A 144,179-nucleotide genomic window follows, 5' to 3' on the forward strand; every position below is an offset into this window, starting at 1 on the left:
GCCAGGTGGTAGTGTTTCACCATGGTGAACCTGCTTTCCTATTCTGGAGAGCTTTCAGCAGTTTTTCATTTTTCTTTTGTTTATGTTACTAGGGATTAAACCCAGGTGCACTTAACCACTGAGCCACATCCCTAGCCCTTTTTATTTTTTATTTTGAGACAGAGTCTCCCTAAGTTGCTGAGGCTGACTTTGAACTTGTGATCCCCCAGAGTCACTGGGATTGCAGGCATGTGCCACCCCTCTGGGCCTACAGGACTATATTATATCAGAGGACTGGAGAGATAAGGTAGGCAGGGGTGTGTGTTGGGAGTCACAGAATATGATCATAAATGTATACTTTTTCCTAAAAAAAAAAAAAAAAAGTGAATGCAATTTTTTCCCCCTTATTCTCCCTCATAGAGATGGAAAAGAAAGCATTCACTAGATCAATGGTCACAAACCATGGACCTGAGTCTGTATTAATCAGCTTTAGCAAAGATACCACATCTGGCACAGCAGTTTCAAGCAGAAGCTACTGCTTATTAAGTTTGTAGTAGTCCATTTTAATCCTTTAGAATCTGTCTGATGTTTACATGAACCAGATGGATAAAATTTAATAAAAATATAAAGGAGACCTCTATTCCCGCCATGTTCAGTTAATCACCTCCGTAGTTGGGAATTGCATCCTGCTCATAACCCCCCTGAATGGTTATCCATTGTGATGATTGAATCCATCTTGCTTCTGATGTTTAAAGGGTACCATCTGGCCTCTATTTTATAAGGATCCTGGCATCCTCATTGCTTTTAGGGAGTCTAGATCTGCAACACCAACCCAGGCCTACAGAGGACAACCATATTGAACCTCTCGAAGATGATGTTATCCTTCTCACCAGAGAATTTTTATCCCTTTCAAAAAAGGGTTTGTCCTCCAGGCCCTCCTATGAGACATAGTTATATAGTAGATGTTTCATTTTTTCATAGTATCTTAGTCTGTTTTCTGTTGCCATAACAGAATACCTGAGACTGGGTAATTTTTAAAGAAGAGAGGTTTATTGGCTATGGTTCTGGAGGCTGGGAGGTCCAAGAACACGCACTGGCAGAGCTTCATGCTGCTTCCACTCATGGCAGAGAGTGGAAGGGCAGGCAGGTGCATGGGGAAGTCACAAGCAGGAGGGACTCACAGTTGCTCATCCAGGCCTATAAAAGTGAGAACTCAATCCTACGAGAAAGGTGACCTCATCACATCCTAAAGGCTCACCACCTCTCAACTCTGATATATTGGGGACCAAATTTGAACATGAGTTTTGGAGCAGGCAAACCACATCCATATGATGAGCACAGGATACTCACCCCAGCAGGCTCACTTCTCTTATTTATTTCATCGTCTTCCACAGCAGCTTCGACTTTTCTATCTGACTTAGTGTGGGCCATGGCTTTCTCCCAGCTTCCAAAAATCATCCTACCAGCATACTAGAACCATCTTCTGAGATCTTCACTAGGGTCCATTAGTAGAACTACCTCCTGTCCGTGTGCTTTCACTTATCCAAACTTCCACAACACTTTCCTCCTTCCTGCCCTAACCCTGGCCCAATCCCATTCGAAAACAGTGTCCCGGCTTGTGCCAGGCTATGTTGACTAGTTCCTGTAACTCCTTCAGGACATAGCACCTGATTCAGGCAGAGTCTAATCAGGGGACAAACGACAACAAAATACTGCAAAGGGGAAGTTTGATACATAAACTAAGTATGATGAGAAATTAAAGCGATGAAGGATTGGTTAGTGAAAAATAAAGGGAACTCATTCCTGTAATCCCAGTGGCTTGAGAGGCTGGGGCAGGAGGATCATGAGTTCAAAGCCAGTCTTAGCAACTTAGCAAGGTCCTAAGCAACTCAGTGAGACCCTGTATCTAAATAAAATATAAAAAAGGCCTGGAGATGTGGCTCAATGGTTAAGCACTCCTGAGTTCAATCCCTGGTATCGAAAATAAAATAAAAAATAAAGGGAACTCTAAACAATTTAGGAATAGTAAAATCTAGGAACAGCCACTACCCATAAGCACTCAGGGAAGAAGCCATCCCGGGGATGAGAACAGATCTTGTGTGGATATGGTCAAGGCTTCATGTATGGCAAAAAGTCACTGTGGTGCTGAACCAATCTCCCCAGCAGAACTCACCAGAAATCCACCCTCTAGGGTGCCTGGGAAGGCCCTGTGCCTACAGGCCACTGGCTATTGGGAGTTGCTGCCTGTCATGCACTAGAGCTGGACCATGGAGAAGCTCCCCACCCTGCAGGAGCTTGGAGGAAGAGAAGCCACAGGAACCTGCCAAGAGGCTAGGAAGGAAAACACCTTCCTTCTGCCAAGTTTCTCCAGTTGCCTCTAATGACAAAGCTTGGGCCAACGGGTGAAGGAGAAATATTTAGAAGGTTTAGATCCATTTTCACAGAGCAGGCAATGAAGGACGTCTTTGGAGCTAAGAGGCAAAAAATAAAATTAATTAATTAATTAATAAAGACAACTGACTCAGTCCTTTACTTCTTCTGGAAGGAAAAAGAAAACCCTGGCTGGGTTATGTTGTAACTTGGCCCTCGTTATTGATCTGATGACAAGGAACAGAGATGGGGGTGGATCTAGGGAGACCTGCATTTGTGCAAGTCACAGGCTCCTCCGGCATCTCCAAGCAAGAGCCTCCTAGAGGGAGGAGTGGCCCGTGTTCAGTGTGCCGGAGGGTTGAGGGAGAGCTGGGATTTTGTGGACTCAGATGTTCCCATCCCAAATCTCAGGGTCCCACCTCTCCCAGCCAGGTCCCTGCTTTGGTTATAGCAGGTTTGCAGCAGATGAGAATTCAGCTCTGTCTAGAGTCTTGCCACTCCTACTTATGTCCTGGACCTGGGCTCAACTCTTCTGCCTTCTGGCTACAGGACGTGAATTCCTCCTTGTACCCTTCAAAGCAACAGTGCTAGTTCCAATGCTGTGTAACAGATCACCATGGACGAAAACTAAACACCACCTCTATTTGTTGTCTTTATCACGTAGTTCTGGGGGCCCAGAGCCTGAGCAGGCTTGACTGGGTTCTGCTTAAGGTATCTGGTCAACTATGCCACTGAACACAGTCAAGGGAGCAAGATCTCATCACATTAACAGATTCTAGGAATTTAGGGTGTAGGATCCTGGGGAACCATTTTTAGAATTCTGCTTACCACAGTCTACTCTCTGACCCCCAAAGGTTCACATCTCCTCCCCGTCAAAAGCAAAATACCTTCTCCTCCTCTCAAGTGCCCAAGGACCTCACCCAATTACAAAATCAGGTCAAAGTCCCAAATCCCATCTGTATATCATAAGCTTAAAAGTCCAACACTTTATCTAAATCAAGCACTGATGATTCTTCTGAGTATGACCCATTAAGTGCATCTCCCAAGCACATTTCTTCTCCGCCTATGAAGCCTTGAAGTTAAAGGAAAAAAACAGTATGACCTCTGAGAGTTCCAATAGACAATAGTGGGATAGTATTGGGCACAGTGGTTGACTAGGGAGGCTGGGGCAGGATTGCAAGTTCAAGGCCAGTCTCAGCAACTTAGGGAGGGAGACATTGCTCAAAAAAAAAAAAATTTAAAATTAAAATTAAAAAGACTGGGGATGTGGCTCAGTGGCTCAGTGCCCCTGGGTTCGATCTCCAATACAAAAAAAGAAAGAAAGAAAGAAAAGACAGTCATAGAATACAATTATATTTAATTTAACAGGGCAGAAATGTCACCCATCCAAAACAGTTTTTAAATGCAGTTGAACAAATTCCATTAGGCTTGAGGGAAAAAAAAAATCAACTCCATTAGGCTTTAAGACCAAAGGAATGATCTTTTATGGCTCTTGACTCTGCCCTCTGGTCTCTTGGGGCCACCCTGAGTCATCTTTCCTTTTTCATAAAAGATATCACATGTTTACACTGAGTTTTATCAACCTGCTTCTTGCCAGTAAAATTTTGAGGACCCAAAAGTCTTTCATTTTGTACTCTGTCCATCTCAGTACAAGTTCACAGTGTTCCTGCTGATATAAATTTTTCAAGAACCTTATGGGCTTTGTAAAGATTTTGCAGGGATTCACTCCATTAGACAAAAAGGTTCTTTCCCATATCATTCTAGAATAATTCCTTCTTTATATTTGGTTTCTATGGATGACACTAAAGACCTTTTTTTTTTTTTTTAAATGATGCTGGGGATCAAACCCAGGACCTTACACATGACACACAAGCACTCTACATCTGAGCCACACCACCAGCCCCAAGGACATCTTGTAAGCTTCCTAGAACCTTGTGCTTTAATGGAGAAGATCTAGGCAGAAATACCCTTAGTACAGGTTGAATCATGTCCTCCCAAATTCAAATGTTGAAGTCCCAACACCCAGTCCCTCCATCTTACCTTATTTGGAAATATGTAATTTGTTAAGATGAAGTCAACTTGGAGCAAGGTGAGCCCTTAATTCAATGAACTGGGGTCTTATAAAAAGAGGCAATTTGAATACCACAAGGGGAGTCCCACATGAAGTGAAGGTCAGAAGGATGCTTCTACAAGTCAAAGAGCATCAAAGATTGCCAGTGAACCACCAGAGGTGAGGGAGAGTGGCATGGAGCAGGTTCTCATGGACTGCAGAAAGGACCAATCCTTCCACCATCTTGATCTTGTGCTTGAAGTCTCCAGAACTACGAGAGATGATATATATTTGTTATTTAAACCACCCAGTTTGTGGTACTTTGTGATGGTGACCTTAAGAAACTAATAACTTTTACTCTTTTCTGATATTTTGAGCTGAGATTTCAGAAAAATTTTGCATAGCCCCCCCACCCCCCACTTGGACTTGTCTCAAGGCCAGTTTGGGGAAGCTCATTCTGAATTTTAGCATCTTTTCCAATCTGGCTGAGAATTTTCCAGATCAAGTTCTGACTACTTTTGGTCTAATCAATTTTTCCTCAATTTATTTCTCTCCTCTTATAATATACTACAAGAAGCAGAAAGAAACCAGACTTTGCCTAGAAAATCTCCTTGGCTAAATATTCAAGTTCATTGCTTATAAATTCCATTCTCATTTTTTTGTTTCTTTTTTTGTTTTTCAGTACTGGGGATTGAACCCAGGGGTGCTGTACCACTGAGTTATAGCCTCAGCCCTTTTTATTTCTTTATTTAAATTTTGAGACAGGGTCTTGCTAAATTGCTGAGGCTGGCCTTGAACTTGCCATCCTCCTCCTGCCTCAAACATCTGGGGTGGCTAGGATCACAGGTGGGTGCGCCATGCCTACCTTAAGTCCTGCTTTCCATAGAAGAGTCAGACATGATCTTTTCTGATAAGGTCGTTGCTGCCACTTCCCAAGAGTCCCCCTACCTTGGCTTCCGACAGCCACGTGCTCCTCACTTCTCCTGGGGTCTCACAGGTTGTCAAGGCCGGAGATTGAGGCTTTCTCTACAGCAATTTACGATTTCTACAAATTCCATAGAACTTATGATCCTCATGTCTTCTGACCAGCCATGTTTTTAGTGTCCATATTTTCAATAAAGTTCTGTTCAAGGAATCTAAGTGTCTTCTAATCAAACTTCTCAAATTCATTCAGGCTCTATCCACCTGTCCAATTCCAAAGACATTCCCACCATTTTTTTGTTCTTTACCAGGAATTGAATCCAAGGATGCTTTACCACTGAACTATATTCCCAGTCCTTTTTTATTTTTAAATTTTAAGACAGGGTCTCGCTAAGTTGCTTAAAGCCTTCCTAAGTTGCTGAGGAGGTTGGCCTTCAACCTGTAGATCCTCCTGCCTCAGCCTCCCAAGTCACTGGGATGATAGGTGTACGCCATTCCCAAGTTTTTAGATGTGTGTTTTGTCACCTTGTTCCAAGGTCCCACATCTGTTTTAGTTTTCTATTGCTGTATAACAGGGACCACAAGGCAGCTTTAAACAACCAGAGGCTGTTTCATACTTGCCTTCAATTGGAGACTAACCCTTCACAGCCCTTCATTGCCTTCCTCCAAAGCACTCAAAAAGAGCCCTGGGGGGCTGGGGAGATAGCTCAGTTGGTAAAGTGCTTGCCTTACAAGCACAGGGCCCTGGGTTCAATCCCCAGCACTGGAAAAAAAAAAAAAAAAAAAAAAAAAAAAAAAAAAAGAGCCCCAGACTGATTTAGAATTAGTACTTCCCTCATCTCGAGGGTCTGTGCTACGGTAGCTTCAGTTCATACCCTAAAGGCCCATCACTCAGGGCGGTCGGTTCCACCCACCAGAGGTGACCAAGTCCTCCTTAGCAATGGGCCAGCAAGTGATCGGATCTAAAATCCCACTTAGGAATCTGCTCCCATGAACCACTCCTGGCACCAGCCAAGGTGTCCCAGCAGGTTTCCAAGGCACAGGCTCCAACATGGAGAGCCCAAACCTGGGGAGTGAAGGCAGCAGGACTGGCAAAGGTCCTGGCGGATGGGGTTGAGCCGCGCTGCAGTCACACCGAGGACCACGGATTAGATCACAGGAGCTCAGGAAAGGCTCTTCCAAGGCCATGGGTCTGGTCCTCAAAGCTCTCCATCAACCCGTCAAGGATGTGGGGCCCCTGGGGAGGGGAGGAGACCGTCTCCCACGGAGGGCAATCGCTGGGGCGGTTGAGGCCGAGAGCTGCCGGTGGTGGCTGGTTTGGGGATTTTCTGTTTTGGATCCGGGAATTGAACCCAGGGGTGCTCAACCACTGAGCCACATCTCCAGGCCTGTTTATATTTTATTATGAGATAGGGTCTTGCTAAGTGGCTTAGGGCATCGCTAAATTGCTGAGGCTGGTTTTGAACTTGCGATCCTCCTGCCTCTGCCCCTAGAGCCGCTGGGCTTGCAGGTGTGGGCCTGTAAGCCCACATGGTTGTTTTTTGCATCTTCTGATAGTTATTATTTTCACTTTGTATTAGTTGGCTATTGACGCACAACAAATTGCCTGCAAAATGGAGTGGCTGTGAAGATGGCCCTTGCTGCTTGCTTGGCCACTGTGACTTATTTTTAAAAGGACGTATTTCTTTTTCCTTCCCCCTCCTCCTTCCTAATCTCACCCCTCCCTAATCTCAGGGGAAACAGGCTTACCTTTCTTCCCCATGCTAGGCAGAGTCTTCTGCCCTTAAGCACACACCTGCCACAGGAACGAAGCAATTCAGGCTTGGGGGATGGCACCAGAAGATCCAGATGTCTCCCAAATTAACAAGTGAATCACAACTCCGGACAGAACACGTCTTTGAACTTTCTAAAGGCAAACCCCTGTTCCCCTGGAGGGGCACAATCACAGCCTCTGGGACAGGAGTCCCCTGTGCTTCTCCTTTGCTAGGGAAACAAAACTTCTTTTTCCTTTTTCACAAAACTGTGACCTCGTTATAGGATTGGCACCTGGGACAAGGACCAAGTTTTCAGTAACAGTTGAAAACAAACACTTGTTTTCTCAGTTTCTGTTGGCCATGAATTTGAACTTGGCTTAGCTGTGTGTCTGCCATCAAGCTCCTGCCCCAAGCACCTCAAGGCTCTGCTGTAGCTGGAAGCCCACTTTCAAGTTTTTATCTTGTGTGACTATTGGCAGGCCTCAGAAGATCCCCTTGCAAGTTCACCCACAGGGTCCCCGGCAGGCTTTAGTTCCACAGCGTGTCCTCCACAGGCTGCCTGTGTTCTATGACATGGCAGCTGGGGATTGGAGAGTAAGAGACCACATCCAAGAATGTCTTTCTTAATTAATTGTGTAAATGACATGCCATCATTTTGTGTGTGTGTGTGTGTGTGTGTGTGTGTGTGTGTATTGAATCCAAGGGTACTTTACCAATGAGCTACACCCCCATCCCTTTTTAAAAAATTATTTTGAGTCAAGGTCTCACTAAGTTGCCCAGGCTGGCCTCAAATTTGCAATCCTCCTGTCTCAGCCTCCAGAGTCACTGGGATAACAGTGTGTGCCACCACAGTGGGGCCACATCCCATCACCTCTGCCATATTGTACTTGTCAGAAGCAAGTCACTAAAGTCCAGCCCCAAACAAGCGTGGTGGTGGCGGGGGATATGAATACCAGGAGGTGGAGATCACTGGGGATATCTTTGAGGAAGCTGTTTGTCCTGACCCTATCTGTCAAACACTAAGCTGAGCCTTTTACCTGCATTGCTTTCTTTAATCCTCACGATGACCTGAAGGTAGTTAATAATATCCCCTTTGCAGATGTGGCAACAGGCTCGCAGTGGTTCAAACACTTGCTCCTAGTCACACCAATCACTATTTAGGAGAGAAAAGCTTTAGCCCAGGTCTGAGAACAAGCCTGAGTATTTCTAATTCCTTTGCTGAAGTATCTCTTTTAATAACATTTGGGGAAGGATCAAAGTTGCTGCACAACAGTGAAGTCAAATCAGGGCTACTACATGTTAGGTGCAGGGATTAAGGGTGAGACGCACCAGGCAGCAGGTCCTAAACTAGGCATCTCATAATCCACAAGTTCAAGAATACAGTCAGGAACATTGGAAGAGCAGGGCGAAAAGATGGTAGAAAGGAATCCTGAGATGGTTGTGCTGTTGGGCCACTGTGGACAGGTGAAAACCCTCCTTGACCATCTATGGATTGAAACAGGTAAAATAAACTGAATAGAAATAATCAAGTTAAAACTGATAGTTGAGGCCAAAAATGTTAAGCTTTTTGCACAAGGTGAAGGAGGACCTAGTCACTGACCTTCTCGGTTCTGACTCCATCTTGCCTTTCTGACTTTTTTGTCCTTCTGAGTTCTTCTGAGCCTTTCTCTCCTGTAGTCACCTTGGATTCCAGGAACAAGAGGTCTGCTGGATAAACATCTTGTGACACGAGTCAAAACTATGCCCCAGGCAAGAGCAACTTTCTTATCGAGAAAAGACCTGACAAATCCTGAGATTATGATGGACAGACCGCACCTGATCAAGATCACCTGTGTTGGCGGCTGAGCAATCCCTCCAGCTATGCAAACCCTCAGTCCTTGCCCTCACTTCCCTTTCTAGAAAACCTCAAAGTCAATGTCAACCCTTCAAAGACAGGATAACACTTGTCCTCCTGCTACAGCTACGCTGATTAAAACTCCTTTCCTGCTTTTCACCGTTAATTTTCCATTTGGTTTTTGGACGGTGTGGGGTGAGCCTGGTTTGTTGGATCCCTAGTCAGGCCTTTGACCCAGGGCTCCAGTAATGAGGGGTCTGCATCAAAGATCTCTGTAACTGTTAGAACTAAGGCTGCACGCTGTTTCAATTTTTTTTTTTTTTTTTTTTTGTATTGGGGATTGAACCTACAGGCACACTACCACTGAACTACATCCCCAGCCCTTTTTCATTTTGAGACAGGGTCTCACTAAGTTGTACAGGCTGGCTTCAAACTTGTGATCCTCCTGCGTTGGGCTCCCACATCTCTGGAATTATTGGTGTGCATCTCCACATTCGGCCAAGTTATCTGTTACTGCATGAGCAATTATTCCAAATCGTAGTGGCTTTGCAATAGCAATTGATGTCTCATGATTCTGAGGGTTGACTGGACAGCTACTCTGGTGGTCTCACTTGGGCTCCTAAGCATGCAATTAGTTGTCGGATCTGCTGAACTGGAAGGTCTGATATAGCCCTGCCCATATCTATGACTGGCAGGAACGCTGAGAACTCTCATGACTCGACGGCCATGTTCCGGGGGAATGAAGTCAGAAGCTGTAAAGCGTCAACGGCCCACAGGCTCCAAAACTCGCACATCAGTTTTGCAGTATTCTATTAATAAATGAAGTCACCAGCTGGGCTTGAGGGCACACACCTGCAATCCTAGTGGCTCGGGTGGCTGAGGCAAGAGGATCGCCAGCCTCAGCAATTAAGCCAGGCCCTAAGCAACTTAGCAAGACCCTGTTTCAAAATACAAAATGAAAAAGGCTGGGGAATGTGACTCAGTAGTTAAGCACCCTGGGTTCAATCCCTGGTACCAAAAAAAAAAAAAAGAAAAGAAAAAAAAGTCACCAGACTAGCCCAGTCCCCAATCAAGGGTGTGGAGAATGGCCATGACTTTTACCAGGAACTTGGCTGAGGGGCAAGGACACAAGACAAAAGGGTGTGGACACAAGGAGGTGTAGCTCATCACAAATCACTTTTATGGTGATATACTTTGGAGGCCCTGAAAAGAGAGTGTATGTGTACATTTCAAAGAAGTAGTTATAGTTACCTATAGTTACACCAAGCAGTGGGTTACAGGCCCCCAGGGGAAAGGACTACAATGTGTCTGGGATTTGAAGGCACTAGTGTAAACAACAGCTAATCTGTGCAGAGACTCAGAGTTTGGATGCAGTCAGAAATAGAAGCCAGTAAGCCTTACGATAGTTCAGACTCAAGTTAGGACTCATTAGGAAGCCTTAAAATTTAGTGGCTCATGATCACATTTTAAAAAGCAGAAATATCAAACTGTGCATGTACAGCTATTTTTTCTTGAAAATTTTATTAATTTACATAAACTGGGCATGGTGGTGAAAACCGGTAATCCCAACAACTATGGAGGCTAAGGAGGATCGCAACTTTTGAAACCAGCCTCATCAATTTAGTGAGACCCTGTCTCAAAATAAAAAATAAAAGGGATAGGGATGTGGCTCAGTGGTAAAGCACTGTTGTGTTAATCCCAAGTACCTCCCTGCCCCCCAGCAAGAAATAAATAAATAAATAAATAAATAAATAAATAAATAAATAAATAAATAAATAAATAAATCAGAAAAGGGTTGGGAGCCAGTGGTACAGCACTTGCCTACCTAGCTAGCACGCATGAGGCACTGGGTTCAATCCCCAGTACTGCTAAAAAATAAAAATCATACATAAATGTACTAGATAGCAAAATATTTGTAAAATGTATTTCTTACTAAAGTCATAGCCAAAGTTTGAAAGCACTGATTTAGTTCACACTGAAGAGTATCTATTTTGCACAGATGAGGAAACAATGTGCTAACGCGTCTCTGGTCAGAGATGCAATGGTAATTCTCTGATTTGGCCAATTTTGTTCCATTCTAAAGGTTTCATACAAAGGGAAACTGGAACAATAAGATTTCCTTCCTAAACCCTGAACTCCCTCATTGAGATCCTTAGAAGGAACAAAGCAGGGTGGGTCAGGAGTGGAAGGGCTTGGGACACAAACCAGTTTCTCTCTCATTCAGTGTGTTCAGGCCTTTGAGGTCGAGCCTCACATTACAAGGGACCACATCGTCGCACTATATTTGATAATTATTTGTTTATTGTGGGGTTTCCTTTACTGGAAAGCAAGAAAAGGAGGGTAGGGACTCTGTCCTGTTCATTGCTGAATCCCCAGTTGCTAAATCAGTAAATGATCAGGATAACTAAAAGAATGAATGGGCCAGGGGTGGGGAGAGAAGCCTCATCCCAACTGTCATATTTTACAATCATTGCTCCTCACTGATTAAACTCTGTAAGCTGTTTGCATCTGTGTTATTTTTCTTCAAACTGGTTCAGAACCCAAATCCTGCTCCTTTCCCCAAATACTCTCCTCAAGGACATTTTCAGATTATGGCTCAATTGGACAAAGCAGTATTATGGAGACCAGTTAAGCACTGGGCCAGGCCTTGCTGCCATCAGTCTAGCTTTGGTCGGCAGCCTTGGAAACATGTCATTCAAAAAGGATGAGGCAGGGTTCTGGGTTTGGGCTGTCTATAATCATCACTAGAGACAACAGTCCATTACACAAGTAAGGTTTGTAGGATTGTTCATTTATAAAAAGGAAATTCGTTAAGCAAGGGACCTAAAAAATGTTCACTGAGAATAAGCAAGAAATGAAGTAAAGAAAGACACAAAGGATATGGCTCCTTTTTTTTTTTTTTTTTTTTTTTACTTTGAACATTAGCATTAAGTTGGTTACCGTACACATCCAAAGGCCCAGCATCTCAGAAAAAAAATCATTAAGCGGCACACCTTGTACCAGAGTCTCACAAGAATAAAATATACAATGCTACATTGAGTGGTTAAAAATACACAAAAAGTAGTTTTAACAATCTATAAATTTTTTATACTTAAAATCATGATTGAGTTGAAATAAAAAAGTGCATTTCAATTGCTAAAAAAATAATATTGGTATAGTTAACACATGGGGGAAAATCAGTACATAGAGGGATCTGACAGGATGCCGGAAAATAGATGACTCAGGGAAGCCAGGCAGTGCAGGCCAATTCAGGAGCCTACCTCGGCTCAGTTCCACCTCACTGCAGCTCCCCGGGGCCAAGCAGCCCTCCTCTCCCTGGTCTTTCCCATTTTAAGAGATCCTGTCCTACCTACCTGTCACCTCCCCGACTGAGACTCCTCTAAACTTCTTTGCAGCATGACAGATACTTTCCCTACACTGAGTCCAACTTGATCTTCAACTGCATCTCCGCAGAGAGGTAGGAGAGGGACACTGCCCCATTCTGGACTTGACATAAGTACCCCAGCCACATGGCCTTAATCCTTATGAACTATCAGGCAGAACAGGGACCAAGCAGCTTCTATTTTGTCAAACTCCTTTGGACAATATTCAACATTCAACAACAAGCTTTGTAAACCTAACGCTAAACAATTCCTGGCAAGCAAACTGGATTTTCTTTTCTTTAAGAAATGAGGAAAAGTGCAAGTGATTTCAGTACTGTTGGGGAAAACAAAATTAAAAACAAACAAGTTGCACCTGGCCACCTGCTACCTAAACCCGGTCACAGCTTCAGTTTTGTTTTTTAATCAAGCATCGAAGTTATAAGTGGACACCACTCTGTGTGTCTGGTATTGCTCAAGTTCAGACTTGGCAGGGAAAAGGGGCCAGGCAGAAATAGGTTAAGAAGGCCCTTCCTGGGTGTAAATGCTTCCTGGCTCTTCTGGGTAAATATTCACAGCCTGGTGTTTTCCCTTACTTGATGACTGACATGTTCACTGTGAAGATACTGCTGCAATGAGCACCAACAAAAAACTCCAAGTCTGAGAGTTGTCCAGGGGGAGAAGTCCTAACCGACAGGGAGAGCTGGAATTCCAAGCTGGAGCAGTGCCTGTGGCAGGAGGCCTCCCCCTCCCCACCTGGAGGACTTGCTCCTCGGTGCAGACAAGGAGGTCCCAGGCTGCTGCCGCTGCTGCAGGTGGGATGTGGAAGAAGGAAATAAGGAGGGCCTTCCTGCTGTGCATTTAGCACTTATGGATGCCTCATGGCAAGGCTTGCAATCTTGGGTCACCACTATTAAGAGACTAGTTCTCTGAACTGCCTGACCCACAAGGACTCCAGATCGGCACATCAATCTTCGCTTGCATCATGAAGGCTAAGCAACTACTGGACTTATTAAAGAGAGGAAATGCCTTAAATAATCAAGATACATAAATAAGTACTGAGCCAAGAGACAGTACTCCAGAAGACTTAAAAACAGATCTTTACAAGCTAAGAATAAACGTAAAGTACTTTATTGCCCCCTTGTAGACAGAGCCAGTACTGCATGTGGAAAAAAATTAGCCTGTGGGCAGAAATGAATAAAATGCATATTCAAATTTATGGAAGATTGAGAACTCATCTGATTTTCTGAGGATATATATATATATATATATATATATATATAGACACACACACACACACACACACACACACACACCCTTGGAAATACAACTGGAGAGGTGAACATCAAAACTACAACACATTGTTTTTCTTTTCAACCTAATGAAGTGAATAATCGAGCATGAAAGATGTTTCTAGGAGGGTTAGGAGTTCGAGGATAAAATACTTCCCACCAACTTTCAACTGCAGGGAAACAGTCTCAAGTCCTATGCAGGATGTGTCCTTCTGATCACATGGCCCCTTTTCACCTGTAAAAGGCAGGGAGGAAGTTGTGTTCATACACAGCAGCCGGACATTCAGAAACAACTCGACTCTTTGGCACATCCAGTATGGAGACAGGCTCTGTCGATCAAAACTATCCAATCAATGCAAATATCAAATTGCCTTCTGAAATAGGCAAAATCCAGCCTCTGCTCCTTTTTGCCCTGTTTCCATTTCCTACATGTCCTATGAAAAATCATTTTCAAGTAATTTCTAACATCCCCAATCTCACCAAAGAAGCTAAAATAGTATGAAAGCAACCTGGAGTCAGAGCTGTAGGGACACTTCTTTGATACTTGTACCAAATGTTTCCTACTGAAGACAAAAAACAAGCCAGCAGTCTTGTCTCAAAGGACGTGGCTCCTCCAAATGACAGGCAAGTATGGCTCTCCATTGTTTTATTGCCTGGGACTCTGAAAAGCAACGCATTTTAAAGCAGATGCTTTAGACAGCCAGTTGTACTCAAGTGGCAAAATTCTAGGCTAATACTGGGCAACAGCAAGGCAAACTGAAGTGAAAAGAATTTAAAACAACACGAAGAAACTCATTACTGATTTCTGTAACATAGAAATCTACCACTTGTATTTTGAAAACTTGTCTTTCCATTCCAAATAGCCAGTGAAAGCTTTTGATAGCTTGAATTTACTCATTATCATACATAATCAATTTTCCCAACCAATTTTTACCAATACATACTGTTTATCACCAGACAACAGGGACTAAGAAATCTATTAACAGCTACTTTTGTAGACTCCCAATTTATGTGGTTATTAGTTTTGAAAACCTGAGTACAAATAACTTTAAGGGAAGAGGCATGAGATTTTAAGTCAGAAAGCAAAGATTTTGACCAAGGCCAAAATATTCAATAGCTTTCATCTGCCAACAAAAATGGAATCCAATTTCTTTCTTTCTTCTTTCTTTTTGTGATACTGTGGATTGAACCCAGGGGCACTCTACCACCACATACTTAAAATTTTGTTTTGAGACAGGATCTTACTAAGTTACTGAGATTGGCCTTGAACTTGCCACCCTCCTGCCTCAGCCTCTATTGTCCCTGGCATTACAGGCACAGGCCAACATGCCCGGCCATTTTTCTCATTTAAAAGAGTTCATTTGTTTCCACTTTTGGAGGAGAACTTAGGAACAGCCAATCTGTACACAGCACAGACTAGTTTTGGCTGTGAACAATTAGCCAATTGCTAAAATAAGTTTTATCAATAAAATGCCCATATCACAGGCAGAACACATTTCGACCCCCCTTTTTATTATACCCTTCATGTATTATGTATCAATCATACTTTTAAAGTGAATTAGATGAGAATAACTAGAAAAGAAAGTAAACAGAGGTTTTTGAGAGATGGGAGATAGATGAAAGAGGCAGATTAAAAACAAAAAACAAAAACAATGAAGGTCTTCTGTTAAACCCAGACAGCAATTTTAAATTCATTTTGACTAAAAGAAAATTATGGGTACAACCCTGCAAAATGCAAAAGAGAAGAGGGCACAGAGCAACAGCAGCATTCAGGATCCCTTCATCAGAAAGGGCAGGCATTCAGGAAGACTTCAGATGAGAAAAAGATGCTCAAAAGAGACTCAATGACCCTTAAAGAAACATCTAGCTTCTGGTGAAAGAAAAGAAGGTGAAGAGCAAGAAAAGGATAAACTCTTCCAACACTAGCGGCACAATATATGAATAAGATATAAATAAGCGTTTAAAAGGTAACCTGAAAACGACATGCAGGAACAACAACAAAAATGCGTTCAGAATTCTTGTCCAAGGTTTTAGCTAGTTTGTAGAGTTAAACCCATTGGAACAAGGGTGGATCCTAATACTCATGCAGAATGAAATAATCAGAGGTAGGATTAAGACCAGGGAAATTATGCTCCAGGATGCTGGCTTTTTGAAGGCACTCAAGAACAGAGTGAGAGAGACTGAAGCTGCAGTGAGATCCCAGCCCTAACAGAGGCATATTCTCACTATATCTGTCATAAAGAAACAAAAATACCAGGAACACTGTGACAAGACGTGCATCATGAGTGATCCATAGAGTTAACAAGATAGAAAGAAATCCACTTTGTGAGTTATTTCTCACAACAACATAGCTTCTACTTAGGGAACAAGAAAGAGAAGTTTGTTTTCTGGATATGCAATTCTGCAAATTAGTTTGAATTAAGTACCAAATTTGATAAATGGTACATTATCTGATTCTTTAAACAAATTTACTGAGGCTGAAGCTTCAAAGTTGGGAGAACTTAGGAGTTTGATTTTCCTTTAAGTCTTGCAAAGCCTATCCTCTAAGATCTGGTCATAAAGTCTATAAAAATGTCTACAGAGTATAAAAGTATAGAACTATGAAAGTGAACATTTTGATGGCAACTTTTATGGCTTCCACAGAAAGTGTAGAGAGGATCTCTGGTTTGCTTTATCGAGGTAGTGTCCAGGGTTGGAAGGTTGTCGTTATCTCATATGAATGCTACAGATGACAAAAATAGGTCAGCTAGGGTGTTGTTATTGCATGATACGCCACTATCTCTAATGGCTTATAACCTTTCATTCCTGAAAAAATGGTCTTTTGGGAAACTCCTATCTTAATGTAGGCAAAGGAAAATTAAAATGCAATATTTACTTGCTCAGTTTTACAGTTTGAAAAATTCCAAGTGATTTAATTTTTTAAAAAAATTATAGTTAGCCAATAAAATTATAAAGTGAAACTTATCCCCTTTTTAATTAAATACTCTCCAGTCTGGAACAACATCATGTGGATCAGCAATGCAACAAAAGTTGTCTTTTCCATACAGTAGTTCAACCAGAAGTGTTTATCTAACTTGAGTTTTTAGTTGTTTTTTTTTTTTTTAACATAAAAACCCACCTTCCATAGTGTGTTTTACTAAAATTTGCAAGATAAATTTACCTGTATATCTGCAATGAATTTCTTCATCCCAAATTCTCAAAATTTAAAATTTTCAGTGAAATAAAAATGAAACTAAACACACATATCCATTCAACAAAAATAAAAACTAAAAAAAAAAATTTCAAGAAGTAAAAAATGAAAAGTTTTTAAGTTCCTCTTCAAAGCATTTTGCCTTCAGTTAGTGTGCTACGGACAATCAAATTACAGGGACAGAATTCCAACCATAATTAAAAGGTACTTCCAATAAGTGTAGTTTCTAAAGAAAAAAAAAAGATGGCACAAAAGTTTGGAAATGTCCATGTCATTAATTTAGAATAGTTAAGTGTAAAAGGTAGATTACAAAAGCTTGTGGGGGTGATCTGCACAGGTTTCTTTGAACTATAGTAAAGTTTTATTCAGAGACCTTCCCATTTGCTAAAAGTAAGAATCAGTTTGTACAGATATGTAGAAAGGAGGCCACATGCCTTTAAACTATTCGTTCCTTTTTTTCTTCATTCAAATTTCAAAACCTACCTCAGTATAAGCCTACCTGACTCAATTTGAGAAAACGGGAACCTTTTATTAGGGCTAAAGAAGAGTTTAAACTTGAATGATAAATCTATGAGAAAAGAATAGAAAAATGCAAAAACCAACTCACCAACCACCAAAAATGCAATGCCAACTCAAGGAAATCCTTGGGAAATTTTCCTCAAATAAGTCACCCTTGCAATGATACAAGCCTTTGAGGACAGTATAAGATTAAGTAATGAGAGACAGCCTCAATTTTTATCTATATAATGCTGAAATGTGACCTTTATTGTCTTTGAGATATAAGTACAGATAAGGGTTGAGGACTCAAACTCCTCCAGAGTTCTTTTTTTTTTTTTTTTTTTTTTCAAAAACAGATAATGCAGAGGTCATAGGCTTTGAAGAATTCATGGGGTGCTGCTATAGAATATGTGGGAAAGAACATACCACATAATACAACTTTTGTTTTGGTAGAGGACCCCAACCAAATTTTCAACCCTGAGTTTGAGTCTTCAGCATGTTAAACCTGATGCACATACATGTTTAAGGCTTAATCCTATAGTTCTTATATTCAGAAGCATTAATGTTATGACTATTCGTAATGCATTTCATTATTCATGTATAACATGACACTGATGAGGAGTCATATTCTGAGCAGATTTCCTGAAGACCACAAATCCCAAATCAGAGAAGGTATACCTATCCAGGGGAAAATAAATTGCAAGTTTCTAAATTGTTCCACAATACATTTCACTAAAAATTATACTGTGTGACAATGCTTATTCTTTTTTTTTTTTTTAATATTTTTTTTCTTCTGTTAAGGATAGTGGTGGCTATTTGCTTACTATTGTTTTTCTGTGTAGTAGATATTTTCTTATGGCTATAGTTACTTGAATGAAAAACCAAAGATGACTACCTGAATTTTCCAGTGTATAATAGTGTATAATTACAGAACACCTCATGAAATAGTTGATTCGATGGTCTCGAGTCTAGAGTTCAGAATTGCTGCCTGATACTATACATTTATTTAGAACAAAATAAGTTCTAACCAATTACCTAAGCTACAATTTACATCTTTTTAAAAAGTATTTTAATATTACAGGCTCAACCATGAAATAATGATAAGTCTACATTAAAGTGTGAATTTACAAACCTGTCATGGAATGCAGAGGAGACTGTGGAGGTCAGGGGAGATAGTCACTAAAGTCATAACAGTCAAAAGCAAGGAACAAAAATTCCTTATCAGCTTGGGTACTTGGGGGCTTGAAGAATGTATACAAATATTAAAAATACCCTTCTTGAAAACTTACATCCAAAAACAGGAAGAAAAATATGTCTTATGATACTTTTCTGTCTCACTGCAAAATTTTCCTATGCATTATAGAAGACAAAGGCAAAATCAGAAGGAAAAAAATTGGAAACATTAAACCAAAAAGCTAATAGAGAGTGGTCTATTTGAGACCTAAGCTCAGTTAGGTCTCAGCTGAGAGTTCCATTCATCCCTGCTACTGAGCTAATCAGTCAGAAAAGTGCTTGACACATATCTGCACATTTCATATAAAATAAAAAATAAATATAAGGGTTCTGATTCAGGCAATGATTTAAGAGCCCGAGGAAAGAGAAATGAAGGAATTTCGAGATTTAAAAATGGAGGGGGAGGGGCTGGGAATATAGCTCAGTTGGTAGAGTGCCTGCCTCACATGCACAAGGCCCTGGGTTCTAATCCCCAGCATCATGGAAAAAAAAAAAGGAGAGGGTGCGTGGGGGACTCAGTTGTCTGAGATGAAGAAATAAATTTGTAGCTATAGTGAGTCTAGATAACTGTGGTTAGTTCAATGGAATCATTGTGTCAGCCCTTCTGTTCAACCTTCCCCTCCTGGGAATCAGCTCTGGTTGAAGGTGCCCATTGGAAGACCCCCAAACTTGAAAAAGGAAGCCACCTAGAGGCATGAGAGAGAGGTGCTGCTCTCTTCCTCACCTAAGGGTGCTGGTGTTAAATAATTACCTGCAGAGGACAGGGCAGCAAAACCTAGGAATATTCCCTCACTACAATTTAAACTACGTTAAAATAGCTCAAAGTTGTGGGCGTATTCACATTTTGTGTATAATAGACATTTAAAAACTCAACCAATTTGTCTTCTCATCCAAATTTCTCAGCCACTATCAGCAACAAGTTTGTGATTTTGGTTTACTATTTTAGATTCTCCTAACAATTCTAGAAAAATAAAGCAACCTCAAAAACACAGACTCTAATTTGTCTTCCCAGAAGAGTTAAACGTGAACACAGTTCCTAAGGAAAGTAAGAAACAAACATGACGAAAAGGAAATAATCTCTACTTCCTTCAAATAACAGTGAACAACTTCACTCAGACTCTTCAAGCCGGGCAAGCCTGGAAAAAGCCCTGTAAATCATCCATTCAATGCACAAGTGGAGCCCAAAGGAAAACCGAGGAGAGGAGCATGTCAGTGAGGCTGATGGACATCTGAGAGCGAAGCAGAGATTTTAAAACTGCCAAGTACTTACACCACATTCTGAAAGCAAAACCTCGTTTTTGCAGGAACCTGGTCTGGCAACCCTCGCAGACACATCTAGTCTCGGAAGCACCTTTGAGTTGTACGGATGTAAGAATAACTTTGAATTATAGAAGTTATATGTATCTTTAAGAATCACATTTTGATGATTATAAAAATTTTTTTCTATTTTACAACATAGGTTCAGCTACACAGAAAAAATTACACCGCTTATTGAAATACATTTCATTTTAGAAACAGACTACTAAAGAAGTCTATACAAAACCTCTAAAATAATTTCTGTAGTAAAATAAAGAGTGCGTTAGGAGAGCTACACGAAGAAAATTTCCATCTTTCTCTATAATGCTTGATATACTGTGAAACATGGCCAGCTTAACTCTGTAGCCAGCACCAAAAGCTGAAAAGAATTCATTACAATACACAGTGATACAATTAATGCTCTGGATTAATCTCACAGCCTTCCCGATTAGTACAAAGGAGACCAGGCCTATCCCCTCTTTGAGGAGAAGTCCAGGATATAAAAGCAAGCATACCTCATCAGCTGATATGAAATTATAAAATCCCACAAGTCTGAGTATTTGAAATTTATAAAATCCATCAGAAAATGCAAGCAAATTGGGCTTTAGTTCAGTGGTTCCCTGGTTTAGATGAGTTTCCTTGTGAGCTCAAGGTCTTCTTCTGGTTCACTCCCTTGGGTCTACTGATTCACCCCGACAATGGCAAAGCCCCTGAGGGAGCTGAGGAGAGCCTGAGAACTGCAGAAATGCTCCACCGACTCACCGTGGGAACACAACTGGGGAACACACTTGAGATGGATGTTAATGATGCGGTGCTGAACTGTTCTTCTCTGCCAGGTGCCGCAGAAACGTGTCCTCACTCTGGCCTCTGTGATTTAAAGGCTCACTCTTGAAGAGAGCTGGTGGCGGGGGCAGGTGAGGGACCGGAGGGATAGGAAGGTGGTGCGGATGATGAGGGTGCGGGTGGATGTGCAGGTGCGAGAAGGGGTGAGGGATGGGCCGAGGCGGGAGAGTGCTTACAGGGTTCATACTGACAGGAGGAGCCGGGGTGGTGGCTGTGTTCACTACAGAAGGAACTGGGGTGGCTGGGGTAGTCGTGAGTGGGATCTGGACGGCAGGCGGCACATTCACCGGACTGGTCACCCGAAAGCACTTCTCCTTGTGGGCCTTGAGCATGTTGGAGAAGCGGAACCGCTGCCCACACACGTCACATGGGTAGGGCTTTTCGCCTGTGTGAGTTCTGCGGTGCCTCTTCATGTTGGGGCGGCTGGTGAAGCTTTTGCCACAGATTTCACAGATAAAGGGCTTCTCTCCTGAGATGAACACGGACACAGAAACAGATTAACACAGTGAGCAGTAATTATGTGCTGATTATTCCTCATATTTAAAAAGGAGATTATCACTTCTCTTCATGGCATTTTATATTCTAGTCATAAAAGAGTCCCCCCAAATTGCAACTTAATAGATCAGAGTAGAACCAAGTACAACTCACTCCTCATATTTATTTATTTATTTTTTACTACTACCACTTTTTTTATTAGTGTATTATAAATATAGAATAGTGAATTGTTATATATTTGTACATACATGCAATTTAACTATATGATATGGTCATTTTTTCCCCTCCCATATCTTCCCTTTCTCTTCTCTGTTCCCTCATCCTAGTACCCACTTTCAGTTCTTTTGAAAATTACCAGGAAAAAAAGTGGGGGGGAGATAAAATAGGGTGTACCAAAAATAAAATAAAAACTTGATGTCCTTACTTTCACCACCCAGGCCCATTTTCTTCTAGGCCTGAATTCTTCAGAGAGTCAGTAAATCTTACAGTAATGTAAATATATTTTTTAAAATATAAAATTACAAGAAAGCTTTCAGAAATACAATTATTCTGAACATAAATTTTTATCAAAATTTAGTATTATGGGATCATGTCCTGTCATCTTCACAAATCTGAGGAAATCTTCAGGGCTCAATCCCATGGTTGCAGCATTGGTCATTGGATGAAAGTATACCTTTTCATGTCCACCCTCCAGAAAAGCAGAATCCAGAACAAATTTTACATCTCCGTCATCACAGAAGAGTGCCAGAGGTGTGGCACAGCCTTGACCAACTTTCAGTTTTTCTAGCATGACTGTTTCATCAGCAAGTCGCAGACCTCCACTCCCAACACCTAACTTTTTGGCAAGATCATTTAAATTAATTTGTCTATCATGAAGAACTGTCACCAGCCAATAGTTTTTTTTTTCTTTTTGTCTTTAAGAAACAGGTTTTTACTATGTGCTCCTTTCAAATGCTGGATATGAGGCATCATTTCTTCAACTGTAAACACCTCGGGGTGCTCGACGACCTCCGTGCGGATGGCAAGGGCGCCGAGCCGTTGCTCCAGCGCCGCACGCAACTCAGAGCCCGCCATTTCGCCGCCATGCCGACATCCTGAGGCTTATTTATTTATTTTTAAAGAATCATTTATTTATGTGAACAGAAAACAATCTTTAAGCAGTCACTGCTTATATGCAATGCTGAAGTTGGACATGACTATTTTCTTTTCCTGTGTTCTGCTTTATATTTGAAGTTGAATCATTTTCAGTCTTAAACATTTTCTACTTTTAGAGTATAAACTGAGATACTCTGTAACTAGGTATTCAAAAGAGAAGCAATCAGGTTTTATGCTGGGCACTTACCACTTGATTCACTGACCACTACTGAGTACACTGCTTTATTCACAAACAGGTGGCATTGACTGAACTTTTATTGAATAAGTAGACATTTAACTTTCTGCTGTGGGTGGATCTCTCTAATCATCTCTCATGTATAGTCTCCTAGGCCATAAATGATTTCCCAGAGAAAGACCAAAATCAATTAGAACTAGCCTACTACCCATGATTCAAATTAAAATTGATCCTTTTTACCAACCTGTGATCCTCCTGCCTCAGCCTCCCAAGTCAGGAGGATAAAATGTAATAACTGGCTAAAATGTAACATTTAAAATCAATCACCTAGCTAGGCATGGTGGCACAAGCTTAAAATCCCAGTGGTTTGGGAGGCTGAGGCATGAAGATTTCAAGTTCAAAGCCAGTTTCAGCAACTTAATGAGACCCTGTCTCTAAATAAAATATAAAAAGGGCTGGGGATGTGGCTCAGTGGTAATGCACCCCTGGGTTCAATTCCCAGTACCAAAAAAAAAAAAAAAAGAAAAGAAAATCAACCACTTGTATAACATTCCTTGGCAACATTTGGTTACTAGAATGTATAGGAGCAGCTAACTTCATTAAAAGTAACTAGAAGAGCATGTATATTATTAATATGCAGAGCTATACCTAATAAAGCTGACCTAACTGTAAGACTTACAAGGAAAAGAAAGACAAGCTACAGGAAAGATCAAAAGAGCAAGAATCTGGCTAGCTGTCTTTTGCACTGTTCAAAGGAAAGAATGAACTGGCCAAAAAAATGAGCATTAGGAACATGCATCCACATATCTAACCTAAATCTTTTTCTTGAGCTTTAAGCTCACTTTTCAAACGGCTTACCGGTATCTCCACTTGAGTATTTTAGAGGTGTCTCAAAACTAACAAATGCAAAATTAAGTTCATTATCCTACCTAAAAACCTGCTCCTCCCTCCACTATTCCCTACCTTAAAAATAGTATCAAGCCACAAATCTAGGACTAACCCTTGATTCTTTGCTCCCACACTATCAATATCCAATCAATCACCTAGTACCTTTGACTCTGCCTTGTCCATGGCCATAATTTCATCCACTGCATTACCATAGTTCATATCATCACATTTGTTACCTGGATTACACAACAGCCACTTGACCGGTTTCATCATCTCTGTTCCTGCTCTCCGCCTCTAGTCCTCTCTCCACACTGTTGCCAGACAGAACTCTCAGAGAGTTGTGTCACATACTGTTTAAAATCATTCTCTTTTCACTGTCCTTAAAATAAAGTTCAAAATATTTCACAAGGCCTAAGGAGTTCCTTGTGATCTGATCCCTGCTCGATGCTCTTTAGTATTATGCTGATCAGATTCCCTGCCCCTCACTCCTCCCTGTGCTTTTAAGGCCAAACTGCATGCCTTGTTCACCTGCCCCTGAGCCTGACCAACAGCTCCATGGGCTCAGGAACTATCTCATATCTCAGGCTTGCTTACCACAGTAGCCCCATTTAATAAACTCTTAATAAATATTTAATTTAAGATATACCTCTCCCCCCATGTTTTAAGATCTTTGAAATTGGCATATACTTTATAATCAATGGCATGTCATTGTTTAATTTATAGCATTTCCTTAACAGTAAATAAATTTTGTCTTTCAACTGATGGCTTCTGGGATTCAATTATGTATAGCAGTCACCATTAAGATCATTCAGTTGCCTTCCTTGTTTCTCTGTTCCTGACAATATTCTGATTATAACTTAGCTTCTAATATAGATTTTTCCTTAGGCAAAGACTATTCTGACTAAAGAGCACTAAGAATTCTGAACTAGTCAGTGTGATGGTGCACACCTGTCATCCCAGTGACTCAGGAGGCTGAGGCAGGAGGATTGCAAGTTCATGGCCAGTCTCAGCAACTCAGCAAGACCCTCTCACACTCTTTCAAAATTAAAAAATTAAAAGGACTGGGATGTAGGTCAGTGGTAGAGAGCCACTGGATTCAATCCCTAGTACTAGGCAAAACTATCTGCCATTCATAAATTAACAGACTGGCAATTTTATTTGCATATTATTAGAACTCTTTAGCACATATCATTTCCTCTGATCCCGAGCTCCTTGGGTACTCTGACGAATCCTGGAAGCTGATAATCAGATCCTGGAGTGGTGCTTTCTACACTCATGATGTCCTGTTATCTTGCTTCATTAAATTTATATCACAATCATTAAGTGGGTGACTTGGAGTCATATTGCCTTGGACAAGTTTTTCAATCCCTGAACCTAAGCTTCCTCATCTGAAAAATAAAGATAATAACCTACCTAATAGGTTATTATAATACATAAGTGTAAATGTTTAGAGTAGTATGTGGTAATAGTAGACATCCAATTCATTTTAGATACTCTTATTATTATCGCCATCATCACCATTATCATTCATCAGACTGTAGGCTCCTGAGGGCAGGAACCAGGTTTTTATCCTTGTGTCCCTAGGCATAAGGCACTGTGCCCAATACAAGGAGAATCAGCAAGTGTTCTACTCTGAACTCAACCCATGTCCACACCATACTAGGAAGCCCTGCCTTGTGGCTGGTTAGCTTCCCTAGATTAGTTGTGTTTCACTTCTCTTTAACTACAAAGAAATAGCCCACTGAATGTCAGTCTTCACAATGGCCTTAATGTCCATCAAAATATGTTGTTGTCTCTAAATATAGTTTCATCCAGCCTTAAATGACTTCTTTCTTTTTTTTTCTGTTTGGTACTGTGATTGAACCTGGGGGTGCTTTACCACTGAAGTGCTTTACCAGCATTTTTTATTTTTTATTTTGAGAAAGGGTCTTGCTAAGTTGCTGAGGGTCGTGTTAAACTGTTGAGGTCATCCTTGAACTTGTGATCTTCCTGCCTCAGCCTTCTCTGAGTCAACAGGAATACAGGTGTGTACCACCATGCCAGCTCCTTTTTCTTCTCTACAGCTAACCCTTCCCTGCTACCCTCTGATTCCCCTGTCATTCTTACTCGATGCCAAGGAACCAGAGGCCTATATATGCTATGTAATTCTTCTAGTGAGCAGCAGGGGCCAGGCTTGTCCAACTCCACCATCCAGCTGCTTTTCCCAATTTAAGTATTACAAACAATACTGTAAGGAAGATGACAGACCAGTGGAAGTGTTTCAGTATAAGTCTTAAACAAGGTCTAACATATTTACTATATAAAGAGCTATTATAAACAATAAAAGTCAAACACTGCAACGGAAAGATGAGAACAGAAAAGGCACAAAACAATTCAGAAAAGAAAACACACTGATAATATGCATACAAAAATGTCTAATCTTATTTAATGTTACTTAATATTTAATTATTTAATATTAATTAAATACAAATTAATACAAGAAACCACTTCACATGAGAAATACAGTTAGAAGTGGTGGTGGTGGTGGGGAACCAGGCACAGTGGTGCATGCCTATAATCCCAGAGGCTCAGGAGGCTGAGCAGGAGAATCACAAGTTCAAAGCCAGCCTCAGCAACTTAGCAAGGCCCTGTCCCAAAATAAAAGAGGGCTGGGATGTGGCTCAGTGGATAAATACTGTTGGGTTTAAACCCTAGTAACAAACCAAACCAAACCAAAAAAAAAGAAGGGTGGGGGAAATGGAGATTTTCATGCACAGTTAGTGGGAGCAAGCTATTCTGCAATATAGGCCAAGTCAAAAATGTTGTACACTCTTTGCCCTAAAAATCGGAACTCGATTTAATTTCCAGGATCGATCCTAGGTAAATAATCATGGATATGTAGCTACAAGGTTGTTTATCATTCTATTATTTATAACAGTTTTATAACAGGAACTAGCTAACCAAATGGAAAAACATCCTTTATTTTATAGGACTGTTGTAAAGATTTTATTGATTAAATGAGATCATGTATGTAATGCCTGGCATTTATGTACAATAATAAATAATAGCTACTCTTACAGCAAATTTATAAAGAGAAATATTGTATAGAGATTTAAATTACATTGCTATAATGACATGACATAGTGTGAAAAAAACAGGTTATAATAGAGTATAAAGACTTTTATTTTATTTTATTTTATTTTATTTTACTTTACTTTACTTTACTTTATTTCTAGGGATTGAACGTGGGGCCTCCTACACGCTAAGCACATACTCTACCACTGAGCCATACCCAGTCCCTTGTTTTATTACTGTGCATAACAACACAAAAACACATATGCATACTACTTATGTTTGTGTGCATTAAGAATCAGAAGAGGGCTGGGGAGATAGCTCAGTTGGTAGAGTGCCTGCCTCGCAAGCACAAGGCTCTAGGTTCAATCCCCAGCACCACAAAAAAAAAAAAAAAAGAATCAGAAGAACATTTTAAAAAAAATGGATGCATGCTATAACATTAACAGTGGTCATTTCTTGGTGGTAAGATTTTATTTTATTTTATTTTATTTTATTGGTACTGGAGATTGAATCTAGAGGAGCTTTACCACCAAGCTCCATCCCCAGCTTTTTTTTTTTTCTTTTTTTGGAGACAGGGTCCCATTAAGTTGCCCAGGCTGGCCTCAAACCTGTGAATCTCCTGCCTCAACTTCCTGAGTCACTGGGATTACAGTTGTGTACTACCATACTCACCAAAAATTATATTTTTATTTTGTGATTTTCATAGTTTCTGATAATTTAATAAGTGTATATTACTTTTTTTTTCAAGGGGTGGAATAGGGGATTGAACCCAGGGACACTTTACCATTGAGCCACACCCAACCCTTTTTTAAATATTTTATTTTGAGACAGAGTCTTGCTAAATTGCTGAGGGGCTTGTTAAATTGCTAAGGCTGGCCTCGGCTTGTTATCCTCCTGTCTCAGCCCCCTGAGTTGCTGGGGTTATAGGCAAACTCCACTGTGCCCCATATATATTACTCATTTAAGGAGAAAGATAAAAATTTAAGTGAATTGCATTCCTTTAGGAAAAAAATAGGAAATGTTCAGCTTGCTATTTGGTCAAAGAAGAATATTTAACAAAAATTTTTATTTAATAACTAAAATACTTACAAAATACACACTTTGGTTTCATATTATAGACATTTAAAGGTCTGAAGAATAAGTAGAAAGATAAAGGGGAGGAAAGAAAGAAAAATGGAAAAGGAGAGAGGACCAAGAAGTACATGCAGGGAGACATGCGGGGAAAAGGTGGATGCAGAGGCAGAAACTTAAGTGCAGGGGTGGGGGGTGCTCTTTTCAATAGTGCAACATTTACCAAGCACCTTTGTGCTGACCACCGTGTGTGAATGCAACACAATTTCTGCTGTCAAAACACTTATGTTTTGTTATAGTTCCATAGTTTCCTGCCAAGTAACAAAAAAAACTGAATCCTAAAAGAGACTCAATTAGAACTAAGAGCCTATCTAGGAGCCACTAAATTATAAGAGGAGACTCTGTTAAATACTCTGATAGATCCTGATCTTTATGATTATGAGTTATGTCTTCAGTTGTTATCATTTTTGAGGTCTAATGTAACTAAATAAACTCATTTCATGATTTTATCTAACCTAATACTTACCATCTGAGGGTGCTCTGTTCTGAATGAGAAAGAAAGCTACCAGGCAGGCATTTTTCTTTGAACTTCAACAGAGAAATGGGAACTAAAGAGATCCAGTCATGGGCAGAATTTCCTCACCACTAGTTAAGCAAAAAGAACAGCAGGCTAAACAAGATCATCTCCTATGGTTCTTTCTAGTTCTGTTACTCTGTTGATTAGATTTCATTTAGAAACCTAAAAATGTTTCATGCTCTTCAATTTGTGCAAAGATGGGTAATCCCAGAACATCAAGTTCACACTGCAAATAATGATAGCATTTTTAAAAATTTTGATTAATGATAGTATTTTTAAGGGAGTTATTAATTTAGTCAGTTCCCTGGAATCTGGATAATCAAGTGGTGACAGGGTTCAAAGGTATGCTATGAAGCATACGTCCCTAAAAACAAAAAGTGATTAAAATCTATTTAGCTTCATTTAATGGATGTGTTCCTGAAAGGCAGCAAATTTTGATAAGTTAATCAACCTTTGGGAATACTGGAGGGTCATTACTTGAAGCAGTAAGTGTCCTCCAATTTTTAAGACCCAGAACCCTTTCTTAGAAAAATAACATGTATATATACAAAAAAAGATTTCAGAAGTTCCTAAACCACAAGAACCTGCTTCCTTAAATAAACCTACAGTTGAAAGGCAGTCACAAATAAACCTTTTTAAAATAGTTATGAAAGCCAAATTTTTCCATACCACAAATCTATATTTTTACATAATTGAGTTTATTTAAAATGAGGTTTTTTTCACAGGATGAAAATTTGTGGTTCAGAATTAAAATAAAGCAGACCCACAGGTGCTTATCAACAAATGTTTGAGACAAATCTGTACCTTTCCCAAGAAATCCTTACCAGTGTGTGTTTTCATGTGTTCGTCGAAGTACTGCTTCATATTGAAATCCTTGCCACACCACTGGCACATGAACTGTTTGTGCCCAATGTGGATGCTCATGTGGGAACGTAGCTGGTACTTGTACTGAAACCTTTCGTCACAGTTCTGCATTGGACACAGTGGAGATTTTTGAATGCCAAGCACAGCTTTACCTGAGCCCACCTTAACACAATCTCTGACATTAGGTCTATTTCTCATACTCAAAATAGAACCTGCTTGTGTCAGCTACTTGGCTTTGCTATGTTTCTGCAGCTGAGTTGTGAATAAAAGGGGATTTTTCCCATATAATTATTATTGGAGCATACTCAACTTCTCTGAATCACTGAGAAAGGAAAAATAAGTCATTACATGCTATTCCCAAGTTAACCTAAGAGAGTTAACCATGTGTTAAATAGATGTTTCTCTTCCTGGCTGTGAGAGCGCACGCAAAGCTCAATGTGCCTCTGCACTTCTGTGGCATGTGGCCATGTGCCTTGTGCCTCAGCACCTCACTCTCACTGCTACACCATCTGTACAACCTTAGCCCCAGGCCTGGCCTATGGGTGGCATAGTCCTTACCTCACATCTGAAGGGCTTCTCTCCAGAATGTTGCAAGGAGTGCACCTTGAGTGACATACTGCGTTTAAAAGACTTTCCACAGGTTTCACATGTAAATGGCATGTCTTTCGTGTGTGCTGCAACATAGAACATACTTACACTCAAAATAATTCCACTGAAAAGCTCAAAGTTGAAAGACATGTAGGCAATTATGCCATCTTAAATTTTACACTCTTTTTTGTGACACTTTAATAGTAATGTTCTGAAGAGAAAAATAAATAACAAAGTTAAAAAAGAAATCTGGGTGTGGAGAACTACACCGTCCAATTTGGTGATGCTTACTGAAAACATGCTGTATTTAGTCTCAACATGTCAAAACTGATTAAAGTACAGCAGTTATACATATCTTGCCCAATCCAGAGCATAAAGCACACCAAAGAACAAGGGGGAAATTATAGGTGTGAGAGAAGCAGAAAAAACTTACCAACCATGTGTTTCCGCACGTGAGCCATAGTATAAAATTTCTTCTCACAAATTTCACAGGAAAATTTCTTTTCTGCATATCCATGGACAATCTTGATATGTTCATGAAGGGACCAGAGTTTCTTGAATGATTTGTTACAGGAAACACACTGAGCAGGATAAATAGAAATAATTTTTATTTACTAGTGTTTGCAGAAAGTCATACTGGTCTCCTGGCAGATGAAATGGATGTGCTTTAGATTCACAGTACAAGGCCAGAATCTAGACAAATGCTATTCCACCGTGGAGTCCAGATTCCAACACCAACATCTGTATGTTCTACTTTCCAAGATGCATCGTTCAGAGACCCTTTAGGAGTATGATAATAATGGCAAAAAGTAAAACAAGAAATGGAAAATTTCACTAATATCAAGTAAGTATTGTACCTACAAAAAGAATCTTCAGGTTTATTTAGTCCATGGATTACCAAGGGTGGCTGCCTCCAACACATGAGGCACCATGCAGTTAATAGGCATTTATCAGAGAACACAAATTAATTTTAAATTAGCACAAATAAAAATAAGATAAAAACAACATGTAGCAATGGTTATTAGATCTGCAGAAGTATAAAAATATTTTTGTACCTTAGACAATTCATTTGAAATCCTCATTAACAAATGAGATTTTATTATATTTTCCCAAATCTAATTTACTCTATTAAACATTTCCCTCTGGCTGAAGTTAATATAACCTCTAAACTGTTAGCATCATTCCCCCTTTTCCGCTATAACCTTGTCCAGATCTCTCTTACATGTATCTATAGGAAAGACACCACACTGTCTAGTCTCTTATGTCATGAAACTTAGAATAGAGCATCAAAATAAAATATTTCTGGTTAAAGAAAAACAGTACCAAAAAGTTCTTGGTAATCACTGGACTTTGTAATACTTAGAAAACAAGTTATATTTTCTGCAAATAAAGATCTCTGAACACTACTGTCACTGCAGGAAACAAGAACTCTGAGAAGAGTTGAAAGATAAGTCCCTGGCTAGATAATGCTCTAAAAAAGGACAAACCACTCCCATAAGACATCTTGTAGGGCAGGGTTTTGATTTTTCACTTGTTACCAGGTCACTGGGATTACGATCTATATGTAAGAACAAAGCAGTGTTCTTCAGGAATGTGAAGAAAGTTCATTTAGCAGACTCTGCGAACTTTAAACACAAGTTTAAACATACCGTGATGAGGAATAGCAAGGCAAGTTACACACACACACACACACACACACACACACACAGGATTTTTAAAATGCTTTCTATCCTGTAATTAAAAGCAAAGTTAAGCAAAACATCCTATAAGGAAAGATCAGGAACACCTTTTTAGTCATGAATCATGCAATCCAATTCTGACCCCTAGGGTGCAGCATCACCTTTCCGCTGGCCTGAAACTCCTCCACCAATTCACACCCTCGAGAGGGCACTGGCAGTTGCTGTAGGATAGAGGAGCCACAGCTGCTGCTTCTTTTATTTACCGTGTGACAAGATCAAATTACAATTGATAAACAAAAGAACAGTAGATCTTTAGCAAATATAACTTATAGTTTTAAAAATTCTCTTTAAAGTAAGGCGATGACTTCAGCTGATTAAAAGCAATAGAAGAAAAGCGAAAATTAAAAGTGACTACCACATGAACAGCACTCCCCCCCAAAAAAGCAGAACAATTTATCTTTTAAAAGGTTAGCTTAAATACAGCATAAAATATTCTATTGTATACATCTTACAGAGACTTTCAGAGACTTACCTTTTATTAACTTCCATTAATATGCAAACAATATAGCTGCAATCCACACAACATAATATAATTAGCACATCTCTTAACCTACCATGTACAGTCCTTTCAAGACTCCAGCCTGGTTTGAATACCATGTTTTGTCACCTTAACAATACTGTACAGTAGCATTACGTAACCCTATCGCCAGGTGGGCGACATTTCCAACCAACTCAAGCTCTGTGTAAAGTTTGCATATTCCCATGGGCTCAGCCTCTTGACAAATTTAGTGTTGTCATTTCTCCACTGGTAAAAAGCAAACTCACTCCTGGAGGTCTTCCATTTCCACCGGTCTGCGTCATTATGGTTTTTGTCCCCATCAGCTGCACTAGATTCTGGCATCCTTTTAAATAGAAAGGGACCTTTCTCTACTTCTGACCTTTACTCAATGTTTCCCACCTTGACAGAAAAGATGCCAGAATGAATTATATCACACGTCCTACAACAGAGTGAATCTCAATGCAAAGTCGATGTTGACTTTACGTCCTGGTCAATCATCTATAACAGATCCCCCTTCCAGTGTACCTGGGTTCCCGCTAGTCCAGCATCAGTTAAATGTAATGCTTTTGAAATACAATGTTAAGCCTCGGTTTTGAAAACACCCAAGCAGGAGCTTCTAAAATGATAAATTGGTGAAATCTGTCCCTTCAGCCTCCTATTGTATTTATTCTCTTGGGCAGATACCAGATGAATCTGAATAGCCAGGTTCTATCCTGGAAAGTTTGCCCTCTCGGTGATAAGACCTACCTGAATGTTTTTTTCACAGTCTGTTTGCTGGTGAAGGGACAGCTCACTTTCCAGGACAAACTTCTTGCCACATTTATCACAGATCTGCATGCGCCTGTGAGTAACGTTCATGTGCTTCTCCAGGTACCAGCGAGTATTAAACACCCTGGGGCACTTCTCACAGGTCAGAGTCTCTTTCTCTTCACACTTAGCTTTCTGGACTGGTGCTTTGGGCTCCTTTGTGGCCCGCTTCTTACGCTTAGGTGGCTCTACACTCTTCCTACGCCCTCTCGTAGCTCTGGGAGTAGGGGAAGTGGTAGCTGCGGCAACAGAGGCAGCTCTCCGTGTTCGCCTTTGTGTAACATTGACTTTCTCCACTATCTTCTCCTTTTTCTTCTGCCTTTCGTTCTCTCCGTAGTCGTTGCTGTCATCTGTGGCCTCTTCCTCACTCTCTTCCTCTTCCTCCTCACTGCTCGTCTTAAGAACAGGAGTCTCTTTGGACTGAGAAGAGACACCCTTTTCCCCTTTAGATACATTTAATGTTTGATTATTAAGGTTTACCTCCACTATGATCTGCTCCCTTTTGTAAGAGACTTCCTCCTCTTCCTCCTCCTCTTCCGAGTCATCAGAATTCTCCCGGTCTTCTTTGACAGCGTGCACATCAGACACTGCTCTTGTCTCCCTGAAATATGGCTGTTCCTCCGTCTCATGGAGATGCGGTTTGCTCATCTTGGTGTCCACTAACACAGAATAAGGACTTCCTGATTCCCTTTTGTACACTTTGGTGGACAAGTCAAGTTCTTGGTTGGCACCATGATAAAAAGTAGATGGCACTTGACCTCGGCGGCTATCTTCTTGTGCCATCCCTGCTACATGCACAGCACTGTTTTCAACCAGTTCCTGACAAGAACTGGCTGTGTGGCTCATTGGTAAGTGGCCCAATTTATTAAGCAGTTCAGATTACAGAGAATTAACTTTAAAACAAGGTAATAATTAGGACTCAAATCTTTTTCCATCCACAGAGAATTACTTAAATGAAAAAAAGATATTCCTGGAAACTGTATGCAATTCTTCCAGTGTCACAGCACCAAAACATAAGAAAAAAGGTTTGGTATTATGGCAAGAGCAGAGCACAGGTGATTTTCTTCTGAAGAGAGCTGCAAGGAACTTGGAGCATCTTATCTGTAAAGAGAAACAAAGAGGAAAAAAATCAGATATCACCATTTCCTTTTTATGGCATTTATCACAATGATATAACTGAAAGTTAAAAATATAACAAACATATTTTAAAATTATTAAACCCCTTACATATACAATGCTTTGTACTGCTTGAATGGTTCAGCATAGGCCATTATTTCACTGGCTTACAAACATTTTCTGTTAGGATGTAAGTTCTATGACCGGCAAGAGCCACAACTACAGTTTACCGAGATATCCACAGAGCTTAGGGCAGTGCCTATCATACAGTATGAATCTGATGAATATACAGCTACTAATGCATGGCATTTGTTACCCCACATACTGTGGGCACACTGACATGGCAGAATCCAAGGCCTGTGTCTGCACAGAGTCTACAGTCATTACATAATGCTGAAACACTCGGGAGCTTCAAATGAGCAGGCTTTCTTTTAGCATCAGTGACCATATCAACCACAGTGGGAGTCCAAGAAAAAGGGTGGTGAGACAGGCCTTGGAAATCATGGAAATAAAGCAACTAATTGACATAACCATAAAAGGAAAAGAAAATACCCCTGGTTTTAAATAAATTTATAAACTAGATATAGATATAATTGTTTTCAGAATTAACAGAGGGACTTCAGCCAGGCACAGTGGCGCTCGCCCGTATTCAGTGGCTTGAGAGGCTGAGGCAGGAGGATCCTGAGTTCAAAGCCAGCCTCAACAATGATGAGGTGCTAAGCACTCAGTGAGACCCTATCTCTAAATAAAATACAAAAAAGGCTGGGGATGTGGCTCAGTGGTTGAGTTCCCCTGAGTTCAATCCTGGGTACCGGAAAAAAAAAAAATAGAGCGACTTCAAAGTTGTTAAGTATTTTAAAATTTGTTGTCTGCAAGACTCACTAGATCTATTCAATAACTGTGATTTTTTTTCATGTGTCAGTTGCACAGAAGTCTAAATTCTAAGAAACAGTAACCATCAGGTTGATATGGTTCCAAGAAAAATAAAACCATCCATTAAAAAAAAAAAGACTAGAAGGGCACACTATTTGCTTTGTGACATGCCTCACATTGCTGTTTAGCCAACCACCTAACCGCTGAGTCATATGAATACTACTCTGAGCACAGACCCTGCAGGCTGACAAAAGAGAAGAATGAGTGTTTACTGAAAGCTTGCTATGTGCATGGACATGGCAAAAGTTTTTATTATTTCTATTTTATACCTATTGCAGAACTTTGGGTTAATTTTAAAGCTAATTTTAATTTTTAAAAAGCACCCATAGTTTCACAAATCAAATATATTGGCCCTGCTTCAATTATCTGAGTCTCATTCCCCAGAGGCAATAATGCTCTTTTTGCTGTTTCCTCCTTGGTATTTACTTCTTACCTTTTTACATATGAATATATTTCTATTTCTTGACTCTTCCCCCACCCCCGATTTCAGGTACTACCTCCTGTCTCTCAGTATAATCTTTTTACTTTATTATTCTCAACTCTCCCCTCATCCTCCCAATACAGATGTATCAGAACTTTTAAAATATACTGCTTATGATCATGTAGTTTGCAACTATTTCTCATTCCTTTGTTAGTGTCTTCTCTTCCAATTTTTCTCCCATTTCTTTGATCTCACAGATTTCTTTTTTCTAAAGAAATTATTTTACTTTCACTTAATGGAATTTCAGAAAAAAATGATGATAAATGCCACCATGTTTTACTTGACATCTAAGTAGATATATTGATACTTTTTTCTATTTACAAATGAGCAAATTATGACTCAGTTGTGCAGATTTTGGGGAAGACACATATGGCATTGGAGCAAAAGAACCTGTGCTCAAAATTAAGTGAAGGAAGAAATATGGAACAGCTAAAGCAGAGCTATGCAGCAAATACCAGAAGTATGGCTAGAAAAAAGAGGTGGATGTGGCTAAGAAGCAGCCTACAAAGATGATACTGCCAAAAGAACCACCAGCCTGAGCTAAAAGACTGTGACTGCTCAAGAACAAAATGACTGATGGATTCCCAAGCATTTATGGCAGGAAATGGGCTAAAGACAATACCCACTGTCCATTTCAGATATAGCAAAGGTCACAGGAAAAAAAAAAAGGAAGAAAAGGAGGAAAGAGGAAGAAAGAATAGGGAATAGGAGAGAAGAGAAGGAGGGGCAGAGAGGGAAAGAGAAAGAAGGGAGGAGGAGGGGAAAGAAGAAAAAAAAAGGGAAGGAGAAGGAAGAAGAAAAAGAAGATCCAAAGGATGAAACTAGGGATCAAAGAAAAAACAGATAAAGGAACTCTCCTAAAGAGCAAAATCAGGATATATGCAAGGACATCCCCCACCTTTGCTTGGAGGGGTTTCAGAATTTTTTAGAGACCCCTGTTTCCTATTTCCACCCCTTTCAAATAAGAATGTTTATTTTTATCATTTTGTTGCTATTCACTATTTTATTATTTAATGTACTGGGGACAGATTGTCAATTTCTTTTCAAAGTTTCTGGATCAAGAAGAGCAACATCTGCACTCAATGAAGAATCTACTATGCATCATCTCCTCATGAGCAGACCACTAAGTACCATACTCTTGCATAATTCTGTGATTCTGGACTTTGAGCTTGATGCCATGATTGCATAGGAAGCTGAGGTACCTAACCTTGGAGAAGAAGTATGTTTTGCTTTAAGAGAAAGTAGACCAAATATCTGACAACCAAAAAGATGGACTATGATAGATGTGCTATTCAGCAAGTACTTTCAGCTGTCTGTCTCCCTGGCACAGGAGGTACTGTGCTTCCTGGCCTTGCTCAAGTTACATGGGGCTACATGACTAGTTGTGGGTGTTATTTTTTTAACTCAGTTGATGTTAGTCACTTCTGAGCTACCGTATTTAATTGCTAATACATAAAAAGATTACAACTGGTTCATCGCCTACATCACTGCGCAATGATAAAAAAGCAGAGCTCCCCTGATCTAGTGATATAGTGTGAGAAAGAAATCCTTCATTGTTTCAAGCCACTCAGATTGGACCTCATTAGCGAGGTCACGATTGTGACCACAGCACGACCTAGCTTACATATTCCTTGTGCACATATACACGTGATAACATACATTAATTGTCCTTGTCTTAAGCCAGACAGCAGAGACAATGGAATTAATATGCACGAGGTTAAAAATTAGAAATATAAAGGGCTGAACTCACAGAGAAATCCTTTCTTAATAAGTGAGATGATAATAGCTGGATGTGGGTACACACATCTATAATCCCAGTTACTCAGAAAGCTGAGGCAGGGGGATGGCAAGTTTGAGGCCAGCCTCAGCAACTTAGTGAGACACTCTTTCAAAATAAAAAATAAAAAAGGACTAGGGATGTAGTTCAGTGGTAGAACTGGGTTCAATCCCCAGTGCCACCAACAAAAAAACAAAATAAATGAGATGATAATAAGACTCATTTCTACTAAAAATTCTAATTAAAGTGCTTTATTCTATTTTAAGTGATGAGTGCATATATGTATTCCCACATGTACCTGAAACACCTCACCACTATTCACATCAGAAAAACTCACAGAATCATGAATAAATCAGTGACAATAAAAGATGCAGTCTAAGGGTTCACATTAAAACACACATGTACATTCTATTTACGTTTCACTTTCTTCATTTGATTTTGGTGCCTTTTCCCTATCTATAAGTTTTGGTGGTAATATTCCTTTATTCTCTTTCCAGAAAACTTAAAATATCTCCTAAGAACACAATAACTTTATAAGACCAAAACACATTAGGGAAATTTGCACCTTCCATTTTCCATGATCCTACTTTCTCAATGTATTCTCAGTCCCACTTACTACAGATCATCTTAATTTGTTTTTTTTATAAGACTCTAAGAGAATATATCGAGCTCTAAGACTTGCTAGTAGAGAAAGCAATTAAGAAATAACCCTCACTGATATTAGGAGTTGCTTAATGATGTTTAAACTCATCTTTATAATGGCATTAAACAAAGCATGTTCACCTGTTCTTACAGATCCTCTATAATATCATAACATTAATTCCAAAATAAAGTGGTTCATGTCTTAGTGTCTTGCTATAATTAATATAAACATCTTGGGGGATGTGAGGGAATGTGGTGTGTAAAATGGGGGTATAAAAATTGAGAAGCAATTAATCCTGGCACTTTAAAAGCTTGGCCAACTATTGGGAAGAAAATACAATTTTAAGAAAAAAAAACTCAACAGTATATTATAAAGAGTAAAATAATGTTTCTCAGAATGTGCTCTTTTCGATACCATTTTTTTTTTTTTTTTAGTAGTCTAAAAAATCAAGTGTATAGTCTTCAAGAAGGTTTACTTGATGCCAGGCAAAATGGCACATTCAACTTGGGAGGCTGATGCAGGAGGATCTCAAGTTTAAGGACAGTGTCACCAACTTTGCAAGGCCCTAAGCAACTTAGTGAGACCTTCTCTCAAAACAAAAAAAATTAAAGAAGGCTGGAGATGTAGCTCAGTGGTTCAATTCCCAGTACAAAAAAAAAAAAAAAAAAGAAAAAAAAATTTAACTTAAAAGGAAACAGAGACTACCACCATTACACATGCATGCTCCTGGGAAGGACCTGTGCCAGTTAGCTCTGTCCTATCAGCGTCCCCACCAAGCTAAAGTTGACATCTGATGATGTGAAGGGGCAGATTTACAAACTGACTAAGAAGAGTCCAATGCAGTCACAAACTGGTGTGATCCTGAGGGCTTACATTATGTTGCACAGCATTTACAACCAGCAATAAAATCTTGAGAATCCTTAAGTCCAAAGGACTTACTCCTGATCTTCCTAAAGATCTCTACCATTTAATTAAGAAAGCAATTGCTGTTCCAAGGCATCTTGAGAGGAACAGAAAGGATGCTAAATTCCATCTGATTCTGACAGAGAGCTGCATTCACCAACTGGCCCCATATTATAAGATCACTACGTCCTCTGCCTGAATTGGAAATATGAGTCATCCAAGCCTCTGCTCTGGTGGCATAAATTTGTTTATATTCAAGCAATAAAATAATTGTTCAACTAAAAAAATTTAAAGAGAAACAAAATTTTGTTTCCTAGAAAGCTTTAATAATTAATTTCTTCCAAATTCAAGTTTTTTCCCCCTTATTAAAATATGTACCTAAGCATCCTCCTTGTACTTTACAAAGATTATGTTTAGGACTAGTGTTTCCAAGTTGGAAGGGCAACCTGGTAAGTCATATCAATCTGCTACTTCTGTATACTCCATTTGCTTCCAAACCAATCAATCCTACTGATTCTTTTTTCTTTAGTTGTCAGTGGATCTTTAATTTATTTACTTATATGGGTTGCTGAGAATCGAACCCAGTGACTCACACATGCTAGGCAAGCACTCTACCACTGAACCACAACCCCCATTGATCCGTTTTTAAAGCTTGAACCACCCCTGCGCTGCCAGAACCTGGTCCTGCTGAATGAGTTTCTATACAACTATCCATCAGGAGCAGGCCAAAACTAAAGTTATAAAGAAACTGAAAGGAGCAAGGAGGGGAAAATAAATGCCTATCAGCAGAGTTCTTCCAAAAAGAATGATCCACTAGGAAGAAAGACAGGGTGACACTGTGTGTTGTAATAAAATGGTCTGATGCTTTTTAAACAATTTTTTTTCTTAGTTGTAGACAATAAAAATATATGATAAAATAAAGGGATTGTTTGCAATTCCCTTTATTTATTTTTATGTGATGCTGAGGATCAAACCCAGTGCCTCACACATGCTAGGCAAGAGCTCTACCACTGAGCCACAACTCCAGGCCAATGGTCTGATGCTTTATACTCAAAGTTTTGCTACTTTTGCAGAAGACTTCTCACTTTATTCTCCACATAAGGAAAGTTTGTTAGTAACACATTTGCCAAATGACAACTATTTTCAACATCTCTAGATGGTCAAATTATTATTTAACATCTACCACATGCAAAACAAATGGTATAAAGCAATCTGAAATTTTATAAAAGAGAAGTAACATGTATTTAGAGGAAATCTGAAAAAAAAATTTATGAAGAATAGTACATTTCAGAAACACTTTGAAGGATAGGTATGTTTTACATGGGCAGAAAAGAAAGCAAACAAGTTCATTTCTAGTAAAGAAAAATCAGAATGACATAATGGTGCAGGACATTCCTGAACAAAGGCAGTTTAAGTTGTTTAGTTTTCTACAATACAGGGCTTATAGAAAGGAGAGATGGCAAGTTATTGGGGCTGAGAATGCAGCTCACTGGTAAAACACTTTCCTAGTATGCATAAGGTCCTAGGTTCCATCCCCAGCACCTCAAAGAAAAAAAAGAAAAGGAGAGTTACTGCTTTAAGACCTTTAAGTCTAGGCTAAAGAGTCTTAAATTACTATGGATGACAAGATAAAAACACCAGCACCAGGCACAGTGGTGCACCCCTGTAATCCCAGAGACTCAGGGGGCTGAGGCAGTTAGGACAGCAAGTTCAAGGACAGCCTCAGCAACTTAGTGAGACCCTGTCTCAAAATAAAATTTTTCAAAAGGGGCTACCACTGTATCTCAATGGTAAAGCACCCCTGGGATCAATTCCTATTATCACACACACACCAAAAGAGAGAGAGAGAGAGAGAGAGAGAGAGAGAGAGAGAGAGAGAGAGAGAGAGAGAGAGAGAGAGAGAGAGAGAGGTTTTTAAAGAAACAACTAATTTGATTAGAGTTGTATTTTAGGAGTTGGATTATATAACAGCAAACAATTAAAGACATATTTAAGCACATCTTTTAAAATATTTTTTCTTTTTTTTTTTTTCTTTTTGGTTCCAGGGATTGAGGGATTGAACACAGGGGCGTTTAACCACTGGGTCACATCCCAGTCCTTTTTGAGATAGGGTCCTGCTAAGTTGCTTAGGGTCTCATTAAATGGCCAAAACTGAAACTGGCTTTGAACTCGTGATCCTCCTACCTCAGCCTCCCGAGCAGCTGGGTTTACAGACATGCACCACCACATCTGGCTTTTATTGTTTTTTGTTTCATGCTAGGGGATCAAACTCAGGGCTTCGTGCTAGGCAAGTTCCCAGTGAACTACATTCCCAGCATATTTTAGTACATTTTTGGGAAACACACACACACACACACACACACACACACACACACACACACACACATATACAAACAATAAGAAAAATATATAATTAGGCAAGATAGAATATATTTTTTAAAAAGTAAAGAAATTAAAGTAGAAGAAAATAGAAGTAGAAAAGTAAGACAATGTCAGAAATTAGGACAATACAATATAAGCACAAGCCAGGCCCAGTGGTATGCACCTGTAATCCCAGTGACTCTGGGAGTCTGAGAAAGAAGGTTCAAAGCTAGCCTGGGCAACTTAGTGAGATCCTGTCTCAAAATAAAAAATAAAAAGGGCAGTTGGCGCATGCCTGTAATCCCAGTGGCTCGGGGGGCTGAGGCAGGAGGATCACAAATTCAAAGTGGCCTCAGCAATGTAGTGAGGCCCTAAGCAACTCAACAAAACCCTGTCTCAAAATAAAATATAAAAAAAGGGCTAGGGATGTGGCTGAGTGGTCAAGTGACCCTGGGTTCAATCCATGGTACCAAAAAAAAAAAAAAAAAAAAGAGGGTATGGATGTGGCAAAGCAGTGGAATGCTCCTGTATTTAATCCCTAGTAACACACACACACAAAGTAAGCACGAACCATTTTCTACTAAATCCTATGATATATCAGTATTGACTAAAAGACAATTTAAAATATCTGAATTCTAATTTTTTTAACTTTTTAAAAATAAGAATGTGTTCTTATGAGAGAAATATGAGTTTAATGCTCAGGTCCACAGTAAAAGTTTGATTTTTTTTTCTTAATATAGTATATCCTATGTGTCTGAAATGAATGAAATCTCACCCTGATTGTTTTTTTCCTTAAACAAAATCTTTAATAATATGAAACTTTTCAGTATACCTTATGGTATGTATTGGAAGATTAACTACTTAAAATGCTAAACTGCTGTGTAATTTCGTTTTATTTTGTATGACACTGGGGATTGAAAGCAGGAGTGCTTTATTTAAACACTGAGATACCTCCCCAGTCCTTTCAATTTTTAATATTTATTTGTTTATTTATTTACTTATTTATTTATTTATTTTGAGACAGGGTCTCGCTAAGTCACCCTGCCTGGCCTCAAATTTGTAACTCTCCTATTTTAGCCTCAGGAGTCACTGGGATTACAGTTATGAGCCACCACTCCTGCACTAGAGTTCATTTCTAATTCAATTTTTGGTAGTCAATCATTGAATTTTATCAAGCTATACTTTAGTAGTACCGACCTGAAAAATGGGAGCCAAGGGAACAAACTGCAAAATTGAGAAACTTGGTAAACTCTACTCTCTGATTTATAAAATTCATACAGAGATTCTAACAATTTGTATTTATGTGATATGGTTTATAAATGTGATAAACCACATTTATCACATATTTGTTAACTATTTATTAACTGTCTACTACGTGTTAGGAATTATAGGAGTCAGAACCACCACCAAAGTGATCAAAGGTCTATGTGGGGACAGACAAGAAAACAGCAAAGCAGTTAAGAGCAAAAACTCTGAAGCAAGACTGCTTACATAAATCTGGCTCCTGGTAGCTCAGTGGCAGAGTACTTGTCTAACATGTGCAAGGCCTTGGATTTGATCCTCAGCACTGGAAAAGAAAATCTGGCTCCAGCACTTACTAGTAATGGGGTGAGTGTAGGCAAATTACTTAACCTATGTATGTCTTATTTTCTGCATCTACAAAAAGAAGATATTAACACTATCTACCTCATAACATTATTATTGGTATAAATGCTTATGAGTACTCAACAGCAAGCACTATTCTAAGTGTCTGTCAAATAAACACACCTCTCCATACAATTATGTTGGCAGTGCAGAAAATGAGGTGATTAAAGGTAGTGAACTTGCCAGGTGAAGTGGCCCATGCCTGTAATCCCAGCAGTTTAGGAGGCTGAGGAAGAAGGACTGCAAGTTCAAAGCCAGCCTCAGCAAATTAGCAAGACCCAGTCTCAAAGTATAAAAAAAGTGCTGGAGATGTGGCTCAGAGGCTAAGTGCCCCTGAGTTCAATCCCTGGTACCAAAAATAAATAAATAAATAAATGATAAAAATTTTAAAAAGTAGTGAACCTGTCAGTGGAAATCTCAGGAATGAGACAAAGATGGAGCTAGTCTTGAAGGACAAGCAGAAGTCAGACAGATGGAGAAGGGAGGTAGGCATGTTGCATACAAGAACCACAAGTAAATGACAGGAATGAAACCTCATAGAATTTTACTTCCTTAAGTATCACCGCCCTACAATGACTTGGACTGTTGTTTCTGTTCATAGCTGAGGCTCAGTTTAACAATTTTCCCACTGTTGTCGCTGGCAAGTGATGAAACAAGTGCTCGACTTGCAATTTTCTGACTCCTACTCTCAGTTTACCACACTCTCTGCTGAGTTAGTGTTAAGCAAGCATCTTAAAAGATCCACTTAGGTTTTAAACAAAACTAAATAACAAAGTTTGAAAATATCTAGACTAGTACACTAAATTTTATCCTCAGCTACTGGAATTCATCCCTCCCATCTGAATGCTCTGAGTGTCAAGATTGGTTCACATGGATACAAGTCAATTTTCAATTTGATCCACTTGCAGTTTGTTTTTCATAGTAATCACTTAATTTGCACGTGTGCATGTGTGTGGTACTAGGGACTGAACCCAGGGGCACTCTACCACTGAGCTACATCCCCAACTCTTTTATTTTATACAGGGTCTAGCTAAATTGCGAAGGCTGGCCTCAGCCTCCCAAGTAGCTGGGATTAGAAGCATGTACTACCATGCCTGGCTTACTTTTGACAATTGAGGACTTAAAATTTAAATTGTGTTTTAGTTCATTTTGCAACAAATGGGATAAGTTTTCAAATGTATAAAACCTAAATAAATTTGTGGGCTTTGAACATGTTCTGTAAAGTAGAAGTTATAGAAACAAAATTTACACTGCCTAAAGGTTCTATGTCACAGGAGCAGGGGCATTATTTAAAATGTTCTTTATTTCCAAAGGTGTTCACAATATCAACCTGGAAAATGCTAGGAAAGCTACCAACACTAACATGCACAAATCTACTTTACAACAAACAAAATCCTCAAATGACATATAATACTGGACCATATTTCAGATAAGCATTATATTCTTAGATGCCTACAGTAAATGGTTGAAAACAACTAATTTTAAGATAATTTCATCTAATAAAAATTTAATGTCAAACAATTATTTTTAAGCAGTCCATTTAATCATTCTCTATCAGAAATGGAATTGGGAAATGCCTGTCAGCATTTCAGACAACGCTTTCATATGCTTTCATACGCTTTCATAAAAATAAAATTTCAATGTAGCTTTTTACATGTGCATTTAAATGAGGCTGCTATTGTGTTTCCTTGACAATATGCAAGTGCAGGGACCAAAGAGGGTAAGCAAGGAGCTCCTCCTAGGTACTACCTAATTGCTATCAACCATCAACAATCTCCACATTTCCATGCAAAACAACAAAACTGTGTGTGTTACTAATGACATAGTCTAAGCAACCTAACTTTCACTAACCCCCTGCCCCGCCCAAAAATGAAAGCAACCATTAAGCTACACTGCAGGACCTACATGATCACAATGCATTTCAAAACATTTTCCATTATTCAATTCTATTCACAAACATCATCTTTGAGTAGAAATGTAACTTAAACAAAGGAGCTGTTTTTTAAAGGAAGGTAATGTTTTGTGTATATTACTGTGATCTTTTCCACTAAAATCTGTCTATGTCCTGGCTTAAATAAAACTCAGTACCCTTAAAAACAACAACAATAATAATAAAGGGAGATGAGTAGAATAGAGAAAGTGGATCTGGGGAAGGAGTTAGGAAAGGGAAGGGAATGTGAAATGAGACTCATTAAATTATGTGCATGTACAAATATGGCATAATGAACCCCACTATTATGTATAATTATAATTCACAATAAAATTTTTTTAAAAAACCACCAGTACATATCTACAAAACACATATATATATATATATTTTTTTTTTTGGTCTGGGGATTGAACTCAGGGGCACTTAGCCTCTGAGCCACATCCCCAGCCCTCTTATTATATTTTGAGACTGGGTCTTGCCAAGTTGCTGAGGCTGGCTTTGAACTCGTGATCCTCCTGCCTCAGCCTCCTGAGCAGCTGGGATTACAGGTGTGAGCCACCGTGCCAGGCAAAACACATAATCTTTTTTTTTTTTTTTTTTTTTTTTTTTATTTGCAGTGCTGGGGATCGAACCCAGGGCCTTGTGCTTCCAAGGCAAGCACTCTACCGACTGAGCTATCTCCCCAGCCCAAAACACATAATCTTGAGAGAGCTCATTCTAGCCGTGACCAAAGGTTGTTTTCTAGAATGAGATTATTTGCTTTTTTTTTTTTTTTTTTTTTTTTTTGCATTGGGGATTGAACCCAGAATCGCTTTACCATTTAGCTACATTTCTAGGCCTCCCCTTTTTAAATTTTGAGACAGGGTCTCACTAATTAGATAAAGGCTGGCCTCAAACTTGCAATCCTTCCTCTTCAGCTTCCTGAGTCACTGGGATTACAGGCATATGCCACTATACCTGGCAGGAATGAAATTATTTAATACAGTAGTTCATTTCAAAATGGTTAATGTGTGAGTTCCCTTTTGTGTGTGTGTGTGAGTTCCCTTTTTATTTAATATTTTTAAAAAATAATTTTAATTGTAGATGGACACAATACCTTTATTTTATTTATCTTTATGTGGTGCTGAGGAGCAAACCCAGTGCCTCACGTGTGTGAGGCAAGTGCTCCATGGCTGAGCCTCAGCCCCAGCCCAATGTGTGAGTTCCTTGATCATTATTAACCGATATTCTGCCTATTAGTTTTAATAAGAAAAAACAGAGACTTAAAAGGCCTGTGACGCTTTCTTTTCTTAAACTCTGAGAGGTGTCACCCTTGGGTAGAACTGAAATGTATTCATCAGGTACAGGTACAGATGTTCACACTCTGGCTGTCTATCACTTAACCTCTCAAGACAGGCGTCAATCTTGACTGGATCATCAGAAACCTGAATTGAAAGCTCATGTAGAAAATGAAAATAACTCTAAGAAATGTCCTCATTATATTCCTATATACTACAAAAATTTTAAAAGTCACAAATATTTTAAATGTATGAATCACATCAAGAAATGTTGGAATTTAATACATTTGATCTACCCAAAGACAAAGAACTGTTATTACTTTTCACTAACAAAGAAAGTTTTGATACTTCTTAAATAGTCTTAAGTCAACAGGTATACATAAATAGTCTAAAACAAGCGAGGCATGGTGGTGCAGGCCTATAAGCCCAGAGGCTTGGAAGACTAAGGCAGAAGGATCACAAGTTCAAACCCAGCTTCAGCAATGGCGAGGTGCTAAGCGACTTATTAAGACTCTGTCTCTAAATAAAATACAAAATAGGGCTGGGGATGTGGTTCAGTGGTTGAGTACCCCTGAGTTCAATCCCTGGTACCCACCCCTGCAAAAAGAAAAAAAAAAAAAAAAAATCTAAAACAAAAATACTTGAAACCAGATGGGAAGATTTAACTCAAACCCAAAACATGGCCAATGGAAAAAGACAAATTGCTAACACACCACCTGCATTTTCTTTCCAGCAAGGTTGTACGTTCCTTTCCTTAGCAGCAATTCTAAAAACTTTGAAGATTCTTCTGAAAATTACAAATTCTCAGCCAGGCACAGTGGCACATGCCTGTAATTCCAGTGACTCGGAAAACAGGAGGATGGCAAATTTGAGGACAGTCTGGGCAACTTGGTGAGACCCTGTCTCAAAATTTAAAAAAAAAAAAAAAAAATTACTTTAAAGAGGTAGAGTTGTGACTCAGTAGTAGAGAGTCCCTAGGTTCGATACCCAGTACAAATAAAAAAAAAAAAAAAAAGAAAAAAGGAAAAAATAATTACAAATCCCTTCGCACAAATGAACTCCCAAAATTTTAATGCTATTTCCAGGAGTTTGCCCACTTCCAGAAACCCACCCATGAATTCTCTAGGAGACCCAAAATCCAGGCCGCTCCTTACTTATAATATATATTTAGATGAAGTTTTGTAAACTGTAATTTTCCCTTCTCTCCCTACCCTATTCTCTGTATCTCTACAGTACATATATGGTAAGAAATGAATTAATAGAATAAAAGATTAAGCTTGCAGCCATAAACAGGAATGTCTATACAAGGCCTACAGATGCTGTCCGGCTCTAATTTTAGGGAGGAAGCATGGTAGAGCCTCAGAGATTAGCATGAATCCCAATATACTACTTAACCAGGTCTATGACCTTGGACAGACCAACTAAATCTTGGACAGACCAACTAATCTTTATTCCCCTGGAAAACTCGAATATGAGTGCCTACACCTCTAAGGGCTGTTGGGAAGGTTTAATGGATCCCACAGGCCCACTTCCTGTGTTACAGAGGAGGCTTTCAGTGCTGGCTCCCTTCTCCTCCCCTATTTGAGAAGATCTTTCCTAAAGAAGTTATATATTATGGATGGCAGATCAGAGGGTCATGTAATTTAAGTTTGTTGCAAACACTGTTGCACAATAAATATGAGGCAGTAGAAAGGAAAAGACTGGGAAGAAAGAGAAGTTTTAAAAATGAATAGCCACAAGCTACCAAAGAAAAATATAAGTAAATTGGACTTTATAAAATTAAAAATAATTGTGTACCAAAGAGCACTATCAACAAAGTAGAGACAATACACAAAATGGGGAAAATTCTTTGTAAATTATTTTTACAAACTTTGTGGCAATAGGTGACCAGATGAGTTAGGCAGATTAGTCACCAAAAAATCTGCATAAATTGTAGAGCATTAAATGTCAGTGGTGCAATGGAATATTACTCAGCCTTAAAGAAGAATGAAATTATAGCATTTGCATGTAAATGAATGGAACTGGAGAATATTATGCTAAGTGAAATAAGTCAATCCCAAAAAACCAAAGTCTGAATGTTTTCTCTGATAAGTGGATGCTGACCCATAGTGGCAAGTGGGTAGGGAAGAATGAAGGAACTTTGGATGGTACAGAAGGAAGTGAGGGGAGGGGTGGAGCAAGTGGAGATGGGAAGGACAGCAGATTGAGACAGACAATATTACCCTGTATACATGTATGAAAAAATTTTAAGATATTTATCACTGTCAAAAAAAAGATAGTGAAAAAAAAAAATCTGTTTTTCAGAGAAAAAAAATTTATTTATTTCCTTAAAAAAATGTCAATGGTGGAGGGAATCCCTTAAGGAATGAATCTCCCAAGGAATAAATCTCTCATGGCTGCAAAAACTGAAACATAACCTGCCCAGCAGCATTAGATGATCTGATAAGCATCTAGTATCTAGACATTAGTATCTAGATTAAAATGGGGAATGGATGTGAATAGACATTTCTCCCAAGATGATACACAAATAGCCAAAAGTATAGGAAAAGATCTTGATATCATGCAGCCACATCAATGTTCATAGCTGCTTAATTCACAATAGCCAGATTGTGGAACCAACCTAGATGTCCTTCAATTGATGAATGGATAAAGAAACTCTGGTATATATATACAATGGAATATTACTCAGCCATAAATAATAATAAAATTATGGCATCTGCAGGCAAATAGATGAAATTGGAGAATATCATGCTAAGTGAGATAAGCCAATCTCAAAAAACCAAAAGACGAATGATCTCGCTGATAAGCCGATGATGACACATAATGCAGGTGGGAGGGGAGAAGAATGGAGGAAGGAGGGACTGTATAGAGGGAAAAGAGGGGTGTGAGGGGTGGGGGGAGGAGAAAAAATAACAGAATGAATCAAACACTATTACCCTATGTAAATGTATGATTACACAAATGGTATGCCTTTACTTCATGGACAAACAGAAACAACATGTATCCCATTTGTTGACAATAAAAAACTAAATTTAAAAAAGAAAAGAAAAAGATCTCGATATCAGTAGTCATTAGAAAAATGTAAATCAAAATCACAATGAGATACCGCGTTTCCTACCTACTAGGATGGCTGTAATAAAACATTGTAAAATAGCAAATATTGGCAAGAATGTAGAAAAATTTGAAGCCTCATACATTACTTGTGGGAATATAAAATGATACACATTGAAAAAGTCGGCAGCTCCTCAAGAAGGTAAAGCTACCAGATGATCCAGCAATTCTAATTCTAGGCATATACCCAAGAGATCTGAAGATGTACTATATATTCATACAAAAACTTCAACATACAAGTTCACATAATAGGCAAAAAGTAAAAACAGTCCAAATACACATATGTATAACTATACAATTGAATACTATCAGCTATGAAAAGGAATTAAGTACTGATGCATGGTATGACATGGCCAAGCCCTAAAAACAATAAGTAAAAAAAGCCAGACACAGAAGACCACAAAATTGTATGATTCTACTAACATGAAAGGACCAGAATAAACAAATCCATAGAGACAGAAGTAAATCAGTGATATTAACAGAGGCTAGGGGCCAGGGAGGTATAGTGAGCAACTGTTAATGGGTTCTAGGTTTCTTTGGGAGGCAATTAAATGTTCTGGAATTAAATACTGGTGACAGTTGTACCATCTTGTGAATACACACAAAACCTGCAAACTTTTTAAATGGGTAAGTTTTATGGCATGTGAATTATCTCAATAGAAATATGTAAAACAGGGCTGGGGAGATAGCTCAGTTGGTAGAGTGCGTGCCTCACAAGCACAAGGCCCTGGGTTCAATCCCCAGCACCACACACAAAAAATATATATATATATATATATATTTTTTTTAATATATATATATATATATATAAAACAAAACAAACTGGACACTTAACAGTCCAAAGGTGATCTGAAGCAGTTAGATTATGCAGAAATAAACTGGTATTTTACATAAATATGACATCTTGATTCACTGGATATCTCATAAAGTACAAATTAGGCCCAAACAGCTGTGATTATATGAGGCAGAAGGAAAAATAACGTCAGTGTGGGGAGTTAGAGCATCTAGATGGGCTCTATTTGGGGCTCTTTCATAATGCTTGGCAGGTTCCCTTTCTAGCCTTCAGTTTTTTCAACCATAGCTTAAGGAACTCCCTTCCATCACTGATATTTAATGCTCTATTTTATTTTGAAATAGGGTGTCACTAAGATGCCCTGGCTACCCTGAAACTTGTGATCCTCATGCCTCAGCTTCCCAAGTTGTTGGGATTACAGACATGTGCCACCATACTTGGCACTCAAATGCCTTCCGATTAAGGCAGAAGATGAATGAAATCACCCAAGAAATGGGGTTAAGTGTGGTCAGTTCTCTCTTCTTGCTAAGAAAGTGTGGTAGACCCAATGTTGTTTTTAGAAAAACTTACCTATTCTGTGGCTAAGGTTGTAGGCTCAATTCCAGTAGGGTTCAAATTTCCCTTTACTCAGGTGTCCCCAAACTAAGATTATTCATAAGCTAATTTTTGTGTTCTCAAAGAAATGGAAATGTGGTAACACTTTACAGTCTAACCAAGAAAAGAAAGTATGGCAGGGTGGAATGAGGTAAGGAGGAAGTGTATGTCATAGCTCTTAACATTGACATATTGGGAATTACCTATGTGGCAATAGGGGACCAGATGAAATAGGCAGGAGATTAGTCACCAATAATCAGTACAAATTGTGGAGCCCTGGACTGGGGATATAGCTCAGTTGGTAGAGCACTTATCTAGCATGTGCAAGGCCATGGGTTCAATACCCAGTGCCAAAAAAAAAAAAAAAAAAAAAAAAGGTAGCATTAAAATCAGGTACCAAATAGGACATAGAAGAAATTCATGAAGCCTCAGATACCTGCCATATCCACTTACCACCTTTCTTTAATGGTTCCTTTTTTAAAAACCAAGTCATAATAGGATGTATGAAATAAAGTCTCATAACACTGTCATACTATATCAAAATTAAGAGCAAATGTGCCCAACTACTCTATAGGCAACACTGAGCAAAACTGTATCAAATAGAGGTGTTCAACCTGGGTGCTGGTAAACTGATCCAATTGATCCTACCACCCTTTCAGGAAGTATAGTTGAACATAGAGAAGAGGTTGATTACTGGGGTTTGGGTTGTTACCCTAGCTATACTGAGCTATAGTTAATGAATCTTCACGAGACATTTATAATATCACAGTCTTAGAACTGATGGGACTCTGTGTTATTAAAACTGATACTACTCAGATAGGGACTTGTATGTAAATGCCCATGTTTTTTCCCCCAAAAAAGAGAAATTGATTATTTATTCTTTTCTGATATAAAGGTGAGGTTTATAGATAAAACAGGTTTATACAGTAAATATTTTCTGTTCAATTCCTATACTCCATCCATTCATAAGCTTTGACTGTCATCTAAATGTAAAGTTCAAAGAATCTAATATAAGGAGATGTTTCTTATTTATTCCTTCCAATAATTATTGTATTCACCTTACATCACAATCTTAAAAGTTGGTGGGTAAACAAGACTTTATACACACACACACACACACACACACACACACAATCACAATTACCAAATAAAACAAATGCTGAATTTTTTCAAAAGGTGGCACATGATTATTTAAAGGGTCCTCACCTTACCTTTCTAACATCATTTCTCTTCCTCCCTCCACAGACCCCAAGTACCAGCCTTAAGAACATATGCAGTGTTTCCCAAACATGTCATACAATTTCTATACACAAGTCATTAGTATATTCTGCCCCTCTGACCCTTATGTTATTTCCTAATAACTGAATTTCACTAATCTTTTAATACTCAGTTCAAACACCACCTGTCCTGCAAGGTCTTTGTGAAATTCCCCAATTCCTGTCACCCTCTCCCTTATAGAACAGTGGAGTGTGCATTTCCACTCTACTGTTCTACCTCTATTATAATTATCATTCCATTTTGTATGAAAATTATTTGTATGTACACATTCCCCTTGCTAGTGACTGATTTAGAGGTGGCCCATTACCAAGTTCTGGATAATGGAATTTAAGTGGATCTGCTGGGAAGCTTCTGAGAAATCTTTCTTAACTCTTCAGAAGAAATGGAAGAGATAACTACGACCTTCTGCTGGATGTCATCTTGTACCCATGATGAGAGGTGACCAAGAACAAGGCAGACATGTTCAAGCTGGCAGAGCAGAAAGGTAGAAGGAATGAGTCCCAAATTATGTTGCTAAACCACAGACGTAAACCAATCCTAGACTAGTCATCTTGTGACTGGTAAGGATAAATTTTCCTGTTTTCAAATCAATTTTAGTTGTATTTTCTATTATTTGGTTCCAAAGCATCCTAATTTATATGATAATGCTTGAGATGCAAATTAGACACTTATGTAGAGTTGTCAAGTAGTCAACTGAAGAGTCTCCTAATCAGGAAAGATCCTAATCAGGACTATAGTTATATTCTGATGGTTAAAGATAATTTAAGATTTTTCAACTTTATAATGGTACAAAAGTAATACAAATTCATTAGAAATATATTTCACTGGAGATATAGTCCAGTGGTAAAGCATTTGCCTAGCATGCACAAGGTCCTGAGTTCATTTCATTTCACCAAAAAAAGAAAAAAAAATTTTGAAATTTCACCTTTCTCTGGGCTATGGGTATGCAGACAATACTCTCTTGCAATGCTGGGCAACGACAGCAAGCTGCAGCTCCCAGCTCCCACACAACCACAAAGGGTAACACCACCATCCTATGTTGCTAAACAGTGATGCTCAGTAAATGAGGTACATTAAATGCAGTTTAGCTTATGATATTTTCAATCTACAGTAGGTTCATCAGGACCTAACCCTCCACTATAAGCTGAACAGCATCTGTACAGGGGAGACATCAGCATACAGAAAAAAAAAAATTATATTTGGGAACTGGGAAGGCAGGTAAATTGAGAAAAGGGCAGAAGACCTTCTTGGAGTGTACTCCAAGAAGGAGGAGAAATAGCTACCAAAAAAGAAAGAAGAAATTAACAGTGAGGTCAAATAAAAGCACTAAATTGTAGAGCAAAGAAGACAAGCAATTGAAACAAAAAAAAGTTTTTAATTTTCATGAAAGAATTGGTCACCTGTTTCAAATACTGCTAAACAATGGGAAGAGAGGAAAAAAATAACCATCAAATTTACTACCAGAATAATTCCTTAATATGAAGGTCCCCTTGTCCTCCTAGCCTCTTCTCCCCGGGAGAATGGATGTCTTCCTTTAGTTAGCATAAGGGTCAGGGTTGCCCTCTGGGCTCACTTAACCTGCTGGGCTCCAGTGTGGTGAGGACATGACAGAAGCTGATGATCGGCAGAGGAAGAAGGATGCAAAATAGAGAAAAGGTATGAGTTTGGTTTTAAAGAGTTTAAACGTCAAAGGGAAGGATCATTTCTCGTTATACAACTCCATTGCAGAAAAACATTTTGGAATTCATTAAAATAGGAGATTACTTTTAAGGTTTCAAAACTTATATGTAGAAGAAAGATTGTGATAAAGGAACAGCTGTAAACTCCACCTCACTTCAAGACATGTCAACCAAAAAGAAAAAGATGAATATATTTTTTTAAGTAGTAAAAACTAATAAAGGAAAAGTGCCTTGTTTTCTCTTGGTAATATAAAGATGATTCCAAAATTAAAACACAAACTCAAAGGTACTAAGTCACAGATACTAAACTCAGATATTTTAAAAGCTAAGGAGATATATACTCTAGCTACATAAAATCATTTTTAATGCCCTCCTAAAACACTTGGTCTTTAATACTTTCTCAAATCTGAAGTTATTTTTTTTCTTTGTTCTTACTAAAGAAGTATGTTGTCTTGAGATAAGCTTTCTATAAACTTGTGTACAACAACCACATAAGAAAATAATAAAACATTTTAGGTTCACTTCAGGAAATTCTAAAATTTAAAACCACTCCCAATCAAAATATGACCACTTCAAAGAGTAGGGGATAATTTCAAAGTTAAGACCAAAACAGCTTTTGATACAAACCACTGCATGTTGCAGAAGCACTAACCTAGTTTCATTCTGAGTGTAGTGTTTGCTGCCCTCAAGAGATCTGCAACTTTCGAACAAGATTTCTTTCATTAAATGCCAGACAACAGGTGAAGGGTTGGGGTGGGGGTGGGGGGGGCGGTTGTCAATGGATCAGTACATTTTCGGGCTGCAACATATCTCTACCGAAAGGGAAGAAAAGCACGTTCCCTGTGAACACACACACACATCACACTGACAAGTCTCCATTAGTTATTGGTGACACAATCCTAAAATTTTAACACAAGGCTGAATTACAGAATGTGTGGCAATTTAATGACATGCTTGTGAGGAGAAAGAACCCTCATCACACAAAATTATTCTTGCCTATTTGCTCCATGGCACAATAATTGCTCAATAATTCCTGAGCTGAGAAACAGAAGAAAAACATCTGAATATACAAGTTTCTTCCACACAGAATCTTCTGTGTGTGTGTGTGTGTGTGTGTGTGTTGCTGGGGATTGAACCCAGTGCCTCATACATGCTACGCAAGGGCTACGTCCCCAGCCCTTTTTAATATTTTATTTTGTAACAAATTCTAAATTGCCCAGGTTGGCCTGGAATTTGGAATTCTCCTGTTTTAGACTCCTTAGTAGCTGGGATTACTGGAGTGCATCACCATGCCAGCTCTCTACATGGAATTCTTAATCACCTTTTCCAAAAATGCCATTCTATATACTGCATAATAACTGCATACTTCAGTGAGGCAAAAGCCCCAAACATTTGTATTTTTGAGTAAACAATATGTTCATTCCACTATCTCCCTGTAATCTTCAAAAAAGTTACTTTTAGGTTATAAAATAACTAGTAACATTATACACATTAGACATTTAGATTTTAACCACACTGGAATATCTAAAAAACGAGCCCATGAGTAGCAAAGGCACCCAGCCCAGGAGGAAGTGAACAGACTCCCAGCCTGCAGACAAATGAGTAGGTGGAGGAAACATTTATGTGCGGAGATGATTTTTATACATCTTTCTTAATCTAAGAAAACCACAACTCTTCATAATATATGTGCTATAAATAGATGCAATCAATTAAAAAACTTAGTAAATGTATTGTTTGCTTGCTTGCTTGTTTTTGTTTTAAAATAAATTTGTTATAACCCAAATTCAGTATGTGGTCAAGATAACCAAACCAATGATGTGCCCAAACCTATTGCCTAGAGACCTGGGGACTTAACTAAGTCTAATTCCCCTTCATCTATGAATGTTGAAGAAAATTTTCAATTAGTGATATGGATTTTTATTATAATATCTTTAAATACTTTTCCCTTTCCAAAATCAAAGCATTTTCACATGAGTTCACACCAATGCAAATTTTCTAATACCAGTTTTTGGTAATATTTTATTTTATTTTAGGTACTAGGCATTGAATGCAGGGGTGTTTTACCACTGAGTTACATCCTGGCCCAATTTATTTTTATTTTTTGAAACAGGGTCTCTCTAAATTGCTTAGGGACTAAGTTGCTGAGACTGGCCTTGAACTTGCAGTACTCCTGCCTCAACCTCCTTAGTTGCTGAGACTACAGGTATGTGACACCATGCCTGAGTTTGGTGACATTTTAAAGAAATGTGGTTGGAGCAATCAAAGACAGTTTTTTGGTTTTGTTTTTCTTTTTTTAGTACCAGGCATTGAAACTCAGAGGTGCTTAACCATTGAGCTGCATTCCCAGTCCTTTTTTATATTTTAATTTGAGACAGGGTCTTGTTGAGTTGCTTAGGACCTCCCTAAATTACTAAATAACTGCGACTGGCTTTGAACTCACGATCCTCCTGCTTCAGCCTCCCAAGCCACTGATATTACAGGTGTGCAACATGACAGCACCTGGCTCAAAGATAGTTTTGATCACATAAACATATCCAAGAAATCATTCCTTTCTTCCCAACCCTGTCCTCTAAAAAACACATTTATCTAAATCACAAAGTTCCTGTCAAATAAGTATTAGTTTCTTTGTTAATGGAGAAAACTAAGTCCCACTGTCTAAACTATGTCAATTTTTTGAATAGTTTCTTTTGTTTCAATTTCACTGATTTCAGCTCTGATTTTAATTATTTCCTGTCTTCTACTACTTTTGCTGTTATTCTGTTCTTCTTTTTCTAGGGCTTTGAGCTGTAATGTTAGGTCATTTAATTGTTGACTCTTCATTCTTTTCTGGAATGCGCTCCATGCAATGAATTTTCCTCTTAGTACCGCTTTCATAGTGTCCCAGAGATTTTGATATGTTGTATCGTCATTCTCATTGACCTCTAAGAATTTTTTAATCTCCTCCCTGATGTTTTTTGTTATCCATGTTTCATTCAATAGCATATTATTTAGTCTCCAAGTCTTGGGGTAATGTCTTTTTTTATTTTGTCATTGATTTCTACTTTCAGTCCATTATGATCTGATAGAACACAAGGCAGTATCTCTATTTTTTTGCATTTCCTAAGGGCTGCTTTGTGGCATAACACATGGTCTATTTTCGAGAAGGTTCCATGTGCTGCTGAGAAGAAAGTGTATCTGCTCGTTGATGAATGGAATATTCTATATATGTCTATTAAGTCTAGGTTATTGATTGTGTTATTGAGTTCTATGGTTTCTTTGGTTGGATTTTGTTTGGAGGATCTATCTAGTGGTGACAGCGGTGCGTTAAAGTCGCCCAGAATTATTGTGTTGTGGTCTATGTGATTCTTGAAATTGAGAAGGATTTGTTTGATGTACAGGGATGCACCATTGTTTGGGGCATAAATATTTACTATCGTTATGTCTTCCTGATTTATGCTTCCCTTAAGCAGTATGAAATGTCCTTCTTTATCCCTTCTGACTAAATCTGGCTTGAAGTCCACTTTATCTGATATAAGGATGGAAACCCCCGCTTTTTTACTGAGTCCATGTGCGTGGTAGGTTTTTTCCCATTCTTTCACCTTTAGTCTGTGGATGTCTTTTTCTATGAGATGAGTCTCTTGCAGGCAGCATATTGTTGGGTCTTTCTTTTTAATCCATTCTGACAATCTATGTCTTTTGATTGATGAGTTTAGGCCATTAACATTCATGGTTATTGTTGAGAAATAATTTGTATTCCCAGTCATTTGGCTTATTTTTGGTTTTTAAGTTGGCTTGGTTTCTCCTTTGAGTGGTTTTTCTCTAAGGTAGTTCCTCCCTTTGCTGACCTCCATTGTTGTTTTTCATTTCCGCCTCATGGAATATTTTGTTGAGAACATTCTGTAGTGCAGGCTTTGTATTTGTAAATTCTTTTAACTTTTGTTTATCATGGAAGGATTTTATTTCATCTTCAAATCTGAAGGTTAGTTTTGCTGGGTATAGGATTCTTGGTTGGCAACCATGTTCTTTCGGAGCTTGAAATATGTTAGTCCAGGCCCTTCTAGCTTTTAGAGTCTGGGTTGAGAAGTCGGCTGCTATCCGTATTGGTCTCCCCCTATATGTAATCTGATGCTTTTCTCTCGCGGCCTTCAAAATCCTATCTTTATTTTGAATGTTAGGCATTTTCATTATAATGTGCCTTGGTGTGGATCTGTTGCGATTCTGTGCATTTTGGTGTTCTGTAAGCCTCTTGTATTTGATTTTCCATTTCATTCTTCAGGTTTGGGAAATTTTCTGATATTATTTCGTTGAATAGGTTGTTCATTCCTTTGGTTTGTATCTCTGTGCCTTCCTCAATCCCAATAATTCTTTAATTTGGTCTTTTCATGATGTCCCATAGTTCTTGGAGATTCTGTTCATGATTTCTTACCATCTTCTCTGTTTGGGCGACTTTATATTCAAGATTAAATATTTTGTCTTCATTGTCTGAGGTTCTGTCTTCCAAGTGGTCTAGTCTGTCGGTGATGCTTTCCATTGAGTTTTTTATTTGGTTTATTGTCTCCTTCATTTCAAGGATTTCCGTTTTTTTTGTTTGTTTGTTTGTTTTTTTTGAGAATCTCTATCTCTTTTTTGAAATGATCTTTCGCTTCCTGCAGGTGCTCTTTCAGCTTATTGGTATTATCATTCATTGCCTGCATTTGCTCTCTTATCTCATTCTTTGCTTCGCGAATCATCTTAATCATGCATAATCTGAAGTCCTTTTCTGACATTTCTTCTAACATACTGTCATTGGATTCTATTAATATAGAATCTAGATTTGTTTGGATCATTTTCTTCCCTTGTTTTTTCATGTTGTTCATGTATCTTCCCCTCTAGCAGTGCAGATCTGGGGTATTGCAGATTTCCCCCTATAGGCTTATAGTGGCCCTATAGGTTTCCAAAACCCTTTCTTTAAGGGGAGATCAATATTAGCAGTGCCCAAATCAGACACTATGCAATCCTAGAACAAATAGCCCCTATGGGGACAATAACAAAATTGTCATAATAAACAAAATGAGTTCAAATGTTATCTTCGGTAAAACAAACAGGTTTGCAGTAAGGTCTGCAGTTTCTAATGGAGGACAAAGAGGATGCAGAGGGATGTAGAATATGGCTGTTAATGGGATAAGAAAAGAATATACAGAAGTTCTAGAAAATAGAAAGGGTGAGAGTGTAATAAAAAGAAATCGGATGTTAGCATGCAAAAAAGGGAGAAAGAGACTTTGAGGGAACAGGTAAACAAAAGGAAAAGAAAGCAAGAAAGTAAAGAAATAAAAACTTAATTTTTTTAAAAAAGGAGAAAAAAGAAAATCTACTGTATAACAGTCATATACTAATGAAACCTCCCAGTGTTCAGTAGCCTGATGTATGAGAGGTACCTGACAATGAGCTTCAAGCCTCCAGCAGGTGTCTCAGGATGGGATTTGCCCCACCGGAAGATCGGAGCTCTGGCTTCCAGGATTATCCAAGATGGCCGCTCTGGCTTCGAAATGTGTTGGCAAATGGGGAGCTGCAGCTCAGGGGTGGACTGGGTCAGCTGGAGGTCCTGGAGACGGGATGCAGTTGGTCCGGCAGGGGTCCTGGGGGTCCACTGTGTTTGGTGTAGTTGTGGGATCCTGGAGGCCGGGTGCAATCAGTCGGTCTGGGTTCCCAGTGATAGGGCTCAGTCAGTTGGTCTGGGGGTCCTGGCAGCAGGGAGCAGTCAGTTGATGTGAGGGCCCCAGAGGCAGGGAGTGGTCGGTTGGGCTAAGGGATCCTGGAGATGGGGTTCAGTCAGTCCGGCCAGGGGTCCTGCGGGGCCTGGCTGTTGTCTCAAAATGGCGGCAGCCACATGTAATCAAACCTGCAGGTACTGTGACAGTGAACTTCCAGGCGACAGCAGGCAGGTGGTGCTCCACTGGCGGTCTGCGATCAGTCTGCTGGCAGCTGTCGGACGATCGGGAGGTGAACCTCGAGCGTTGGGTGATGGATAGGGGTAAGGTAGGTGATGGACAGGCGAGAGGCAGGCAAATGGCGGATGATAGACGCCTGACAGTGAGCCCCACTGTCTAAACTAATGGAGACTTGTCAGAGGGACTCTTGAGAGAGCAAGAACTCATCACATACAAATAACTGTTATGTTCTGTTCCCCCTGAGGACAGGTTTTTGAAGTGGAGGTGAGGGGTGGTGGTAAGGAACTTATCTAAAGTTTCTCATTTCTTTACAATGAACATGTTTTATTTCTATAGTAAGCAAAACAACTAATCCTAAACTTTAAAAATAAATAAATTCTTCTAACTCATAACGTTCCAATGTATAAGATCACTTGGATGGAAGTGCTAATGAAAGGAAGTTGAAAAAATGCAAACATAGTTTAAGGTAGATATGGCACACCTGTATTGTTAGTCACTCAGGAAGCTGAGACAGGATCACAAGTTTGAGGCCAGGCTGGGCAACTTAGAGAGACTATCTCAAAAAAAAAAAAAAAAAAAAAAAAAAATTGGAGATTGAACCCAGGGATGCTTTACCACTGAGCTATGTCCCTAGTCCTTTTTATTTTCTTATTTTGAGATAGGGTCCCACTAAGTTGCTAAGGATCTCACTAAATTGCCAAGACTGGCAGACTGGCCTCAAACTTGCAATCCTCCTGCCTCAGCTTCCCAAGTTACCAGGATTACAGCATGTCCAGGTTCAAAACAGCATTTATAAAAAGAGCTGGGGAAGTAGCTCTGTGATAGAGCAAGGTCCCGATTAGATCCCCAGCACTTCAAATGACAAAAGTCCTCTTGCTGGGTGATGTCCTGGTTTATACCTGTCTCTCCCAGAGTAACTGTTAAAAATGCCCCTAAATGGATCATAAATTATATGATGACTATTGATACTATTGATTTAAAAAACAAACTACTGTTCCTATAGGACCACATGCTTATAAAATGTGTATGTGTGTGTGTGTGTGTGTGTGTGTGTGTGTGTGTGTGTGTGTGTGTTTGGGAGGGGGTACTTGGGTTTGAACTCAGGGATGCTCCACCACTGAACTACACCCTTTTAAAAAAAATTTCAGACAGGGTCTTGCTAATTTGCCAAGGCTAACCTTGAACTTATGATCCTCCTACCTCAGCCTCCCAGCATGTACTACCATGCCCAGTTGTAAAATGTATATCATTTTAAAGTTTTACCTTTAACTTCATTTTTATTATACATAAGATTTTCTTAAACTACAAAAAACTTGTTTTAGACATTTATCTCATTTTGATAAACAACTGTTATATGATAAAATCAAAGATGTTTTCATTAAGTAAAGAGTTTGATTATAAAATGTATACATTCAGGTACAGGGGCCCACACCTGTAATCCCAGAGACTTGGGAGGCTGAGACAGGAAGATCATAAGTTAAAAGCCAGCCTCAGCAACTTAGAAGGGCCTTAAGCAACTTAGTGAGACTCTGTCTCAAAATAGAAAATAAAAAAGGCTGGGTATCTGGTCAGTGGTTAAGTGCCCCTGGGTTCAATCCCCAGTACCAAAAAATTAAAAATTAAAGAAGTAAATAAAGTGAATTTTAAAAATCAAAACCTTTGAGACTATGTAAGTTCTTCGAGGGCAGGTATCTTTGTGTGTGTCAGGAAATTCTCACTATATTGCCCAGGCTGGCCTCAAATGATCCTCCTGCCTCAGCCTCCTGAGTAGCTGGGACTACAGGTACATGCCACTGTGCACAGCTTGAAAATTTCTTCCTATAGAAGTATTGCAGCTAGTAATTGATGAAATTACAGAATAAGATATTACTTTACAAATAATATTATTATTCTTTATAAAGGAATAAATCTAGGCAAAGTTCACCAAAGGCTTATAACAAAACAAAGAGGAAACAATGTCTCACAAAACAATCATGTGACACTACTTATTAAAAATAACAGTGCCCTAGGCCTCAAAAAAAAAAAAAAAAACTTAACCATTATCTGTTCAAACCTGTGGATTGAAATATCAACTTACAGGAAATAAAAGGAACTAAGGAACATGTCAAATGACACCATATGGATACAACTGGCAAAATTCAGATTGTAGGAAACTATCCAAAAATGACCTGTATTCTACAACAAAAAACTGTGGAGGCTAAGGGGTTGGGGAGCACATGAGACAGCTAGTATCTAAAGATACTTACAAATGCATTAACCAATCATTTTTCTTTGGACCCTAATTCAAACAGACTAAAGAAATAATTATGAGTGAAACTGAGAAACAGAAATACTGACTGAATATTTAATGATATTCAGAAAGTTTTCTAGTATAATAATAGTACTGAAGTTGCCTTCTTAAATTAAAAAACTTATATTTCTAAACAATATATGATGCCTGAAGTTGCTTCAAATTAGTTGGTGGGAGGGACAGGGTAAGGTAGGTAGTGTAGTGAATGTGGGTCCGTATGAACAAGACTGGCCCTATGTATTGATATGTTAAACTTGGGAAATGGGTACACTAAGTTCATACTTTTCATTTTACTTTTTTATATTTGAGAATTTCTATAATACAATAAGGGTTTTTTTTCCAAAAGCATTATTACTTCCTTTGAAAGATCAAAAATAATTTAGAAACCATAGGACACTATGACAATAGAGAAAAAAATAGCTACAATGAAACCTAAAGTAATTTTAAATGATTAAGGAATTACAGAGAAAGTTATAAGTGTAACAAACCTTCCATTAAATTTTCTCTTTATACAATTTATATTTCACATCTCATCACTTAAGATTAGATTCTAAATAGTAGCAACAATTATATCCCAGATGCTAATTATCTTTTAATTTTTCAGGGACAGACAATGAAATGGAACCAAACATTTGTCTTCATGTGGAATGTCCAGGTAAATCTGGCCATAGGCAGTTTTAGGTCTACACTGCTCCAGTGCACAGCCAGTTTGCCAGAGCTGGTGGTGAAGCTGCTTTTTCTCCAGCAGATACATTACACACCTTTGGCTCTCTAGGCCCAGTGAAGGGACAATTATCCAAAGTATCTATATGTTTAAGGGTGAGCAGAAGAACCACTCAGATGGTTCTCTAAATCTGCTGTACTATGAGTTAACAAGGATTCTCTTATTCAGTCAGTGTTGTATTGCTGTCACTTAACAGTATGATGATCTGGAAAACCAGACGGAAGCACAGCACATCAGCGTACCACTCCCATTGAATGGAAACCCACCTTCCTTCTCTGGTTTATTCCTTTCACTCTGAATCAACAAGTGCCGAGTATCTTCAGTTTTAAACTATACATTTGCATATTTTATTATTTCTAAAACAAGAATGCCACATACTTTTCTTCTGTTCTGAGAGATTATTGATTTTTAAGTTCTTATTTTATGATCAAATCTACAGAAGAACCAATGAAGCACAGTCTCTGAGGGAGGCTGCAGACCTCAGGTTCATTTCTGGCTACTCTCTTTCCTTTACCTCAATATTTAATGAGCCAATAAGCTAAGCTTCATTTCTTGAAATTATCCTGTTCTTCCTATTTCAATTACTAACATGAGCCCCAGTTCAGGCCCTCATCATCTCCTACCCACACTATTGTAATAGTCTTTCTGCCTCCCTCTTTCAAACCACCCTACACAGAGATCTTCAGAATTTGGATCATGTACTCCCTAGCTACAAAACCTTCAGTGGTTTCTAAAGCAATGAAATAAAGTACAATTTAGCAAGGCATTCAAAAGCCTCTACCACCTGAGCCCAACCTCTTCAATCTTGGTTCCCAAAGCTGTCCTATCCTTCTCACCTAATATCCTCATGCTATTTATGCAATTTCTCATGCATACCTTGACACTTTCCACTTCTAAAATTTTGTCATTCTTTCTTCTACCTAAAATACCTTCCAAAGCCCCTGCCACTATAATAAAATCCTAGTCATCCTTTAAGAACTAGTTCCAATGCACCTTTTTCTTGCAGCCTTGCATGACTGCCTGCACAGAAGGGATTTCCCCTCCTAAACTTCCTTTTTGTTGTTGTTGTTGGTACTGGGGCTTGAACCAAGGGGCACTAAATTGCTAAGGCTAGCCTTTGAAGTGATCCTCATGCCTCAGCCCCCAAGTTGCTGGGATTACAGGTGTGCGCCACAATACACAGCACCCCTCCTAAACTTCTGTGACACAGAACTATCATCTAACACACAACATCCTGAATTGTACTTGTTTTTCTACAAATAGTATTTCTCCCACTACAGGCTCTTTGAGAGAAAGAAAAGAAATTTATACTTTTTCATTACACCTAAAGCAACACTCTGCCCAGAGGCACTCACAAAACACACATGCAAAAGTCAGGACCAGGACCACTTTACTTATTAGCTCATTAGTTTAACTGACATACAGGTCATGCCATGGTCTGCCCTCCTCTTTGCCTCTGCAAAAGGAAGATATAATCCAGATCTAGTGTGTATTTTCTCACGAAACTGCCAAGTTACTGCTATGTATTTTTGCTTCCTGGAATACATAAAAGGATTTTTTTGGTTTAAAAAAAGTGGTATGCTAATAAAGAAATACTTAGGAGTTCCCTTTAAGCTAGAAGGAAAAGTGATTTTTAAAAATGCCAATTCCTGCTGGGTGTGGTAGCAAAAGCCTATAATCCAAGCAACGGCTCAGTGGTTAATTGACCCTATGTTCAATCCCTGGCACCAAAAAAAAAAAAAAAAGCCAATTCTCTCCTTCCCTGCCATAAACTAAACTAGGAATGACTTAAATTAATATAGTGAGCGTGGGTTATGATTTGCCTGGGAAAATTCCTCACATTAGGAAATGTGGAGTGAGCCATGCATGGTGGTACAAGCCTGTAATCCTAGTAACTCGACAGGGTGAGGGAGGAGGATCTCAAGTTCAAAGCTACCCTCCGCAACTTAGTAAGACCCTGTCTCAAAATAAAAAATAAAAAGGTTGTGGATGTGGCTCAATGGTTTAGTGACCAAGTTCAATCCTTGCTATCAAAAAAAAGTAAAAGTATGGAGTGCAAGGTACCAGTTACTACTACCCTATCTACAATGGCACACTGCCTCAAAGCCAGCAACTTTTTCTCCTTCAAGAACCACAAAGGTTGTTTTTGTGTAGTACTAGGGACGTTGTACTGCTTAACCTACATCCCCCTGCATTTTTTTTTTTTCCAGTGATGGGGAGTGGGTACAGGGGATTAAACTCAGGGGTCCTCAACTACTGAGCCACATCCCCAGCCCTGTTTTGTATTTTATTTAGAGAAAGGTCTCACTGAGTTGCTTAGCACCTCGCTTTTGCTGAGGCTGGTTTTGAACTCGAGATCCTCCCATCTCACCTGCCCCAGCCACTGGGATTACAGGTATGTGCCACCACCTGGTCCCCCCGCCATCTTTATTTTTTATTTTGAGGTAGGGTCTTACTAAATTGCCCAGGCTGGACTTTGCCAAGGTTAGCCTTGAACTTGTGGTCCTCCTGCTTTGACCCCCTGAATGGGTGAGACTACAAGCTGTGGGGAAATTAACAGTGAAACCATCCTGCATAAGACACTCTTCACTAGCACTCTCACAGTAGTGGGCTATTTTCCATGTGCTTCTGGAGATGGGGGCTTGTAACTACTTTAAAAAGAGTACAACTGTGCAAGAACCACACTCATAGATGTTATAAATCTCGCTTTTACAAAAAACACAAAAAGGGTAGGAAAAGCGCCTCAGCCCTACCTTAAAATGGCCTTGGGCAGAACTGTCTGTGAATGTCAAAAGATAATTTTCAAAGATATTAATGTCAAAGATAACTTACATTTGTTTAAACAAGTACAGAGATCCAGATATATTATATATAGTGCAAACATATGTATGGTATATATTATGACTAAAATTAATTTATGCCTTGTCATCTGGTCCCTGTGGTGGCAGGCTGAGCTGAAAGACTTTGCTGGGCCAGACACTCCGAGAAAAAATTATTGTCAAGGCTTCAGCTACCACCAAGATATCTATGATTCACTACCCCTGTCTCCATATACTGGACATCATTTTTGAACACTAAACTATATTTGTGAATGCCTTCTGGACATCTCTTCCAAATATCAGCAAACTCACTTTAACCGAAGTTGTAACAGTACCACCCCTTTACAACTCCCATCTTCAAAACAAACAAAAACCCTGCTCTTTCTGAATTCTTAATATAGTCTTTTAAAATTAGCATAGCCTTTCAAGAATGGAGGAAGGAGGGACTGTATAGAGGGAAAAGAGGGGTGAGAGGGGTGGGAGGGGTGGGTGGGAAGGAAAAAATAACAGAATGAATCAAACAACATTACCCTATGTAAATTTATGAGTACACAAATGGTATGCTGTTACTCCATGTACAAACAGAAACATGTACCCCATTTGTTTACAATAAAAATAAATTTTAAAAAAAACTGCTAAAAAAATTAGCATAGCCTTTATCCTATTGGTTATGAGATTTTTCTTCATTTTTAACATCCAACATCACCGAGCCTTATTAACTTCATCTTGTAAATATGACTACAATTTGTTCTCTTATTCCTGCTATTATGACTTTTATTCTGGTCTGCTTATTTTCTGGCCCAGATAGCTTACCTTTAGAACTGTCAGAAGACCACTGCTATCAGCCTCCTAGGGCCCTTGTTAGAACTAGACTGTTTGCCACAGACAGATCTGTGTGGAAAGGCCCAGAGTATGTAATTTAATGGGGTCTCCAGGTAATTTCTGAGGTTGAGAACCTATCCTGTCTTCTGTCTTCCTTTGGTACCTCCACCTAGGAAGTCTCTTTTCTTGTGGGGACCCCAGGAGGGTGGAAAGATTTGCCACAGAAAGGGCTAGCTGACAGCCTTGTAGAAAGCTATCAATTATGAGACTTTTAAATCCACAAGTTTTAAATAATAAATATTTCTTCCCCAAAACACATTATAATTTTACCATCTTAAATTGCATCTGGCATATAGTGCTGTCAGTAAAGAATCGAGTTTGTTCTTTAAACAAACCCAAAACCTGTTTAAAAATAAAATTTAATCTATAAAAAAAATTAATTTACGAACAGGAATTGAAGCTTAAGTATTGAGTTTAAAAGCTTAATTTGTTTCCAAATAGAATAAGGATATTTGTTGAAGACTAATGAAATCTGATAACTCTGAAGTCTAGTTAAGAGTAGTATGTCAATGTAGGTTTCTTAGTTCTGAGAAACACAATGGTTATGAAATACTTTATCAACAGGGAAACGGTATAAGGTTACCCTCTGAAACTTTTCTATAAATCTAAAATTATTGAAAAAACATTTTAAAAGAGAATTTACAGTAATACTATAACTGAGTCTTAATCACTTTTAAAAGATTTTCTCTGAATTAAAAAAAATTAGGTTGCTTTATCACTTTTTCCCAAAAGTGAGATTTGGTTTTTAATATGTTTTTTAAGCTTTGATATTTTTAAGCAATGTCAGGTTTACTTGGTAAAGACTATCAATTAGCAAGTGGGCTTGGTTTTTTACCAGAATCCATGTACAAACATGTGTAAATATGTCTTATGGCATAAATCCCAAATTGACAAAGGCCAAGATAGCCTGACTGTGACATAACTGGCATGGCCAGCTATGGCTCAGACACTATGTGACTACAGAACCACCTGCCTGAGAGCTGTTCAGTGCTATTTTCCTACCTGTAAGGTATGTATACTTTAGGACCCAGCCATGGAATTATAGTTATAACTAATTTGCCATTAGGAGTATATAAAAATGTGTATATGAGGACATTTATTATAGCATTATCTATTATAACAAAAAAAAAACAGAAACGAAAAATGGCCATATAGACATAGGCATACTATGAAACCATCTGAATTATGATATAGATTTATATTAACTGACACAGAAATATGTCCACATAGAAAAAAACATTAAAAGCTTAATTTGTTTCCAAATAGAAAAAGAATATTTGTGAAGACTAATGAAATCTGGTAACTCTCAATGGCACCATACAATCTCAATATGCAAAAACCATGAACATACTCATGCCCACATGCACTCACTGAGAGATGTCTCAGAAGAGATGTAAAGGTGAGGGGGGGATACATTTTTCATATTTTTCTATATTCCTTAGTTTTTAAATATGTATTTATAATCTTTCAGAAAAACAAGAATGCTATTAATTCTTAATGCTATATAGAAACAATCTGTTTAACACCCAAATAAGACATTAAGGACAGTAACTGTATAATTTTTTAAAAAGTGATTCTTATTAATAACAAATAGCAAAATATTTTTTATTAAACTCACTGTAAAATTTAACCCTAGAAAGATAAGAAATATAAAAATATCAGGCACCAGTCAAAACACTCTATGGTTGTCAATGTGAACAGAAACATTAGCTATGTAATTTCAGCTTAAAGATATATACAATCACAGTTTTATTTTAACTCCAAAGGACAAACCATAGATATGTATTGGGTTATTTCATATGAATTCCATTTATAAATACATATACTGCTGATAATCTTTGTACTTTAACTGAAAAGATAAGTCAATAAACTTTTTTGAATAAATAAACACAAATTTCTCCTCCTCTTACCAAGGATTCTTTCTGTATCAATGAATTTGGGAGCTGAGAAAACTCATAAAACATTCAATATAACCCTATTACATAAAAGACAAGGTCATGAGAGCCTCATCAAAGCTAAGACTCCTCTAATGGCAGAACTGGGCCTAAGTCCCCAGATTTTGATCAAAAGTTCAAAATGAATTATTCCTCTATGCTTATCAGAATGGCCAAAAATAAAATATTAACAATGTTACGTGCTGACAAAGATGTGGAATGACTAGAACTTTCTTTTTTTTTTTTGGTACTGGGGATTGAACCCAGAGGCACTCCACTACTGTGCCACATCCCCAACAGGGTCTCACTAAGTTGCTGAGCCTTGAACTTGTGATCTCCTGCTTCAGCCTCCAAGTCACTGGGATTATAGGCCCAGCAACTGGAACTTTCCATATCTCTGGTGGGGATGCAAAACAGCATACCCACTGGAAAACAGTTTGGCAGTATTTTATGAAGTTAAACATACATACCACATGATCTGGCAATCTTACCCTTAGGTATTTACACTCAAGAAATGAAAACATATTCACCCCAACACCTGCCTGTGAATGTTTATAATAAGTTTGTTCATAATTATCAAAAACTGGAACCAATCCAAATGTCCTTCAAATGGTGACTGATAACAATTAGTGATACACTCATATTATGAAATACTATTTGGTCATAAAAAGGAAAAAAAGGTACATATAAAACTTGGATAAACCTCAAAGGCATTATTTTTAGTGAAAGAAGACAGCCTTTAAAGGTTACATACTTATTCTATTTATATAACATTCTCAAAAAGACAAGACAATAGTGATAATACCTCAATGTTTGCAGGGTAGGGGGCAAAAGAATAGCACAAGGGAATTCGGGGGGTGATGGAGCTTTCCTATATGGTAGTGATTACACAAATCTACACATACACTAACGTTCACAGCATATATGTACACAAAAATGTCAATTTACTATACATTTAAAAAGTATATAAATTATTCATTTATATTCAATTATATATTTAAAATGTATATCAGTTATTCAATCTCTGGTTTCTAAAACCAGAAGTATTTATGGATTTTAAATTCTTCTCTTTAATTTTTCAATTATTAAAATAAAATGTTTTAATGGGTCTTTTCTTTAAAAATCTCAGTACCAGGCTGGGGATATAGCTCAGTTGGTACAGTGCTTGCCCTAAGCCCTGGGTTCAATCTCCAGCACCATAAAAAAGTTAAAAAAATAAAAATAAAAATAATAATATCAGTACCAAGAAAAGGACACTCAACTTGGGAAATTAACTTTACCTCACTTTGTCTCTATTTTCCTATTGGCAAAATGGGGGGAAAAATAATACCTACCATCTCAAAGGGTTTTAAGAAGAATGAACAGTAAATACTATGTAAAGTTTTGTTAAACAGACATATTCATACACAGAGTATAAAATACTTCAGGTATAGAAATCAGAAACTCAGAAATTTTGTCCTTCTGGAATATCAAGTCCTGTTCATTGCCCCCCCTTTTTTTGGGGGGTATTGGAAATTAAACCCGGAGGCACTCTACCATTGAGCTACATCTTCAGCACCTTTTTTTTTTTTTTTTTTTTTTTTTCCCAAGACAGGGTCTCGGTTGCTATTCTACAGAGTTTAAAGAAAATCTTTCTACATATTCATTAGTTCGCTCAGTTTTACTTAATATAATGAACAGTAGACAGTGTATGTATGTATCTGTGCATGGGCAGTGTGTGTGTGTTTAGCAATGATAGGTGTACTATCTCTGAGAAGACTATAGCTTCAAATTCTGGGCAAAATGGGATCCAACCTAAACCCTTTCCAGATTTTCAGGTTTTTAAAGAACTACTCCTCTACATGGAATAGGCCATAAATATGTATCACCCCCATGCACCCTTTTTAATCCAATAAGCATTTGTTCACATCTACTTCAAGATACTTTTTAAAAAACACTATGTAAAGCCATGTTTTTTCAAACTGCCTGTCCCATCCAATTTTTCAAAATTAAACCCAACTAAATAAAAAACTACCAGACTTCTTCACAGATAGTAAGGGTAAGTACTGTGGCACAAAGTTCAGGTGTGGGTGTAAATCTGAGTGAATAGTGTGTATGTGTGCTCTGATTCTTTTTATAGATATGGTCCAAAAGTTTGAGGAATACTGTTAGATAGAATTAAATACATATCAGTTCTAGATTTGGAATAGCCCAAGCCTACAACAGTTAGTTTCTGTGGACAGGTTTCTTAGTACTCAGTGTACCACCTGGTCTTGGAGACCTATGTCATCTTCAAAGAAATAAAAAAATATCTAACTTTCCACATGAGGTGATAAAAGGACGTAGGAGAGACTGAAAAGCAGAATAAACCATCTCCTGGATATGGATTATCACATCTGACAAGTTGGAATAGATGCACAGGTGCTTAGTTCTTTACCACACTCTTACAGGAAGAACTTTGCCATTTAAAATAAGGTCTTTTCTTTCTACTATGTATGAATTTTTTAATATTTCATTTTAACATTTTCTCCCTTGGCAATTTTTCTCTCCAGTTCTGGGGACTGAACCCACAGCCTCACATCTGCTTCCAGAAGGCAATTTTTTTTAAAAACCTATCATATTATACATGATTTTTTGCGTGTGGTGCTGGGGGTACAATCCAAGGCCTCATACTTGCTAGGCAAGAGCTGTACCACCGAGCTACACCCCCAGTCCCTTAAATATGTTTTTTTAAGACTTAAAAGTCAAAAACAATAAAATATAATGTCAAAGAACCAACTATTTTCTCTTAGAGCAAACCTTTTTACATAACCTTTTATATAAAAGCTATATTCCAAGATAATCTAGTTTTACCTACTAGGAACTGTAAATAACCTTTTGTTTTGTTTTGTTTTTGTTTTTTTAAGATGACTGGTGCACTAAAACTTATACTGAAGTCTTCATAGTTAAAACTCTACTACTTGGGTTGGGGATGTAGCTCAGTTGGTAGTGTGCTTGCTTCATAAGCACTAGGCCCTGGGTTCAATCCCCAGCACCACAAAAAACACTAAACTCTACAACTATTTAGGAAATCTCCTAGCTTATTTCATCTCTAGACAAGAAAAATTAGATGAGTTTCATGTACTAAATCTAACAAACTCAATGCTAAAATTGTTAAACTGCCTAGTACTTAGTCACTAGTTACTTTGCAGCAGAATTTCTCAGCCTGGGCACTCTGGGTAATTCTTGATGGTGGGGGCTGTTCTGTGCGCTAGAGAATGCTCAGCAGTATTCTGCTCTCTACTCAGTATGACGATAGCATACCCTGCCCTAAGTGCTAATAACCAAAGAACCTCTCCAGACATTGCCAAGTGTCCCCTGGAGGCAAAATCACCTGTAGTTTCATACTTTAATCATTATTTCTATGTTTTTTCTTTTGGTGGTGGTGGCGGTGGTGGTGGTGTGACAACTGCAACTAAAGGAAAAAATTTTGATCAAATGCATTTTTTCCTTTTTATCCACCTTTCTGGGGTTTTTAGTTCGAATTAGTTTTACATAACAGAATGCATTTTGACACAGTGGACACAAATGGAGAATAAAATGCAGTTTTTTAAAAAAATATTTTTTAGTTGTAGATGGACATATCTTTACTTACTTATTTGTGTGTGTGTGTGCTGCTGAGGATCAAACCCAGTGCTGCACATGTGCAAGGCAAGCCCTCTACCACTGAGTTACAACCCCAGCCCTCAGATGCAGCTTTTAATAGGAACAATGATGCCTCCACAGTTATTAAGCTTCATGACTACATACAATTATATACCATTATATTTGCTTGACAAGTCTACCAAATCCTAAAATACTCAAAACAAGTTTAAAGTTTCTATATTTAAAGTATTTCATGTTGTGATTTGTTTAAAACTTTAAAAAAAAGTTTAAATATGTGTAGTTATAAAAATTATATTAAATAAAATAATTTAATAATTACCAGTGCAGGAAAGATTGTGATTTCATTATTATAAAATATAAGAAATACTTAGCAATTACACATCTTTTGGGCATTATAACTTTTTCTTTTCTCTTCTTTTCTTCTTTGAGACCAAGTCTTGAATTCCTGGGCTCAAGGGATCCTCCTGCCTCAGCTTACCTAGTAGCCGGGACTTCAGGTCTGTGCCCCGGTTCAGACGTTGCAACTATTTTAAAGATATTTTATATCATATTTAATCCCTTTTTATTTAAGGATAAAAGAATGTGGGTTATGCTTGGGTTGCACTGGGATTTCTCTTAATATTGTGAAAATCTAAGGTAGTCTTTAGGAACAGACACAAAAATAGTTGGAAGTTATTACAATTTTCCTATAAATCAGTTAAGGATATATTTTTAATTTAAATACTTAATAGGTATATATCCTGTTAAGTGAAAATGAATATATAGTGAACAGAGAAGCATTATTCATGATAGTCCTAAACCATAAACAACCCAAATTTCCATCAATAATAGAATAAACAAATAAATTATAGTACATGCATATAACAGTCTATTATTAGTTTCCGATGAAACTAATAATATTGGTTGTTTGGATGAAAATAAATTTGTAATATACTAGACAATATGAATGAGTCTCAAACATAAATTTGAGCTGACAAAGTCAGATACAAAAGAGTGTGTGCTGTATTCCTGCTTATATAATTACAAAAGAGATTGAGGATACACTGAGCCGTAGAGCACAAGCTTACTTGGGTCCCCAGCATTAAAATCACGAATTACCAAAAACAAGGTGAAACTACTTTATGATGATACAACTCAGGATACTAAAAGTTTTGGAAGAGCAGTAACTGGGAAAGGACATGAAAGGCTCTGGAACTTTGATGATCTGTTTCTTAGCTGGGCACAGTGGTGCACACTTGTAGTCTCAGCTACAGGGGAGGCCTGAGTCCAATAACTGTAGGCCAGTCTGGGCAACAGTGAAATCTCAAAAAAATCTGTTTCTTATTGTTGGTACTGATTATACAGAGAAAATTCACTAGACTGTAAATCTTTGATGCCCCTACTTTTCTGGTATAGTGTGATTAAAATTTCATTAAAAAGATATATATGTGTGTGTACACACACACACACACACACACACACACACACACACACACAGTGAAGCATCTGACTCCAACCAGGGTTCCTTAATTAAACTTGCAACAGAACCTGGTATTATCAGTGTCTTATAAAACTAGTAAGTTTCTTAGAATTATTTTATGATATACAGGAAAATCTTCAAATATATTCACTCTCCCATAGAACAAACAGTGGCACACTCTACACTGTTCTGTGCCTTTTTTTTTTCATGAACACTATAGAGATTTTTCCATAATAATGTACAGTGTCCTCATTCTTTTTTGCAGCTGTGCAATATTCACCCTATTATTTCAATATATACTAATTTAATTCTATGCTGATAGACATTTAAGCTCTTTCCAAACTTTTAATTTTGATTTATATAACTTTGTATATTAGAAAGAAAAATGTGGGGGGGGGGGTGCTAGAGATGTAGCTCATTGGTGGAGTGCTTCCCTATCATGCATAATACCGAGTTCAATCCTTAGCACCACAAACAAAACAGAGAAAAATGTGGGGTTCTCTACAATGTAGAACTTTCAGGAAAGGTAATTTCAAACTCCAGTTCTCATAGTATAGTAATACAGAAAAGTCCCTGGTAATTTCAGTCATTTTTTCAAAATGTTTCAAAGCAAACATAGATTTATCCATACAATCAAGATCATAAGCACTTCTCTCCAGCAAAAACAAAATAAGACAAAAAAAAATCCAAAGTTACCATCTGTTTCAATGTTCATAAGTCATTGATATTACCTTATTTTATTTTATACATATTTCTTTTTACTTGTCAAAGGACATTTATTTTATTTATTTATTTTTATGCAGTGCTGAGAATCCAACCCAGTACCTCACGCATGCTAGGCAAGTACTCTACCACTGAGCTATGACCCCAACCCTGATATTACTTTAAATACATTAAAATGACACATTCGAAAAGGTGAAAAACACTCACAAGGTCCTAGAGTTTTAAGTTTTCTCATTTTGTATAAGTAAAAAGTTATGCTCCACTGAATCCCAAAAAAAGGAATACAAATTCCAAAGCTGCAAAATATGAATGTTATATTTTGCACTAGCATAGAAGTCATTCTTTTCTATCTCTTCTACCCTAACAATCCGTTCTTGTCACACATTCATTGGTTTATCAAAAAAAAAAAAAAAAAAAAAAGACAAGGCATCCAGCCATCCCAAGTTTAGAAGAAAAAGCATCCCCCCTAAAAAAAAAGTTTACTCAGCAAAATGTTTTATAATTAAAGAAAAAAATATGTAATCCAATCATCCAAATTTTGTTTATTCATTCTGGGCTACTGTGTTATTACTGTATATTCTGATCAAGATTAAGCTTTTGAGTGTACTGCAAATACTAAGGTAAGTTAAAGACCATTGTTTGCCAATCTTTTTTTTTATCAGTAATCCAATACTAGCAACTAATTCCACTGATAGGCAAGCCCCTAGGTAGCTCAATAATAAAAGAAAATGAGGATTAGCAGATTCCCTTAAAATAAATCCTAAGGCATTTCTGATGTGTCTACCTTATCTGAAGTCTTTAGGTAACTCTTGTGGGGTCACAGACTTATCACAATACTGAAAAAATTATAGAATAATTTAATTCTATAACAACCAAAGAAATTCTATTTTTAAAGTTATATGCACTAAACAATATTCATTGAATGCACTTTTCAAAGTAGTCTTTTAAACAATGTTTTAAAAAGGAAAAAGGGAATGTCTTATTACCTAAAACTGTCTTTAGACTCAAAAGTAGTGGCTACACATACTATAGGCGTAAAGCACAGTCAATAAAATCTGACAGTCAATACCTTTCTTTCTTTCCTTCCCCCACCAAAGCAAAAATGCACAAAGCACTCAAACCTGTAGCCCAAATAACAGCTTATGATCAAAACCTCAAAAGAGCAATGGGAATTCAATGAGAAAATGTTTGTAAGTATTTTTAATAATCAAACATAATTGCCACATAAACAGATTAACTAAAACAAGCAACTTATGTCTTCACTGAGTCCACTAAGCACTTCATGGGTTGCGTTAACCATGAAAATTTACCCTAGATTTTGCATGTGATTCAACTCTGGACATAAAACTCACTGAGCTACATTAATGTCCTACAACATTCCTTTTACCACATAAGCTCTGAATAGGCTTAAAATAAGTATAGCCGGTGAACACTGTAGAATTTGCAGGTAGGTTTTATTGTCTCTACCAAATTCAACCATCCATAGAGTAAGAAATCAAAGTTCCAAAAAACACATTACACCTGCAAGACTTAGTATGCTCCAAGTCCAATATTTACAATTTTTTCATCCCAAATTTGCACAAATGAAAGAATGCCAAATCATAGCACCGGACCTCTAAATCTTGTCTTAATCCAAAATGATCTGTAGTTTCACTCTGATGTGTCTGTATTCTACCATTTATTGAGTTCCTAATACATACATACACCAGGAACTGTACTAGGAGATTACAAACATTTATCTCAAGTCCTCATAACAAATTTCATTCTGCTGATGAGACACTGAGGTAAGAAAAGTCAAGGTATTTGTTCAATGCCATAAAGCCTGTAAATGGTGTAGGTGGAACTGAAAGCTAGTTCTACCTGGCTCCAAAGAATCATCTCCTTTTAGCTAATGTCACTAACCACAACACCGGTGTAGCCTCTATCAAAGCTAATTCATGTGATAACCATCTAAAATGATGACGATAGCTACCTAAAATGGTAGCACAAGACCCACAAGTTACCAAAGAAGAGGTGCAGTTACCTACTTCAGAATAACTAGTTCAAAAGGATATGATTCAAATTATAAGACAATTCACTTCTTTTTGGGGGAGAATGTGAGGGGACATCTCTCAACTGACTTTACAACAAGGGAAATGAAACTCCAGAATATATTCGCATTTTTTGAAAAATTATCTAAAATCCTTGAGAAAAGTGTTTAACAGTTCACATTATAGATTACTTTCTTTGAGAGGCTTTAGCCATTCAAAAATAAAATCACATCAGTAGTATTACTAATCAATTTTTTTTCCCTGCAGACTTGAAAAGTATTTTCTTACCACACCACAGCGTACTTCCCATACTTAAAGCAGAAATGGAAACAGCTCTGGGTGTCACGAATCAGATCTTGAGGCCAAAGTTGCAAAGAGTAGGGGCCATTTCCCCTGAGTAAGAGCTGCTGGTCTGAAACCTCCTAAGGGAAGGGTGTCTGAAGAGGAGTGCTGGAGAAACTGAAGCAAGCTGCCTGTATTAATGAGGGTGAACTGCTGGCACCACTACTTCTTAAGTGTCTCACTGCTATGCAATTGTTTTCCAGCTTCCAAGCCCTGAAGCTGGCAGGGAGAGAATGCTGTTCTCACAGCCACATGCGTTATATGATCAGCTGCTATATGGGTGTTTAACTAGGTAAATGACTGGTTAGAAGAGGGTCTCCAAAACTAAACCAAGGAACTACATGTTCCCTGAGATTTGAATAATCTGTCTCTATACTACTGACAAAGAAAAATAATACATTTGTAACTTTGAAATGGTTTGGGTTTAGGATAGGCAAATAATTTCTGATAGTAAAACTTCAGGTGTGACATGAACAAAAAATAAATGTAACCTGTAATATAAGCCACTTCAAGCGTGTACATTAGGTAATAAAATGCAAACATGCAACCTCAGCATGTTTTCAAATTTCATAGGATATACTTCATAATTATTGGAATAAATGCTATTCTTCAGCTGTGTGAACTGGTTCTATGCAAGATTCTAAGCCTACCTTGCCTTCCAAAGTGCCAGTTAATACCATGAATTCCTTAGCATCTCAGGACCCCAAAAGATGCAAAAAGAAAAAAGAAGATCTAAATAGATTCCTTAAAATGAAAATTACTGTCAAAATTACCAACTCCTAGAGAGCTGGGGACTGTGTTTATTTAATACCACTGCCCATCATAACACTATCACAAGCTGGAATAAATGTCTATTGATATTAGTAAAGAAAGCTGAGTGCAGAGTAATTTAAGCAAAATAACTGATATTTACAATCTGCTTATTGATAGAATGGTGCAAAGTTCATCCTTAGCTCTAGGTTTCCTTAACTACAATTAAAATCCTCCCCTTAAAACAAAATTTTTAAATGGATGATTTTGATCACACCATTACCTTTAATAGACATGAAATCATATTTAACAAAGTTGAAAAAAATCCTCATCATAGAGCAGGTGCTTTATTATGGGTATGACAAAGCCTCCTTTTAAGAGATCAGATCAACTTTAGCCAAAACAAAAAGATTCCATGCAGACATTATTAACAGACCACAGACTTCACTTTTGAAATCTACTACATTTAGAATGTGATGTCAGGAACATACAGTATCAATTGGTCACATTCAAACAAATTATTTTGACTCTAGTTTTAACTTTTTCTAAAAGACTCACATACATTAATGGGAAGACAGGGACGCGATATTTTACAAATACCTAACTCACTATAACCAAAGAACAAAACACAAGGTTACATACATATGCTTGTTGCTGTTTACTGCTCAGGACCAAAGTAACTAATCCTTGTAAGAAAAACAAAACACAAAATTCAAGTTCCTTTCACTTTTGTATAATACGGATCTTAATCTGAGGTCCCAGGAACAGCTTCAAGATGACTATAATGACATACAAAATGTTGTGTCTATTCCACTGAGATAGTGGCCTTAAAGGTTTCCATGACCCCAAAGAAAGGTTAGGAATCACGGAAGGAAACATTTCCAGAGCCACTAAAACTTAGCAGTGAACATTTTAAGCAAAATTATACTAAAGACAGTATCTATCCAAATACATGTGCATAGTGGTGACACAATTAACTAAGTTACCTGCCAGTGCTGACACACCACTCACACAAGAGCCCAATTCGGTACATTGCCTGCCTTCAGCACCTATACCACATATCCCAGTAAAAGCAGCTTTCCTTCCCTAAACATACACATGTTGTCAACAAAGCATGTGCTAGTTGCCATTCCCAGAACAATACCAGCCTGGCCATCCTCTGGAAAAACAGAGATCTTCATCCCAAAATATCATCCCACTTTTATACTATGCCTTGACCATGGATGTTAAACATTACAACAAAAAGGATGAAATTCCCACGGTACCATATGTATCGCATTAACTGGGGGGAAAGCATCACTCAGGTGTTGCTGTGGGTCCGCTGGAGATGTATACAAGGAAAATACTATAACGATGCTTGAACACTGGGACAATCTGGGGACAATCAAAGACAGACAAATGCAAGAACGTCCTGTAACAAGATTGTGGAAAGCACCCTCCTCCAAAGGCGAAGGCACATTCCTTTGATTGGCACAAGCCATTCTGACAATGGATCCGCGATGACAGGGTCTGCTCAGCAATCAGGAAGTGTGCGTGTGTGAGTATGTGTGTGAGTATGTGTGTGGGGGTGGGTGGGTGGGATTCGTTAGATGTGATCAAAGACTGGTCCACTTCAAAGAAGAGTATATGGGATCTTAAATCCTGAAGATAAGACTTCGAGGCGAGAGAGGGCAGTTATCATTTGTACAGAAGGCATCCCTCGACAATGAACACGTTACGTGGAGAAGTAACGGGGGTGTCACTACCTTTGGTGTCTCCGACCTGAGACTCTTCAGTAGAGCCTGATTGGCGGGGAGGAGGAGGTGGGGGTGGAGAAAGGTCTGCATTACCCACTGGGGTGAGTGTGGGGCTGCTGGTGGCGGGTGTACATCAGATGCATGTTGTCCCCTGGTGGCACAATACTCTTGGGGGCTGAAGGTTTGGGCGCAGCCACAGGGCGGGGGAGGCAGTGAGTGCAAGCTCCCAGCTGCAGGGCAGGAGAACGCTCGCAAGAGAACCGGTGCAAACCTCCCCTCGGCCCGCTAACCCGTGCCACCCCAGCCTCCCCTCAGGCCTCGGGGCAAGCGGACTCGTTGCAATACTGCAGCCAAGCCCAGGTCCGTGAGGGAGGGGGCGAAAGGGCAGGAGCGGGGCGCCCCCAGCCCAAGCTCGGTGCCAGAGGAGCGCAGCGCCAGGGCCTCCCCGCCGGATGGGGGCTGCTCCGGCCTAGTGCACGCAGCTGCCTCGGCGCAGGGTTAGCCGGTCCCCAGAGCCCGGCCCGGCGCGGCGGGCGGCGGAGAGGAAGGGCTGCTGCCAGGGGCGCCGCCGCGACGGTGGCGAGTGCGCGGGGGAAGGGGCCCCTACTCACCCGGGCCGGCCGCCTCCGCCTCCGCCGCCTCGACCGCCGCCTCGGCGGTCCATCCCTGCGGCGGGGGGCCTGTAGCCGCGGCGCTCGAGTAACCACCGCCGGCGGGGCCGGCCCCTCCCCCCTGCTCAACGTCTGCGCTCAGGGCCGCTCCTCAGACCCGGCCTCGGCTGCCGCCGCCGCCGCCGCCGCCGCAGCGCTACGTGGCCGCCGCTCCGACGTCTCGCGACTCCCTTCCGAGCGCGCGAGGGCGAGCGGGGCCGGAGGGGCGGGCGGCGCGCGGGGCGGGCGACAGGGGAGGGGGTGTGCGTGTGTGGATGTGTGTGTGCGAGAGGGGGGGGCAGAGAGGGAAGCGAGAGCGCGCGCGCGTGCCCGAGGCCCCTGCGCTCGCCGGCCCCCCCGCCCGGCTGGGATCCCGATACCTCCCTCCGCCCGTCCCCCTCCCCCAGCATCCCGGCCGCGGGGAGCGGCAGTGCGCATGCGCAGCCCTAGGGCCAGCCCTGGCGCACCTTTTCTCCCTCCTGCCACATTGTGAGCGCTCAGCGGCGCAGATAACCGCCGACTATCTGCTCCACCCCCGCCCTCGCCCACTCCGCCCACTCCGAAGCGCCCAGGTAAAGGCGTGGGCTGCGCATGCGTGCTGGTCCCCGTGGCTCGGGGGGCGTGGTTGCTGAAAGGAAGCCAAAACGCAGAGTAGGAGAGAGCTGTGTGCAGGGAATGTGGGATTCCACGAAATTGGGATTAGGGAAAGGTAAAGTGAAATAAGAAAAGTGGGTCGAGTGGAAGTAAAAGAGCCTTTGGCTTATAGAATAAAGTTTTAAAACTCTTGGTTGCTGGCCTCATTACTGGAGGGCAGTTTAGTGACAGTACAGAAATAACAAGGGGAAAGATACAAGCAGTAGTGATCATTCATGAGACGACTGAGTTGGCTAATAAAAACTGAAGCAATTTAGAGATTGCCAGGGTGGTCAGAAAAACAGGTTTAGAGCTGCACTAGTCCTGTAGTCAGGAATAGGGAAAGCTGTGTGTGGTGGAGACCCAGAACTGCTGTAAGAAAGGAAATCTCCATTGTAAGTATTACAGCATTATGACTAATTAGCTATTAATCATTAATATAATTAATGGTACTATTAGCTAACAAGGTAACGTTTATCCAAGTTCAGAGCCAAGAGAGAGTGTCCATAATTGAAAGTGTCTAGGGTAAAGGGAGAGGAAATGATTTGGCAAAATGAAAGTCCAAGTTAGAAAAGACCCAGGGGAACAATCCCTGAGGTCAGGATGACCCTCTCCCACTGTAAATCAAAATTCCCTGAAGTTGTCCAGTCTTGTCTTAATTGAAATTCTTTCCATTATTTAAAGCACATGTTCTTACCTTAAAACTGACCTCAATAGCACATAAACATTTTCAATAGGGTTGCAGCTACTTTTCCCCCCCAAACAGAATGCCCCCCAAAATATATCCTGCAGGGAATAAAATGACCTGAGTTCAGACAAAGTCAAGGAAGAGACAAACTTTATAAATAAACGGATCCAAGATCTGACTCCATCCTTGGCCCCTTCCAAAAACAGATGCTTGGCTTTTATTACACTTGAACTCCAGACTCCAGGGATCATAGTTTTGGCAACTTTGGATCATGTTCTTCAGCAGTGAGTGTTTAGTGGAATAACACTAAAAATTATTTTTCATCAGGTAGCTAGAAAATCATCAGGTAGAACAGGAGGAACTAAGTGTAAGTAATAAAGGAGAGACTTAAATGCAATGTAAGAAAGAACTTGGTGTCTGTGGGGGCTGGTGAACCCAGAATGTTTGAGATGTCTACTTAGACACTTGATCCATTGCCCCTGCCACCCCACCACTCCCCCACCCACCCCACCCACCCCCCGTTGTCAGAGTATCCTGCTTGGAAGAGGGGTATGCAGAGTGATGACCAAATAACAAGGTGACCTTCCAAGTGCTATAACTCTCTGAAGGACTTCTAGCCATTACAATAGTAATAATATGACTTTGCATTTGAAGAGTGCTTTATGGCTTTTTGCAGGGAGGTTCTGTCTATCATTTCATCAGATCTCCTAACAATCCTGCAAGGCAGACAGGACAGGTATTATTTCCAATGAAGGAAATTCAGGCCAGGAATATTTTAATGGCTCAACCAAAGTCACCCAACCCAGTCAACAAGGGAGCCAGACCAGGCCCTGGGTTCCCTGATTCCCAATGTGGTGGTCTTTCAGAGGGTTTGATAAATTTCCACATCTTTTGGAGTGAAAACAGGTGTTCTTAGCAGATAATGAAAAATAACCTAATATTCAAATCTTCTGCATCTTCATTATTTAATTTTTTTCTCTTCCTTCCCTCTTTCTTGCCCCTGTAAAACTTTTGGCTGGTACTTTGGAAGGCTTTGGACCTCAGGGCTATCTAGCAAGGTCCCTTTCTAGAGATTCCCGGTTCCTCTGTTCTGTCTTTTCCATCCACCCACTCACCACAGGGAGGGGGCTGCCAACAGTGTTACTGATTCAGCAAATCACAGGAAGAGGGCTAGTTCCAGGGCATCCCTTGATGAGCTGTTGACACTGCAGCTTAGCATTGATTGCAGGCAACATTTAGCACCCATACCTGACTTTATTGGAATATCAGGCTTCTCTCTGGTTTCCTGGCTTTGGATAGTTCTTCACTAACTTTTTTCATTAATTTTTTGATTAAAAACATTGCATTGAAAAGTTGTGTATACTTTGAGAGTTCTTAAAATGTGCAATGTGCATACATGTAATTTCTTTCTTCTTTTTTTTTTTTTTGGTACTAGGGATTAAACTCAGGGGCACTCAACCACTGCACCACATCCCTAGCCCTATTTTTGGTGCTGTCTTAAGGGTTAAGAGACTTCATTCAGTTCTCCCAATAACCCTCTCTAGTGGCCCTTTTCAACCCCACTTGGAACCTGAGCATTAGGAAAGTACCTTGGTGTTTTTTTTTAATGTAAATATTGATAGACCTTTATTTTATTCATTTATTTACATGTGGTGCTGAGACTTGAACCTAGTACTAACACATGCTAGGCAAGTGCTCTACCACTGAGCCACAACCCCAACCCACATACATGTAATTTCAACAGTAGTAGAGATATCTGGCTCTTGTAAAGTGAACTGAATAAACTGATTTTGCATTTTTTCATTGCTGAGTTTCCAGAGCTATACCCTCATTGGAAAATAGTTCTTACCACCTGGGACAGTAACTCTGACTCTTTTTGCCTATCAATTACTACACCCCATCCTACAGTACCAACTTAGAGTCAGAGTCCTGGTCATGATCTTTGCTCAATCATTTCACCTTTTAGGCTTTTTAAAAAGAGGAGACTATGTGACCCTCTAGATCTGATACCTAGGATTTTACTCTAGAGAATGACTGTGTTCATTCATACATTGCAATTCCATTCTTTCCTAAGAATCACTATTCAGTAATCACCCCTAAGCCCTTTCCTACAGGAAACTGTCCCTTTTACAGAATAGATAAAGCTTTCCTAGATTCCCCCTTTTACTCACTTTTTTCTCGTATCTCTAAGTGATTATGTCCAGAGACAGCTCAGAAAGCTGAACTGGCTTGTCTTTTCAGCCTTAGAGTTTGTATGTGGAGGTGTACACTTGCATAGTGTATGTATATGCTCATTCTTCTCTGACTTTTTTTTTTTTTTTTTTTTTTTTTGCGGTAGTGGGGATTTGAACCCAGGGCCTTATACTTGCAAGGCAAGCACTCAACCAGCTGAGCTATATCCCCAGCCCTGTATATGCTCATTCTTGATGGGCCATGGCCCTGTGCACCATTTTTTCCTCTGTGCCCCTTCACCCCCCCACACCCACCCCAATGAATTTTAGTGAAAAGTTAAATTCCAGGATGGCCTAGAAGAATCAAAGAGAATGCACTAAATGCAGGATATATGAATACAGCCATAGAGATAAAGAGGCTATTGGAATAGCCAATGTCATGTAGGTGGAAAGTCTGGTTTTAGCTATAGCTTCCTTCGGCCTTAAAAATATCCCCTCCTGATAGCTGGCCACTGCAGCATAGTCTGGGATCATATCCTGCAGCTGTATTCTGTGTGCATCGATTTCTTCCTTTGAAACATCTCAGAATTTGAATTTTAATTACTCTGTGTCCTTACAATCAAAGTGTATTTTATAATTTTTTGAAAACCATGTTGACACTGGGTGCAGTGGCAGGCACCTGTAATCCCAGCAACTTGGAAGGATGAGGCAGGAGGATTGCAAGTTCAAAGCCAGCCTTAGTAACTTTGCAAGAGCCTGTCTCAAAGTTAAAGAAGAAAAGTAGGGGGTGGAGATGTAGCTCAGTGGTAAAGTGCCCTGGGGTTCAGTCTTCAGTTAACTCACTCTCCTCCCACCCCAACCCCCACACAAACTGTGACTATATCTACAAGTTTTTCTCCTGAGTTACTTAATTTAACCCTTCTCTCAACCCTGTAAGGTAGGAAGGACAGAAAATGTTGAGTTTTTTAGCAGTCAATAAAAATGTGACCCTGGGGCTTGGAATGCAGACCAGTTGTAGAGCATTTGCCAGGCCCTGGGTTCCATCCCCACAGGGCAAAAATAAATAAATAAATAAATAAATAAATCCTGATCTTAAAGGTCAGTGGCCAGGACCAAAACCTTGGTTTCCAAAGTCCAAGTCCAGAACTCCTCTATGACACTATACTTCAGCCCTTTGCTGGATACCATACAAAGCAAATTAAACAGACGTGGTCTCTGCCCTCTGAAAGTTTTGGACTCAAATGGACAACCCCTGTGCCGGCAAACATAAAAGGACAATGTGATTTACAGTCGAATCACACATGCCAATAAACAAATTAGTTAAATAGATAAGGTAAGGCATGTTTACCGGGTCTACTAATGTTCTTTTAATTCCAATCAAGTAGAAAGGACAGTGTTAATAAGAATATGGTTTGGGGCCAGTCCCATTCTGCCTGCTAGCTTTTGCATATGGAAAAATATTTGTAACTGCACTGTGAACTCATTTCCTTGTCTTTAATGTTGTATAAACCTTCCCTGAGCATCTACCAAACTAAGGGATCACAAGGTGAATGAAAGGCCATTAAGAAATCATCTCTGCCCTCCAGCAACACCTTCAGCCATTTCCCTAATTCAGACCACCGTGATAAAAGCGTCAGTTACCCTGCACTACCATCAATTCCACTGAGAAAAGAACAGATGAACTCAATACTCATCTTACCATTAGCAGACCTGGGAGTCATTCTTACTCATGTCAGGTAGCCAGTTAGGGGGACTTTTGAATTTGGGAGACAATGGTCCCGTCCTAGAGAAATGAGGCCACCCTCAGCCCACCTGTAATACCTTAGTTTCCTGGGTATCTAAGCAAAGGCAGAGAGGAACTCTGGGATTAGCAGATCTGAACTTGAGGGAAAGACTATCCTTCTATCTCTTTGTGAACTGTTGGCAGTCCAGTTCCCCCTTGAGGGTTCTGCTTCAGGGTCTGTCTATTGCAGCAAGATCCAAGGCAGTAAGGCCCAAGTCGTGTGTGAGTCTTCAAAGAAGCTCACAGATTCTTTTAGGCAGCACGCTTAATTGTTGTCTGTAATTGATGTGACATGTGCCCCAGAGGCACGCACTGAGGTCCAATTGAGATTTTTTTTTTTTAAAAAATGGAATTAATTAATTAAAGAGGGCAGCTGCACAGGGCCAGGAGTGAGTGCCAAACTCTGTAACTCTAAACCAGCCAACCCACCCAACCGGCCTCACCACCCGAGGAACAGCCTTTGAATTCTCATGGAGGTGGGATGGGAGACCTGGTGAAGCAGTGAGGGAAGTGGGGGCTGCCAGGAGAGAGGTAGGACTCGGGGGTCCCTCTCTTAGCTTTCACAACCCCCAAAAGGTTTGGCTTTTGGCAACTGTTTGGAGTAGGGGGAACTAGTTACCTGCAGAAAAGTGAAGGGAAGGTCAAGGGGAGGTCTGTACAGGTGGTAGGAAGGGAAGGGGTGGGAAGGGAGGAGTGGTTGGCAGGTGTGACAGTGATGGAGCCCCAGGGGAGGAGCTGAGTGGATCATGGAGAGGAGAGCTCCTGTGGGCAGAGTCCTCAAGGAGGCAGAGCCCAGAAGTGGCGATGTGGGGGCCAGCAACATGGTGCCCGAGGGCACAGCATTCAGAGACTGTATTAATTAAACCCCTGACCTGAGGTCATTAACAAAGCTGTGGCAGCTTTTCACAGGAGTTGGGTTAATAACAATAATAATAATAATTAACAATAATGAGACCTTATCTGCAGCAAGTTGTTCCTAGAGATGTTAGGCATTAAGTCATTAGTTCCCCTGGCCCTGAGGGGCCACCTTTTCCTAAAAAGTAAGTGGGGGTGTGAGAGGACACAGATCCTTGTGTGCCTGAGGACTCCTGGGATTCCATTGCCAGGTCTTGAGGTCTGCTGCCCTAGGCTGAGAAGCTTCATTCTTTTTCACAGTGATAAAATTCAGAGTTTCTTTAGGGCTTCATAAACTGTTAGAATTTTTACATTATTTAAAATCTGAAAGGATGCTTAGATAGTAGAAATTGCCGCCACAAGATGCCTAAACAATTCTGTTGTGAAAACTCAAGTCCCACCTGTCGGCACAGCTGAACATTATGCTGCAGAGAAGAGCCGCCTCTGGGGGCTGCAGGGTGGGGCTCGGGGCTGACAGCCTTCAAACAGGAAAGCCTAGGGGATTTCGGGCTTCTACTGCCGCAGCCCAAGGAAGGAAATTTAAAAGGAGCACTGGAGGGAAGTAAAAAGAGGAGGGTTTTTTGTTCGTTTTTCTGTCTGTCTTGCTTTTGTTTCCTAGACTGGAGGAGTTGCATGGGAAGGAACATGGGAGCCAAAGCCTGAGCAAAACTTCCTCTCAATAGAAATAAGCCTTTCAGATGCCACTGTAACAGTATTACTACAAGCCTTGCTTGATGACGCACGCCTGTGATCCCAGCAGCTCAGGAGGCTGAGGCAGGAGGATTGTGAATTCAAAGCCAGTCTCAGCAATTTAGCGAGGCCCTAAGCAACTCAGCAAGACCCAGTCTCTAAATAAAATATAAAACAGGGCTGGGATGTGGCTTAGAGGTTAAGGGCCTGAAAACAACAACAACAAAAAAGTAGTTATATGCATTCAATATAAGGACAGATTTTTATGCACATCCCATAGGTGGTGACAGTTGTCATCATTGCTCTAGTCAGGTTTCGAAGCAATATACCGCATGTATTGTACAACACCTTTTAAAAAATAAAACAGCAACAACAAAATCTCAGTATACTCCAACAGAATGAGTGTCCTGATGGTAGGTAGACCATGGGTAGCAGGGACGATGATCCCCACTAATGAAGAGGCAGATGGGATTCAGAGCAGGAGCTGAGCTTGTCTGAATTTGTATCATGAAAACAGAACTGGGCAGCAGAAGAACCTCTATCAGGAAAGGAAAGGAACCAGTCCCCACTCTTCTGGCCCTGGGATCATCTCCTCTCTTGAACCGTAGCCTTCCCTCTCTTCCTTGTGTTGCTACAAAGTCATCTGTAAGAAGGAACTAGAACTTTCAGATATTGAATCTATCTTGTCGATTGCATAAAAGAACACACAGTAAAGTGTTATATGGAGAAGTTTGGAGAATGGAATGTTCTGGTTAATTAAATAATCTGGCTAACAAAGTACTATTCAACACGTAGTAATATTTGGGATATACTTACATTAAAATTATTCATTGTTTATCTGACATTCAAGTTTAACTGGGTGTCTTCTATTTTATCTGGCAACACTGCCTGCAGGTAAACCACTAAGAGATTCATATCCACTCCTGGGAGTTCTCTAGAGAAAAACCCAACAGGTTCATCCATACTTACTAGGAAATGGGGACAGAGAACATGTAATTGGGAAGGAAAGGAGCCAGAGGTGTCCACCAACTCCGAGAAGCACACGTTGTCCCACTGGGTGCCTGGGTAAGGTGTGCCAAGTCTTTAACTGGCCCCATGGCAAGCCAAGAAGTTGTTTTGGAAATCTCAGGAAAGGAAGTTTAAAATAAAATAAACTCTACCCTTCAACACCCAGAAAGAATCCCACCATGAAACGGGGATAGATGGAGTATATTCTAACCCTTGGTTCTTTATGGCAGCAGGTAAGTGTTGTCCTGAGCAGCGAGGTGCCAATCAGAGTGGCTGTGTGTTTCCTCTGTGCCAGAAACTCCCTGGCGCCTGAATACCTCCTTCCCTAATGCCAGGCCCCGAGGGAACCTGGGTTCTACTCTGCATGGCATTGAGAATGAATGTCTTTTCCCCAACCAGGTCTTAGTCTTTAGCACTTACTGAGCACCAAGAGGTTCCTAATTTATTGAATGCGTTCTGCTGTCCTAAGTGTAACCTCTGTTATCCCATATAATCCTTCCAGCTAGGAAGAAAGTAGATATCCCTGTTTTAGAGATGAAGGAACCAAGCCACAGAGAAATTAAGTAAAAAATGATACAAGATCACATAGCTGTTAAGTGTCAATCAGGATTGATCCTAGGTAGTCAGATTCCTGCACTAGCTCTTCTAACTACAGGGCTGTACTAAGCACCCCAATTCTGTCACACCATGCTCCTGCTCAGAGTTCTTCAGTGGCTCCTGTGATGAGCAAAATAATGACCCACAAAGATGCCCACACCTGAATCTCCAAAACCAGCGAATATGTTACTTGACATGGCTAACAGGACTTTGCTAACATACTTAAATTAGAGAGATGTAGAGATTAGCCTGAGATACCTGGTGAGCCCAGTGTAGGTGTCCTTAGAAGAAGGGGTTCAGGAGTGTTGGAGTCAGAGAAGGAGATTTGACTACAGGCACAGAAATTAAATTGGTGTGGTTGCTGCTTTGAAGATGGAGGTGAACTTGAATCAAGAAGCATGTCCCCACCCCTACCTTAGGAGCAGGAATAGGCAAAGGACTGATCTCTCTCACATCCTCCAGGAGGGTTGCGTTCCTTCTGGAACAACCCCGCCAACACCTCAACATGCCTAGTGAGATTTCTGACCTCCAGAACTGTATGATAACACATTTGTGTTGTTCTAAGCCATGAGATCCATGGTGATTTCTTACAGCAGAGTTAGGAAATGAATATAGCTCCCCACTGAGTAGAAGGAAATCTGAGCTGCTTTGCAGGACAGTCGGGGCCTTGTGCCATCTGGTCCTTCCCTAGCTACCTAACTGGTCTCATCTTCCCTGGCTCCCCTGTGCTTTACAAATAGAACATCTCCAGCATCCTCAGTAGACCGTGCCCTTTCTGACTTCCATGCCTTTGAGAGTACTGTGTCTTCCACCTGGAACACCTCTCCTTACTTGTTTATCTGGCAAACTCCTTATTCTTTACATCTCAGCTCAAACAATACTTCCTTTGGCAAACCTTTTCTACTTCCCCCAGAGGGCCCTGGGACTGCTTCCCCTGACCCAGCTCCAATTTTGTATCCATTTCTGTTAAAGCAGCACTTGTATTTTAAAGACCTGTCTATTCCCTCTCTAGACTATATGCTGCTTGAAGGGATGGGACTTTCCTTTTCATCTTTGGGTTCCCTTCACACTCAGGATGGTCCCCAGCACATCAAACGAAGGTCCCCAGGGACTAGCACTCTTATCCTGCCTGCCAGTGTGCCCTGGACCAGTAATACTGCCCTCTGGCTCCATTTTTCCATCAGTGGCATGCCTGGGTGAACCATCCCTTCCCTTCTTTAGTGAGAGATGAGGACAAAGAAAAACCAGTTATGGAGATTCTTCTTTCAAAGAAGAAAAAGGTGCTTTTCAAAGTGTGATACTCCAACTGTTCCCATGGCATGTAGTGCTTCCTCTCCAAGTCTCCGACTCTTCAACTAGAAGCAAGCTTCACAAAGTCGAGAATCTTGTCTGCTTCACCCCTCTTTATGTCTCCAGCACCTAGATTGCTTTTTATTCTCAGGTGATTTCCCTGGTGCTGGTTGGTGGAGATCCTAGAGGAGGCTTTACCACATTCTTTGTATTCACAATGTCCCTGTAAAGTGCCTGCTGATGTTGGGTATCATCTGAAGCAAAGGTTTTCCTACAATCACTACATTCAGTACTTGAGTATTGGGTAAAATATTCTTTAAAACTTTCAAACTCCCCTGAGGGCTCTCCCATGGACACATCCAGAGATAGGGGTGTCCAGGAAGAATCTTTTGAAGTTTAAGACGGTTAGTTACTCCACCCCAGTAAAGGCTGATGTCCACTTATTACACCTCTGAATGTTTTCTCCAGTGTGAATTCTCTGATGTTTAATGAGGGGCACAAAGCAAATAAAGGTCTCCATAAAAGCCTGTTAGGTATCCATCCCTGTATTCCGTGTTCTGAGGGACTTCAAAACATAAGGCATGGCCAGGTACAATAGTTCATACCTGCAATCCCAGCAACTTGAGAAACTGATGCAGGAGGATCACAAGTTCAAGGTCAGCCTGAACACCTTAGTAAGACCCTCAGCCATTTAGCAAGACCCTGTCTCCAAACAAAAAACTAAAAGGGTTGGGGATATAGCTCCATGGTGAAGTGCCCCTGGATTATTCAATCCCCAGTACAAAAATAAAATAAATCATGGTCTCTGTCTTCTAGATGTTTGCAAATTGGTTGGGGAGACAAGACTCATGCATGTTATACAGCTGGAGAATAGGGGTATGATCAAGCTGCACAATTTAATGGAATTAAGTAGGAATACAGAGAAAGAGTTCAACTGGAGCTTGGCTCCATAGTAGCGGGGGCATAAGGTGTGTTACACTTTAACTGAAAGGCTGGTAGGGTGGAGGCTGAAAGAGTAAAGGAAACCAAGAAGGAGGAAGGGGAAGAGGAAGGCAGGAAAGAAGGAAGGAAGGAGAGGAGGAAGGAAGAACTCTTGCTTTGTAGTGATTTGCCCTTTGATTTAGGAAAATCCCACTCACTTAGGGCAGCAGCCTTTGAACATTTTGTTTCCCTGATGCCTCTCTCACGGTCGAGCTTAAGTCACTTTCACTGTACCAGGCACACCTAAAAAGGACATTTTTAATGCTGTGCTTCACATGCATAGCCCCATCTCCCCTGGCCTTCTTGGGATCCAGCCCAGTCCCACCACCAGGAATGGCCCACCTGGGGCCAGTGTGCCTTGGTGACAGGAGCAACAGGTGGGCGATAAAACTCCACTTAGGAGAGCCCGGGGAAGTCAGCATGTTTGAGCCCCCATCTGCTCTCCCCCCACCATCCCACCCTCTACAAGGGCTTTTGACTTATGTCAGTTTTATAAGAGTTTGTATGGAGCATTTGTGTGTTCTCTACAAGGCAATAGAACTCTGCTTTGTCTTCTCCATTCCCCGGGGGTGGCGACAAACAAGAGGGTGGAATTTGGAGCATCTCACCTTGGTTAGAGAGTTGGAAGATTCCCCCCAATCCACTGCCGCCTGCCAAATCGAATAGTTAAACACTGAGCCCCCATCAAACACCTGCATATGAAGGGTTAGAGGCTTCCTTCATGGATGTCTCAGAAACACAGGAGTTCCACCTGTCATGGCAGTTTAGTCAGAAGAGGGAGAGTATATTTCACATCTTGAACGATGGCTGCTTTCAGGGGAAGTGCTGGGGGCTGGTATTTCCTAACACCGTGGAATCCTGAGTACCTTTTGTAGACAATTTCATTGTCCAAAGGGTTTTTTGTTTTGTTTTGTTTTGTTTTTTGTTTTTGGTACCAGGGATTGAACCCAGGTACCCTCAACCACTGAGCTACATCCCCAGCCCTACTTTGTATTTTATTTAGAGACAGGTCTCACTGAGTTGCTTAGCACCTCGCCGTTGCTGAGGATCGTGAGATCCTCTTGCCTCAGTCTCCCGAGCCACTGGGATTATAGGTGAGCGCCACTGCACCCAGTCAAAGGGTTTGTTTTAATGTGGATTTCTTTGATTCTAAATTCTGTCCCTGCTTTCTGTGTCACTTCCAGAAGACAGGGATTCAGGAAGGTAGAGACCTCACGCGTAGGGGTAGTACAGACTAGGGGCCAGTGCCTTCTGGACCTTGCCATGCGGACATCCTGTTGGAACACCCTACATTTCTCCCCAGCAAGATACACTGAAAAACCTGAAGCCAAGGTGTAAATGCAGCTCAGCAGGACTCTCAGGGACTCCTCGTGCTGTCCTGTCTTCTCTCTACATTCTATTTCCGTCATTAGGGTTTGTCTTCCCTACTAGATCATGGGCTCCCCCAGGGCAGGAGGCATGTCTCTCTCAATCACCAAAAGGGCTGTGTTAGTACCTGTCACGGTGCCTGGTACAGAGCAACTGTTCAGTAAATGTTGAACAGATCAACTATAAATGTGAAAATGATTCCTTTAAAACAGGTGTTCCCTCTGGTTCAGATGTGAAGAGTTACATTCCAAATGCTCCTGTGCTGGGGACGGAAAGGGACACTGTTGAGTAATAAGAGTGAGAAATGTGTGGGAGAGTCTTGGAAAATAGCCCCCAAAGTTCAAACTGTGTTGTTTAGCATCAGGGAGCCACAGCTTCATGTTCTTCGGGTCACCAAGAGCAGAAGGCAGGCAGGCAGAGGCCTTAGAGTTTGAAGGTCTATTGGATCTGGAAAACTTGTAAGCCTTAGAATTTCCTAATCACACTGGCAAGCGCAAGAGGTGACTTTTGTGACTGAGAGCTGAATGGCTGGGTGGGTATCAAGAAAGCAGCCAGAAGTAGAGCACTGTAGCACACAACTGTAATTCCACCTCCTCGGGACACTGAGGCAGGAGGATTGCAACTTTGAGGCCAGCCTCAGCAATTTAGCCAAATTTCAAAATTAAATACATAAATAAGGACAGGTGATATAGCTCATGGGTAGAGCGCTTGCCTAGCATGTACAGGATCCTGGGTTCAATCCCCAGTACCAAGGAAGGATAAAAAGAAAGGAAGATCTGTCTTTACCAGAGAGCTTCCTGAAGGCAGAGGACATGTCTTATGCATCTGTACACACAATTCCAAGCAGACTACTTTGCCCATAGAAGCTGCTTAGTAAGTTCTGGATACATAAATTCTGGGCTGGCCAGCTGGCTCTGGTGGATGTGAGAGCTTGTGGAGGTCACTAAAGTCCTGCTTATTGTCTTCCCTCCTCCAACTTCCTCCTCTTATTTTTCTGGGTGTCCCACTTCTCCTTTAAGTCAGAAGATGTTCCCAAGAATTGCTAAGTGGACTGCAGGTATTGAGGAAGGTGACTTGAGTCTCAGCCTGCAGTTGGCAGACCACTCCCTTCTGCTCTGGGTGCCCACTCTGGACAGGATCTATGTGCACTGTAGGATTCCACTCGGCCCCTCACCCAGTCCTCAGATTGCCGTTCACATTCCCTGTCCCTCTTTCTCTCTTTCATCTCAACTCAGCAAGCAGAGACATGTCACCACTGGAAGCCTGAAGTTAGCAAATGTGCACAACACACACACATACACGCCTTTCCCTGTCTCTTAGCCATTGTCTGGCTCTCTGCCCCTGGGCCTGACCCATCTTTATGAGATCCAGGTTCTGCCTAAACCAGGATGCTGAATCTGGCCTCTCTGGGAGAGAGCTGGTCATTTTGCACGTCACTGCCCTCCCTCAGGGGCTTGGGGAAGATCCACCCATATGGAAGAACCTTCCAAAGAGACGCGAAACCAGGAGCCTGACCTCATGATGCCCGCAGCGCCTGGCACAGAGGGTACCAGCTCTGCTGTCCTGGCCCCGGACCAGTTCTCTCTTCTAGAATCCACACCTTCTCTGGCTCCCCTCCAGGCTCAGATCTGTCCCAGTGGGCCATAATCATGGCCCACTGAGGAGGGGGTGGCAGGGAAGAGAGGTGGTCTCTTCTACAGAACCTCTATCAAATCATTCCCTGCTTCTGTGCCTCAGTTTCTCCCTGAGAAATTCTGCCCGTGCCTCCAAGATAGGTTCAGCACTGGGGAAGAAAGCCGGTCATGTTGTGTTCCCTCGCAGCCAGGAGCCGCCCTCCCCGCCCCTTGCTTGTTGGTGACGCTGGCCCAGCAAGGCAGGGTCCTGCAGGATGAAAGCTCAGAGAAGCCAGAGCAGGAATAATGATGATAATCATCAGCTGTGGCGTCTTAACCATCCAGGAATGCAGGGCCCCACACCCTGTGTGCCTCACACCCCAGGACACTGCAAGGACTCCTCTCCCTTCGTTTTATTGCAGCGATCCCACACTCTGCCATTCCCAGCCCAACCCATTTGGGTTCCCAAGAACCACAGTCCAGCCACTGGCTCGTCCACCACCCAGGTTCCATGGGAGGATTCAGCTACACAAGACCCAAGCCAACAGCAGAGGAGGACACGCAGCTACATGGAAACTAGGGCTCCAGGGTTTCCCAGAGAAGCTGCCTGCCCGCCGCTGGCCTGGAGCGCTTTCCCACAGACCCATCTATGTCTGGTCAGCACGAGGGCCAGAGGTTTGACTTGTGTCAATCTAAAAGCTGGATTAAAATCCTGGCTGGGCCACAAACTAACTCACCATAGGAGCCTGGACGACTCTTGTTTTGATTTTAACTTCTTTGGATTAATTGCCTCACCCACCCAAAAGCTTTCCAAGGCTCTACATTGCTCGCTGATGATAGACTCTGGATCTCAGTTAGCATGTGGTAGTTCTTTGAATCTGGTTCCAATACAGCTTTCCAACCCCACTTTTCTCCTTCACCCTCTGGGTCAGTCAGAAGTACCTACTCACAAGTGGTCATACATAGCCCATTTGGGGGTTTTATTTCTTCTTTGGGAACGTCATTCCCTCCATCCCTACTTGGCCAGACCTTTCAGGTTTTCAAGTCCCAGGCCATGACTGTGCCTCACTGTTGTCCCACCTTGGAACCCTGGTTTCTGTCTTTGAACCTCTCAAGCCCCTGTATCCATCCTGTGCTGTGGTGACACAAATGTCTGAAATTGTTCACAGGATCATCCCTGTCCCTACAGCTCCATCATTTTTGGGTCTCCATGGTGCCTAGCACTGCACCCTGCGCACAGGACACAGGCCCAATAAATGTTGGACATAAACTGTGGAGAATAATTATACTTACCCTGTTAACTTCCTCATACTAATGTACCTTGAAAAAATGGAATTTTTTTTTTTTTTTTTTTTTTTTTTTTTTTTTTTTTTTTTTTTGCAGGGCTGGGGATTGAACCTAGGCAAGCACTCTACCAACTGAGCTACATCCCCAGCCCCTAGAAATGATTATTTTAAAGTAAAATCTTATAGCTGTGTGTTCTTGGAGAGGAAAAGAGAGAGCAAAGGCCAGGAAAGTCCCACCCCTTCCCCAGATGCCTCTGCAGGTGGGATGCAGATACCCAAGTCTGAGCGAAGATATTGGCTCCTTGGCGTTGGCTCCTGGAAATGCTTTTCTTTGACCCGTCACCGGTCCAGTTCACTCTGGGACTCTGTGTAGCAGGAAGTAGGCTCTTTCCTCTTTAGAGAATGACAATCCCATCCTTTTTGAGCTTCTGTTTTTCTAAGCCCCAGCAGCCTCCATGGCCCATAAGATTCAGACCAGAGGGACCCCTGGATTCACATGATTAAGAGATGAAGTGGCGGAAGGCGGTGGCCTTGCTGTGCATTAGAACCCCTGGAGCAGCACACACCACCGCAGCTGCCAGCGTTGTCAATAATAGTAACAATAACTTGGGTGACGCACTGTATTTATTTAATGCTTTTCTCCAGGGAGCTCAATTAATCTTTCCTTCATCTCCAGAAGGAAGAGAAGGATGAAGGCGATGAAAGACAAGTGAGCCATTGCGGCCACACTCCAGAATACAGGCAGCCTTTGTTCTTTGAGGTAAATGCAACACATAGTATTGCAGATGTGGACAGCTGATAAAGTAGGAAACCAGTTCATTCCCTGGGACCCAAAACCCCTGACTTAAGAACTTTTGCTAAAATCAAACCCTTGTGAGATGATAATCCCCAACCTGGGTGTGACATCTCATCAGTAACAAAACTCAAGCATGTGCCCGAAACATGTGTCCCATTACTTCTAAGTTGTATATGCAACCTGCTACCATTAGTATCGCAAGACACAGTATGGATTTGGGATAGGGTTTGTTTTTAACAATGGCAGACACAGAAGTCTGTGTTTCAAATAATTGCCTTGATAATGACAAATTAACGATCAAACAAAAAAAAGCTGGTCATCTTCATATTAGACCTGATTAGATTGTCACTGTTTTAACCTCATAATGGGATCAATGGAGAGCTCATGTGAGAAGAAAGGCTGGGTTGCCTTTTTTTTTTTTTTTTTTGGCATGCTTGTACTTCCTGATTTAGGATAGTCTTCATCTGCAGTTTCTTTGCGGGAGTCTTTTTAAGCCCCTGGTCCATTTTGTAAAGCTTTATTTGGCTCAGGTTAGGTAATATAATCCACAATGTCATTTAACTAGGCAAAATAAACCCAGATGCTTTGCGATTATTCTGGTCATCACCTAAACAGTGAGGGAGCCCTGTCAGCCCCTCTGGTACACCTCTCATGCCTCTCTTAGGACACCTCAAATGCCAAAAGGGCCTGTGACTCTCGTGTTCATCCACACATTAACTATAGAGGCTAGGGGTGTAGCTCCATGGTAGAGCACTTGCCTGGCATGTTTGAGGTCCTGGGTTCCATCTCCAGTGCTGCAAAATAAAATAATAATAATAATATAGTAAAACTTTGCCACACTTGGTCTGAAAGAAGTCTTCTGCCAGCCCACCTCATCCCTATTACCATATCTGACATTTCTGTCCCCTCCTGGCCATCTTGGTCACCTCAAGCTTACCTTACTAAAACCTCCTTTGTAGACTCCCTTCTCTCCTTTTATCCCCTGTCTCCATTAAGGACACCAGTAGATGCCCAGCTGCTGGACTACAAATCACAGAAGAGTTTTCTCCTTCCTCAGTCATCCTTCTAGATGAATCCACTTGCTAAGAATCCTCCTTGCATTGTCTTTTACTGGACCACTGCTGGGACCAGTTGGCCTTCCTCCCATGGTTCTCTTTCCCTGTCATTTACTTGCACATTTCTGCCAGAGGAATCTTCCAAAGATAAATCTGGATCAGGTTCTCCCCATTCGAGTCTCTCCATTTGCCTCATGCCTTCAGGATAATGCAAACTCTGTCTCTTTTACAGTGCTGGGGATGAAACCCAGACCCTAAAGCACAAACTCTTGACAGAGCTTTGCAAGGTTATCCCTACTGACCTGTCTAAGCCACCCCCAGATACCCTCCCTGTTCCCAAACCTCCAACCCACCACCCTGAAGGTGCCACTTTAGGTACCGTCTGGAATATCTTTCCAGGTCTTCTCTTCTGGCCAAGACCACCTTACAGGGCTCCTTCCAAATACTGAAGGCTGAGAAAGGTACTGCCTCTCTCTGCACCTTGGCACTTGATGCAAAATATTCTTGGATTGTGCTGAAATGGGTTTGCTTATTAGTTCAAATACACTTGGGGCCCTACCTTATTTATCTCTAGACCCTCCTTTCCCCTGCTGCCTCCTAGCCAGATGTGGTAGCAGGCTCTCTGTGAAGAGCTTCCCGGTGACATTAGTGTTAAGGTTTTCTTTTCCATCACCTGCATTGCCCTTCAATCGCCCCAATAGCCAGCTTGTAAAAAGCAAATACTGTTCCAGCCACTGTGAGTTTATTAGTTCACTTAATCTCCACAGTACTGAGAGGCCACCATGGCCATCTTTTTATGGATGAGGAAACTGAAGCACAAGAAAGTTATGTGTTAGTTCAAGTTCATGCAGCTAGTAAGAGGCAGAGGCAGGCTTCCCTGACCCAGAGTCTTGATCTCAACCTCTGTGGCTTGGTCAACTCTCTGCTGCCACACTCAGCTGTCTCACTGTTCTCCCTTCTCTGACAAGAGTGGCTGCTGTTCTCAAGACCAGCCCAGAGCTGAGAGTCTGATGGCTCCAGTGGTTCTCTCTCCCATAGGCATGACAGGCTCCCCTTTGGGTACCAGTCCCCACTGTCTGGAGGGAACCCTCTGCTGGTCCACCCTGGACTAAGACTCTTCAGGGGGATCTGAGTCCTGGTATTAGTAGGTCAAGATCATTTCTCTGGGAAGACCTGTATAAACCACGTCCAAGAAAGTGAAGCTCATCGAGCCCCATCCCCTGCCCACCACCCCCACAGACACCTGGAAGCTGTCCCCCAGGGGCTCCACCTGATCAGCTTCTGGTCATTAATAACATGTCTTTCTCCCTCTTTCTGGGGCTTTTTCTCTTTTCTGCTTTGCCTCCCCACACTTCCTTCCTGTGTCTCTTTCTCTTTATAACAAGACTGGGTATTTTTAACCTGAGGTTTTCACTCATCTCCTCTTGTCCAATGGGGACTGGGCTGGGCAGGGGTGCTGGCATGCTAGGAAGTCTGGGAGTGTCTGGCCAGCCTCAGAGGCTGCAGTTTGCTTCCTTCATTCCTGGGCCCAGTCTTCACTCTGCTCCTTCTGGGGAGCTTTCCCTTCTCAGTTTCTGGAATAAACACCTAACAAGGCAAAGATTTGGAAACCGCTCTAGGGCATGTGAGGAGCTCACCTTCTCCACGTGATGCTGTCAAGACGATATATTGAGCTAGAGGAAGAGCAAGGAACACCTTGAACCTCTCACATTCTGGCAACAGACACCAGGGGCATGCCTCTGTCCACTTTCTGATCCCTCCTTTGGAGGGATTGGGAACTTTCAGAACTGCTTCTTCGTGGTCTGCCCCAGTTTTTTGTTTTGGGGTTTCTTTTTTGGTGCTGGCAATTGAACCCAGGGCCTCATACATTCTAAGTAACTGCTTTACCACTGAGCTGAACCTCTAACTCCTGTTCTAGTCCAAAAATATTTTTTTTCTTGTTGGTACTGGGGATTGAACCCAGGGGTGCTTAACCATGGAGCCACATCCCAAGCCCATTTTTGTATTTTACTTAGAGACAGTATCTCATTGAGTTACTTAGAGCCTCGCTAAGTCGCTGAGCCTGACTTTGAATTCACTATCCTCCTGCTTTAGCCTCCTGAGCCACTGGGATTAAGGCATGTGCCTCTGGGCCCCGCTCTGTTCCAGTCTTTTAGATGAATCTCAGAGAGTGCCATTGTCCCTCTCCAGAGCCTCCTTACACATTCTCATCCCAAAGGTCTGTCCCCCCAGCCTGGCCCCTCATCAGTCTCCACTCCACCCTCACCTGCATGGGCTCTCCCTGCCTCATGCTCCTCTGCACTCAGATTCTTAATAGAGAAACTTTCATTTGATACTCAAACAACTGCATTCAGGAGATGACTGGGCATTTAGGGTTTCATAGTGTCGGTTTTAGTTTAGTCTCTGCACCCGGCTTTCTTGAAAAAGAAAACAGTAGCAACTAAACAGGTTGATATCAGAGAATTTTTTTTTTTCTTTCAAAAAACAACTGACAGTGACTCATCCAGGCTGCCAGGCCCACGTCTAATGTTCTCTAAAGTAATTGATAGTCATAATGATTGCCCGAGGCACCACAGTATCCTAATCCACACTCTGAGTCACACGGCAAAGGATTAGATGTGTTCGGCATTGTATTTATGTTTGAATGTGTTTTTAAAACTCAGATTCCTATGAAATGGGTTCCCCCTGTCTCCTGTCTGTAGTTACTCTTCAATTAAGGAACCACTTTTCCATGTGGCCTGGTGGCATGCAGGACGGTTGTTGACTGCATGGAGTATCTGCAGCTCTCATCTCCAGTCTCCACCCTGGCCCCACCTCTGCCTCACACTCCTGTCCTTTCAGCTTCCCTGGGTCCCATGCAGCAAGGCTTTCTGGCCCTACTGTGTGGAACCCTGTTTTGGTGTCCCTTTGGGAACTGTCATTCAGTCAACCAACCTTTACGGAGCATCCCCTCTGAACAGAGGTTGCAGAACCTGGGAAAGGCAAAAGAAAGTAGAAAACATTCTCATGCGACCATCACCTAGAGAGCTGCTTACCTCGAGTGCAAAAGAAGTGTGTCTCAAAACCAAAGAGACAAAGGGGATCCAAACAGGGTGGGGTTTAGCAAAATAGTCTTTCAGCAGGGGAAAATTTGAACCTAAGTTTGATTGTGTTAGTTGGGCAAACACGGTGCACAGAGGAGGGGAGACCATCCTGGCAGTGGGACGAGAATTCCCCATCTTTCTACCAGGAAGTTGCCTTCTGAATCCAGGGCTGCTTCTTCCCCTCTGTGCTAACTAGCTGATAAGGACAAGGGAACAGCCCCAGCAAGGAGGAAGTGGACAGACTTCCTGTTTGTTTGTGAATCTCAGGGCAGCACCGTGCAACCATGAACACCAACCCAGCAGAGCAACCCTGACCTGAGCCAAGAGACCCAGGAAGCTCACCTTCTGACCCAGCAAGCCCTCAACCAGCTGGGAGACACGAGGACTCCATCCCAGGGTAGCCCATGCTTGGAGGGCCAACCTGGTAACAGGCAAGTCTGCTTGTCAGGAACAGGAGGAAGAGGAAGGGCAACTTCCCCAAAGAAGTCAAAGCTACACATTCACAGTACAAAGCCACCAGGTGGCTCCAGGAGCCCAGGCAGTACCCTTCCCCTCACCACAAAGGTCGTTTTCTAGGACCCTGGGCACAATCCGGTTGCCTGTGGAAAAATCATGAGCAGAGATCTCTGGGCCCTTTTAAAATCCAGGCAGCATGTTTTTCAGTTTTGTTTGCAACAAGAAAAGCCAACTGGTGGTAACAAAACATCCCAGATCCACATGAGAGAAAACAATGTAGCCATTAAAAGGAATGAGGTGGATGCGCTATGGTGACAAGATGTCCAAGATAATTCAACAAATGAAAACAGTAAGGTGCAGAACAGTGTGTACGTGATTCCTTTTTGTGCAAATAATTACAATGGCAGAGGACATGTACACATAGACTTAGTTACATGCACTTCTGAATGCATCACTTTTTTTTTTTTTTTTTTTCTAGAAGGAAATTTCAGCAACCTAGCAGTGGTTATTTTGAGGGAGAGGAACTGTGAGAGAAAAGTTGGGGCGGGGAGGGCTTCCACTTTTTCATTATTTGTCTTTCTGTGTTGTTTGCATTACAGTGAGGTAATATGTAATTAAAATAGTACCTGTGGCCAGTAAGATTACAGTTCATTCTGTTTTATTCTTTAAACTTCTCTGTGTCATTGAAAATAAAAAGTATTAAACCACAAGTATTCATTTTTTGGTGTTTTTCTTTTTCTTTCGTTTTAAATGCAGGGTCTTAGTATGTTGCCCAAGCTAGTCTCAAACTCCTGGGTTCAAAAACTGGGTGTGGTTACACATGCCTGTAATCCCAGCAGTCTGGGAGGCTGAGGCAGAAGGATCGCGAGTTCAAAACCAGCCTCAGCAATTTAGAGAGACCCTGTCTTAAAATAAAAAATAAAAGGTAACTGGGGATGTGGCTCAGTGGTAGAGTGCTTGCCTAACTTGCATGAGGTCATGATGGGTTTGACCTCTAACACGGAGAGAGGGAAAGAGGGAAACCAGCATGTATTTGCAAGATAAAACAGGGTGCAGCTAATTTTGTCCAGTAAACATGAAGGCAGAGGTGGAAGAAATGCTTTACCTTAAGATCTGTACACATCAGTAACAGCATAGCCAAGTCTACCCTCCAATCTGTGGATTCCTTATGGCAAATGCTGGAAGCTTCTCAGGGTCCCTTCCAACCACACCCATTCCCTATTCCTTCCCCATTTCATGACCTCATCATTTAACTTTTGGCCTGAGTCAAACAATACAGAACAGAAATCTGAAGGAAAAAAAAAGGAAAACAGTAACATAAAGTACTTCAGTACAGGTGTCCCAACCCCCTGTCATTTGAACAAAGTCTCTTTTAAAGGACCTGCATCCCATTCTCCTTTTAATCCTCTGAAATACCTACCCCCAGAATGGCACATAGTAGGTTCCTGTATCCATGCCCTGGTTGGGTGCATGAATAAACCAAATTTGGTATACAAAATTTGTCCTTTTCAGATCTGTTCATTCAGAAAAGCATCCACAAGGTAGAAGGTCAAATCTCCCTAAGCATTTAGCCTATCAGATTGAATTTTGCCCCTTTTAACATTGGGAAATGGGAAGGAAATGCCTGAGGCCTCAGAAAGAAAATCTGATGTCCCCTCTGTCTGGTATTGATTCATTAACAACTGGATAAACTCCCCAGATCGAACTTGGGCCACCAAAGCCTGAGTATTCAGCACCCTGGAACCTTGCTGGTTTAAGAGAGAGTGAAAGCAGAGCTGGTGGGTGGTGACTCCTGTCCCCACCCAGCCCGGGCTGAGATGGGTGGCACCAGTTGGCTGGTGATTAGGCAGGACAGTTGGTATATTGCAGGCACAGATGCCCAGGATGTCTCCTTAGGAAGTCATCTGCAGAGGATCACCTATTTATTTACCAACTGTTGCTGCGAACAGTCTCCTGGTCCCTTCCCTAGCGAATTTTTCTGAACCTCTTGTTCCTATCCCGAACCTGGAACCTGCAGAAGAAGTCAGGCTGCGCCATCTGGTGGAGAACAGAGGCCAGAGCCTCCACTGGTTCATGATTTGAAACAGCAGAGATAAGAGGAATTCTGAGAAGAACCAGGACAGCCAAACTTTGGCAGCCATGGAACCCTTCCTTAAACAACAGGGGCGGGGTTGGTGGGGGCAGGGTTGTCTAAGGCTCTCATAGGAGACTAGTAAGCCAAGTGCTGTTCTGCTTATGAGAATTTTCACACCTATCAACTCACTCTTCCACAACATTGTGACATGAATATTTATGACCTTAGAGTTTTCAAAGGATGCTCAAAGTATTTATATAATTTACCCAAGGTCTCATCAGAGTCAGAATTTAAATCTAAATTTTTTCAGTTCTAGAACTTTGTACCTTCTAGAGTGAGAAGTCTGGGAGGTCCAGACCAACTGAGAGTCTCATTGCGTTGGCAAGCACTGCTGCACTTCACGGGCATGAAGGAGGCTTCCCAAGGGAGGACATTGTCTCTGCCTCCTACCTGTTCCAGTCTCACTGGGGATAAACATACACCCAGGAAAGGAACGAAGAGGTTGCCTCATCTGTACCTCTGAGTGGGAAGGAAGGCTTTACCTGTCAGGGAGCCTTCAACACTGGAACACCTGGGGGCTGAGCGGGGCTGGGAGCAGCACTAGGCAGAGTCTGGGGCTCTGCCACCCACCACTTGTGGGACACCAGGCAAGGATCCTGGCTCTCCTCTCCCAAAGGAAGCAGCTTTCCTGGGGATCTGCAAACCATGCTGCTGCAGTTTCAGTAAGGTGCAGTTAGACAAGAAAGGAGTCCTGAAGGAAGTGCTGAAGAGGACCCGGAGGGGGGGGGGGGGCTGGATGGGGAAGAAGGAACTGGCATTGAGAGCAGGGCCAGGCAACAAAGGAAAGAAGGGATTTCTAATCAGATGCTTGGTAAAGATCATAGTTGGCACAATCCACCATAGAGAGCACCTGTAGGTTCTTTGGGGGTCCCTGGTTGTCCAGGATAGTCATGTTCTTAGCTAAAGGACTCCTCTGGCCAAGTCTGAAATACCAGAGGCCCAGGTTTCTGGGATTCATCACTGCAAATGGTTCCTAGAGGGCAGAGCCGTGGGGAAAAGTAGTTTTATCCAAAACCTGGAAATCCTGAGACCTTTGAGATACTTTAGGGTCCTCCTTCTTTCATAATTCCTGTTTGCTACCCTCATTCTCATCATATATATAGTAGTTGTAGATGGACACAAAACCTTTATTTATTTTTATGTATTGCTAGGGCCTCACATGTACTAGGCAAGTGCTCTACCACTGAGCCACAACCCCACATTAACATCTTCTGCCATTATAGAAACACGTGCAAGCTACACAGAAGAGTGGGTAGTATAAATCTGCATGCCGGAGCTCCAGAGTGACTTTGTTTCTCAGGTCACCACAGCCTTGGACACAATCAAGGACTCTGATGACAGTTACATTAGTGGCTGACTTGAAGCCCTCAGTCCCTCCTGGTGCCCTAGACTTCTGGATTCCAGGGTTCCTTCCTTTGTGAGACCATCTAATCCCCTAAGTCAGGGGTCAGCAAGCTTTTTCTCTAATAGTATTTTGGACTTTGTAGGCCACACATTCTCGGTAACAACTACCTTATGCTGCTGTTGCAGTGGCCAGGAGCATAGCCAGCTGTGTCCCACAAGACACTGAAGCTGAAATTTCATATCATTTTCATACTTCACAAAGTATCATTCTTTTAATTTTTTTCCCCTAACCATTTAAAAGTATAGAAACTATCCTTAGCTGTAGAAAAACAGTCAGCTTTGTTAGAAAAACAGTGGCAAACCCCCAGAAGTGTCCGCAGTTCTTGCAGTCAAACTTAGATGGTCCAACTTTTTCACCGATCATGGCTTTTCTAGCAAATCCAGGTGGTTTGTCCTAGCCTCCAAGGATAATAACAGCTTTTAGGTCCCCAATAGCAGCCATGCCCTTTTGACTTTACTCTTCAGAAGTAGCTTGATTAGAGGAGGATGGAGAGAAACCCTCCTCCCATCCACCCAGTGTTGTGGACAAGGACCTTCTCTTCCAGCTGTAAACTGGTTTCCCCAGGCCCAGTACATTTCCATCCTTTCTCTCTTCCAGATATGTGCCTGGGCCTTGCCAAGGCACCCAGCACCTACCAGCTGGGACAGGCCTCATCGCTCCTTTTATGTTCAGTTCTCAATCCCAGTGTTGCCAGAGTTCCAGAGCCGATGTCTCTTTTATAAAGAGAGACTTTATACACAAGCAGAGCTTGGAAGGGGTCAGCCAGAGGTGAATTTCTGGACAAGGGGCATTTTAAGCTGGGCTTGTGTTGGGGAAAGACACAGGGATCGAAGGACGGAGGAGAGAGCAGAGCAGTGTTCCAGGAAGAAGCAGGAAAGAGTGGGCCATGGGAAGGTGACAGCAAAGGAGAGTCCCCATATGGATGCCATATAAAGGGAGGCAGGGATGATTCTGAGGAATTGGTGTGGAAGTGCATTAGTGCGTGGTTGGTCTGCCAGTTCCACGAAAGCCCAGTCTCAGCTCAGTCTCAGCTCGAGGTAACTTGCTAACAGCCTGGGTGAACTAAGGAGCCTTGATTCCCAGTCATCAATTTCAAACTCAGACCCTCTTCCAATCATTCAACAAACCTCAGTAATTCCCACAAGAGCCAGGCATGTTTGGCTTGGGAAAAGATCAGGGGGAAAGAAAAGGAAGGGCATCCTGCCCTCTACGATTTTGGAGTAGGAGAGAACACACACACAACCGCAATTTAAAGAAGAGAGTGCTAAATGTTCATAGGAATGCACATTAGTTATTCAGGCAAGGGAGAGGTAATGGGGTTGGAGGAGAAGGAAACTCTGCAGATGTAGGAGAGAAGGAATTTGAGCTGGGACTCAAAGAATGGGAGGCAACAGAACTTACGAGGCACGGGGCGGGGAGAGCTGTCCAGGATGCAGCGACAGTGAGCAAAGCGGGCACAGAGGAGGGCAAGGAACTCACATTTTCAGAGGGGGTGCTATTGATAAAGCAGGCCTTGTAGCCCCCGCCACCACCTCCTCTCTCTCCCACTTAATACCAGGAGCTACGGCACTTCCCAACAAAGTTTCCCACCCTATGAGAACCACCGGGCAGGTGTATGCGGCAAGGCTGGAAAGGGGCAGCCAGTCCGCAAGAGCCTTGGTTGTCGGAACAAGACATTGCTCCTTAGTAAGCAGTGCCCACTGAAGCTTCCTCAGTGAAGGGGAGGAGATCTGCTTTAGAAAAATGAAGTTTGAAGCACTTTGCACTATAAATGGGAGAAGGAGGAAAGGGTGGTGGTGGAATCACTTACATCTTCCTGTAACCTTACCCAGGGTGGATGTTCCACCCACAATTACTGGTGATGGTCAAGGGGAGGACCTAAACACAGGCCTCTGCTAATTGCTGGGAAGTCCTATTAGAATGGCATTAGCTGAGTCCAGATTTGACCAGTATTCTATCTTCTTTCTTCAGCTCTCAGATAGACCCACCTGGGATGGCCACCAACCTCCCCCAACCAGTGCACACTTAGAAGTCACAGACATGAGGAAAATGACAAGCCCTTGAGGGTTTTTCTCTCCCCTCTCATCCAGGGTCCATTGCCTTCTTAGCTTGCAACTCTCCAGAGGCTGAACAAGGGAACTATTCAGCCTGGCAAAAGGAGAGAGGGAGGAAGACACTTCCTGCTCTCTCCCTTCCCTGGCCAGGGCAGGACATGGCTTAGGATCCAAGGCTCAGAGAATTGCAGCTGATAAAGGCCCATTGTGGCAGCCTCTGAGAAACCCAGAGGCCATCAGGGGGCTCTGGGGCTAAGAAGCCAATGAACAGCTCTTGAACATTTGTGAAAAGAATTAGTTGGCGGAAATCAAGGCAGAAGGAGACACCAGGGCTGCTGGACACTGAGATGTGCCTCTGCCACCCATGACAGGGAGACTAATGGCAAAGCCAGCAGGAGACCTGGCCTGTCTGCTACCCAAAAGGCTGACCTGGGACAGAAGGAACCCAGATGCTGTACTGGGCAGCATTTCAGCGCAGGGCTCCCCCACAGACACCTGGAAGATGAAACCCAATCTCCCCACTGAATGCAGGAAACACAACGGACTCTTTAAAAAAAGGCCAGGGAGGGGGAGGCAGTGGAGAGAGGAGCCTCCTGCCCCTTCCCCCAAAGGATGTCCAAAGCAATAAACAGCAGGAAAGGAGGAAGGCTGCAGAGTGGAAGCCAGTCTGGAACTTATTTAGGAATTATGCTCTTTCTGCTCCAGTCTTTAGTGTGCTTGGAGTCCAGGCACCTCATCATTCGCAGGCCTTGCCATCCTTACAGCAAAAACACACAAGCAGGAAGAGATACCCCGAGGCCTAGACAAGGAGGCTGGGTGAGGTGGCAGGGACACAGCTGGAAGGGAGGCTTTGGTGGGAGCTCTGGGGTTCAGCAGAGGGTCAGGAGTCCATCACACTGCTGCCTGCTCTCAGGGGACCAGATCCTGCTGAGAGGCCTAGGGCTGCAAGACTGTTGGGAAAACTTAAATCCTCAGTTCTAACCCAAATCTGTGCATCTGTGCATCCTTCTTAGCTCCTAGCTAGACCTGGCTCTTTGGGGAAGGAAATGTAGCACCTAGGCTACGATGCAGCCTGAAATCCTCTGAAGGGTTTCTAAGGTCAGGCAGTGAACCCAGAGTTGAATCCAGAGCAAAGGTGAAGGCATGTTTTTTGGTTTGTTTGTTTTTTTGACTGGGGATTGAACCCAGGGGCACTTTACCACTGAGCTACATCCCCAACCCTTTATTTTATTTATTTATTTTTTGCGACAAGGTTTCGCTAAGTTGCTTAGGGTGTAAGTGCTAAGGCTGATCTTGAACTTGTGACTCTCCTGCCTCAGCCTCCTAAGACATCAGATGCATGCCAACAGTACCTGGCTGCGTGCTTCTGATGGTTCCTAAAAACCCCGAGGTGGGTGGCTGGCAGTTATTTTTCAGTCCTAGGTGTGCTCTCCTCCACCAAACAAAACATAAATTTGGTCTCCTTAAAATGCCAAGGCGTTTTCTTTTCCCACATCAGTCATGGTGAAGTAGAATGGTACCCTGAAGAACACCCCAGCCATCTGATATGTACAAAGATCAAACTAGAGGGCAGGAGAACTATTGACGTGTACTTCGTGCCAAGGGCTTCCCTCCTGTCAGGGTGCTGCTGACGGAGGGCAGGCCCACCCTGCTGGTCATCCAATACACAGAAGAAAACTAACTAACTCATTTCCTGTTAACACACCTCACAATAAACCTGTTACCATCACTGAGATTCACTTCAGGATGGGTCTCAATTACGAACACAGAACAAAGTGCTTTCTGAAACCCAAGCACCTTTTTGCCTTGCTGGATATTCTGTCCCAGTTGGCGATACAAACATGAACTCGCAAAAACTAATGGAACACTCTGTTCTGATCCCACAATTCCCACAAACAAAAAAACAAACCCGTAGGACAGCTGGAAGATTTGGGTGTCATTTATTGACAGCAGTTTACACACATTTGTTTTCTTCCCATGATTGTTTCCTTCGATGCACAGGCGCACAGCCTTCGAGAAGGGCAGTCTGAGTGGAGCAGCAGGAACGCACAATGCACACGTCTTTGGCAGGCATGCTTAGCCCCAGCAGGATGCAATCCTTCAAGTTGGAATTCCGTTGGGTATTTGAGAAGGACCAAGGTGGGGGGTGGAGAGGAAGTCTTCAACAGGACTTACATCTCGGTCCAGACCTCCTCTCTCACTATCCAAGTCCGTCCCAGTTTTAGGACCCTGGGGGGCAGCAAAATCAGGCCCACCCACCTCAACAGGGGCAGACTCTTCAATCCATGCCCTGTTGACACACACCTGCTTCCGCTGGTCGCAGTTAGAGGGAATCAGCCTTATGGTAAGAGACAGACCACTTCCTCTCTGACCTTCCCCAGCACCTCTTCAGCTGCATCTGTGCAGGACAGGCTGGAAAGAAACCGAGGCCTGCCTTCCTGGTTCAGCTGTGCCACCGTCCTCAAATCTTCAATAAATGACAGGAGGGAGGCTATGCGGTCTATAGGTCTATGCGGGCTGTCAGCTGTGCTCCCCCATCCATCACGAACACTGCCCTGCTTTTCTTCTGCCAATTGCCAGTGCCTAGGCTGGAGCGCCAACAGGCCCTGCAGGACCCAAAGCCAGTCTGCGTAGGCACTTGGCAATTTTTGGTAGGGAGGTGGATAAAAAAGTAGATGGATGTGAGAAGAATGAAAGAGCTTCATTTGCTAATTAGAGATCTGAAGTGATTTTACTTTTATTTCCTTCACTTTAAGCCAATCATGAAATTTCACAGTGATTTCTGGGGTGGGGGCAGAAGAAAGGTGGTGTTCAGAATTGGGGCTGTGGCCCAGGTGGCCTGAGAAGATGCAGGCAGGGCAACCCTCACTGGGGCAGCTGGAGGAGCACAGACTGCCCCGCCGGCAGGTAGGTGATGTTCCGAGAGCGTGAGAGCTGGTATGCAATGTCCTCGGCAGCTTCCAGCTTGCGCAGCTCAATCAGGCCATCACCCGCAGTGGCCAGGGAGTTGGCAATCAGCTCGGCTGCCTTGGAGTCACCCTCGGCAGAGATGATGGCTGCCTTCTTCTGCTGTTCAGCCTAAAGAGTGGAGACGAGAGTGACCAAACCTCAGGGTGTTGGATGTCAGACTAGAGCCTAGCAAGGACCAGGTTAGTGCAGGTTTCTGAAGGCACTCGGGGAACTTACCTTCCTGATGTAATGGAGTTAACAAGCACAATGTCTACCCCCAACCTCCTCTTTCCTCTAATGCCCACTTATCATTGTAGGGCTATGCTTCTGTTGGCTATGTAAGTAGCTAATTCATTTCAAAGTTCTCATTAACATTATTAGCAATCTGATCCAGACAATTCTATTCTGAGCTGGGAGGATTCAAGGCCATGAAAAATGGAGGAAAAAAGAAAGGTGGACCCAATCCCCAGGCTTATCCTTCCCCAGTTCCAAGTCAAAACAACTTCCATCAAAACCAGTAGACTAGAGTTGGCCAGGAATGTAGCTCAATGGTAGAGCTCTGGTCTAGCACCTGAGGCCCTGGGTTCAATCCCCAGCACTACAAAACAGAACCACCACCAGTAGAGCTAAGAAGGAGCAGCATGCACCCATGATTGCCAGGAGCTTCCTGGGAGTTCAGCTGGCACCTGCAATCTCCTTGGCTTGCCCTACCAACACCAATACATCTGTCTAGACATATGACCTTCAGAATGTGGGAGGAGAGTACAGCACATATAGTATATAGTTGAGCTTCTTTGAAATCAATACTCTTTTTCTCTCTCTTGGTGCAGGGACTGAACTCAGGCCTTGCACATGTTAAAACAAGCACTATGTCACTGAGTTACATACTTAGCCCAAGATACAGTTTTGAAACTGATAGGCTGTTCGTTTTCCAGCAAATGTTGTACACCTAGTACCACCAGGCAAAGTACTGGACTTGTTATAGGCTCTGGAGTCATGGAGGATATAAAGCAAAGCAAGTCCCTGCCCACATGAAGTTTACAGTCTCCAAAATTAAATCTCTTTCTTTTCTCTGATTTGAAAGACCAAAAGGTCTTAGAATAGAAACACTAGTGCTAGAAAAAGGAACAGTAAATAAATACATCTTCACAAACATTAGAAAGACCAGGCTGCTAGGCCAATATACTATGTTTCATCACACACTCTGACACATCTGGATGGATTTAGTGATGGAAAAACATCCAGTGAGGATAGCACATCTGGTGCAATGTTTGATCTTTCTTACTGTCAAGTTTTCACTATGTAACCATGGTTCAAAATGACTTCTCAGTGAAGCTGAAAATATTCCAGGAGTAACGTTTTTATTTGTTTGAGAGTTTTTGATCTCAGGCACGTGGAAAAAAAATTACCCTTCAGTGATTTAGGAACATAACATCACATGTCCCTGACTAGCCCCCAAAGACTCTGCAACCAACTGCAGGAGCACAGTTCCTTCAATCCCCTTCCGATTATCCCGGAAGAAGAGATGACAGATGATGAATTTCCAGGCCACCCAGCAAATGGGAAAGCTGAGCAGAGGAGAAAGAGAAAGAGCCTCTTGCCATCTGGTTGAATGCTCACCTTTTCCACCACAAATCTGGCCCTCTCTGCTTCCTGCTGAGCCACCTGTTTGGCTTCCACCGCTTCTGTGAACTCCTTCCCAAAGGTCAGATGTGTCTAAGGGGAGAGAGTGAGCACAAGATGAGGCAGTGTAATTGCTCAGACAGGGTTGCTGGGAGGCCTCCCCGGCTGCTAGAAGGAAGAGGTCAGGAATGGCTCTAGCAGCTGGAGGCACTGGAAGACAACTTGCATCTCCAAATTCTCACCCACACTGAGTTTATACCCCAGAATCCTTGGCTGTCAACAAGATCATGCACATTTCTGTCAAGCTCATTGTGACCACCTCACACAGAAAATGGCACCTGTGGCTCTTGATGGGGCCCATGGGCAACAAAAGGTATCTACTCAACTGACCACCTCCCTAGAGGAGGAGATCTGTGAGTTCTAGGACCCCCACCACTGACCAGTGCTCTTCTAAGGCATCATCTTCTTTGATGCCTGTATAAAGACCCAAGGGAGGCCAGATGGAAAAGTGAGCCCCTGAGAGCAGGGGATGCAGCCAGTTCCCAGGGTTCCAAGAGCTTGATGCTCTCTGCTTATGGATTAACCAGTCCACTTCTTTTGCAAGCATCCCCACCACTAAACAGGAAGAGGACAGAGCAAGATGGGGAGGACATCATGGTATTCCCAATATATGAGCGGTTCTGGTAAAGGGTTTAAAAGAAAGGCAAGGCAGGGAAAGCCATTGGTCCGGGTGAGGGTTTAAGTCTGATTAGATACATACTCCCCTAATCGAGTAACAGACTTGGCTGAAGCAACTGTCTCTAAAGATAGTGCAGATAATGGGAACAGATCTCAGAGATCCTAATGCCTACCCTAGAGCAATTTTCTTATTCATCCAACTTATTGAAAAAGAAGAAACAAAGGGAATGGTTTTGCTATCAAATGCTATTTGTTTCATTTTTTTCCTCTACTCTCCCAATCTCTGCTTTTTGAAAAATAAGCAGCCTTAAACTTCTGAGAAGCAATCCCGGTAGCACTGTTTTCCAAAGTTCTCACACTACACTACTAACTCTTACACTGCAGCTGCTCTACTTTGCCTGATCCATTTCTGGACTTGCTTAAAGTTTGGATAAGAAAATACAATTCTGAGAAATGAAAAACTAAATGTATAATTAAGGAATAAAATTTCTTTCTAAACAGGCCAGCTGAGGGCAGCAAATTCCCCAGGAAATCTAATTTTCTTCTCACACCTCTTAGATATGGTTTCTTGTGGTCAGCCCACATTTCCCCAGAATGGAGTATGTGGTCAGAGTCAAGTAAAATGCCAAGTTTTCCCTAGGTTTTTACTTAGTGAGCTTTCACAGCCAAGGTACTCAGGTTAACCAACAGCAAATGGGGAGAGCTTGAGGCAGAGGGGCCAAAGGCTGCAGCCTGGCATACTGCCAGTAGAGGGAGCCACACGCCCTTCCCCTTGGAGCAACAGAAGGTGGAGCAGGGTCCTGGCCCTCAAGAGTGAGGGTTGGCCATTTAGAGAATCACTGTTTAAACAGCTGTGCAGATGCCGAGGAGAAGGCAATGCCTTTCCCTAGTGATGCACAGGAGAACTGAACAGGAAACACTCTCACTACCCGAACAAATCACTCCAAATGATTTTTCCCAGAGAATCTAGAAACATGACCCCTTCCCCTCACCCTCTTCCACCTGAAATGCTATCCTGCCTGTATTGCTTTGTTTGAGTTATGACACTAAATGTCACATAAATACACAGACTATAATGTCTCTGGAGGTTAGCTTATGCCTAAGAGATGTCCCCTGTCCTCCATACCAGGCCCTGGCGAACAAAACCATTAATTTGCACTCTATCACCTTTCACTAGGGGTCCCCAGAACTTACTTCACAGAGACTTAAACCCTAAGTGTTGGAAAATTCCCAGAAGGTCAGGCTGGGAGGTCTGTGCTTGGGAGAAACACTACCAAGCTGTTTTCTGGTCTCCACCAGGCAGTTTCTTACTGTATCAAACAGGGTTAACAAGACATCACTTTTTGAGGAACTCTGGGGAATAGTCATAGTTTGGTAATTTAGAGACCATCTGGGGATGACCAGAGCTTATAAGAAAAATATGTGTGACGGGTAGATAAAGGACCCTCAACTGAAAACAGACCCAAGGAGACTGCTCACACCCTCAAGAAGATTCTGTGTTTTCAAGTCTCACATTTAGGAAAGTGGAAGGCAAGACTTAACCATGTCTACACAGAAACGAGCTGGTCACCAGACAAAGAACCAAAACCCTTCCACTCAGACTCCCCAAGGACCTTACCAAGGACACGTCATCCAGGATGAGCCCAAAGGTTGCTGCTCGCTCCGTGAGGTCATCGCTCACCTGCCTGGAAACCAGCTCTCTCTGGGTAATCAGTTCTCCAGCATCAAAGCGAGCCTGGTTTCAGAAGGACAGGAAGAAAGCAGGTCAGGTTAATGATAAAGCAGAGAAGAATCTCGGCCACATCCCGACCCACTATAGTTAAGTTCTTCCTGCCACTTAGCAATCTTTAGGGCATTGCTCTGGGCTCACAGCGAAGGTTCCATTCACTCACCACCACTGACTTGAGGATCTCTGTGGTGATGGATGGCAGCACACGTTCATCATAGTCTTCCCCAATGCTGGTGAAGATTCGAGGAAGCTGGCTAGCAACGGGTCGGAAAAGGATGCGCAGTGTGATGTTGACATTCTGCAAATCTTAGGGTAAGGAACAAACACTGTAGTTAAAACTAAAACCCATACAATGAATCAAAATAAGTAAATTATTAAAATAAATAAATAAATATAACCCAGGTCTGGGGTTATGGCTCAATGGTAGAGCACTTGCCTGGCATGTGTGAGGCACTGGGTTCGATTCTTAGCACCACATATAAATGGATGAATAAAATAAAGGTTCCTCAACAACCAAAAATAAATAAAATTAAAAAAATAAAAAATAAATAAAATAAAACCCATAGGGAAACAAATGGCCTTTTAAATGATCTTTCCCACCCCAAACTTGCTACAATTTATAAGCAAAATGGCTTTTAATAAGACCTTAGAAGGCATGGAGTAGGTATGCCTCGTTTCCTTGGCAGAGAACCCATATACAGCACTGCAGAGTTAGGAATGTCTGAAAGGATTCAATGATGACACCAGCTTTTCAGTATGTCCTAATGACCACTGATAAGAGCAATTAAGATGGTATGTCTCATGGGTGCCATGAAATGTTTAGAAGACTGAACATTTTAAGATAAATGACAAGTCAATACCAAGAATTCTAGAATTAGGCCTTTCCAAGGTCTGGTGAACATGCCTAAGTCAGAGTTAACCTTGAGAGGTCGGTGTGGGTCTGGCAGAAACTACACTAACAATTCACAGGCCTGAGCCCACTCTGTTGGCTACCAATTATGCAGCTTCGCATAGCCGTAGATAACCTGAGCTTATTTCCTTGTCTGAGAATGGTGATGATCCAGGAATGTTTAGGAAAACTGGAGAAAAGAGATATAAAAGCATTCTGTCAAATGTGCAATAGACATGAGGGCTGTGAGTAGATCTGGTAAAGCATTTAAGAGAAGGCAGGTAAGTCACTGGCAGGGTGAGGTTTTAAAAGCCTGATAGTCACAGATCTTACCAGGATTCAGGGAGAAATTAGCCCTTCCCTTAGACAAAGCAGGCCTGCGTGAAGCTAATACACTGACACAGTTTATCTGTAGTCATCAACAATATGGACCAAGTGCTCAGGAACGGGACTCCTGACCTGGCCAAGAGAGGTGGGAAACTTATCAACATATACAAGCCCCTGATCTCAGGAGGTACCCTTCAATAGTTTTTGAAACAGATACATAATGCATCCTCAGAACAACTACAAGACAGTACAGAAAGAAATCCTGAAGAGGTGAGAGGCTTAGAAGCAGGCGTTTAAGTTAAATCTACTATAATTGCTTGTTCACTTGTCTGCCTTCCTGGGTAGATTGGACTCCTTCACGTACTCTTTGAACTATTCCACTCTCCAAAACAGTATCAAGCCTGGCACAACCACAGTAAGCAAACATTTGCTGAAGAACAGCAGGGAGGACACCAAAAGTTATCATGATAATATAAACTAACTTCCCCAAGACCTTCCCTTCTTTGGAAGGCTGCTGTGCTCACCACTATATAGTCAACACTACCGTACGTTCTCCTCTTTATGTGTAGAAATGTCACAGCTGAATTGCATGTGCAACTTTATTTGCTGTCTGTATACCTCTAAGGGTAGGGAGGGGAAAACTGGTGATGGCGGTTCATGTCAGGATCTGACTGGAAACCCAGTGGAATGTCTCAGACACCAGGACTTCAGCCTAGGAGACAGCAACGTGAGGTCCACACTCTAGGAGCGGAGGCCACACAAAGTAAGACAAAGGGCAAGTCAGTTACAAAGGCAAACAGATGGCCACAGACAGGCTTAGGTAGTCATTCTGGGGAACAAGAGCTGATGGGAAGGATCAACAGAGGGAGTAAAAGGCACACTTAGATTTAAAATTAGATCACCATGTAACTCTTAAGATAAACCTTTATATATATCTCTAAATCTGTACTGCTGTCTGTGTATATACTTTATGAATACATTTCTATGAATCCATACAAAGCTCTCCAGGGCAAATATGCTGAGAATTATGACAGCAAATCCAATCTCTTTTGTTTTTCTTTTCTTTCTGGGGGGCAGAGTTGGGGTTTGAACCCAGGGCCATGCACATGCTAGACAAGCACACAACCACTAAGCCACATCCCACCCTAAGTCCAACCTCTTTGGATCCTGGTATCCCACCCAGGCTTCTGGAGCTGAGAGATGAGGACAGCAACCTAAACTCTCCCTGCTTTACCAAAACACAGGTGTTACTACTCACCTTTGCTACCAGTGATGACTGGCACATTACGTGGTCGAGAGCGACAATCAAAGATAATTGGTTTCTGAACCCAAGGAATGAGAAAGTGAGTTCCTTCCCCTACCACAATGTCCTGTACGCCTCGAAATCGGTCAAAGATGACAGCTCTGTGCCCAGCATCCACTAGGAAGGAAGGATAGTGACATGTCAGAAAGGTCCTTTGCCTTTTAAACCACAAGGGTCATGTCTTTCAAAGATCCCTGTTGCTTTCTGTTTACTTACTGAGTATTGCTTCTCACTCTGTCTTCCCAAATTTCTGGTCTCTAGAGGTTTCTAAATAGCTGCATAACTAAGCAATCACTTCCTGTCCCACATGCCTCCCCAAGGTCTTTGTTTATAATAGGATCAGTTCCTTGGTACCCTTTCTCCTTTAGAAAACTGGTTGTTGATTTTCTGATTAATCATCCCATCCCCACACTCCCAACCACACATTCCTAGGAATCATCTCCCCAAACTTCTACAACTCACAGAGATTTTCACTATTATAATATGTCCATCCTGGTTCCAACATAGCCCAGTACAGCAGCATCCTCACTAGGAGCATCCTGAAATTCAGAAGGTCCCGCTCTTTCTAAGAGTTCAGTTTTTCTACACTGCTGGGGGTGGGAGGGGGATAGAGAGCTATCTTGTTGATTCAGAGAGAAATTCGGTGATGGAGACCACTGTTTAGTTGTACAGATTGAGACCAAAACAATCACAGTATCAAGAGCTGCCATATAAGCCAAACAGGCTTTTCTCGTTTCTTTTTTATAGGAAATTGAATCCAGGGGTGCTCTACCACTAGTGATATCCCCACCCCTTTTTAAATTTTTTGTTTAGAGACAGGGCCTTGCCAAGTTCCAAGACTGGCCTAAAATTTGCCATCTTCCTGCCTCAGCCTCTGGAGTTGCTAGGATTACAGGTGTGCCCTGCTGTACCTAGCCCAAGTAGGCTTTTCCAATCAACTATTAACTCTAGACTTTAGAGTTGATCCAAATACCTTCACTCTGAAAACAATCCTTTTGTCTGACAGCCAGGTGTGTGTCAATCTACAATTGTTTTGGGCATGAAAGTAATAGAATGTCAGAGTTAAATGGGATCTTAAAGATTAAACTAGTTCAAACTCATTGCTTGACCAATGAGGAAGCTGAGGCCTACAGAGATAAAAGCAACTTGCCTAAGGTCACATGGTAAAGTTGAAGATAGGCTAGCTTAAACCCTTAAACCTTGTTAAAAGGTAGGCAATACATTGTAAAGACAGTCTTTTTGAAACTAGCAAAGTAAAAGCTGATGCTCAGGACACGATCATCCAAACTGAACTAACTAAAGTCTTTGCTGAGTTGTTCCACGCACAGGCAGAAGAGAACAGATAAGATCTCCGCTTCAGGTAGCCAGTGCAAATGCCAATACGCAGCCACAGTACTGGGTGATGTAGCATCACTTTGAATGAATAAAAACAGCTGGAAACATCCAACCAGCAATGACTGGGAAGCTCTTTTTGAACAGGCTCTAATAATACAAGCATATGATGGGGGAAGGCAGTAGGTGAGATGGCTTCACAAACATTCAGACAGTAGCTACCATCAAGAGTGTCAAGGGCTATGTAATCCAACAGAAATTCTCCAGTAAAGGGCAGTGACCCACCACCCCTCACCTCAGAGCCTCACCATTATATAAGGCAGAGTTCACCACGCCTCCTGCAACAGCTAAGGCCAGGCCAAACTTGCCAATGGATTCAAACACTTTGGCAGCCATGTTTCCTTCTGCTGGACCCACTCACACCTAAGAGGGTAAAAACAAAATAAAACGACTTGAGCCCAAACCCTCAGAGAAAGGTCTGAGGCACAACATTCACTTCTCAAGTTTGTTATTTATTTTCCCACTCCTGAGAGCTCTAAATCACCAACTGAAGGACACCTAATAAATAACACCACATCTGGCAAAGTGCAGCCATCAATTCCTCACGACCTTTTTCTTTTGCAGTTTCTTTTTTCAACCAAGAAAAGAAAAGGAATCTGGGACATTTAGTTCAATAATGGGAACAAGACATGGGGAACTTGTACCACACTAAACCACACTCCCATTTCCTGGACAAAAAGATCCCAAGAGACACTGAGTGGTTGGTTCTATGCAATTCTGGTTTGGAAAAATAACTGAAAGAACACGCTAAATGGTGATACCAAAACAAAACTAAATAACAGTAAACTGCCATCATTTATATTGAACAGTTTATGTAACCCTCACAACTACACTATGAAGTTAATTATTACAGATCAGGAAACAGAGGAACACATAGAGGTGACTTGAGACGCCCAAGTTCACCCAACTACTGAATGGCAGAACCAGGATTAAAACGCAGAGGTCTAATTCTAGGAGGTACGGCTTAATTCCTCACCATGCCACTTCTCAACATCCTGGAGTGAGAAAAACCGATTAGTACCAGCTGGATGATATTCCGGGCTCGAGATAACACAAGAACCCACTGAGAGGAATGTCTCTAAGCTGCTGCTGCTGCACTATGAGGAAGGGCTCAGGACCCGGAGAAGGGGCGGAGACGCGGTGGGTGGGCGCACAGGTGACCTAACTAAAAACCACTCCAGCCTTTAACTTTTTCATGACCCGCCCCAAAGTTGTCAAAACCCCCCTCCCGCCTCCCAGACCTCAATTTCGGAACCGCCCGGATCTCTCCCCGCGCGTTATCTTCCTTCCCTGACACCAAGACACTCAATCCTTTTTCTTTCCAGTGGTTTCTGGATTTTTCCACACCCTGCCCCCATACACACCTCCCTTACCCTGCGCAACCCCTGGCCTGTCCTGGGTTTAGCCCTTTCCCCTCGCCCACAGAACGGACACACACATGCACCCCTATTCGCCCAAAATGCAAATAGGAGGGCAGAGGAAGGTAGCACATACAATCAGACACAACCCTGGGACACCCCCCGCCATTCTCACCTGCTTACACTCTGACCTCCACATGAATTCCCCAACCACACATACTGCGCGTGCGCGGGACAGCTGCTCCTCTTTCCCGCCCTCGCTCCAAGATCGGCACCTCTGATTGGTGCTGAGGAGCGCAGTGAATTCTGGGAAGCGTGTTTTGCAGTCTGTTCTGCTTTTTGTGGCTCCTGGTAGGTGGACTACAATTCCCAAAAAGCCATGCGGCGGCCGACCCGCGTAAGAAAACCTTTTTTCTTTGGTGATAAACTGTGGGGTGTTGCCACAAAGCCTTTTGGGGACTGTAGTTCCCTGGGGATAAATGCACGTGCCTATCTTGTACAGTCGCTAGGGACTGCCCTAAGTTGAGCCCCAGGAACTTGAGAAGGCGGGTCTGGGCCTCCTGTGGCAAACATGGCAGGGGCAAATTTATGGCTGATGAAAGAGGACGGTTGGACACTTTGAAGAAAGTTGTGAAATAACTGGTGAACAGAGATACTAAGTGGTGAACCTTGAGAGATACTAAGAGCCGTCTTTTTTCCAAAGCCTTGTCTGGAAAGGTCCTAAAAGTCGTGAGGCTTTGGTTGCCAGAGCCAGAGCCAGAGAAAATCTTAGAAACCATCTGGACGAGAAAACAGGCCAAGAGAGGAAGTATTCATGCAGGGCCGCGCACTAAGTGAGCTTACGATGCAGATCTCCTGAACACAAGTTTTTAAAAACGTTGTATTTGGAAAAGATTCAAGAATAGTACAAAGAAACACGTGTATCTTTTGTCAGATTCACCTATTGTTAACAGTTCACTCAGTACATTGGCTTTATTTTTTGTTCCCTCTTCTCTCTCCCTTTTCCCCTCCCCTCCCTTTTCTTTCCCTGGCCCTCCTCCTCTCCGCCCTCTCCCTCTCTGGAAAGGATCGTGTATTTTCAAAGAATAAGGACATCCTCTTACTTGAGTAAATGTAATTAACCTTCTACATCCTAATTTTGTCGATTTTTCCAATAATAAACTTTATAGCACTCCCCTCCAGTATAGGATGCCATCTGTATTTATTTCTCATCTCTTTAATCCTCTTTCATCTGAAAGTTATTCTCAGCCTTTCTTTTTATTTTATTAAGTGAAAAACACAAACAAGCAAAGAAAAAAAAATGATGTTTCTCATTTTAGACTTGTCTGATGTTTCCTTATGATTAGATTCAGATTTTTGTGTTCTTAGCTAGGATACTACATAAATGATGTACGGACACATAATTGTAACAAAAATTAGTCCCATTTATGGATTCTGTCAGAATTGGATTTGTTCCACTTCTTCCCTACATTTCTCTCCTTGATGATTCCTTCTCGTCTCTGCTTGTCATAACCAATGGCCAAAAATACCCATGGTAGTAGTCTTCAGGTGGTATGGGTTTGCCCAAACCAACCATAACTTTTTCCTCAAACCTTTAGAGTCAAGAGAGCTGGAAGTTTAAATCCAATCTCTTCATTATTTTGTTTTCAGCATAAAGAACAAAGCTTGGTGCATAGTAGGACCTCAGTTTTTGTTGAATGAATCAGTGATGAAGGACATTGAAGTGACTGAATGAACAGGCTGTGGTCAGATAACAAGACACGGTGCCCTAGCATCCTGCGAGAATAGCCTTAGTGTTGTTTGCCTCTAGTCCAATAATCTGTGTCAAAAATGCTGAAAATATTAGTATAATCAGTATTTATTTGCTCAATGTTTTATAATTTCCAAGTCTATGTATCTACAGCTTCCCAACTGAGCCTTATTAAAATCCATTATTAAAACCTATTTTACAGATAAGAAAAAGGAGAGTCAGAAGTTAAATGGCAGGCTCATGGCCACTCACCCAGTCAGTGCTAGACTGGAGGAACAGGCCTTCTAGGTCCAGGTCCTGCATTCTTTCTACTTCCCCATATTCTGTCCTGGGAAACAAAGGCAACAGGAAAACCCAGATGATGTGAGGGCTTCACACAGACTTGGGGTAGTTGTAGGTGAAGAGATGGGGAGGATGAGGACAAGCAAACTGAGGACAGTGTTTGAGAATAATGTAACTGTGATGAGGCAAAGATTAGGAACAGAGCAGCACTAGTGCATGGGCTTTAGGAGTGGTGACAGTCCATTGCTACATAAAGCACTCTCACCTTCAGTCCCTCTCCCCAGCCAGGGGAGAGGGTGTGTGGGTCAGAGATAAGAACAAATACATTTTGAATACCTACCATGAACTTGTTGCTTTATCAATAGGTAATCTCACTTAGCCCTGTGTTCATATCTCCATTTTGGAAATGATGAACTGGAGATTCAGAGAAGTCAAGTGTCTTATTTATAGTCATGCAGCTAATATCTGGCAGATATGTCTGAGCCCACAGCCTGTGATTTTCCAAGCTATGAAAAGGGGTGGTCTGCAAGTAGCACCTTAACACAGTTTGATTCCATCTTCTAGCTCAAACCAACAAGGGAAGGGTCATAATTAAAGTAGAAATTATAGAAGAATGTCTCTTTTTCTTCATTCATTTAACACATATATTTAAGAGGCCTACATGCCCCAGAGATGCTAGACTTTGGGGATATGGTGATGAAGACAGAGGAGGATCTTGTCCTCCATGGGGTTTACATTCTGATGTGGGTTGTGTGCAGAAAAAGACCAAGGAAACAAATAAATGAACTATATGAAATTTTGACATGTTTCATGAAGAAAATAAGCAAACAATAGGAGGATTGTGAATTTGCATGAAAGATTTTGATTGCAAATAACAAAATTGGACACAGTGGGGCAAGCCTGTAATCCCAGTAAGGCAAGAAGATCGCAAACTTGAGGCCAGCCTCAGCAATGTAGCAAGGCCCTAAGCAACTTAGCAAGACCCTGTCTCAAATGAATGAATGAATGAATGAATGAATACATATGTACATGAATAAAATAGGGTTGGGGATATAGCTCAGTGAGAGTGCTCCTGGGTTCAATCCCAAAGAAAGGAAGAAAGGAAGGAAGAAAGATGGATTCCACTGGCTTAAACAATAAGGAGAAACCTCTGTTATGGGAGATAACAAGTCCCAAGGTAGGTGGTCCTGGGTGGGTTAATTCAGTGTCTCACCAACCTCAGTGATGCAGGTCTTTCCTTCTTTCAGCCCTGACATCTTCAAGTGTTAACTTTTGTCCTCATGCTTGTCCGCTCAAGGTCTCAAGATGGCTACAGAAGTTCCAAGTTAATGTTCTCATACTGTATCCAAAGGTAAGAAAAGGCATAAAAATGAAGTTGAATTTCCACCAGACATCCTTCAGGTGTTACCTGGCAGAACCATTACCACCTTGTCCATTTCTATGCCAGTCACTAGCAAAGGAATGGAATCGCTGTGTTGCAGCTCCATGTATCAAGAGGCAAGCTCTGGGACTGGGGAGGGGCCCGACCTCTCGTAAATCTAACTCATCTCCTAATACCCTAACAAATCCAAATGGGGGTTCCTGTTAGCAAAGAATGAGGGAGGGCTGGGGGCATAGCTCAATGGTAGAGTGTTTACCTAGCATGCATGAGACTCTGGGTTTGACCTGGGGAGGGAAAGGAAAAGGAAGAAGGATGGACGGGAGAAGGGATGTTGGAATTGCAATCAATGGTGTCTGCCATAAGGGTCTACTTTGTTCAAACTGGCCTAAGAAGCCTCCATGAGGAGATGACATTGAAGGTAAGATCTAAAGAGGTGACACTTAGAAAAGGGTGGGCAGGATGAGATTAGAGCACGCAGGCAGAGGGAAGGGCACGTGCACGTCAGGCACAAGGCAAAGCAGGACTGGTAGGTTTGGCTATAAAGAGTCAATGAGCCCTTCCTGGATTCAGACAGTTTGTTACTTCACTGAAAGAAGAGTAGCCAAAGATACCAGCTCCTAGTGGCCCTTGTGTAGTGTGACACCAAAACCAAAGGAACCATAGGAGTACAAGGCAGACAACAGGTGACCCTGCTGCTGAGGAGCCAATGCCAGGATGCACCTGTCCTTTGCAGCTGTATCCTCAGGGGAGGTGAGACGAGAACCTCACCTCATGAGATCCGGGCACTGTGAGAAGTCATCTCATGGCCATTTTCCTGGTAGTTGGCAAATGAGTGAGACATGGCCTGGAGCAACTTCTCAGGAGCCTCACCATTTAGATTCAACTGAGGTTCCTTCCAGGTTTGCTCAGGTGGGCTGTATGGGGAGTGTGAGGTTTCTCTACTCTGCAGGGAACCTGAGGCAGGTCAGAGTGTCGCCAAAAGCTTGGTCCTTGTCCCCAGTGCCAATTCAGTAATGAGGACATGGTTTTGAGAAGAAGGAAAAAGAAGTTTTATCACTTTGCTAGCAAAGGAGAAACACAGGGGACTCCTGTCCTAGAGGCTGTGATTCTGACTATCAAGGGGGGAGCAAGAGGCTTTTAAAGACGTAGTTCAAAGACTGCATTTCATGTGCTGTCTGTGGGCATTGTAATTCACTTGTTAATTTAGGAGATAGTCATTTCTGAGATCTTCTGGTGCCATCCCCAAAGTCTGGGTTACTTGGTTCCTATGGTGGGTGTGCGCTCAGGGGCAGATAAATCTGCCTAGGATGGGGAAGAAAGGTAATCCTGTTTCCCTGAGATTAGGGATAGGGAGAGATTAGGGAGGAAGAGGGAGAGAGGAAGGGAAAGAAACATCTCCATTTAAAAAATAAGTTGCTGTGGCAGAGCAGCAAGGGCTACACTCACACCAAAGCATAAAGTGGACACTGTTACAAGAGCTTGGTCCACGGAAGGAATTGGATGAGACAAACGTGGCCAAAGCATAAGGAGCAAAGGGAAGAGCCCAGTGGTGGATAAGCAAGCCTTGGCGGATGTCGTGAGCTTCGCTGAAAAAGACTTTGATTTTAATTGAAGTGAGAAGTCCCTGAAAGTTTTAAAGCAGAATAGAGAATTCTGTTAGGTGGCAACAGCCAACTCAAAAGAAGAATCTATAGGGCTGGGGGCAGAGCTCAGCTGGTTGAGTGCTTGCCTTGCAAGCACAAGGCCCTGGGTTCAAATCCCCACTACCGTAAAGGAAAAAAAAAAAAAAAAAAGAATCTATAGATGCTGACAGTTGGAGTGTTAAACAATGAAAGAACCCAGGCAAATCACCCTGGCACGATGGTTCTTGAATTTTCCTTTTAGGACATCTTTAAATTCTGTGTGTGTGTGTGTGACTGAGGATTAAACCTCAGCAGTCTGATGCTCTACCACTGAGCTACATTTTTTTTTTTTTTTTTGAGACAGTGTCTCTCTAATTTGCCCAGGCTGGCCTGGAACACGTGATCCTCCTGCCTCAGCCTCCCGTGTCACTGGGATTACAGGTATGCGCCACTGCACCTGGTTTAGGACAGCTTTATATTCTTAAAAGTTGTTATTATTTTCTTTTTTATTTGTTCTTATACAAGACAGTGGAATGTATTCTTCAAAGTTATTAAGAGAGCCTTTTAAAATATGGGTGACATACATGCAAAATTAAAATGAGAAATTTAAAAATATTTATTTATCCCTTTAAAATAACAGTAAGAAGGGCCAGGGTTGTGGCTCAGTGATAGAGCACTTGCCTGGCATGTGTGAGGCACTGGGTTCGATTCTCAGCACTGCATCTAAATAAATAAATAAATAAAATAAAGGCCCATCAACAACTGAAAAAAAAATTTTTTAAATAACAATAAGGGGCTGGGATTGTGGCTCAGAGGTAGAGTGCTCGCCTTGCACGTGTGAAGTATTGGGTTCAATCCTCAGCACCACATAAAAATAAATAAATAAAATAAAGGTATTGTGTTCATCTACAACTAAAAGAAATTAAAAAAAATAACAATAAGAAACTCATTACATGTTAACATATTTTTATGGAAAATAACTATAGATCCCCTAGCTAAACTATTTGGTGAAAATAATGACATCATTTTGTTTTTATAAATCTTGGATGTTTCATTTAATCTGTTGGGTTTTCATAAGTCATGTGGCTTCTGGAAAACTCTGCTAGAAACTCAGGAGAGAGTGAGAATGAAAAAGGTCAATAACAACTTTATATTTTCATGAAAATGACTTTAAGTGCTCCCTGCAAGTGTCTCAAGGACCTCCAGAGCTGCCTGGAGCACACCTGGAGATCTGCTCCCTTACAGTGAAACCCGTCACTCATGCATGAAGACTTTGAGAAAATCAGTTTTTCAGTGCTTGTATCAGTTGGGACATTAAAGTAAAAGTTGCTCTATCAAGGAGGCCCTAAAACACAGTGGACTAAAGAAGATAGAAGTTAATTGCTTTTTGCTTCCCAGGTCTTTCGCAGACTCAAGTTTCCTTTTATCTCTCTGGTTCACCATTCCCTAAGTGATGACCTTCATCTAGTCATGGGACATCTATGTTCTGGATTGCAGGAAGAGGAAATTGAGAGCAGCAATTTTGTTTGAGGCAAATGAGACGGAAGCAGCACATATATTTTCTGCTCCACTTTATTGGTGAAAACTTGGTTATATGACCTCAGAAAGTCACAAAGCAAGATTGGAAGTGTATTGTTCTCCAGAACAGCCAAATGTGCAGGAAGAAAGGACATGGGGACCAACCAGTCAACTGTAATGCCTTTATTCCCGCCCCCCCTGGTACCAGGGATTGAACCCAGGGGCACTTAACCACTGAGCCACATCCTCAGCCCGTTTTTGTATTTTATTTAGAGACAGGGTCTCGCTGAGTTACTTAGGGCCTTGCTAAATTGCTGAGGCTGGCTTTGAACTCATGATCCTCCTGCCTCCACCTCCTGAGCCACTGGGATTACAGGTGTGCACCACCGTACACACCCAGGTTGCAGTGCCTCATTTTATATACAATCAGACAAGTGACACAATTCCATTTTCAAACAGTCATAAGATGGAATAAAAACAAAACAAAATAAATGAGGCAAATAAAACAACACAGACAAAAAACTTGGCAGAATCAGAGACAAGGCAAGGAGCATAAAAAATCTAATCAAGCAAATCCAATAATTGATATTTTCAAATAAGGAGAAAAGGACTTGTATTCACAAAATTGGAGCAAGAAGCTACCAAGAAAAAGGGGAAGAGATGAAAGATGGAAAGTTTTCTCCAGAAAATGAAGAACAAGGCAAAGTTTCCCACTCTTATCCATTCATCAATTGAAGGGCATCTGAGTTGGTTCCACAATTTAACTATTGTGAATTGAGCTGCTATGAACATTGATGTGGCTGCATCACTGTAGTATGCAGATTTTAGTCCTTTGGGTAGAAATTGAGGAGTGGGATAGCGGGGTCAAATGGTGGGTCCATTCCAAGCATTCTGAGGAATCTCCACACTGCTTTCCAGAGTAGCTGCACCAATTTGCAACTCCACCAGCAATGTACGAGTGTGCCTTTTTCCCCACATCCACACCAACACTTAATATTGTTTGTATTCTTGATAATAGCCACTCTAATTGGAGTTAGATGAAATCTTAGGGTGGTTTTAATTTGCATTTCTCTAATTACTAGGGATAATGAGCACTTTTTCATAAATTTGTTGATCACCTGTATATTTCTTCTGTGAAGTGTCTGCCCATTTCCTTAGCCCATTTATTGATTGGGTTCTTTGTATTTTTGGTGTAAAGTTTTTAAAGTTCTTTATAAACTTTGGAGATGAGTGCTCTATCTGAAGTGTGTGTGGAAAAGATTTTCTCCCACTCCGTAGGCTCTCTTTTCACATTAATGATTGTTTCCTGTGCTGACAAAAAACTTTTTAGTTTGAATCTATCCCATTTATTGATTCTTGCTTTTATTTCTTGCGCTATGGGGGTCTTGTTAAGGAAGTCTGGTCCTAAGCCAACATGATGGAGATTCGGACCTACCTTTTCTTCTATTTGGTGAAGGGTCTCAGGTCTAATTCCTAGATCTTGATCGATTTTGAGTTGAGTTTTGTACAGGGTGAGAGATAGGGGTTTAGTTTCATTTTATTGCATATGGATTCCCAGTTTTGCCAGCACCATTTGTTCAAGAGGCTGTCTTTTCTCCATTGTAAGTTTTTGGCACCCTTGTCTAGTATAAGGTTACTATACTTATATGGGTGTGCCTCCGTGTCTTCTATCCTGTACCATTGATCTACCTGTCTGTTTTGGTGCCAGTACCAAGTTGTTTTTGTTACTATTGCTCTATAGTAGAGTTTAAGGTCTGGTATAGTGATACCTCCTGCATCATTCTTCCTGCCCGGGATTGCTTTGATTGTTCTGGGTCTTTTGTTCTTCCAGATGAATGATTGCTTTTTCTGTTTCTATGAGAAAGGTCATAGGGATTTTAATTGGAATTGCATTAAATCTGTATAGCTCCTTTGAAGTAAGGTCATTTTGATAATATTAATTCTGCCTATCCAAGAATATGGGAGAGCTTTTCATCTTCTAAGGTTTTCCTCAATTTCTTTCTTCAATGTTTTGTAGTTTTGATTGTAGAGACCTTTTACTTCTTTGGTTAGATTGATTCCCAAGTATTTTATTTTATTTTTTTTTGAGGCTATTGAGAATGGAGTTGTTTTCCTCATTTCCCTTTCAGATGTTTCATCGCTTATGTATAAAAAAGCTTTAGATTTATGTGGGTTGATTTTATAACCTGCTATTTTTGTTGAATTCATTGATGAGGTCTAGAAGTTTTCTGGAGGAGTTTTTTGGTTCCTGTAAATAGAGAATCATGTCATCAGCAAATAGTGACAGCTTAAGTTCCTTTTTTCCTATTCGTATTCCTTTAATTTCTTTAGTCTGTCTAATTGCTCTGGCTAGTATTTCAAGTACGATGTTGAATAGAAGTGGTAAAAGAGGGCATCCCTGTCTTGTTCCCATTTTTAAAGGGAATGTTTTCAGTTTTTCTCCATTAAGAATGATGTTGGCCTTGGGTTTAGAATAAATTTTCTTTACAATGTTCAGGTATGTTCCTTCTATCCCTATTTTTTCTAGTGTTTTGAGCATGAAGAGGTGTTGTATTTTGTTGAACGCTTTTTCTGTGTCAATTGAAATAACCATATGATTCTTATCCTTAAATCTATTGACATGATGGATTACGTTTATTGATTTATGGATGTTAAACCATCCATGCATTCCAGGAATGAACCCCACTTGATTATGGTGCACAATCTTCTTAATATGTTTTTGGATATGGTTTGCCAGTATTTTGTTAAGGATCTTTGCATCTATATTCATCAAGGATATTGGTCTAAAATTTTCTTTCCTTGATGTGTCTTTGCCTGGTTTGGGTATGAGGGTGATATTAACTTCATAGAATGAGTTTGGTAGGGTTCCCTCCTTTTCTATTTCCTGGAATACTTTGAGAAATATTGGAATGAGTTCTTCTTTGAAGGTCTTGTAGAACTCAGCTGAGAATCCATCTGGTCCTGGGCTTTTCTTGAATGGTAGGCTTTTGATGGCTTCTTCTATGTCATTGCTTGATATTGATCTGTTTAAACTGTGTATGTCCTCCTAGTTCAGTTTGGGAGGAGCATATGTCTCTAGAAATTTGTCAATGTCGTCGGTATTTTCTACTTTGTTGGAATATAGGTTTTCAAAGTAGCTTCTCATTATGTTATGTATTTCAGTGGTGTCTTCGTGATATTTCCTTTTTCATCACGAATTTTAGTAATTTGAGTTTTCTCTCTCCTCTTTGTTAGTGTGGCTAAGGGTTTGTCTATTTTTTTACTTTTTCAAAGAACCAACTTCTTGTTTTGTCAATTTTTTGAATTGTTTCTTTTGTTTCAATTTCATTGATTTCAGCTCTGATTTTAATTATTTCCTGTCTTCTACTACTTTTGGTGTCGTTCTGTTCTTCTTTTTCTAGGACTTTGAGCTGTAATGTTAGGTCATTTAGTTGTTGACTTTTTATTCTTTGCTTGAATGCACTCCATGCAATGAATTTTCCTCTTAGTACTGCTTTCATAGTGTCCCAAAGATTTTGATATGTTGTATCGTCATTCTCATTTATCTCTAAGAATTTTTTTTTCTCCTCCCTGATGTTTTCCATGCTTCATTCAATAGCATATTATTTAGTCTTCAGGTGTTGGAGACTAATTTCTGTTTTTTATTTTGTCATTGATTTCTAATTTCAGTCCATTATGATCTGATAGAACACAAGGCAGTATCTCTATTTTTTTTTTTTCATTTCCTAAGGGCTGCTTTGTGGCATAACACATGGTCTATTTTCAAGAAGGTTCCATGTGCTGCTGAGAAGAAAGCGTATTTGCTTGTTGATGGATGGAATATTCTATATATGTCTGTTAAGTCTAGGTTATTTATTGTGTTATTGAGTTCTATGGTTTCTTTGTTTGGTTTTTGTTTGGAAGATCTATCCAGTGGTGACAGTGGTGTGTTAAAGTCACCCAGAATTATTGTGTTGTGGTCTATGTGATTCCTGGAATTGAGAAGGATTTGTTTGATGTACATGGATGCACTCTTGTTTGAGGCATATTTATAATCATTATGTCTTCCTGATTTATGGTTCCCTGAAGCAGTATGAAATGTCCTTCTTTATCCCTTCTGACTAACTTTGGCTTGAAGTCCACTTTATCTGAAATAAGGATGGAAACCCCTGCTTTTTTACTGAGTCCATGTGCGTGGTAGGTTTTTTCCCATCCTTTCACCTTTAGTCTGTGGATGTCTTTTTCTATGAGATGAGTCTCTTGCAGGCAGCATATTGTTGGGTCTTTCTTTTTAATCCATTCTGCCAGTCTATATCTTTTGATTGATGAGTTTAGGCCATTAACATTCAGGATTATTATTATTGAGATATGATTTGTATTCCCAGTCATTTGGGCTTATTTTTGGTTTTTAACTTGGCTTGGTTTCTCCTTTGAATGAATTTTTCTTTAAGGTAGTTCCTCCCTTTGCTGACCTACATTGTTGGTTTTCATTTCCTCCTCATGGAATATTTTGTTGAGAATATACTGTAGTGCAGGCTTTCTATTTGTAAATTCTTTTAATTTTTGTTTATCATGGAAGGATTTTATTTCATCTTCAAATCTGAAGGTTAGTTTTGCTGGGTATAGGATTCTTGGTTGGCAACCATGTTCTTTCAGAGCTTGAAATATGTTGGTCCAGGCCCTTCTAGCTTTTAAAGTCTGGGCTGAGAAATCTGCTGATATCCATATTGGTTTCTCCCTATATGTAATCTGATGCTTTTCTCTTGCAGCCTTCAAAATCCTATCTTTATTTTGTATGTTAGGCGTTTTCATTATAATGTGTCTTGGTGTGGAACTGTTGTGATTTTGTACATTTGTTGTTCTGTAAGCCTCTTGTATTTTATTTTCCATTTCATTCTTCAGACTTGGGAAATTTTCTGATGTTATTTCGTAGAATAAGTTGTTCATTCCTTTGGTTTGTATCTATGTGCCTTCCTTAATTCTGATAATTCTTAAATTTGGCCTTTTCATGATGTCCCATCGTTCTTAGAGATTCTGTTCATGATTTCTTACCATCTTCTCTATTTGGGCAACTTTATTTTCAAGATTAAATATTTTGTCTTCTTTGTCTGAGGTTCTGTCTTCCAAGTGCTCTAATCTGTTGGTGATGCTTTCCATTGAGTTTTTTATTTGGTTTCTTGTTTCCTTCATTTCAAGGATTTCTGTTTATTTATTTATTTATTTATTTTTGAGAATCTCTAGCTCTTTGTTGAAATGATCTTTTGCTTCCTGCAGTTGCTCCTTCAACTGCTTATTGGTATGATCATTCATTGCCTGCATGTGCTCTCTTAACTTATCCGTTGCTTCATGAATCATCTTAATCATGTATAATCTGAAGTCTTTTTCTGACATTCTACTGTACTGTTACTGGATTCTATTAATATAGAATCTAGATTTGTTTGGATCATTTTCTTCCCTTGTTCTTTCATGTTGTTCATGTATCATCCCCTCTAGCAGTGCAGATCTGGGGTATTGCAGTTTCCCCCCTATAGGCTTATAGTGACCCTATAGGTTTCCAAAACCTTTTCTTTAAGGGGGGAGATCAATATTAGCAGTGCCCAGTTCAGTCAGTGTGTAACCCTAGACCAAATAGCCCCTATGAGGACATTAACAATATTGTCATAATAAACAGAATGAGTTCAATTATTATCTTCAGTATAACAAATATATTTGCAATAAGGTCTGCAGTTTCTCGTGGAGGGCAAAGAGGATGCAGGGGGTGGGTATAGGATATAGCTGTTAATGGGATAAGAAAAGAATGTATAGAAGTTTTAGATAATAGAAAGAGTGAGAGTGTAATCAAAAGAAGTTGGTTGTTAACATGCAAAAAGGGAGAAAGAGACTCTGAGGGAACCAGGTAAACAAAAGGAAAAGAGAGTGAGAAAAGTAAAGAAATAAAAACTTAAAATTTTTCAGTAAGGAGAAAAAAGAAAATCTACAATACAACAGTCATATAGTATTCAAACCTCCCAGTCTTCAGTAGCCTGATGCATGAAAGGTACCTGACAATGAGCTTCCAGTCTCCAGCAGGCATCTCAAGATGGGATTTGCCCCACCTAAATATGGGAGCTACGGCTTTCAGGATTATCCAAGATGGCCGCTGTGGCTTCCAAATGTGTTGGCAAATGGCGAGCTGCAGCTCAGGGGTGTGGGCGTGGTCAACTGGAGGTCCTGGAGGCGGGGTGCCAACAGTTGGTCGTGCAGGGGTCCTGGAGGTGGGTGTGGTTGTTCTGGTTGCAGGATCCTGCAGGTACTGTGACAGTGAACTCCCAGGCAGCAGCAGGAAGCTGACGCTCCACTGGCTGTCTACGGTCAGTTTGCTGACTGCTGTTGGAAGTGAGCCTCGGGCAGAGGGTGATGGGTAGGTGAAAGGCAGGTGATGGACAGGCAAGAGGCAGGCAAATGGTGGATGATAGGCCATCCCGAGTTCTTTAGCCATGTGCATATATGTCTTTGATAGAAAAGTAAAAAGAGGAAGAATGAAACATGGTATAAAAAAAGGAATGCAGACGCAAAAATAAGTGGTAGAACTTTATATAATTGCAATCCTACTCTTAGCTAAGAGAAAACTAATATGTGAGAAAGTTGTCTTCCTGGATTGCTAAAGGGAATTACAGAATGTGTTAACTCACTTGAATGGGGTAATTGCCTCACAATGTATGTATATTGAAAAAAAAATACTTATAGTATTAATTAATTACAAAGGACCAAGGACATGATAATTAGGCAGTATAAGAATATACATGCTCTACAGAATGGCAATTATCAAGAATACAAGTAACAATAAATGTTGGCGAGGATGTGAGGAAAAAGGTACACTCATACATTGTTGGTAGAGTTGAAAATTGGTGTAACCACTCTGGAAAGCAGTGTGGAGATCACTCAGAAAACTTGGAATGGAACCCCATTATTATACTACTCTTCAGCTTATACCCAAAGGACTTAAAATCAGCACATTACAGTGATGCAACCACATTGATGTTTATAGCAGCTCAATTCACAATAGCTAAACTATAAAACCAACCTAGGTGCCCTTCTATAGGTAAATGGATAAAGAAAATGTGGTTTATAGACACAATGAAATATTAGTCATAAAGAAGAATGAAATTATGGCATTTGCCAGTAAATGGATGGAACTGCTAAGTGAAATAAACTAAACCCAAAAAAGCCAAAAACTGAACGTTCTAATGTTCTGTCTGATATGGAAATGCTAACACACAGTGGGGGTGGGGGAAGATCAGAAGTTCATTGGATTAGAGGAGAAGGGGGGATGGAAATGGGAAAGGCAGTAGAATGAATCAAACATAACTTTCCTATGTCTGTATACGAATATACTACCAGAGTAACTCCACATCATGTACAACCACAAGAATGGGAAGTTATACTCTATGTATGTATAATATGTCAAAATACATTCTACTGTCATGTATATCTAAAAAGAACAAATAAAAAATTTAAAAAAGAGAATATACATGTTCTAGCTGGGTTCAGTGGTGCACGCCTGTAATCCCAGCGGCTCGGGAGGCTGAAGCAGGAGGATCACCAGTTCAAAGCCAGCCTCAGCAATTTAGCAAGGCCTGAGTAACTTAGTAAGACCCTGTCTCTAAATAAAATATTTTAAAAAGGGCTGGGGATGTGGCTCAGTGGTTGGGTGCTCCTGGTTCCAATCGACCCACACCGGGAAAAAAAAAAAAAGAAAAGAAAAAAAAAAGACACATATATAAAATCATTTATTTCGGAGTCTAAAAATCATCTAACTTTCAGAAATAATTACCGTTAAGGATTTTGATGCCTTTCCTTCATTTTTAATGTATAAATAATCAGAATCAGACTAAAGAGGCAGCTTGGTGTCCTGCCTGTTTTCACTTGACATTCTCCCATGAGAATTCTCCTGTCATTCCATCTTTGTAAGCATGGGGAAGACAAATGGATAGGGAAGCGAGGAAGTGGAAATTGAGTGTGTCAACGATTCTTTTGGGAAGGGGAAAAGAAAAATGAGGTGGGGGCTGGAGGATGATGTGAGAAAAGGAGAGTCAGTTGCCCACCCAGCGGAGATGCTAGATCCTGTCTGTAGACCTGGTGGTGAGAATGCAATTCAGGAGACAGATGGGTCAGGGAGGGGGCAAAGTCTGCAGAAATGCCAGAGGTGTCAGCTCCAGAGCAGAGGTGGAGGGCTTGACCAGCAAGAGAACAGGAGGCCAGGCCCGGTGGCGCACACCTGTAATCCCAGTGGCTCGGGAGGCTGAGGCAGGAGGATTGGGAGTTCAAAGCCAGCCTCAGTAATTTAGTGCAGCCTGAACAACTCAGCAAGACTCTGTCCCTAAATAAACACTATAAAAAGGGGCTGGGGGTGTGGCTCAGTGGTTAAGCACCCCTGGGTTCAACCCCTGGTACAAAAAAAAAAAAAAAAAAAAAAAAAGGAAGAAGGAGGAAAAATACATGGAAATGATGAAGGGCTCTATTTGTCTAGTCCTCCCGCCAAGCCCTAGCAGAAAAGCGGCTTCCCGGAGGGCACTGGGGCAGAGGTGAAGGTAGAAGGTAGAAGGGAGTTTGCAGATGACAAACCAGGAGCACAAGAGAGGCAGGTATGTAAGAGGAAGGTTGGGGGGAGGCCAGATTGGAGACTGATGGAGGAGAGTCAGAGTGTCGCTGGGGGACCACCAGGCTAGAAGGTCTGGCGGTGGATGGAGTAGAGGGGAGCGAGGTGTGGGGAGACTGGTGTGTGTGAGGGTCTTTGCAGTAAGTGGGCCCAGGTCTCTTCTTGTCCTGACATCTCCTTCCCTCGGCTGCTGGCTTTCCCCAACAGTGGCTCTCAGATTCCAGCTAGTGTGGTGTCCAGACGAAGCCTCCTGCCTCTCTTCTCCTCCCGCCTGCCTTCTTTATTGCAGTGGAATCTGGAAGCGCCTTTCCCACAGGTCAGGTAACTGTCTCAGCACTGGAATGCTTGTGTCCCGATTTGCTTGTCCTGCTCACCCCAGACTCCTGGAGGCCAGGACTACATTGATCACCTTGGAGTCCTGTGTGCTCAGATCACACCATGCACAGGGTCGGGCTCCCGGGGCACATGTTGGATGAAACGGAATTAATCTGGGAGTGGGGAAGAACATGGTTAATGAGCGTCTTCTGGTCCAGGCATATGCTAGCTGTTCCAAGCCAGCTCTGATTCCCTAGCAGAGCCTGGGCACTCAGCGAATGTCCGCAGTTATTATTTTAATCCTCCTAACACCTCATTGGGTAGGTTTTATTACCCTTCTTCCATTTATTCATGGCACAAATACTTCTCTCTCTCTCTCTCTCTCTCTTTTTTTTTTTTTGTACTGTGAATTGAACCCAGGGGCACTTTACAACTGAGCTACATCCCCAGCCCTTTTTATTTTTTATTTTGGAAACGGTCTCGCCAAACTGCTGAGGGTCTTACTAAGTTGCTGAGGAGGCTGGCCTTAAACTTGAGATCCTCCTGCCTCAGTCTCCCCCGCAACACTGGCCCGTGTAAATACTGCTTGTGTATCAGGCACTGTGAATGCTAAGTGCATGTGAGCTGGTTCCTCTTGGTTTAACCCCAGCTCCCCAGATGCATTTTCTGCCCTGCCCTGTGAGCGGGGAGGAAGTCCCTTTGGTCCAGATCAACCAGATTCACTTGCCAGCTACTCCCACGTGGGTCAGGCCCATGGGAGGCACAGGTAGGAGATGGGTGGGAGGGAGTCAGAGTATTCCTGGGGCTGCCCTTGCTTCAGGCATGTTTCTGACACTGATACAACTGCAGCCTCTATAGGGACACCCTGCCTTTCTGGTTCTAGCTCTCAAGGGACTTTGTCACACTATTCTACTCTTCAACACACACATGTCATCCCTACACACAGAGTGGGGAGGACAGTGTCCTGATCATCCCAGGGCCCTCGACTTGTGTTGAAGCCCACAGGGCCCTCCTTGGCAGTGACCCAGAAGGACCAGCCATTTGGGAATTGGCTCTTCCATTCCTTCTACACAGATACTACCCAGCTGCTCCCTGCCTGGCACCATGCCAGTGTCAATTCTCAGAAGTGACAGAAGCACGGCTCTTGCCTTCCAGGATCTCCTGACCTTAAATCTAATGCCCCACACAGAGAGCACAGAATTTGTTGGAAGGGAGGGAGGGAAGGAGAAAGGAATTTTGTGTCTGAGTCAGTCCTGGAAATCCATCTCTCCAGATTGTCAAGCCTGAGGTCATCACCAAACAGGTCCCTGAAAGGTCACAGATTGTGTAAAAGCGGCACTTCTAAACTTGAGGCAGGACATTGATCTTGAGAATGAGGAGGACTCATTCCTCCTCAGCTTCCTAGACCCCAGCTTTGTTGCTCCTGTGGATTCTGTGACTTTGAGCAATGTGTCTGGTTCAGTTTCCTTTTCTGCAAAATAGGGGCTCTGGAAAGATCTGTCATGTTCCAAAGTGGTGCATGAAAGCACCTTGAGGTTCTTGCAAATGCCAGTTGCTGTTATAACCATGTGCAAGCCCCTTCGGGTGCCCTCCCTCCCTTCCAACAAATTCTGCGCTCTCTGTGTGGGGCATTAGATTTAAGGTCAGGAGATCCTGGAAGGCAAGAGCCAGGCTTCTGTCACTTCTGAGAATTGACACTGGCATGGTGCCAGGCAGGGAGCAGCCCTCTTTTCCTCTTGCTCCCTAGGAAATGTGTTCTCCGCCAGAAGGGAAGAAACATTTCCCCACAGGTGGATGCCACACACAACTAACTCTTCCATAAAAGAGTCAGGGAAATTGTTCCACCTCCTTTCTCCTGGTATTGCCAAGTACGCCCAAAACTTCAGCTCCTAAAGGACTTTGGTGGGAAGAAACAGCTGGGCTCTGAGCAGTGAGGACAAAGCCCTGAAGAGGGCTGTGACTCACCTCTGCCCTCTGAGAGGCCTGGAGGGGGCAGGGAAGAACCAGGAGGGCTGGTACTAGGCGTAGACCCTCATAGACGGCCACATGCAGTGCAGAGAGATACTTCCCATGGCCACTAAGCCACACAGAGGAACCTGGGATATTTTTCAGAAGAACTTCATGGTGAAATGAAACAAGAGGCTCAAAGAGTGTGGGTTCTCCAGTTCTGAGGTATGAACTTTTAGTTCCTGAATGGATGAGTGGGGACGGGCTTTCAGGTCCAACAGACATCTAATCAAACACCCAGTGCAGACGAGGCACCGCCATGCAAGTCTAATGAACAACGGTGACGTCAACATGGCTCCTGTCTTTAAGGTGCTCTCGGCCTGACTGTAACAGGTGAGGATGCAGATGGACTCCTCCAGCTTCTCAGTCCCTCACCATACTCCAGGGAAGCGCTTCCCTCTAGCCTCAAAGTTTGGCCTGGAGGGAAAGGACACCTTGGGGTGGGGTCGGGTCTCATCTCTGGTGACAGCAAATGTCTCCTCCATGGAGAAGCGGAGGTCTGTTAGGGCAGGGGTTACTGGAACTGGTTCGAATTTGGAAATTGTTCAGAGGGAACTGAGGTCTGATGCTTCAGGGATTTGTGCTTCAAACTGGCCTGGGACCAAAAGCAATGCTCCTTATGGCCACTAGGAGGAGCCAGTGTCCTGGAGTGGACTACAGGGTGGTGCTCTCTAGGGACTGGGAGCATTAGGGTGGGAAGCTAGGGAGGTCCCAGGTCTCCAGGCCTCCCTCAGAACACTTCCCCTTGGACCCTGAGCTCTGGCTATGTCCTTCTCTGCCACACATGGTGCTGGTGGCCCTGGGGCTCCAGTTCTATGGAAATAGTAAGATCTTGCACTAATCAAAACCAAATCTGTACTTCACCTCCCCAACCCAAAGTGTGAGTGACTGAGGGAGGCACTTTCGGCAAAGTCCTTCTACCCATCTGAGCTTCTCTTTCCGCATTTGTAAAAATGTGAGGATTCAATTAGCCAGATGTTTTCCAAGACACAACCATGGGGGCTTTGAAGTCTACTGGTTCCTAGCCTGCCCTTTCCCCTCTACCCTTGGCCTTCACTGATTTCTGCAGGTGCACACCAGTTATTCCCATTACAGAGCTTCCTGCTCTTACTTCCTCCCCCCGTTTGGGGACATTCCTCTGATGGGTGCAAGAGGCACCCTGGGAAACTGGGTGCCTCTGCCATTAAAACTTGGCATCATCTGGGCTCCTCTCTAGGGCACATTTAATTCCCAGGCATAGATTGAGTTTCAATACTCAACCAGACCTCTCCATCTGCAGGTCCCTCACTCAGGCACCTGTACCCCAACACACCTTGAGCTGAGCCATCCACCCCCACCCCACACTGCTCTTCTTCATAGGCTTCCATCTCAGGGGTGACCCCCAGAGCCCCCCAGTTACCCAAGCCTGAAGTCCAGGTGTCAACATCAACACCTGTCTTGTCACATGACCTCTGTCCCAAATCGTGTGGCCGAGACCTCCAGGCACTCTCACCTCGAGTGTCCATCTCTCATCTCTCCCTCTGCCCCTGCCCGAGCCCAGGCCTTCATCCTTTCTTTCCGGAACCAGTTGGTCTTCCTGACTCCAGTCTGTTCTCTCTCCAATCTATCATCTTTTCCTCTCAACTGCCAGAGAGCTCTTTCTAAAGCACAAATATGATTATGTACATCTCTACTCTCAAATCTTGGCCATAGCCTTGTGGCCTAAAGATATATCCGAAGTCTAATGAGACTTCCAAGTCCATTCATGGTCTGACCCTTCCTTCCCAGCTGGAGCTCATTTCCCAGCATGCTTCTCGACCCATCCACAATCACACTTTTCCCACCCTTGGATCAGCCCATGTTCTTTAAGGATTCTTGATTTTGCAAACATCATCCTCTGGACCAAGAATTCTGACCCTGATTTTTCCTTGATGAACACGAACTCCTCCTTGAAGATCAAGCCTTAAGGACAAACATTTATATCACACAAATCCTTCCATCTCCCCTATATTTAATTTCCCAAATGTCCCAGGCAGGATTCCCATAATGCTTTTTTTTTTTTTTTTTTTGTATGAGGGATTGAACCCAGAGACACTTAACTACTGAGCCATAGCCCCAGCCCTTTTGTATTTTATTTAGAGACAGGTTCTCACTGAATTGCTTAGGGCCTCGTTAAGTTGCTGAGGCTGCTTTGAACTGGCAATCCTCCTGCCTCAGCCTCCCAAGCCAATGGGATTACAGTGTGAGCCATGGCACTGGCTCTCATCATACTTCTCATATTTCTCTATCATCTCTCTGACTCCATCATAAGCCCTGTTTGTCCATGTCTCTGCTTCTCCATACGTAACCAATGCTTGATGAGTGGGTAGGGATTTGGTTGAATGAATGGATTCATGCACGAATGTTCTGGGAACTTGCATCTGGCTTGCAATCTTCCCTGTTCTCTGCTGGAGCCCGTGGAGCAAGGGAAAAGGAAGAAAGACAGGACCTGAGATGCGTGACATGGGTGATGACAAGATCAGGTAGGGCTTTGTGGATCCAAATAAAGAGTTTGACTTTTTTTTTTTTTTTCTTTGAAAGGATCTCAGGCATGCCCATCTAATCCATTAGCTTCTACTCAGAAGTGACACAGTACCTTCATCCTCATCATTGTCATCCTCATCTGACTGTTTGGGGGGGATCAACACTGAGAATCCACAAACAGGTGGCACATGTGACCCTTCCTACTTCTACTGATGGAAGAATCTGGGTTTCATTCTCCAAGCATTGAGAAGTCTGTGGAGGCTTTTAAGTGAGGGAGTGACGTGATTTGATTTCCATTTTATAAAGACGATTCTGTCTGTCTGGGAATATGCATCACAGGGGACAAAAGTGGAGCAGATAGAGGCTGCTGAAGGGCACAGATGAGAGCTGGTGTGAGCTGGAGAGAGGGGAGGGGGCCGGTGGGAGGTTTTGGAGGGAGAGTAGGTCAGATTGGCTGGTATGTGAGGTGTGAGATCAAAGGAGAAAAAGACCTCAGCAATGAAGATTCCAGGTGTTCTAGACAGAAGAGGTTTAGGGGTGGCTCTTTGGTTTGAAGGGAGACAGGGAACTTGTTTGCATAGGAAGCCTAGGACTCTCAGATATGTCTATTTGGGGGAATATGAAGGGATTCTACGGTCTGCCCTTCCAAGCCAATCCTTAATGCCACCACAGGCCACAGGGTCTTTGCATGAAAGTCTTTTGTCCCCAATCAGTGCAAACCGATCCCTTCATCCAGGTCTCAGCTCAGAGATGGTTCTAGAATGGTCATTTCTGACATCCTAGCTGGAGCGGTGACGTCCACCTGCACCCCCCTCACTCTCTACCATGCTTTTTCTTTTCTTTTCTCTCTCTTTTTTTTTTTTTTTTTATAGCACTTCTTAAAGCCTTGCATGTTCTCTGGCATGCACACCCCCTTCGAGAGCGTTTTGGTGCATGTCGGAGACTCCTCTCCATCTCTCCCACTTCAAGGCCGGTTTTGAAGGACAGAGTAGAACTAAGAACTGAGCCCAGGAGGCCTCCATCAAGCCACCGGGAGGAAACTGAACGCCTAAGCCCTCAAGCTGCAAAAGGCTTCAGCCCCAGAAGGTGGTCACTGGTCCCCCCACCCTGACTCCCACTCCCTCCCCCAGCCCCACCAGCTGCTGGGGAGGGAAGCTGGAGAGGAAGGAGGCCTGGTGATTAAGAGCTCCGGTTGTCAGGGCTGGGGCCAGGGGGCACGCCCCCTGGGTGACATTTTCTCGCATTGTGTCCTCAGAACAAAAACGAGTCTTATTTGAGGAGCTGGAGGGGGGAGGGGCAGGGGGCCAAAGCGGCCGAATGGAATCGTGGCTCCAGGGAACAGCGATTACTCATCAAAGGCCAGGGCAACCCGCGTCTTTGTGTGCCCTCCGCAGCCCGCCCGTGCCTGGCCACAGGCCCCCGGCCCTGGACTTCCCCCCACACTCCGAAGAGCAGCCAGGGCCAGGGCTGGGGATCGTGTGTGGGCGCCGAGCGGTTACGGGTGCAGCGGGAGGGGTGACCCGGGTGGGCTTCCTGGAGGAGCCAGACGTGGCGATGGGCTGGAACAGGGGAGGCGTGGGGAGGAGGATGGCTGCGGGCTAAGGGAGAAAACCTGGAGTGGGTCTCCCGAGACCCGGGGCGAGTGCCCTGGGAGGGGAGGGGCAGAACCTCTTAGGTGTCAACTCGGCCCCCGGATGGAGTGTCCTGGAGGGGCTGGGGGAGGGGGCCGCTTCCTGCTACAATGGCTATTTTGGGGTCTGAATCAAATCAAATCCGCCGCAGCCCCCAGAGCCCCCAGCAGCTGCGTAGAACAGCTGTCCGGCCGCAGAGGGCGCAGAGCGGCTGGAACAGCGCTTCCTGCCCCCCACTGATCTCTCGGGCCGCCCAGGGGTGTATGTAGGCTGTAAGGGAACAAGGACGAGGGTGTGAAAGGGCTTTGGGTTTAAGTCAGAAACCTGGCCTAAAATCTTGTGCCTTTCCTCCCCCTCTGCTGTGCTACCTTGGGGGCTAAGACTGCCCTCTCTGGGCCAGTCCTTTGGGTGGCACCTTTCCCACCAGACCTGGATCTGCTTCTTTTTCTGCCAGTCTCCCAGCTCTCTGCTTGGTTTCTATCCGTGGGCACTTTAGTGCTGACACACTGGAGCTAGATGAGCTCTGGGCAGGTGCCTAGTCAGGCTCCTGACTGTGCTGAGAGCAACCAGAGCATGCCAGTTGGCACCCCAGATAGCGGCCCGTGTCAGAGTGGAGAGAGCACTGACCCCTCCTCCAGAGAGTCTCTCTCTCCCCAAGGTCCACCCTGGCCTAAGGCCAACCAGTGACCACAAGTATGACCAAGGCTACATATGCCCTGGGGCAGCCATGTCCCTCAGGTCACAAGTCCATGACAGGGTCCCTCGTGCCCATCTTGTGCAGAAAGAGCCCCATTGTCTGGGGGCATAGCTGATGGGTGAGTTCAGAACCCAGAGATGTTGACCACTCAGCTGGGGGGGACCTGGGAAACCCACTGGGCACTTGTGAGGGCCAGGGGCCAGAGTGTGCAATACACACTCAGGGCCGAAAGCCCAATGGACTCCTGGGGGAAGGCCCCCTCCCCACCTCTGGGGCAGCCCCTGCTCTCCCCCTTCCGCATTCCCGCTGGCAGATGCTCCCTTCCTTTCTTCCCCAAGCTAGAGGGGCAGAATCTCCCCACCTTCCGGGGGAGGGGGCCTCCGGACATAGCCACAGCGAGGGCAGCAGAGATGTAGCACCTGTCCCTGGGGCCTGGGCAGTCCCCGGAGCCCCACCCACACTGGGGTGAGAGCCGGGGTGCTTTGATCTCCTGTGCGGTGCGGTGCGCTGGTGGCGGAGGCTGCCAAGATTAAGCCAGTCGCGCAAACCGAGTCTTGTGGCCAGGTCTGCATTCCTGAGCTTGTTTCCAGACTCCAGCCTACATCTTCCTTTGCACACCCCTCCCCAATAGCACTCCCTCCTCTCACTGAGTTATCCTTTCCTCCATGAGTCCCTCCCCTGGTGGACCTCTCCACACCCCACCCAGTTCCCTGCAACCCCCTCCCTGGAAGAGCAGCAGCCTTTCTTTCCCATCTCTGAGCCCTAGAGGGTCTAGTCTACTGTCCAGAGCCAGACGTGGTGGCTGAGACAGGCTGCACTGGTCTGTCCCTGCCCACCCACCAAATGCATAGGCTGCACACAGGCAGCAGTCACCCCCATGCAGACTCAGGGAGCTTTCGGCAGGTCGAGTCTCTTAGCCCAGTAGGACTGGTCAGGCTTCAACTAGACAGGGGCTGAGAAGGGACTAGCAGGAGGGAGACTTATAACCAAACTCTGAGTGGAACTTGATTTTGGCAGTGAATGTGGGTTCCTGCAATCCTGCCCCATTGCAGGATCACTCACAGCCACACTGATCTCCCTCACCAGCTTCCTAAAGTCAACTACGTACCCCATTCCCACTTTCTCCCACCCCAGGGACAGCTCACCCCGGAGGGTAGCTCTGGACAGCAGGAAGTCATTGTATCTGTGCAAACCCGATTCTTCCTGTGGTGGTGAAAGCCCCACCCTACGTGACAGCAGGGACTGCGGGATCATGGGGAGGGGGAGTGTGAGACCCAAAAAGGACCAGGGACAAAGACAGAAAGCCAGAGAGGTGACCCGGGAGAGACAGAGAGATGAGAGGGAAGGAGAGACGGAAAAGAGATAACAAGTAGCGGGGAGGAGGGAGGAGGGAGAGGGAGAGAAAAGGAGAGGGAGATAGTGAAGAAGTGCTGAGCCTGGAGCCAGGCGAAGGAGCCACCCACCCCTCCCTCCCTCCCTCCCTCCCTCCGTCGCTCAGCCTCCGGGCAAAGCTCCAGATGCAAATGCATCCCATTGGGCGTCTGGCACAGGGGCTCAAAACTGCTCCAGGTTCCAAAGAGCTCACCTGGCCAAGGGTGCCAACCCCACTTAGAAGCAAGGCTGCTTAGCCTCAGTCTGAAGATAATTCTGGACCCCCCTCCCCCAAAAAAAGGGCAAAATCTGCCCAAGTCCCCAGTGGGGCTGAAGTCCCTTCCGAGTCCCTCCATTACTGGTAACCCTCTCCCCTATAACCGGACCACGCTAACCATTAGGAGACCTGGCCTGTTGGCAGAAACAGACAAGCCGCCCCCACCTTGCTTTTCGCCATGCTAGTGACTATTTGCTGACTGTCTCTTTCATGTTGCTAATAGCCCAGCCCATCTAATTGGTAATTAGCCTTGAGAGCCAGACCTGTGCTTGGCTAATTGCTGTTTGTTGCACCCTCATCTCCGGCAGCAGCAGAGCCATGCCAACCCAGCCGCCTGGGCTCTATCCGGGCTGCTGGCATCCGTGCCAGGCTCAGTGGAGATCACCGCAGCTCCACCCTGCTCTGTCTTCCAGGGGGGCTGCGGGTACTGTCTCTCTCACAAGCAATGTCTGCCCTGGGAGTGTCCCCGCACCTCCGCAGTCCTCCTGGGTAACTGCAGACTGTGGCCCCAGCTGGCATGCATATTCCACACCCAGTTATAGAAGTCAGCCAGGAGTGAGCCAGGGGTCCTGCTGAGGAGAATCTGGGAGGACTCCAGGGAGGAGGAGGCATCTGCATGGAGTCTGAAACTTGTCTAGGATTTAACCATCAGAGAAGGGAGAAAGGACACTCTTGGCTGAGGGAAAGGCAGGGCAACTTGTAAAGAAGGCTCTAAGACAGGGCTGGACAATTTGGGGACCTGGAGGTGGCTGCACAATGTGACTAGAGGGTCAGTCACATGGGTAGTGGGAAAGGAGGCTGGAAAGATCACAGGGGTGGGGAGTGGAGGGCTGGTTCTGGGCACCAGGCTAAGGAAGTGAAGGTTTATCCTCCAGACCACGGGAACCAGGGAAGGTTTTTGACCTGGGGAGAGGTAGGATGCCCTCTGCTCCAGGTGGATCATTCCTAGGGGGAGGATGGGGATCAGAAGGAGGGGAAACCAGTATGGAGAGCAGGCTGCTGCTTTTGTGGGGAGCCCAGAGGAGAGGATGGACTGGGGAGCTGTGTGGGGAGAGCCTACAGGTGTGCGTGGTGCTCCACCCCTGTAATCCCAGCGACTCTGGGAGGGTAAGGCAGGAGGATTGCAAGTTCAAGGCCAGCCTAAGCGATTTAGTGAGACCCTGTCTCAATTTTTTTTTTTTAAAGGAGATGGGGCTGTAGCTCAGTGGTAGAGCACATCTGGGTTCAATCCCTTGTATAGAACAAGGAGGAGGAGGAGGAGAAACTGTCACAGGAGTTGTGAACCGTTTGAAGCAGGAGTCATCCATGGGGACCATGTGCTAAGGCTGGGATTACAGGCTTCACTAAGACAGACACTAAGGGGCCATCTACTTCCTCATGCCCCTGCCAGGGAGGAGGGTGAGACGTCTCACCTATTTCAATAACTCCATAGCATAATTTGGGGACCCCATTTGGACAACTAACTCTCTCCATCTGTTTAGGAGCCTCTCAAGGAGATGAGACCGTTGTCATAAGAATTGACAGCAGCTGACCCTTTACCATGGGGTAGTCACTGAGCACCCAACTTCTCAGAGCAATGATCAGTCACATTTTTCAAAAGTGGAAGCTGAGGCTAGGAGGGATTACTCACATGCCCAAGGCCACGCAGCTAGGACATGACCAAGGCCAGATGCAAAGTCAGGCTTACTTCTCAGTCACAACCTTCAGTGACTTGAGAACCTCCCCTGCCTGCCACCCTGACAGCTATGCTCTGCTAGGCTAGAGTTTATTTATTGATTGATCTGTTTTAATCAAAATAGCACCAACCAGCATGTCCCCTCTACTTAGAATTTCTGTCCTCTTTAACTCTGTCCAAATCCTGCCTATCCTTTTAAGCCCAGGGCAAAACCTACCTCCTCCAGGCTGTCATCCTGGATTTCATAGGCCACTTTCCACATGCTGGCGGTCATCTCTTAGGCATGCTTGATTTGGAATCTCATGGTGTCACCTCCTCCCCTCTTCCTCTAGTCCTAGAGACTCCTAGAGAGGGAAATTCCCACTGCAGGAGGCCCTGCGTCTATTGTCCATATGGCCCTGCACTGCTCCAGGGTAAGTCTTGTTCTCCCCACTGGAAGGCAAGTATCCTGAATCCCTCAGTCATCTTTGACCCCCTCCATTGCCACCCCAGTTGGGCACTGTGCACGGCGTAAGCACCTGTCCTGTGGTTCTGTGCTGAATGAGACTCACCTGCCCAAAGCAGGAAGAGAGGAAGGACCTCTCTCTTGCCACGCTGGATTCAAGTGACTCCTGGGACTGTCCCCGACACTCGAACTCATTCCTCACAACAGAGAGCTTTGCCTCTGTCCAGGAGAACCAGAGGCCCGAGCTGCGGACCTAAGACTGCCCCCAAACAGGAGAGTCCCAGACTGTTGGGGGGCTCCTGGGAAGATTGCTTGGAAAGGGACCACATGTGGGAAGATGAGTGAGTCCTGGCACTTTTATCAAAACCATCAGTGACATTTTGTATTTTCCTTTCCGGGACTTTATTTCCTCCAGCAGTGCTGGCCTCGTGCCCCAGAAAATAAATTGCACCAGTGCTTTCCACGCTGCTGGGAGGGGACTTTCGGTAGATGCTGGTGAAGCTTCAGAAAGGAGGAGCTGGGATGATGAGTCCATTGTCCTTTGTCCCCATGTGGGCCCCAGACTAAAGCACCCTAAGAGTCATGGGTTGGAGACCCCACGAAGGGAGGATCCTGGGGGCAGATTTAAGTGTTTTCAGCAGGGTTTGGGAGACCGGTGGCCCTTGCAGGTGCCTCAGAGGCTGCTGAAGAGCAAAGAGGGGCTTGACCGCATCAGTCTCCTCCATTAGTCTTCTGCCATCCCTGGCTGGCATGGTCTTCAGAGACACACGCTTTACATCAACCTTCCTAGGTTCAACTGGCTGCACACCTTATTAGCTGTGCAGCCTTGAGCAGGTCACCTGAGCAACTTTGTGCCTCATTTTCTTATCTGTAATACAGAAATGATATCATTCTACTTCAAGGTGATCGATGAAGGTTGCAATAACCACAGCACCG

At 42.1% G+C, this 144,179-nt stretch overlaps 2 protein-coding genes and 2 pseudogenes across 4 annotated transcripts; 1 reads left to right on the forward strand and 3 right to left on the reverse strand.

Annotated features, from left to right (window-relative positions):
* Positions 1–16,608: 16,608 nt before the first annotated feature.
* Positions 16,609–79,287, reverse strand: ZNF652 (zinc finger protein 652). The gene is made up of 6 exons (XM_079134281.1): positions 78,882–79,287; positions 32,472–33,632; positions 29,920–30,067; positions 29,457–29,572; positions 28,859–29,003; positions 16,609–21,088 (listed from the first exon to the last, which is right to left on the reverse strand). Exons 2-6 carry the CDS (start codon positions 33,375–33,377, stop codon positions 20,577–20,579), a joined length of 1,827 nt encoding a protein of 608 aa, XP_078990407.1. The 5' UTR covers positions 33,378–33,632; positions 78,882–79,287; the 3' UTR covers positions 16,609–20,576.
* On the reverse strand, positions 21,295–22,206 carry LOC306657868 (prolyl-tRNA synthetase associated domain-containing protein 1-like; annotated as a pseudogene). Its single transcript has one exon. The product of its transcript is annotated as a prolyl-tRNA synthetase associated domain-containing protein 1-like (transcript).
* On the forward strand, positions 38,198–40,218 carry LOC306658582 (small ribosomal subunit protein uS15-like; annotated as a pseudogene). Its single transcript has one exon. The product of its transcript is annotated as a small ribosomal subunit protein uS15-like (transcript).
* A 27,541-nt stretch (positions 79,288–106,828) lies between the features above and the next one.
* PHB1 (prohibitin 1) lies at positions 106,829–117,420 on the reverse strand. The gene is made up of 7 exons (XM_079134014.1): positions 117,329–117,420; positions 116,044–116,158; positions 114,359–114,520; positions 112,048–112,190; positions 111,774–111,890; positions 109,475–109,570; positions 106,829–107,983 (listed from the first exon to the last, which is right to left on the reverse strand). The coding sequence occupies exons 2-7, from the start codon at positions 116,129–116,131 to the stop codon at positions 107,771–107,773; spliced, it is 819 nt and encodes a 272-aa protein (XP_078990140.1). The 5' UTR covers positions 116,132–116,158; positions 117,329–117,420; the 3' UTR covers positions 106,829–107,770.
* Between the last annotated feature and the right edge of the window lie 26,759 nt (positions 117,421–144,179).

The sequence above is a fragment of the Sciurus vulgaris genome (genome assembly GCF_902686455.1).
Source record: "Sciurus vulgaris genome assembly, chromosome: 3".
Taxonomy (NCBI): Eukaryota; Metazoa; Chordata; class Mammalia; order Rodentia; family Sciuridae; genus Sciurus; species Sciurus vulgaris.

What these genes read in the sequence shown, in the direction of transcription:
- ZNF652 (XM_079134281.1), bottom strand. Translation starts at nt 33,377, where the DNA reads ATGAGCCACACAGCCAGTTCTTGTCAGGAACTGGTTGAAAACAGTGCT. An exon ending in AGAAGCCCTTCAGATGTGAG is followed by an intron (nt 29,004 to 29,456) that starts GTAAGGACTATG and finishes TGTCCAATGCAG; the next exon opens with AACTGTGACGAAAGGTTTCA. An exon ending in ACACATGAAAACACACACTG is followed by an intron (nt 21,089 to 28,858) that starts GTAAGGATTTCT and finishes TGTTCATCTCAG; the next exon opens with GAGAGAAGCCCTTTATCTGT.
- PHB1 (XM_079134014.1), bottom strand. Translation starts at nt 116,131, where the DNA reads ATGGCTGCCAAAGTGTTTGAATCCATTGGCAAGTTTGGCCTGGCCTTA. An exon ending in AGATCCTCAAGTCAGTGGTG is followed by an intron (nt 111,891 to 112,047) that starts GTGAGTGAATGG and finishes TTCTGAAACCAG; the next exon opens with GCTCGCTTTGATGCTGGAGA. An exon ending in TCCTGGATGACGTGTCCTTG is followed by an intron (nt 109,571 to 111,773) that starts GTAAGGTCCTTG and finishes CTCTCCCCTTAG; the next exon opens with ACACATCTGACCTTTGGGAA.